General features: G+C 47.0%; 6 protein-coding genes across 6 annotated transcripts; 3 read left to right on the top strand and 3 right to left on the bottom strand.

Moving 5' to 3' along the window:
• Positions 1-2,988: 2,988 nt before the first annotated feature.
• REST (RE1 silencing transcription factor) lies at positions 2,989-19,669 on the bottom strand. Its single transcript, XM_064510207.1, has 4 exons — positions 19,464-19,669; positions 17,444-18,354; positions 11,750-11,833; positions 2,989-8,483 (listed from the first exon to the last, which is right to left on the bottom strand). Exons 1-4 carry the CDS (start codon positions 19,628-19,630, stop codon positions 6,778-6,780), a joined length of 2,868 nt encoding a protein of 955 aa, XP_064366277.1. The 5' UTR covers positions 19,631-19,669; the 3' UTR covers positions 2,989-6,777.
• Positions 19,670-32,456: 12,787 nt separating this feature from the next.
• On the bottom strand, positions 32,457-42,814 carry SARAF (store-operated calcium entry associated regulatory factor). The gene is made up of 6 exons (XM_026110380.2): positions 42,623-42,814; positions 42,172-42,347; positions 40,523-40,910; positions 37,295-37,403; positions 35,320-35,438; positions 32,457-34,767 (listed from the first exon to the last, which is right to left on the bottom strand). The coding sequence occupies exons 1-6, from the start codon at positions 42,720-42,722 to the stop codon at positions 34,742-34,744; spliced, it is 918 nt and encodes a 305-aa protein (XP_025966165.2). The 5' UTR covers positions 42,723-42,814; the 3' UTR covers positions 32,457-34,741.
• Positions 42,815-43,023: 209 nt separating this feature from the next.
• On the top strand, positions 43,024-48,827 carry LEPROTL1 (leptin receptor overlapping transcript like 1). Its single transcript, XM_026110381.2, has 4 exons — positions 43,024-43,186; positions 43,711-43,786; positions 45,118-45,304; positions 46,415-48,827. Exons 1-4 carry the CDS (start codon positions 43,171-43,173, stop codon positions 46,529-46,531), a joined length of 396 nt encoding a protein of 131 aa, XP_025966166.1. The 5' UTR covers positions 43,024-43,170; the 3' UTR covers positions 46,532-48,827.
• A 1,090-nt stretch (positions 48,828-49,917) lies between these two features.
• On the top strand, positions 49,918-64,435 carry SRP72 (signal recognition particle 72). Its single transcript, XM_026110386.2, has 19 exons — positions 49,918-50,125; positions 51,242-51,362; positions 53,196-53,319; positions 54,125-54,268; positions 55,064-55,175; positions 56,309-56,340; positions 56,967-57,091; positions 57,183-57,240; positions 57,429-57,560; positions 57,839-57,967; positions 58,464-58,536; positions 59,144-59,208; positions 60,183-60,278; positions 60,795-60,898; positions 61,493-61,570; positions 62,248-62,385; positions 62,636-62,673; positions 63,016-63,175; positions 64,194-64,435. The coding sequence occupies exons 1-19, from the start codon at positions 50,005-50,007 to the stop codon at positions 64,366-64,368; spliced, it is 2,025 nt and encodes a 674-aa protein (XP_025966171.1). The 5' UTR covers positions 49,918-50,004; the 3' UTR covers positions 64,369-64,435.
• A 2,179-nt stretch (positions 64,436-66,614) lies between these two features.
• ARL9 (ADP ribosylation factor like GTPase 9) lies at positions 66,615-72,498 on the top strand. The gene is made up of 4 exons (XM_064510211.1): positions 66,615-66,854; positions 66,938-67,106; positions 69,964-70,139; positions 71,241-72,498. The coding sequence occupies exons 1-4, from the start codon at positions 66,699-66,701 to the stop codon at positions 71,418-71,420; spliced, it is 681 nt and encodes a 226-aa protein (XP_064366281.1). The 5' UTR covers positions 66,615-66,698; the 3' UTR covers positions 71,421-72,498.
• A 43,735-nt stretch (positions 72,499-116,233) lies between these two features.
• Positions 116,234-122,209, bottom strand: SPINK2 (serine peptidase inhibitor Kazal type 2). Its single transcript, XM_026110392.2, has 4 exons — positions 122,116-122,209; positions 121,519-121,556; positions 120,655-120,764; positions 116,234-116,396 (listed from the first exon to the last, which is right to left on the bottom strand). Exons 1-4 carry the CDS (start codon positions 122,162-122,164, stop codon positions 116,351-116,353), a joined length of 243 nt encoding a protein of 80 aa, XP_025966177.1. The 5' UTR covers positions 122,165-122,209; the 3' UTR covers positions 116,234-116,350.
• Between the last annotated feature and the right edge of the window lie 18,446 nt (positions 122,210-140,655).

Here is a 140,655-nt window from a genome sequence, read left to right on the forward strand (position 1 = left end):
CCTAGGAAAAAGGCTGCCGTTTTTCACAGTGAGAGCAAAAAACACCCATCCCAAGCAAAGCTCAGTCTTTTTTGAGATTTTTTTTTTTTTTTTTTTTGCCTGCTTTTATGGGCCCAAAACAGCCTGTCATGCGGGGAGAGGCGCATTGGGGCTGGGAGCCAAACGGGCCAGAAGTTTCGAGCATCTGCTTCCTGCTGATCTTCCTGTGATTCACAGCTCGTAATTACCTATAAGCTCCTCTCACCAGCAACTGTCTTCACACGTCTTGTAGCTAAGCTGCCGGGAGTTGCCCAACATCGCTTATGGCAGAGTGGAGACTGACAGCGGCTCTGTGCCTTGGTCCGCGCCGCCAGAGGAGGGCTGTGCCTGTGAAGGTCAGCTCACGGCAGCCTGAAGCAACAAAGACACTTTTTTTAGCTGGCTGCAGGTGAAGATGAGGAATCGGCAGTAATGTCCCATGGCGTGAATATCGGGTGCCCCGGTGCAGCTGTAGCCACAGCTCTTAATTATTCTGTGCCTCAGGTTTCCAACCCAGCCTCAGCAGGCAGCACCAGATGGTGAAAGGGGGGAGGAAAAAAAGCCCGCAAATCATTGCAGGGTCGTTCTGGACAGCTCTGAGCAGATCCAGGACCTGATGCCTTTTGGAAGGAGCAGAGCAGAAAGGGGAGGAGTAGAAGGGGGAGGGGGAAAGAACCATTTATTAAAACCAGGTCCCTCAACCCAGCAATGGGCAAGGGGCTCAGCCTTCTTTTTTGATTTTTTTTTTTTTTTTTTTTTTTTTTTGCTCTGTAACTGCAGCACTTAGGGCACTGAAAAGGTAGTGCAGGTAGCAAAGCCAGGTGAGAGGGCAGGGTAGCCTGTGAGCATGTGCTCCTGAAATCTCCACTTCAACAAAAATTACTCTTCAGTGGCAGTTTCACCTTCAGAGTCTCCGCTTAAGCCACTCATGGGGCATGCTCTTCTGGAGGGGGGCCTGCTGCTTTGTGACCACCCAGAGCGTGGCCCGTGTGCCTGTCCCCCTCCCCCCCCACCCCACTCCCCCCATGCCCACCAAAGGACCAGTCACTGTCTTCCTGCTGAGCTTTTTGCCCCCGACTCTCCTTGGTTGTTTGTGGCAGAAACAAACCCAGCTGCAACCTTCATCCAGCCCCACTGAAAGCACCTAGCACCACCTCAGCTGCGGATGGTGGAAATTTGAGCGGTCGGCCCAATGTAGTGCTAGAGGAGGCCGCGCACAGCTCATGCAGCCCCTGCCACCCACCCCGGGCAGGGATGGGTTCAGCTGCCATGCTTGAGCCTAAGGGTGCCAACACGCTCTCCTGGCATTGCCTTGCTGCTGGCTGTGGTTTCCAGCATATGCAGGGAACTCAATTTACCAAGCCTAAAAATACCACCTGTCCAAGTAGAAAGTGGTATTTTGGGGAAGGGTTTTGGCCTGCTGGAAACAGCTTCTCCCTGACTATCCTGTGGTTATACTCTACATGAACAAGGTAAAGACACTTGTGCCAGCACTGCTAAGCTTTAAAAAACAAAAACAAAAAAAGAAAAGAAGAGAAATGAAAAGAAACAAACCAAAATCAGGAATCTAGTATTTCCATTCCTTCAGAGCATCAGCAAAGCCCAAATAAGGGCAGCTGAATTAAGACACGAGCTCACTCTGTCCATGCACAAGCCAGCAGGAAGCTGGCTCAGCCCAAACTTGGGCTAATTCACTTTTTGGGACTCAGGCATCTTGGTGCATGGGCAGAAGGAGCTCATGCTGGCTTGCAAGGAGCCGCACAGCCATGCACTTGTGCTTGGCTAAACCATTCTGTAAAAGAACATCTTAGCACAAAACAGCTTGTAAGCATGCCTTCAAGCTGGGGAGTTTTCTCCTGTTTTCTGCCAAGGTCCCTCTGAGAGCAAACTGAGGAGACATTAAGAGGAGCAGGCCGAAACTTGCCCCTTAGCCCAGGTGGTCAGAGACCACCAGCCTCCCCCTAGCCCTCCAAGGCCATGTCCTGTCATAACAGTACATGCAGCTCTTTGGCAGCTGAGTATCAACTGTGTAGCTTAGAAACCCGAATTCACATCAACTGAGCTAAGATCACCCTTGTGGGTCTTTTTTTTTTGGCAATGAGGAATGGACATTTAATCAGAGAACATAAGTGCTCACTTTGGATGCTTTGAGGAACAGCCCCAATTGTGTAAACTGCAGTAGCTGCATATACAACACCCCCCCCCCCCCCAAATTTCATTGAATGTTGTGTGCCTCATTCCCCTTAAGGACACACTGGGAAATGGGAATCACTCCTCATTAGTAGGCAGTTAAGCTGGCCAAGTGCTGAAAGAGAGGCTAACATCACAGGCTACTCTAACGCAGGTTTTCCAAAAGGGCCAGACTTGTGGTGAGATGAAAATTCATCCTCACAGAGTACACTGTGCTCCACAGCTCTCAAAACATTTTTCAATACCTAAATAGACACTGTTCCAGCCATAGGACAGACAGGTGACCTTATTTTTATAAATCTGCTAATAATCCTCAAATCACAGATCCTCTCAGAATGCAAGAGGAATTGCCACCTGTTATGACCTCCAAAACGCAAATAGAAAGTCTGCAACTTCCACCAAAACATACACAGAGTGGCACGAAACACATTTCACACCTGTTGGACCTTCCCTACCAAGTCAGGGTCAATTCCAGCATTAAGCTTGAACCTGGGCTGTACACATGCATTTCCCACTTTGTGGCCTGCTCTCACTGAAGTGGACTGGGAAATCAATAACATGATGAAAGGAAAATGAATATGTTTCCAAAGCCACTGCCCCTGTCTGCAACCAAGCTGGTGCATGCATGCACATGGCATCTAGGTATTGGCTCCGCAAGACCACACTGGCTTGGTATCTGCTGCTTTTGCTGGGCTTGAAGAGCTCTGTCCACTGCTTTCACTGCTGCTGCTGCTGTTAGTTAAGGATAGACATTAATAAGTGGTAGATGGACGCCACAAGTTCCTTAATAAAGTTTATTTAATCATAACTATGCTTAGGAAAATACACTTGTAAGGGTTAATATAATGCAATTTAGTTTAACTTTACACTACATTTTGGACAAAAGACTTATACATGTTTTAGGTAAAAACAGGATGTATGTTCTGGCTTGTTTTACATCTATTACAAATGTAGAAAAGACTGTCATGCACTACAGTAGAGAAAGAGCATGAAAAAAAAATTACCTTTGGTTTAATTCAGAGAATACAAGTATTGCACTGTAAAAGCATCAAACATGGTGCAACCAAACATCATAAACATGTTTCCATGCCAGCTTACAAAGGTTTGTTAGCTAGTGTAATTTTAGAGGAAAATATATATATACATAAAACAATTCCATTAGCTATTTGGATTCTGTTAATATTGTATGCAAGTCACATATCTACACAACCACCATTCAAGAAGGCTCTTGAATTTGGTTAATACTTTTAAGCTACATTAAATCTGTTGAAATCAATGACATCACAAGATCCTAACTGGCCTGTCAGTTGTTAAATATTCCTTTTTAAATGCCTAAAATTCCAGCCTAGATAATCAAAATCCAGAAATAGCAATTACGATACAATGAATTACAAATGCCTAGCTACCCATATCTAGATCATTTCTCAGGGCAGATACTTTGAGTGTATAGATCCATACAGGCAAAAGCCTGAAACACCACCTTGCTCACCAGAGGACTGGCAGTGTGGGGGTATCGCTGTGCTAATCCTTCCAACCACATACTCGAGATCGAACGCTGGTACGGGTGTTGCTGCCAAGAAACAGGGAAAAGGCTAGTAATGGCAAAACCTACACGAAATAATTTAAAAATATTTGGGGGGGTGGGGGGAATCACTGTTTAAAGGAATCACCATCCATGGTGGGTTACCTAACCTGTAAATCCTAGGTCAGATATTCAGTATTAGCAATGTCTAACATTGTTTGTTAGGGACACATGACATATTTGCTGCCTTACCTTAACATACTCCCAAATCTTGGTCTTTAGTTCTTTTAAAAAGCAAAACGGAGAATTCCAACACAGTTAGGCACCAGTACTGGGTATTTCAGGACGTTGCTGGTGGGGTTTCAAATTGAAAAGATCGACTTTTCTTCTTCTTAATATTTCAGTAATTTATTTTCAGCTTCTAACCTTGTGGTAAGAAACACTGCTGAACAGAAGCACTGTCCTCCTCAAGGAGTTCTTGTCAGATCAAGCATTAAGGCCTTGACCACTTCACAGAAATGCACAGCAGCGTATCTCAGAGAACCATACCTTTGTTTTTAATCTCGCAGAGAGAGCTTTAAAGTCAATCAATCAACACCGTACTTCCATTTAAAAACAAACAAACAAAAATAGCCAGGCCAGTCCACAAGTTTATCTGAATATAGCTAAAGTCCTTGAAGTCTCTCGCAAGATGGTAAAAGGCTCTTTGCAAGGATATGAAGGGAGCTATAAAACCTCTACACAATACCGGAATTCCCAGCATCTGCTCTCATCGCTCACAAAGAGTGGCAACGCTTGTATATAAAGGAAACACACTTATTATCAAGAAAAAAAAATACATCTATAACTATTACAACTGGTTGTTTAGAAAAACAATTTAACTAGATTTATTTTCTTAACGTTCAACATAAATATAGTTGCAACTTGATCTTCAGTTGACAATGATTGTCGCAGCCAAGGTAAGGACTGAACACTATCTAAGCAAACAAAAACTCACTATACATTATACAGTTTATTTCTGCCATGAGGGACATCCTCCCTCTCGAATCTTTGGCCTCCTATTACCAATCTCTCCCAAAAGCAGAAGCAATGTAGTATTATTGTTCTCTATTCATTCAAGGCAGAGGGTCTGTTTGGAGGGAAGGATCGTGCGGGGTCAGGCAGAGAAGAACGGAGTTTATTCCAGAGCTTGCTTACTTTGCGAGTACTTGCCATCAAGTGCTTTGGCAAATACTGACCGAGTTCCTCAACTCCGTAAGATCTCCAGAAGATACCTGCCTCCAAATTTGCTTCTTTGGAGCTGACAACAGGAGAAGCTGCCCCCACTGATCCAACTGGAAAGGACCTAAAGAAAGTCTTCTGCAGCACTGGTGGGACTGGAGGGGTTTGCTTTCTCCCTGCTGGTTTGGATTTTGATTGTGTTCTACCACTGGCTGGCCTACAAGCAGAAGGCATGCAAACCCTCTTATGTTTCCGTATGCCAGAAGAGAAATCTGGTCAGAATTAGAAACTCCTGGTAGGATGTTTCTTGCATGTAGACCTGAAGTCACAGTCTGACTAGTTATGTGTTTCTCTGTCTGCAGGGAAGCAAGATGATCCTACCAACTGCAACTTGAATGAATAAGGAGCAGGAATTCCTACAGTTCTTAATGCCAGGTTTGTTGCTTACCAGTTGGTTTATCTTTTTTTTTTTTTTTTTTTTGGGTGCGTGAGATGTTAGATATTGATGAACCATACTTACATCAGTGCTACTATTTTTTTTTAAGCTCATGAAGTTTGACTGCTGTCCACCACTGAAATGAAAAGGGGAAAGAAATCATCTAGACTTGCAGAATCTGCATACCATTTCCACTGAGAGTGAGTATTTTGCTTTCTGATGATCCCAAATTATAAATTATAATTAAAAGTCTGTATACATATTAAAAATATCACAAGTGGCATTTCCATGGCATAAAACCTATGAAAATGTCACGACTACAATTCAAAATAGTGTTTTGAACTTGCATTGGTATCCTTTTACCCAAGAACTATACAATTTTAAAGCTAGTCAAAAATACATAACCAAACAGTTCATAATTTCAGCAATTTCATGCACAGCTAATAATACCCCATGAAAACAAGAAAACCTGTAGTAAAGAGTATCACAGAAAACTGGCCCATGGTAAGCAACGAATCTGAATGTTTCAAAATAAAAATAAAAGCTTACACAAACAAAACCAAACATGCATATATAAAGTGTACATGTACTGCACAAGCGCTATTCCTAAAGGATTAAACTGCATAGGTAAAAATCAAAAACATAATGTGCAATATTTTAAGCTCTTAAAGCACAATCAAAAAAAAAAAAGTAGAAAATAACAAACTTGCTCCCCCACAACAAAGCCAATTACACATCATGGTTATTAAGATATTAATCAAGATAGAGGTTCTCCAATCAAAAGTTGGAAGGACTGCTCCCAGATTTTGGCTCACCATTCATGCTTAGGGGATCTGAAATGTACGTTCACAATTATAATTATCTTAAACAGTTATGTTCATTGCTAGCCAACTTTGATTTGTTTTACAAAGTGCTCTTTTGTGTAATAGAAGCTATCTTCCTGGTAGAAAAACCATTGAGTAGTTTAACACCTCTAACACCAAGACATATTAACAACTAAAAAGAGAAAAAGAAAGAGAGAAAGAATTGGCTGCTAGAACAAAAAGCAACTAATGCCAATGGTACTATAAATGCCTCACTTGTGTATGGGTAGCTACAGTCTGGTTCCTAAAGCTCAATTTATAAAGTAATTGCATAAGCTAATAGACTAGAAGCTTACACTGATTTCACAGGACACAGCCTCATATACCCTACCTGCCTTCTCTAATAAAGAGATCCAATAGCTGAGTTCACCATTACACAAAAAGTTGGCAAAAATATTTTCAACTCAAAAAAAAAAAAAAGCAAATTAAAGCAAACCGTGCTTAAAAAAAAAATCTACAGTATCTGTACATAAGCTGTATAAGATCTTACAAAAGAAGATAAATGTGCCCCCAAACCACAGCTATTTCTACTCCTGCCCCTTTGTCGCCTTCTCCAGATAATACACATTGACTAAATGACGATTGAGGTGCTTGCTGTATTCACCTTCCTTTTTAAACGAGCGGTCACAAAAAATGCACACATAGTTCTCCCTGGCCGCTGCGGCACCTCCAGCTACCTGCGACGCCTTTGGACTCGTTTCCTCTTGAACGGAGCGAGCACCGTTTAACCCTGAATCGTCACTTCCTTCTGATATGTTGTCACTTATGTCGCTGCCCTCATGGCTGTGGATACCCTCGTCCTCATCCATTTCCTGAGATTCGTTCACTGCTGTGTTATCTGGAGATGGCAAGTCCAGAGCTGCTTTATGGCTCTGCATACACCCTTCTGGGGGCACAGCTGCTGGCACGGCATCTCCCATCGGCTCCATCGCTGGCAGGTGCGTCTTAGTGAGGTCCACCGGGTCTGGGTTACTCACAGTTTCTGCCCCGCAGGTTTCCTCCAGCTCCATCTCAGGTGCCAGATTTGGTAACACATCCATGGGCAAATCCAAGCTTTGTTCAGAAGACACTGCATCGGGAGTTTCCTCAGAGCACGTGTCTTGCCCTTTTTCTGCCTCTCTCTCCTCCTCTTTTTCACTAATAGCGTCTTTGTTCTCTTCTGTTGCAGCAGGTATTTCTTGGTCTTTTTCCTCGGCCTCCATGTTTGCATCTCGACGTGGCAAGCAAAGCTGTGCCGGGTCCTGCATACGGCCTCCGTTGGGATCGGAGCTCTCCCCGCTAGGAGCATGACCACCGATGTTGTCCAGTGCTGCCCTGTCAGCAGGGTCTTGCTCCTTCTCCTGGTTACTGCCCTGACTGTCAGGCTTCCTGCGTTCATCCTCTTCTGTGAGGGGACACTCCCCTGGGTTCTCCTCTTCCTCGATCTTCTCCTGATCAAATTTACTGTTTTTCTTACTGTGCTTATTTTTCAAAGCTTTCTTTTTTCTGTTTTTCTTAAGGCAAGAATTTTGCTTTTTAGGCTCCTCCTCTGGTACAACGTCAGTCTTTTGAGCTTCCTGGCAATCTCTGGGTTTAGTTTCCACTTTCTTTTTCTTTTTTGTTACTGCTGGGGTGTCATTTGCAGGCTCTTCCTTTGAGGAAGTTACTTCAGCCTCTGCCTTTCTTTTGGTCTTCTTTGTTTTACACAGTTTCTCAATATTTTTCTCAGTTTTAATATCCACCTCCTTGTTTTCTGAAGCCGATTTCCGACTCCTGGTTGTTACCTGGCCTGCACAAACATTGCTCGTTGGCTTCTTTTCCTTTGACAAATTCTCTTTTTTCTCCACTTTCACTGTTTTCTCAGTTTTCTTTGCAGCCGAATCCCCTTTCGTTTGTTCCTTCTCTGCTTTGTCGTTAATGCTGTCGGAAAAGTCAGCTTCACTCTTTTTAGTCCGTAGCTTCACTTTTGAAACGTCCATGGTGATGTCAGAACAATCGGGATGCCTGGATTTGATGTGATACTGCAGGTTACATTTTTTAGACGCTGCGTAATCACAAACAGGACAGAGGAACTGGCGTGGATTGACGTGGAGCTCAACGTGCTTTTTGAAGTTGCTGCGGTCGGCTGTTTTGTAGTCACAGTGTGGGCAAGTCAGAGGCTTTGGCCCGTTGTGAACCTGCCTTGCGTGACGAGTTACTTCATGCTGGTTGGAGGCCACATAGCTGCACTGATCACATTTGAATGGCTTCTCACCTGTGGAAAGAAGGGTGGAAGGGAACGCTGGTGATTATTCAGCACAGAGGAAAAAAAATTACTTCCCACCAATACAGATACAGAGAGGAAAAAAAACAAAAAAGAAAAACTTCTCCATGCGCCTTTAAAATTAAATAAATAAAGTCAATATGAGGAATCCACAAATCACAAACACGTTCACAAGACACAACAAAAAATATACAAAAAAAAGAGAAGGGGCAAGGGTTGGGAGGAAGGGGATCCACAACCAAACAAGCAGTAACAACGTCACAAGTTCTGGCTATGCATACATACCGGCAGAGATCTCTCTACAGTAATATTAGCAAATGGAATCCATACCCAACTGGTCCATTGAATGCATTGTAGAAAAATGGAAATTAACATTTGATGAATAGCAGTTTCACACACGTTTCAAAAAAGTCCAACTTTACACAAATTTAGCATACTTCATGTTTGCATTGAAAAGGAAATGAGGGAAAATAAGCTAGCAAAAAACAAAGCATGTGAAAAAACATACACCACTCAGCTGGTCTTTACCTCTGATAATTCAGTTCTCTGAGTTTTTCATTTCAAATGTTACGGTGTATTAAGCATGTGGTGTGTTGGCTGCAGGCTGCTCTTGGCAAGCCAACCGCATCCAGTCCAAAGCCATCATGTTGCTACTGAAATATGCATTTACATTTTTGCAATGACTCTTGCAGAAGCATTCCTGGAAGTGGTCTGCTCAGCATATGCTGCTGCAGCAGAACCAGCTTTCCATTTAAGAATCAAAGTAAATACAGTTTTAGTGCAATAATTTAAGTTCAAAAGTACTTTGAAAACATCTGTGCATGTGCAAATTCAGCTGAGGAATTTGGGATGCTCTTGAATTCTAAACCAGTCTCTCAGAATTGATCTGCAGAACAAGTGCATGCCACTTCCTAGGTACACTGCAAACCCCCCCCGCTCCTCCAGCCCCTTCTGCCTGTGGTACAGTGGCAGTTCTCCCATTCTCGCATCCTGCTGCCTCGACACTGCCCATGCTCATGATGCTCCTCTGCAGCCCATGATTTGGGAGACCAGAGCAGTCTGCGATGAAGGTGAGGTGACTTCGATTGTGGCGTTGGCTCGTGCGTTAGCAACACAGCTGATCCAGTGCCCTCACAGACTCCGTAACAGGCTGTGTTGCCCCCATGGCAAAGGGAGAGAGGTACTTGTTTAAGAATCTAGATTGTTCCACTTTTGCCTGCAGCATCTCTTTATTATTTAATGCAGGATTGTGCTGGTTGCCCATCATCTTCAGCCTATCTTCCTTCCTTTCTCCTCTATTTCTCATCCCCTTACCACAAGTTTAACCCTTGAGGGCTACACTGGAGTAGGTACCATACCCCTCTCCCAGGGAAGAACCTCTATCACCTACACTTCATGGATCAGCTCCACGTTACTTAGAGGAAGGACAAGAACAGCATCTCCCATTACGTACACTTGAACAAGCTATTCCAACTGTACAAAATGCTCAGAGGTAGTTGCTAAGACCACATTGTAACAGGATAACTCAAAGGTTGTACATGAAAGGTTTGTGCTCACCACCTCTACTAAATCCAGGGTTCTTGCTGCACAAGCAGAGATCATGTGCACCAGGATGGCTAAGACGACAGCTGCAGCTGTGAAGCAGCTGTGAAGTCTCTAAACTACTGCAGTTCACAGCCTGACACTTCAAGAAAGCTGAAAGCAGCACCAGTTTGCTTTAAAAGACCAGGTTGTGAACTGCAGGAGTCTAGAAGTTGCACAGAAATTGCCACAGAAGAGGTTCAGCTGCCTTGGCAATGGGGCAAAATGGGCAATAGGAGTTATGAGAGCTGGTAATAAAACACCCTGGAGAGCAAGAGTCCCATGTGCACTCCCACTTTTGTCAACAAGGCTCATGCCCACCCTCCCTCCCAGATGTTCGAATCCAGGAGCAATCACACTCCTCATCTCCTGCAGATTTTAGATTCCTCTGCACAGACAAGCAGAGAAGAGGATGTTCCGGAAACAGTTTCTAAACTAAGAACCGAAGCTCGGGGTACACCAAATCATTTGCAATTTCACATTTAGCTCAGAGGTTCAGCCAAAAGTGATTTTTTATTTCTGAAGACAGAATGTTTCATTTGAAAGTTCTCAAACCAAAATATTGGCATGTCATTTTAGAGCTGGCTATTTTTAATGGGTCCAAACCCCCACTCCACAACAGTTAAAATTGTCTTCTAATTTCAATTAAAAGCCTCAACTATTGAAATTGAAACAATTACTGTTTGGGAGGTTTTCACCACTGTCTGCTAGGAATAGGAATTCACCTAGGTCTGGTCAATCCAGCCTCTAGCAAAACAAGAGCATGGACTGAGATCTACCTGAGGCTTTCCTAGGGGGTTCATGAGGCACAGATGTACTTCTGCCCACTGCTCCTATGCCATAACAGCTCTTATTTCATTCAAAAAAATAATAATAGTAATAAAAAAGTCACAGGACATGGTTGTAATACCACAGGCAGAGCTTTATGATCAGTGATGGGAAATAAAGGCTAGTAAAAATTGCTAAACCGGCTTTTAGTCCCACTAGACTGAATCAAGTGTAACCACTCTCTGAGTCTGCTCATTCCTCCTTTGTGTCTCCTCGCCATAAGCAGATCCTATTTTGCTTCTTTTTGTCATACTAAGCAAAAGCTAAGGGTTTCCTCAGAGCCTCTAGATGAGTTGAGACTGCAGATGTTTCAGAAGAGATTCTCAGCTGCTCAAAATTTTCCCAGCTTCATTGATTTGCAGTGAGTTATGGCAGCAGACAGAAGGCAAGGATCTGCTTCTACATCATCACAATGTTATACCTGCATGTAGGACATGGTGAGGACTAAAGTAGCCTCTGAACCTCAGAATACATCTTGGAAAGCAAAGGGAAAGAAAGAGATATACTCCTCCATTATCACTTGTATTAACCAACACTTAGCATTTCTGTAGCCTCTTCCGTCCACTTCTCAAACCTTTTCACTAAGGGAAGAAAGCCTGTCAGTAAGACTAAAACGATATCTGAGGAAAACTGTCTCATTTAATGATCTAACACAGCACCCATCTCCAACCTCTATGATGAAAGACTTGCTGCTCTGCAGCCCCACTTTCAACTTGTGGTAAAGCTCAAGGCAGGTAACGACAACCTAACTGTAACAACAGGAGCTGAAGCTCAGGCCAAATGTGATGAGCCGTTTGCCTTGAAACACCCCCCTTTCCCAAGTCATGCTGCTGCTGCACCATACCAACCTGAGTGAGTGCGCATGTGCCTGGTTAAATGGGTCTTCTGAGAGCTGGAGTAGGGACACATAGCACATTGATAGGGTCGCTCTCCTGTAAAACAAACAGCAAATCAGTTACCAAAATACAGCTGAGTCTCATCTTTCGGGACCAAGCTATTTACGTGAGGCCATCACAGATCCTCACCAGATTCCCAAGCTGCATTTCTGAGACGGAGGGCACACTGTCTCTCAGCAAAAGACCACAGTGAGAAGCATGTGCCTTAGCTGGACCAGTGCAACATGTCATGTCTTATAAATGAGGACAGCGAAGGGGCAGAGCATGTGAGAGGCATGTCCACATATCCATGTCCCAGGTCCAGCTGGAATCAGACAGTAACCTTGGGCAAAAGAGTGGTGAGGACAACCACTTTTGGGAAGTCCTAAGCCACCAGAGCTGACTTCACCAGGGTACTTCTGCCAGCACTCAGAAGAGACACAAGAGATATGCACCCATAGGAAACCCAGTACGTTCTTGCCTTATGTAACACCTTACCTGAAACCTCTATATTGAATTCAGATGGGGGGGGGGGGGGGAAGAGAGAAGCAACCACCCCTTCAGATCAAACTTGCATTTGCCAGAATACAAGCACAGATAGAGGGTGGGACTACACTTCCGAAGTTTTATTGGCAGAGTGAAAATAGCCTGGGGTATGGAAAAACATGACGCCCTTCTCAGAGAAACTATGCTGCCAGCAAAAGCTCAAGAGTAGCAGCAACATTTTGAAGACTCCGATACTTTTGCCTGCAGAGTTATTGTGTCTGGAGAATTCATGGAAACTAACTAACCTGTCATAAAGTAGGTTTCCACAAGGAAAACTGATAGCTAGTAACTATCAGTAGGATGATACTTCAAAACCCTTTTCAAGTGAAGACAAGCCCCAAATAAAGGCAGACAGTTATAGAATTAACATCTGTTAGGCAGGTCCAGATAAGTCCCAGGGGTGTTTACCCCAAACTGCTAACACATCTGAGAGATCTAGGCTGCCTTGTCTCTACTACAGTTGCAAAAACACTTTTTAGTCTACTGTGGATACACCCAACAGGGGATGGAAGCGAAGCTGGGAAGGGAAAAGAAAAGTTCTCATTTGTAATATTTATTCAAGTCAGGGTCAGAAATGCACTGCAGCATTTTGCTACATCAGTCGAAGCATACAACCAACATGCTCTCCAAATCACTGAGACCTGGATGTCAGCAAAAGCCTGGCATCTGCCAGTGTAAGAAGTGAGGCTCAACTGCAAGCATTTGCCAATCTAGCAGCAGGACTAAAGTCTTTGTAACGCAGGGTAATCCCACATTTCTTCCTCCCATCAATTCATTTAGACTATCACTCTTGATTAGATCAGTAGCTCAAAGGAATATTCCCCCTAACAACCATAACCCCTTACCAGTTAAAAGGAGACAGGAGATTGGTGCCATACACAGAATAAAAGTCATGTACAAGGGAGAGGTAGGCCTTTTGTTATAAAGAACTGGCTGTGTTTTTAAATGACTCTTTACAATCTGAAAAAATGTGGCCAAAGGTCCTTGAATATTCAGTCATGCCTTCTTCCCAGTACCTGACATTTCATATCTTTAACGTTACCTACAACTTTAAGAATACAGAAATGGCATTCTTTTAGATACTTTCTATACAATAACAAAACCTTCTTGATTTAAAGTATGATGAACGCAACTAATTTAAAATGTATTTTATTGCCACTTGAGAATTAAATGTATGACTACACTGTAAGGGTTGTTTTATGAAACGCTACTCCCCACAGGATTTTTATTGTAATTTTACGAGCTCAGTATATGCAAACAAACCACCAGAAAAAACTTTCCACAAGCCACTAAAGAACAAGCCCCAGCCTAGCAAAAGCTAAAGCAGACACTTAACTCTATGGAAATGAACAGGCAGACTGATGTCAGCAAACAGATTTAAGATCATCTCTTCATTAAAGCTTTTCTTCTAATGCTATCAAAAAGCTGTGTCTCCTTGAAACAAAACTGCTTCTGTGAAACTTCCAGCACAGTTGTAAGCAGGAGAGAGCTCGCATGACAGACCAAAATAAAAAACGATGCTTCAAGACTAGGCACTGAGGACTAGGACTCCCTGAAATTGGTACCTTATTTATATGGCCCTGCAGATGATTTTCAATTAGTCTTAAGTTTTCTAGAAATTGTTTTTAACTAGTAAAAGATGGGCGGCGGGGGGGAAGGACAATATGACACTGCCTTACACTAAGTACAGGTCCAGGATCAGCAGCGTGGATAAGTGATGGGAGTAAATCAGGTCAAAACTTGGTCTAACATGCCTAATGAGTGCAATCAAGTCCAAGATGTTCTGTGCCCTATCCACAGGGGCCTTTCCACCCCATCAGCCGAGGAAGGGAGCACCCCAAACATCTACAGCCACCTCTCGAGGCTTGTGACTACGCTCAGGGTCTCTAAACCAACCCTCTGCCCAAGATCCCCCGTATTTGCCAACAGAGGCTGCCCTTTGAGTAATGCCACAAGCTGCAGGGGATCTTGCAGACTTACCGGCACCTGCTTTCTGACATGGATGTGAGCAGTAAGCAAGTGGATAACCTTTGCCTGCCTTCCCATGGTCCCTGAGCACGCAGAGGACAAACACGGTCTCCCACCATGCACGGTAATAGCTCACAGTCCCCTTCCCTGCTCCTGACCACATGCTCTGGCATTCGTACAGGTCCTCGCTAAATCGATTCAGCTCACTAACCAGCAGAAAACCAACCCAGGGAGCAAGAAAGGAATTATTTTCTGCCTTTTTAGTGAGCTGAATCAGCAAGTCCGAGGATACAGAGAGAAAACAGGGTCTGCCTTTTAGCAGCAGCATCTGATCTTGCAAAACAGCACTCTCTGCAGAGTCAGTTTTTCAGAAAACTGGATGCTTCAAACACAGCACAGTCCATTCACCTGCGAGGAGGCATTTTCCAACACAGAAAAATACAGGTGAAGAGCAAAACAATTTTCTCTTTAGCAATATGAACCCATAAAATATGAAGAAAATAAAGAACAAGTGTGCATCACTCACTTTTTTTTTTTTTTTTAAGAGTTATCTTCCTTAAGTTTTAAGTGAGAAAACTATAATCCAAAGGTATTTCGCTATTGGCCAGAGGTTTTTTTTTTTTTTTTTTTTTTTTTTTTTTAATTTCAGTACTGCTATGTTAACATCCTACAAACACTTGACCATTAAATACCTGCTGGCATTTTTAAGGCAAAAGAATTATGCACTAGTACCAGCAGAAACTGTTTAGCCTGGTAGGTAAACATACTTGCCAGTAGCTTATTTGTTCTTCAAATACTCTTCTTTAGCTTTAAGACCCTCCCCCACAAAATCAGCGTTATTGGAAAGAAGGCACATTCCCAAATGAGTCTATTAACATATTTGAGAGGTTTTTATCAAGCAAGAACTGACTGAAAGATCTTTCTTTGCTAGCTCTTAACTAACAAATTAACTAACAAGTTAAGAGCTAGCAAAGAAAGCAACTACTTGAGGACAAAAAAGTGCTGAAATCTCATAATCACTCATTTCAGTTTAATTAAAATAATTAAAGACATGGCCAAAGAACCAGAAACCTAAACTTCACCACTATATTTAAAGGAGAAAAGAGGAACTGGATAGCATTCTACATAGTTTAACACACTTGATCTCTCTCTGTGTCTCTCTCTTTTTTTTTTTTTTTTTTTAAATAAATATGGTTCGCTGATATAAATGGATTGTGGAAAAAAATGCAACAAGCACTTGTCAGTTCAAAACACCTAGCAACTCCCAACTGCAAGGAGCCCTCTGCCAGGGCTGGGACTCTGGGAAATAAGCCTGGTCCTGGATACCGTTTCGCTCACTGATTTCTCTGTGCAGCTTTGCAGTTGCGGCTATTGCCCTGCACTGCCTATTCCACAAGCGGTGATAACGGAGCACTTCCTCAGCAATCACGCTTTCAGGGTTGGTTCCCCTAACACGTAAAACTCCAGGAGAGCTTTTAGAGAGTGTGGGAACCTAATATTACATCCAGACACAAGTGGGAATGAATTTGAAGTCGAGACAAATGTAAAACAGACAGGCACCACCGCATGGGCTCATACTTGGTCTTGAGCTCCTGGGACAATAAAAGTTTTCTCATGCTATTCTGTCATTTTTACCTGCTCTCTTCCTATTGACTTACCAAAGGCATACACAAAGAAAAAAACCAACTGCAAGATAAAACACATCATTTTCTAGCATCTCTTAAAAAATCTTTGTTGAGGTTTTTGGTTTTTTGTTTTTTAGGAAAAATATTTAAGACACCATTGATTTTTAAGCTGATGGTGTCCTCTAAAAAAAGCACATGGCTACTACAAAGAGAAAAATATGTTTTAACATATTAAAAACCCAAACAGACCCACCTCCCCAAACCCCTAGCAAAGCAGACACCAAGCATGCTGCTGCAACACGGAACTCCTTCACCATACTACAGCTCAGTCCCAGCCCAGAGGTCTCCAGAGTCCAGCCCTCCCCTTCGAAACAGCTGCAGAGGACTAAGCTGAAGCCTCAAAAACACTCATGTCAGTGGTGTGACAAAGCATAACTTCAAAAGGAGCAATTCTCCAGTGTTTTGCTCAGCTAGCACAGCCCACAGTACGCAGGACAGAGCCGGGAGTACTCGTGGTCAGAAGACTAAAAGATAGTCAGCAAGTCTGTCCTTGCAGAAAACCTCAACAAGGTGGAAATTAAAGCTGCTGAGAAACTGTGAAAAAGAGGTACCAGCTGTCACCCCTCCTTCATGAAAGGAAACAAGGAGGTAAAACAAGTATACCTCATTGCCCCAAGAGGAAACATGGCTACAAATTCCCCACTCACATTTAATCAGAATAGAAAGGGGCCCCACACTTTTTCTTGAGATTACAGACCAACATTAGGAGAAGACAGGAAATCAGGCCAAAGTCCCACTTGGGGGCTTCCTATAGGCCAACAGAAGTATGCATCTACTTTGGCTACTTTTGGCTTTTTGGCTACTTTTGGCTACTGCAGTGATGGCTACTGCAGTGATGTAGGCCTTAGAAAAATGAGGTTTTTCCCATATAGGGAAAAAAAAAACCCATATAGGTTAAGGGGAATTCATTCGTTACGAACACCGTTCAACCTTTACTCTGACTTGGTAGATGGGAGGGGGTTCTTTTCATGTGTGTGTATCAGCTCCTTCTCCTCTGTAATTACAGCTTAGTCGAGTTTCAGCTCAGTCTTAAGGTACCATTTTCCAAGCCACCTATGTGATTTGGGCACCTCTTGTCAACCTGTTTATTTTGTTTTTACAGTGCAGCCTTTCATGTTGCAAACCCTGAAAATCATCACATGCACATGCAGTCATGCCCTCTTTTGTAAGATGCTGTTTAAAATTACTGAACAGGATGGGTATAACACTCTCAATCTCATCTTGGGCCTCTGACATTTGAGAGATTTCTCCAGGCCCCTAAGATTACAGAGTGGAGCTCAAACCAAACACACACTTCCATAGGGCAGTAACGTGGTAGCACCGAGCACAACAGGAGAGCACAGAGCCTGGGCAGGGTGCAATGAACTTTGCACATAGAAGAGTCTTGGTTTGCTCCATTCATCGCAGTGTCCCAGTACCCATACCATGCTTAAAACAAACAAACCAAAGAGAAAGATGAATGACTTACCCGTGTGAGTTCGAATATGTTGAATATAATTGTTCTTCCTGTCTGAAAAATAGGAGCATTGTGAGCAAGTATAGACTTTCCTGGGAAAATGATTTCTTAGGTGTTTTTTCCAGTGATATTCACTGACAGTAGTATAAGTGCATATGGTACACTTGTAGACTCTCTCATTTTCTCCTGCTTTGTTGTGGTGTTTTAAGTGAGCCAGATAGTGATCGTATCTGTTAGTGTTATAGCCACAACGATCACAACGGATCGGGCCCTTAGAGAAATCCACCTCTTCTGTGCTGCAGGAATCAGACTCCTTGACCTGGGCTTGCTTCTCTGCGTTTTCTTCCACAAAGAATTTCTTAGCGCTGTGAACCCTGATATGATGCACAAACTCCTCTTCGGACTCTGCCTCATACTGGCATGGCTTACAACGAAATGGCTTGCTCTTCAAGCTCTTACACTTGTCCTCTGCGCTTTCTGGAGTACCTGGTGCTTCCAATGGGACATCTTTGTCCACACTGGGAGTCTCAGGAGTGGGGCAAGCAACCGGATCTTGGGTGTCCACACTAGGAACCTCAAGAGAGCTTAATTCCACGTTTTCAGGTACCTCACGGTCACTCTCCGCAGCTTGGGTATCTTCCATACCCTCTCCATCACTGTCTGAGAAGTTGCTGTCCCCCACTGTTGTCAGTTCAGCCATTTGCCTCTCTTCTCCAACCAGGTAGTCACAGCAGTTGCCATTTACTTCTCCCGTCAAGGCCACGTTTGCCAACATAATAAGCTGAGGAGCTGCCAGCTCAGCTTTAGAAAGGTCATGTAAGTCATACATGTCGTTAGACAATGCCATACCAATGTTAGCACTGCCAGGAAATAGGCTGCTCCCACCGGACTGCCCCAGCACCTGAGTCGCCATAGCAGCAATTCTGTTGAAAGAGAAAAAGAGCGCCCATGAACACCTGAGTTGTAAAAAAGGCCTCCTCCGCTTTGTATCGTCCCAGGAGCACTTCGGGTGACACCAGAGAGTTAAACCTCTTTGCTGAACGCAAAGGAAAGCAGATCAAAAGGTTCAGCAGGCACCGGGAGGAAATGCTTTCCTGCGTTAGCAGAGGTGATATCCAGTCTTAACGGGGCAGTGACAGCCCCGGCTCCCTGCATGGCCCCCGGCGCCCCCTCGGAGCCCAGGCCCGGCCTCCCCCCGCACCGCTCCCGGGCTGCCACCAGTGCAACGAGCTGGCGCGGCCTCGGGCGGCCCGAGCGCCGGGCCAGGCTCCGCAGGGGCTCCCGCGGCCGACCTGGCGGCCCGGTGCCGCCGCGGGCCGCGGCCCTGCCGCAAGGGGAGCCGCCGGGCCCCCCCCCAGCAGAAAGGGGCCGGGCCGCCCCGCCGCCGCACATCCGCCCCGGGAGGCGGCGGGGGAGCCGGGCCGGGCCGGGCCGGGCCCCCGCCGCCGCCCTCCCTCGCAGCCAGGCATGCGGCCATTTTCTGCCTGCCCACACAAAGCGGCCCTCCCCGCGCCGCCGCCCCCGGGCCCGCCCGCCACCGCCGCCGGCCCGAGGGGAGGGCTCGGCTTCCTCCTTCCCTCCCGCGGCGCGAAAAGGGGAGGGGGCGAGCGGCCCGGTACCGGCAAGGTCACGGCGGGCGCCCCCCCGCTGCCTGGCGGCGGAGGCCGAGCGGCGCCCCGGGCCCGCGGCCTGGGGCTGCGCCCGGCCCGGCCCGGCCCGACCCGCCCGGCGGCGGCGGCATCGCCTTCCGGCGGCGGCGGCCCGGCGAGCGCCCCCGCGGCCGGCGCGGCGCAGGCGGCAGCCCCGGCTCCTTAGCCGTGGTGCTGATCCCCCCCCCCGCCGCGGCCCGGCCCGGCCCGCCGGGCCCGGCCGCCCCCGGCCGCAGATCAGCCCTGGACAGCGCCTCTCGCCCGGCGCGGCGAGGCGCGGCGCGGCGCGGCGCGGCGAGGCGAGGCGAGGCGAGGCGAGGCGCTGCGCGGCTTCCCCCTCCCCCCCCGCGGCCCGGCCCGCCGCGGGGCCCCGCCGCACTCACCGGCGGCGCGGGGCCGCCCGGCCGCGCGGCTGCTGCGGGGCGCGGGGCGGTGCGCGCGGGGCCGGGCGCGCGCGAGGCGGGGCCGGGCGGCGGCGGCGGCGGCGGCTCTTGCTGCTGCTGCTGCTGCTGCTGGCGGCGGCGGCGGCGCGGCTGGAGGCGCCGCGCATTCCAGCACACAGCGCGCAGCGGCGGCGCCGCCCCGCCCCCGCCCCCGCCGCGCCGCGCGGCCCCGCCCCGCCCCCCGCCGCGCGCGCGCCTCGTGGGGCGGGGGGCGGCCGGGCCGGGGGCGGGGCCGCGCGGGGTCACGGGGGTGGCGCTGAGGGGGGCGGGGGGGCTGGCACCGAGGGGGGACGTGAGGACAGCGGGGCGTGATAGGGGGCTGATGGGGGCTGGCGGGGTCAGAGGGGGGATAACGGGGTGGTGTGGGGCGGGGGGGGGCTCTGGGGCGATGTGGAGCTGACAGGGGTGTTGTAGGGGCTGGTGGGGTGACGTGGGGGCGAGGGCACTCATGGGGGGCTGTTGGGGTGGGTCCTGGGGTGACAGGGGGCAAGTGGGGCTGACAGGAGTGGGTCATAAGGTGACATGGGGCAAGTGGGGCTGGTGGGGTGGGTCCTGGGGTGACATGGGGCCAGGGGGGCTGGTGGGATGGGTCATAAGGTGACATGGGGCAAGTGGGGCTGGTGGGGTGGGTCCTGGGGTGACATGGGGCCAGGGGGGCTGGTGGGGTGGGTCATAAGCCGATATGGGGCACAGGGCCTGACAGGGTGGTATAGGGACACAGGCAGGGAGGGGGGAGCTGATGGGGCGATGTGGGGCCTGACAGAATCGCATAGGGGCAAAGGGGCCGGATGGGGATGGAAACCTGCACGCAGAGGCGTTTATGATCACCCGCCTGAGGAGAAGGTGCACATTCTCGAGCAGAAAAATACGCGATTTGAAACTAAGGATTTTTTGGTGCCCAATTCTCTTGCTTTGCTCTCGTTAGTCCGGTTTATGGAAAAGAAAGCAAAATTTATTGGTGCATTTCCCATGTCTTCATCTTCTCTTTGTTCTGCCTTTGCACTTGCTCGATGATTAGTTAAGCATTATCCAAATTGCCCTTAAAATTTCAAGTATCTTAAGCAAGAGTTAGGACCGTAAGCCTCTACAGTGATTTGTTTCAAAACTAGAAAAAAATTCAGTTCCTATTGCAAAGCCCATTCATGGACTTACTTGATATGGCAGGTTCCTAAAAATGCAGAGCATAAGAACAGTAGCTTATCTTGTTTATATTGATGATAAATTTAGATATTAAATGAGCAGACACAATAGGAATCCAAACTCCTAATGCTTCGCTCGGGTAGTCACATGGCCCTGACACATTAATATTTCAGAAGTCATCCTGGGCCTGAAATGTTTAATTTGAGCTGATTTATAAACTTCAATTCTCTAAGCTGGAGTGGAGTACTTAATGAACTAACATCACTGGAAGGTTACAGAAAATCCTCTCTTTTTTTCATCTCATCAACTTCAAAGCGTGCTTTGCTGCACCCCACATCAGACATACAGAGGAGGGCAGACTCAGCACTTGGCAAAGTGGAAACTTCAGAAAACAGTGAAAGCAAATGTTGTTTTTCCTAGAAACAAAAACGATTGGAGAATTCAAACTACGTCGGGATTCATTTAAGGAGCGTAAAGCTTTGTCAGATATTGAAATGCTGTATCTAACGAGCATCCCTGATCCATTCCCTTGTAGTCTTTATCCCAACAGGAATTTCAGCTAAACTGAGCCCAGTTGGTGTCAATACTCCCAGATTGCTTCATGTGTTTCAAGTTGTGGAAAATTATTACGCTTCTCTCACAGATGGCTAAAGGCTTTTGTATGCCATTCGTTTCTGCATGTTTTCTTTCCCAGGTTTTGAAAGTTTTTTTTTTCCTTTCTAACCATTGTCAGTAGCTTGCAAGATTAAACCAGTCCCCCAAACGGTTTCGAGTAAGGTAGGGGAGTTCAGCTTCAAAGCAACTGTACAGTATTTAATTTAATCTCCTCTCAGCAAAACTCGAGCTGTGCAATCCGATCCATGCAGACAGACCCTCCCCCTTGCCTTCATTCCTTGCAGGGGCATTCCCAGCAGGCATAAAGGCCGGCTTATTTGGCGTTCCTCCCATTGAAGTCTGGGGCTTTGTACAGGTGCTGGGGTCAGGCTGCAAGTACCCCAGGGCAGGATCTGGACCATACGCTTTTAACTCTTCGGGGGAAGAGAGGTGTTCCGATGTGTATGTTTTCGGAATCCGAGCCAACAGCATTATTAAATTAATATTGATACAAATGCAGAGATTTTATGGCTTACTCCAAAAGCGCGATGTGAACAATTGCAGATTCTGAGGTTCAGATTCACTGTCCGCAAAATAGATATGTGCACTGAATGTGTGTTTCTACTGTCCTTGCCAATATGCATGCAAAATGTATGCACCCTTACGCTTGCCTTTAAAACACCGTTATAATACTCTGTGATGTTTTTGTCTCCAGTCAGCTCTTTAGGTCATTTTTCAGTGTCTGATGAAGACCTAGGCTGCTTTTCCTTTCATGCTGGAGTTTCTGTTAGGAAAGTACAAAAATGGAGTCTTACACTGATTTTCTGTCTTTCGTAATGCTGCTGAGTAAAATTTGCCAAAGCACATAAGTATCTTGCAATATCTAACTTTCTTTCAATAAGGCTTACGTTTCTAAGTAATTTCAAAGGAGATTTGATTTGTTTTCCAACAAAAAAACATTTTTTTCAACAAAAATGTTTTCTGAAACACATTTTTAAAACTTCTTTTGCAATTTGCCTTTGTGGAAGAGTTTCTTCATTGCATAATTTTCTTGGTGTTTTTGAAAGAGTTGTTCATTAGCAGTTACAGAAATGTCAGCTGTGCTTGCAAAGCTTCCCAAATGGCCCTAGGTCTGCTCACCCTATTTCTGGTCCCTAAGGGCAAACTTCATTGTCTAGCCCTGCAACCTGTCATTTTCTACATCCAGAAGTAACTCTGTAATAGAGTAAATGTTATGGATTTATTTGAAAGAGGTTGTTCTAAAAGCTTAACCTCAGGTTTCTACCCAAAGCACCACACTCTTGCAGCCTCCATGTGTCTTCATTGCTCTCAGAATAGTTTATCCAGTTTTGAGGGGGATGCTTGGGCTACAGCTATACTCTTGTATTAACAGCTCCAGGCTGTAGCCTGGACTTAGCCAAATGGCTCTTTGGGCAGATAAGCCTGAGCAAATGGGAGAGCAGACTCACATCTATGCTTTGTGCTTCCAAGAGGTATGGATACAAGTAGCTCAAGCTACTTGGCTCTGCAAAATCTATCTCCACTTTAAGTCCAGCTTCCAAAAGTAGTTCAGCCATAGCTGTTGTCTATCCCTGTTAACTCATTCCCCAGTGAAAAACTCCTTTGAGCTATAACTTGAGCATTGACCTTAGTCAGGTCTGAGCCATTCACAAACCCCCTTAGCTCCAGTGGCTACCTCATCAGATTTATAGGTTAAAAGCCAAGTTACACCACTCATTAGCTGCTGCAGCAGTCAAGTGCTGTTAGTTCTCCAGTGCTTTCCAAAATTCCCACATGTGCACCCCAAGAAATCTCAGCAGCACGCGGAAGTGGCTACAGCAATTATTTTGTGGTTGGGAAGCTTTCAGGCAGCTTGAATGTAGATAATTCTGCAGTGAATCTGTACCCTAAAAGAAGCGACCCACATCAAAGACTGTAATGTCTGCAAAAAACGTAACAGTAAATAAAAACTTCTGCTAAAGGAAGAAACTTACGTTAACTCTAGGATGGACTGTTTCCATCCTGGATGAGCTGGGGAGAAGGGAGTTGAAACTGGCTTTGTAATAGAAAGCATACTAACATCCATCTGTTGTAAAAATAAAGGCACTGCATTTTTAACTATTAAAGCATTTTGGATTACTTGAGGCTACTAGGAGAACCTAGGTTCTTTCCTTTGTGAATAATTCCACAACTGGATTTGACATAAGTGTCCTTTTAGGTTCCTTCCATGGAAAGGGTTTTTTTGTACAGTCTGGTTTTCCTCATTTGGATGTTTTAAATGACAAGATCCTTTAAATTCCTTTGAAAACTCCAGTACTAATGTTATCTTAATAGTATTTTAATGTTTATCACTTACACATAGATCTCCTTCTCCTTTTGGAAACCAGTCTGACCAGATTTCTCAACTTCTGTACTTTGCAAGTACACCAATTTGCTGTAACTGTCAATGGTAATGTTCTAAAAATGTGTGTATGGTTACAGTGTTACAAATAACGTGATTATTAATTGCCTTGCCTGCAGGAAAAGAAAACAACAAAAAACAACAAACATTTGTTTTAAAAATACCATGTAGCCTCTGCTGAATCTCTAACAAGCTATTCAGAGCATCACAAGATATATAATACACACTCTACATTAATGTGTTCTGAGAGGACTCTCTCTGCTGCTAATGGAGAAGAAATATTGTCACTAAAGCCTGTGTTACAAGATATCTCCATTTGTTTTGTTTTGCTTCATTTGCTACTTATAACAGACCTCATGTTTGAAGGTCATAATAGGTCAAAATTTCAAGCCCTAGGCAGAATCACTCGCATTTCAGAAATTCTGGCCTTAATAATTTTGGAAAAGGTGTTTCTACAGTCAGCGCAATTAGAAAATTCAGAGAGGTAGTAACACCATAGCCCTATGGATATTCAAACTAGCGTAAGCCAGAAATGTAGCCAAGAAAGGCAGTTGTGTCTTCCAGCTGGTACCCACCATTATGGAAACCCCTCCCTCATTCCAGTGTGAACATTGCTGCAGCCACGTGGGGAACTGGGTCAGGAGAACACCACTCGTTAAAGCTACCTCCCTCAAAACTTCCTCTTTCGTCAGCAGTGCCATCTTTTCCCAGCTTGAAGGGTTGGTGGAAATCCACATTAGCTCTTAAGCCAAATACATTCAGCATACAGGGGGATCTGGCCTTGTCGCCAGCACGGGGATGGACTAGTAGGCCACTGGACAATCATCTTGAGTAAATAGCACAGAACGAATTTAGACTAAGTGACCTCTGGCAAAATGTACTTGTTCTTTGGACTTTTACGGTGCCTCTGACTGAAGATCTCTGTGCATGTGAGGTTCGGGAGTGTCACCCCCACTTTACAAACGGAAGAGCTGCAGCTGAGATTAAAGGAAATATTTTCAAAAGAGCCTTGGCATCCAGCAGCTCCTATTTATGTGGCGGGGCTTCCAAATGTTTTCAGGCTGCAGCAGGGAGAGCTGGTAGATAGTGAGTGCTGTAGAAAATCTGCTCTCAAGTTTGTAGCTGAAAGCCACGCAGTCAGGTGTCAAAACTAGATGTTGCATCAAGGAATCACAACACCTAATCCTGTGCAGCAATTCCTGGCTTCTAGACCATACAAGTAAAGCTGCCAGTGTAACTATTTCAAGGGGAGGGTGATGTTGTACTTGGGAGTTACAGTGCCACAACCCAAAGAGAGGTGCAGCTGCAGCATGTTAAATTGTTTTTAATGGCCTTTCTAGTATGGAATTTGAGGAGTTTGTACTGGTATAACTGGATCCTCTCTAAGGCAGCTGCATTTGAAGCAGTATGTCTTTTGTCTTGGGTGATTGCAGAGTAGGGAACAGTGCTTCTGGTATTTGACAACAGTTCTCTGGATGAGCAGTTGTTTCTTAAGCAATAGCCCTCTTTGTTGTTTGCCCTGCCACTGGCTAATTGACAGCGACAGGGATTATGTGGGGAGGAGAGAGCATGTAATGGGGACATCAAAGGCAATTATGGGGTAAGAGGGACAATAATGGAGGAAGGCCCTATTTAGAAAGAATATGTTTGTGTAGTAGGGCTTAGCCATTCTGTCCGTGGATCCTGTACCTTGGTTTCCCCTCGTTCCCAGGGAGTCGAACTTAATGCTTGCATGTCTGCTCTCGCTATCTCTCCTGCTGCGAAGAGTCTGGCTTATTCATGCAAAGTTCAGAAATTCCACTTAACTTTCCTAACCACCTCTATTTTTAATCCCAAATCCTCACATTCCTGCTTCTCACAGGCCTTCCTATGCCTACTGGCTTGAAACGGTTACTCAGCCAAACACATTCTAGATGTTCAACCCATCTGTAACAGAGCATGCTCTTCCTCTGCATTTTCCTCCACTGAGGCTGCGGGCTGGACTTAGTCATATCTTCCCCAGCACACGAGCCATTGCCCATTCACTCCATCTACTGCAGGACCAGCTTGCTGACAACCAGAAAATATTTAACCCTGGGCTTGACTTCCTGGAAGAACTGGAGCTTTCCAGTACCAGGGAGGAAAGAGATCAGAGGCTGGACAGTAGTGAGGGGATGGCACTCTTAAATTATGCTGTAAGGCTCAAATACCACGAGCCTTCGATGTGGGGATGCAGTAAATGTAATTTTGCCACTTACTTCAGCACGCTGTTTTTTTCCAAAACACATGAGGGTGCAATCTCATTTTATCAGTCCAAATAACTGTTTACTCCTGCCCAGCTCTCCAACCTCTGCTGTTTGCACCAGCACAACTACACTGGTGGAAACACAAATACATAGTCTAGAAAAATGTATAAACTATGTGCCCTTTCCACTTCCAGAGCTTTTCTAACGAACTCTGGATGGATGCTGTGGCTTTCATTACTGGTAAGCTGCATAAGGCAGAACAGCAATTACTGGCTGGACAAAGTCCCGGATAGTGTTTCTCCCTTTTCTGCACCCAGGTTAAGCTAAGGAATTGCAGCACAGTTGCAAGAAAGGTTTCACTGATGCAGCCACAATACTGGCTCACACCCAGATTTAAGCAAGACCTAACATTTATTTTACATACAGAAAAGTCAGTGCACTGTGTGGAGAAAATAGCTTTCCTATTGTCAGTCAATGTCGCCCTGCTTTTCTGAATGGGAAACCAGAAAAAGAAAAAACTGATTGCCTGCAATAAAAGATGTTATTTCACTGGTTCACCTAGATGGGCAGTTAATTTCAAAACCCAGTTATGAATGCACTCCTTTTCACGCTTCCCCTTTGAATATCTATGCAGCTCATCTCAGTCTAACAAAACTCTGCCCACAAGGTAAGAAAAGAAACAGGAAAAACCGCATCACATCCATCACTGTGCTATAATCCCTGCCCCCACCCTTTTGTCTGCAGGCCCATCAGGACAGGGATTGTGTCTTTCTTACTCTGTAGATACAGTGCCCAATACAATTGGTTTCCTCTCCCAGTCTGGGCTGGGGCCCTGGAGGCACTACTGCAGCACAGGAAAATCATGCCAGCAGTGTTAACTCTTCTGCTGCCAACCAGTCGTCCTGCTCAAAGCATCTCATCCAGGCCAGCTGCAGCCATTTGAACTCAGTGGACTCTAGCAGCAAGGCAAGTTGTTAGCGAGAAATGAACTAGCATAGCGAGGCAAAAGCAACACCCAAGCTCTTTTCATTTTGTCTAATAAAAGATATTTCCTCCCCATTAGAAATCTCACCTGGCTTATAATATGGACTGTTCTGGCTAGACCAAGGCTTATTCTACAACCTTGTCTCAGGTGGAAATGGGCACTAGCGCACTGAGATTTTGTTTGTTCAGGTCTGTGAAGCTGTTGCTGTATTTACACGTTGCTTATGTGACCAGTAATAACATAGCACAGACTAGAGATACCTCTTTTGAAATGAAGTATTTAATAATTTTTTATTGTGCTTGGTACAAACGGCACAGTTGTCAGAAATGTTGAGTATGTCTTTTCTCCTGATTTCAGTGGGAAACTGGGTCATGTACTAAGATGAAAAAAGGTGGACTTTAATGTTACTATTTTGATGATCAAATAATGTCTCATGTCCGAAATTTCCTTCTGAAAAAGGCAGGTAATAATGTTACCTGCCCTTGTCCGGCACTTTGAAAGTTACATTTTTTTAGTAGTTTTTGGCTGAAAAGCATGAAGATGTTTGAATGCAGTAAAGGGAAACTTATTTAAATCATTAATTTAATAGAAGTGCCCCATGAGGCTTACCAATTGCAATTTTATTTTGAGGTTTGTTCTACATTTAAAATTTTTGCCAAGAACTTATGTTGGGACAGCAGTGCAAAATAATTCCACTTTTGCCTCCTTCCAACTGTGCCAGCAAAAGCCCTAGTAAAATTTACAGGTATCCTGAAGAGTATGACATCAGGAGGGCCTGACCCAGCAGCTGAACTGATAAGGTTTTCTCATAAACAGACAATGAGGTTTCTCTCTCTTTCAGTGCGCTGTAGATACAGAGCACAAGAATATCCTCCAGTACGTTGACTGGCTTTGAAAAGTGATGCAGGATGCTCTGTTTAACAGCCCTGTCATTGCTTGTTCCTTGTCCTCTCTCGCTTCATTTCTTATTCCAGGGCACGAAACGTTCCTATGGCTCCGCTGTCTTTCTGGGCTTCCATCAACATGCTGTCCAAAGGTCATCAAACAACATTCCCTCACTCAGGTCCTCTTCTCTTGGAAGTCTGCCAAGGTTTGGCTAAGTGGCAACACTCATTGCTCCGCAAGGCCTGAGCCACCAGGTGCTTGGACAAACAAAGGATCAAGACAAATAGATGTCCCAGTAGCATTTCCCAGGCTAGAAATGTTGACCTATTGCTGTTTGGGATTCCTTTCGTCTCTGCTCTTTCCAGGTTGAATACTTCTGGAGGTAGGTACAGAAGTGCAAAGCTCTGTTTCTCAACTATCATCGATGAGGCTTTGCAGTATTGTCAGTATCTGTCCAGATGCTAATTTCTCTTTAGAAACTGCATTAGCTGAATTACAAGCAAACTTGGCAGTAAGCACCCAAGGAACACACTACATTCTTCAGAAACATAAAATCAAAGATTTGAGGTTGTTGTTGTTTTTGTTCTTTCTTTAATTAAAAAGGGCATGTATTATTACCTTGGGCAAAATTGGATTACTTGATTCAAATGTGGTCTTCATGTCGTTTGTTTGCAGTGTTTCAGCTCTACACACATTTGCTTAGCTACAGCCTCATCATCAGGTCCTTGTTTAAAATAGAAAAAAAAAACCCCTTCCATCTGTTATGAAGGACAGTATGCAGAATTAACCAAGTTTGCCAAGAGAGAATCAAACTGCACTGTGACCCATGGGGCTGGCTACTTTTGTAATAGTCACGATGAGAACATGGAGTTTGTCTACATAAGGAAAATATCAATTCACTGCTGACAGTGGGTGTCAGCAGCAGACACATTTCAATTGGTGGGGAACAGGGTCTCCTTGACTTGAAAGCAAAGACAGAAGCATTTTCTGAGCTGTTTTAGACTACTTTGACCAGATTTTAACCTCAATTTCTGAAACAGTAAAGATCAGTTATCGTTTATGCCTCTGACCACATGAATTACTGCAATGATTTAACTTCACTTGTGGCTGCTATGCATTCTTCACAAGTTGTGTCTCAAACTACAGAGAGCTCAGAAAAGGTCTAACTTTATCAAACACCAAACCTGTTACAGCTTTAGGGCTCCCACTGTCGCTGAAGTAGTACAAAAAGCACTGGTGGCATTATTCAAAACCACAGTAATAAAGCACTCCTCCTGAAAAAAGAATGCTGATAATGTATTCCCAATGTGAAGGTCAGCTCTGCAAAGTTGTTCCACTCCAAAAAATTTCATCTACTTTCCTTTTTTCCCTGACACAAAAGCACAGGTGGCCTATGGAAGAGAACTAGCAGGGAACCATGATTTCACGGTCAAGTCTCAGAAGACCCTGTATAATGACATCTGTAGAAATTTGCGGATCAAAGACTGCACAAATGTCTCAGTGTCAAGAAAGTCAATGCAAATCCACTAAACAAGCCAAATTCTCTGTATGGTAAGTCAAGAGTACCTGGTCTTTAAGGAGAATGTGATTTGGTGGTGTCTTCACCAGTCTTCACATCGGACTGAATAGGGCTATGGCTCAGATAGTACACAGATAAAAAGGCACTAATACATACCACCTATATTCCCTCCTAGGACTTACTTAGGGGTGCATGACGAACAAAATTAAAAGGAAACTTTCAAGCCTAAAAAAAGAATCCTAATATTACTGATATGTCTGATATCAGAACTAACTTCCATGGTTATTTCCTAGAGTTTTCTCCTGTTGTAGCAGATGGAAAGGAGGATATATGACAGGGAAAGGCTCCACCTGCAGCCCTGGCTTTGGCTAGTGCAGGGGTAAACTTGCTACTCTTCATCATGTGTGCTGTCCTTTCCATTCTGGTCCTTCTGTCTTGTTTAATTTCAAGACAGGTTTTAGGGGGGAAAGAAGCATGTGGGGCCAAGCCCCCTTTCTGTGGGGTAGCTGAGCTACTGCAACCTAGGGCAGCTTCTTAGTTATAGTGGCACAAATCTCAGTCATTCCTTAGGAAGGACAAGGGAGGGTGCTTTAAGGCCCTGGGAACTCCAGGGGATAAAGTGAACTTTTGTGTTCTCCACACTGCTAGCTCACCAATCCTTAATCTGCCACAGTCACCAGCTGCCTGTTCCACACCTTGACAAAAATGCTTTTCTTTCAGAAGGCTGAAAAAAATTCCCTTTCGCACAGCTATGATGAAACTGTGAAAGCTCAATTCACAGTGCCTCAGTTTGCCCAATGACTTCATCTCTACCCCCACCCCACCCATGCCCAGCTCTGTGTACTTTTTGCAACTACTTCTCACTTCCTTACTGCAGAAACATTGACACTCAGCAGGAACAGAGGGAGCTATGAGATGGAAGACAGTGGGAGATAAGAAATACAGGCCATATAAAGGGAGTCAGTTGATTATTTTCAAAGAAATACAGGCCATATAAAGGGAGTCTGTTGATTATTTTCATTAGCACTAGGAACTGCACTGGCAAAACATAGCTGCAATAAAAAAGGTGATAGAGATAGCTGAAAGTGAGAACTGCTGTAATCAGACAGGATATTAGGAGCACAAGAGAATCAGCTGCAGAGGAAGGTTTCAGCAAAACCTGCTGAGGGATATGCAGCCTCTCGCAGGCTGGTGCTTAACCCTGAAATGCCATGGCAGGTATGGGAGGACAACAAGGTCCCTGACAACGTGTAATTTTATTACATGCAGCATGACAACAGCATTGTCTGTTGGTACAGACCTCATCTCCATTATGTTTTTTTGCTTTGTTCTGCAGCTTTGCTCATGTACTTTAGTTTTTTTATTTCTGTGCTAGAATCACTGGTTGATAAATAATATGAAAATATTAAGAACAAACATCAACTTACTTTAATAAGGAGAGATATAAAACCCTTGCAACTGGCACTAAGTGGACAACAGTCTCTGCTCAAAGATACTGCAACTTCAGCTTTTAGATGGCTGTGCAGGCAATCCTAACTTACTGCCTTATTGTAGTGATTTCTCTGTGATCCATCTCCTACTGCTGGCAATTGTGCCATCTGGCTTTTTTGCTTCCCTTTGAGACTTAGTGATGTAAAGCCAGTCAACTTGTTTCATACTGCATTCAAACACAGCTAGATACCCTTGAGGACAAAAGAAGAATCTGTGTTTTAATGAATTTGTTTTTTGTTTGCCTTTCAGAAACACAAGGGAGGAAGTGTTACAACATGTTTTGGCTATAGCAACACTTAAATGAAACAAATAGATTTGTCCCAGAGAAGTCAGTGGTGATATACCTTGTGTCTAAGAGTGCAGAGGAAGATGACTTGTCTTCCGAGCACTGTTAAAAAGCCTGGATAGTTAAAGAGGCAGAATACTTTTTTCAGATCTAACAGTTCCTACAAAACTTCTCCTTCAAGTTTTCTCCTGTCACATCATGGGGCTCAATTTCAAAATGAACCTGACCCCAAGAAGATTATTTCAAATTTAATTTGAGGCTGTGACAAGGGAAAACTTCTCTAGAACCAAAGTATTTGGGGTGGTTATGGGATTATGCATTCACAGAACATTTAAAAGAAAAATCTAACCTTGCTGATAAGTCTAACATACCTGGCAGCCAGAGAAAAGAGCAAGTTGTGTAGCATGGCAGTCTGCAGAACTAGCCAAGATCTGACTTGGGAGTTGAGTTCAACCACAAGACAGGATGTCACAGAAGTTTCTCTCTCTGCATCTGTTCTCTTTCACCACATGCTTCTCAGGAACTGAGCAGTAAACCAGGAGTTTCATCCCTGTAATGAGCTCTGTGTGAGGGTGTAAGCCATGTCAGTTAAGAACAGAACTAGGCCCAGGTGCAAAGTAGAACTGCAGTTATTATACAAAGGTGTAGAACATTCTAAACATTAATATATGCCTTGTGACTGTGAAGTTAAAGATGCCACCAAAATCCTGTCCAGGAGCAGAAGGCAGACTAAGACCAACAGTTCAGATGCTCAGGAAGAAAGCTCAAGGTTTCTTATAAATATGAACCCTAAGCTGCCTTCCATAAGCTCTTTTCATTCAGGAGCCTCACGAACACCTTGATCTAGACCAAACTGTACCCTGGAATTTGCAGGCCCCAGTTTAACCTTGCACAACTACTGTCCAGAAGTTGTACCACCTATACCTGTAGGCCATGTCTCTGCTCAGCCCTGACATGTTCTCGGTATAAGAAGCAGACCTAGAGTTTGCTATATTCATAACCAGCAACCGAAGCAGTGATCACAACTTCTTTTGAAAGGTTCAGCGAACCCCTGTAAAACCAGAAACTAACTAACATACTAGAACTTCTAGGCAAGCTTAGAAGTGAAACCTCAGTTTACATGAAATCCTTCATTTCTTCATATGGTTCAGTATTTCCATATAAAGTCTAATCAATAAGATAACTCTATTCCCAGTATTTTTATTTTGTAAAGGATGATCCTACATCAACTGGGAAGTTGATGGGGAGAAACAACCAACACCAAAAAACCCCAAACGAACAAAAAAACCCCCCACAAATCAGACAGTGCTATCACATATATTCTAACTGGTGCTACTGTGTACTGAAACACGCATGGCAATGCAGAGAACCCTGCGGGACTCAAGATACTGCTTTCAAAGACAAAAATACCCCATGCTGACTTTTTTATTACTTTATCAAAGGGAAGGACAAAAACATCCTTTAAACAGATTCAGCAGAGTACAGAGGCTACAGTAAGTCATCAGGTTTATGCCTCATAACAGATTCAATACAGGAAATATAAATACAAATGAAAACATCTAAAACATGTTATAGCACATCATAATTTCAGATCCAGCTCCAGCATCAAACTCTACTCAAACAAACAGTAAAAATCCAGTGTCATTGTTAAGTAATTAGTTGGTGCATAGAGTACTGTTACAAGTTTCAGCCTGAATACACTTACAAGTAAGTAAAAACTGCACATTTAAAATAGGTTACTTTGCTATACTTGGCCAAAAAGATAAAAGATTTACCGTATACTTCTCCCCATAGCAAGTAAGACATTCTAATTGGCCAAAGGTAAGGTCTTCACTTTTTCCTGACTTTCTGGGTTGTTGGAGCAAGCTGTTAGTCACACTGGATTGCCCGTATTTTCCTCCAACCACATGATCCTCAAGCTGCTCTGAGCAGCCGGCCTCCAACATTAAACACACGCACCTCTCAAATGATAACTTCATGATTAAAAATAGTGATTTATCAACTGCATCAAGATTTCACTTTTTCAGCACAAGCTCTATACTCTTTAGTAGCTTTTGTTGACTTCTTAAAGATTTCTATACATTTCTTGCTGCCTAAGCCAGATACTGAACTCAGGCATAAACATTCTAGCCAACTATTTTTGTGCTCATGAACAGACACAGTTACTTTTTGGATGAGTAACACTGAAGTCATCTTCCTAGACTAACCATACCTGCTAAACTTCCTTGTGGAGATGCAGCTTATACCAGCAAGAGTGCTTCGCTTTTGCTGGAACAGTTTAGCTCCCTACATAGCATTTTCACAAGGGTGAAAGCTATGCCTTCCTTCTGACTGCAGCCAGCACAGGAAAGCTGTACACACAGATGCTTCTAAGCTGCATTAGCATAAAGGTATGGCTTCTGGAGAATGCCTAGTCAAGCAGCTCATTATTCACATTTTCCCTACAAAATCATGAGAAATGTCACTTTGTTTTTTCAACAATTCTTATTCCTCTCCCAGGACACAGCCAATTACACAAGGACTATGATACTTCTCAGAGTCCAAAAATATCACTACAGAACAAAGCAAGGCCTCTCTTACTGAAAGCGTCCCTTTCACTCTTTGACAGCACTTAAAAAAAAAAAATGGCATTCTCAAAAGTTTGTGTCCCATTAGACATTGGGCTCCTTTCTTTGCTTAGTCTTACAGTCTGCTATGTTCTAGAGATACTACCAGCTTTGCAATAAGAATTCTCCCTTTCCATTTGTAATAAGCACCTTTGGTTTACTCTGTCCTGAACAGGTGGGTCTTGCAGGAAGAACAGGAGCTGAGATATAAGCCAGTTCACATCTGAATTTTTCACAGCATTGCTAACATTCACAGTAAAAACATGTCTAGGATCTTAATGCGGATAAAGTGCCTACAACCACCTTAACTTAGGGGACCTCTCTCTTCTAGAAAAGGGTCTAGATTACACAAGCATTATCTTGTTTCAATTCAGATTGTTTAATAATTACAAAAAGAATGACTAAAACCCCCAAGTTTGTATGGCCACTTGGATAAAGCCTAGAACAAGGACATCTTCAAATCTGCAAATTTTTTGTCTCCAGGTGTCACACAGCACAGAGAAAAACATTACTGTTAGTTTCTACAGCTTTGCCCTCCTCTCCACTAAAGTAAAACCCCAACACCTATCTGATCAGCTGATTGCATTTACAGTAATGTTCAACTAATTTTACAAAGGCGAGCAAAAAGAGGTGGTACCCCTTAGATATCAGGTGGATACTAGGCCTTCCAGATGCTGGATCACAAAGAAAAACAAAACAAAACAAAAATCAACCCAAATACACAGAAATTCTGGATTAAATGAAGTTTACCCCAGAGTATGAGCAACCTTTGAAAATCTGCTAAGGCTACCAATGACATCATCAGTCAAGTACAGGCAACTGTAACATTCTTTTAACTTGAAAGAGTTTATTTTGTATCTTATGATTTTTTATCTTATGAGAAGCTGTTTCTGTGAAATAGTGGATGTTTCAGTACCTGCAATACCCTGAACAAGAACGAGAGTCCACATTTCCACAGGGAAAAAGAACTATTTGCCCAGTCCTTCTCTCCTCATTCACTCCCAAAGCCTACTGCTAATAAAAAAGGTGCTAGCACACATGAAGAAGGTTTGGTTCAACTGCTGAGATGCAATAACGCCAAGGATTTCATCTTCGTTTTGTGCCACCAAAGCCTGCAAAGAAAGAAACGTCTCAGTGCCACTGCAGCCTTTCCACTAGGCTCTCCCAAGTTGTAAAAAGAAAAGAAAGGGGGGGAGGAAAAAAAAAAAAAAAAAAGCTAAAGCCGTTAAGTGAATTGAGTTAAACGAATTCACATAAAGTGCACCAGTAAGTAACTGTGGGCTGACAGACCTCAAAAAAATTCTTTGCAGCTTAAGACAACCTGGTTTCTAAAAAGAAATCATGTTTGTACATGTTTGCTAGAGAAGGGCACGTGCAGTGCATTCCAAGGGGAAAGCCTTTAACTAATGCACCTTGCAGATGAAGACAAACCCAATGCTGGCAGTACCATGCTAACTGTAGGCCTGTGGGGGAGTTTCATGCCATGCAATGCCGCCTTATTTCTACAGGAAATAGATAAGAAACATGGATACATGCCCATCTGTAACCAAATCCTGGCCAAAATAAAACTAGGAATGCTTGCTGAACCTCAACTAGTGTCCGCGTACTTTGGATAGGCTCAAAGTCTCTTGAGCTTTAGGAGATTAAAGTCTCCTGTGCCTTACCAGAAGCAGTTCTTGTTCCTGAACTGCTAGCTTGTGTGGAATTGCTTGACTGTCCATACATCGGAGGTACAGCCGTATGATCTGTCCATGTACTGAAATATGGGGAACGTGACTGCGCTCTGATGAGAGAAAGAGTCAGAAGAGGCATTTGTTAGTGACCTCATGAAAAATTAAGAAGGTATTACAAACCCAAACCCCAAGGAAATGCATCTCTGAGGGGGAATTGAATGCATGCAGTTGTTTCAAAGCTATAATCCTGCCTATTTAAAAGAATAAACATGTTGACAGCAAAGATAGCTAGTGTTATCATACGTAACATCTACAGACTTTCAAAAAAGTAGATTCAGCATATCAGAAGCTTAAACGCAGTTTAGCAGTGCCTATGTCCCAGCTGTGTAAGGTAAAAGAAAGCATTCCTCTGTGCCATTAACTACCTTGAAAAAGTTGGCTCAATAAGGCTACTGTGTCACGGCCTCCGACTCACTGATTTAAATTATTTGCTTCTATGGATATGGAATTTGCTGCTGCTGAAATTCACCAATTGCTATCTCACACTTTCTGGCACCAGTATTTTTGGGCATATCATTTCAAAAACAATGAACAGAAAAAGAAACTATGCCAAATGAGCCTAAATTAGAAATTTTATTTATATATTTGGACTTAAGCGCTCAGTTAGGCCTCTAATATCTTGAGCCCCAAGAAGAGGCCTGTGAAACAAGGGAAATAAAAAAGTCACAGAATCTATATATAGACCTTGTATTTAAAATGTAACAAGCATCAAGCCAAGGAAACTTTTAATGTTCCTCACCTTTTAAAAATCTTTAGCAAGGCTAATATAGTAAAATAAGACATGACCTCTCATCCTTTAACCTTTACAGCTCTCCCCAAAGTGAATTTATAGGCAATTTCTATTTCTGATGGAATCACTGTCCCAGTTTCACCTCACTTCACTCCACAGCATCAAGACTGCCTACTGGACACTTTTTTTCTTTATACTTCAGAAATTCTCTCATCTCCCAAGCTTTCATTTTTTCCATAAACAGGCAATCCCGATCAGGATTCTATCTTTACCAAACAACCTTACAAAGCAGGCAGATGCTTCAACGCACTCTTGCCCACACGGTCTCTCTTACTCCCAACACCTTCAATATATAGAAAAAAAAAGTATGTGGTTATATATAACCTATTATATTACTACATGTCTACAGAAGGAGAATTGATACATGCACAGTTATTTGATAAACAGAGCAAACTACTTGGGCTCTACAGAGTCCCTGTAGGAGCCACATATTCCCTCTAGTGAAGCCTAAAATGGCAGCAACGGCTCCCCTTACTAAGCTGTTTATCTAAAATAAAGCGTTTTAAATGTTTACAAGTGTTTACCAAATATGAACAGCAGATGTTGGCTTCAGCACCGCAATTGCTTTTGAATGCTGCCTGTGTTATGTTTTTCCAAAACGCAACTTACATATGACCTACGAGTCCTCTGGAAAACCACACCTCTTGGATTTCCATACATGGGCCATGGCGAGACTAGAGAGTCAAGCCTCTCTAATTTGGCCACACTGAATATCACAGAAGAGCAGCTGACATCCAGACTGACTTTAGTGGGGATGATACTAGAGATCTATTTGCAAATAGTTTTATGCTTAATACTTTTATCTGTGTTCTAAGGCACTCTGTACAAGAACTGTTTAAATGCTCATGTTAAATTTGCAGGCCATCTGCCAGGTCAGATTATTCAGATAAAGCAGAACAAAGAACTTTAGTCCTCCCAGTTCCTCTCTCCCAGAAAGGAGTTTGAAATGGCTTGGCTCCTGGAGCTACAGATTGCTCTTTGGAATTGCTCTAGAGGTAGGATTTTACAGTTTGAATGACATAGGACAAAAAACTTAGAAACAATGTAAGCACAGTATACTCCCAGAAAGCATAAATACTTAAGCTTAAAACAAGAGTGACAGCATATATATTTTACCTGTGACTGCCAGCCAAGTAGCCTAGCAAGCCTCCTGCTCCTAATCCAGTCCAAAAGCCTGGTCCTGAATTGGTTCCATGACTGGAATGAGTCCCAAAGCTGTCAGGTTCTTAAACCAAGTGGAAAATAGAAAACGTATTAGTTACTAACACCCAATCCTCATGCCAGCTATTGCAACAAGACTGTGCCTTGTTAAAGGCAAATTAGACATCAAATTCCTGTTGATTTCAGTAGATTATAGATCGAGCCTAACTTGAAAGGTGTCATGGTTTAGAAAGTAGGGAAAGAAAAAAACACAAAAAATACCCCCAGCAACAAATGTAAGCTGCTTTATGTTAAAAATTAGCTTCCACTCAATCTTACAGCCCTGATGTTTGCAAAACACAAACAGCATCTGCCTGCAGATTTGTAAACATACAAAGAAGACATAAAAAAAAAAAAAAGAGCAAGAGAGAGAGAGAAGAAAAAGTAATCTGCTCAAGGTTGCACAGCAGGTCAGGGGCAGACTCAGGAACAAAAATCAAGTATCTTAAGTCCTAGCAGTGACCTAACCATTAAGACACATTGCTTCTAACTCAAAACGTCTGCTCTTTTTGAATTACAGTGGCTCAGCTTAGTAGCTAATATTACTTTGTATTATTTCTCATAGTTCTAGCCTGGCATTTGCCATCAAAAAACTTGTTAACTGCAATCACATTGCAAAGTTTTTATTATGCATGAGTCATCAAGCTTGACAAATACCTTGACGAAACTGCAAGCATATTGAGTGGGTCGAGGGAAGAAGAATCATCGATTTTACATGTGAACTGTGTTGTCTACAATTAAAAAGCAAAGTTGCTAAAACAACGCTGAATCTTTTTTTGGTCTAGGGAAAAATGAGGATGCAAGAACAAACTCAATTAAAGCTTTAACATATTTCATGACAAAGTGTAAGAGACAAGGACTGAAATAAATAAGTGGACCAGAGATTTTGTATGTAAGAGTTGTACACGACCCGATTTGTCTTCTGTAAACCAGTGTGGATTGCTTGAAGTCACAGAATATAGAAATCCTGATTTAAGTTATCGGGTTAAGTCTACACCGGATTTGATAATGAATTTTATTTTGAATGCATTGGAAGGTAACTCTCACAGGAATGATATAACCACTAAACCATGCTGCTTTGGAACCAAATATAGCACTTAATTTACTGTAAAAACTATGTTAACCAGGGAGATGAACCAACTCATTTGTTCGAGAGCACCATAGCTGAACACTGACTCAGAAGACGGAGTCATCTTTTGTTGAAAAACCTAGAGTAAACATTAAGGATCACGTCAAACCACTAACAGAGGAAAAGTGGAATCTAATGAAGATATGCTAGCTAAATGAGTTTCACAGGATACATTCTGCATGTTAAGGAGATTTAAAATGAAGCAAACTAAATATTAACAGCAGTAAGTGAACTACACTGCTTGTCATTACTGTCCAGATTTTCAAAGGTAAATACACGCTTGGTACACATGCACATATACACTCAGAAATGTGCTTTGGCTCTGCTGTTAAAACTGAAGAGAGATACTAAATCCATGAGGTATCATAACTTAATTTTGAATTGGCCCAAAAATTAAAGAGGTTTTCCTCCTCACTTTCTATATTAGAAGTAGCATTACTGCAGTGAAATCACAAGAGGAATCACTGAGAGTAGTTACTGAAAATGCCATAAATTAAGCCATATTTGGCTCACAATGTGCATTTTAAGTTTCTCAATTTTCAGTATTAATCCAGAGAAAATATTTTCAGCCCCCTGATCCTTGCTAGATTTCAGAGATGCTTGCAAGGAAAGGTGTGTTCGTGCAATTAACTGAAAAGCAACAAGATAGAGAAGAGGGGGAAAAAAAGAGAGAGAGAGAAAAAGAGAGAGAACGTGACCCATTATGCTGTTTGACTGCTGCCTGGTATGATGGAGCCTTGTCTTACGAACAGGGCTCTTTAGTAACTACCACAATAATGCAGTAACATCTGTGGCATGCATACACAAGGTCACTAATATACATACAGCATAGACAGATCATCTGAAGTCTGAAATAACTAAATAGAAACCAATTTTCAAAGCCATCAGTAATACAGGAGCACAAACACTCTAATTCTCTAGGTCCACCTGAAAGTCTCTGCTGCACATGCCCTGCACAAGCATACGCAAAGAGTTGTACTGGCACCCTCTGTTGGCTAATTGGCTTGAGCAAACCTAGTAGTGGGCATAAATTCTACCCTCATGAAGAGCATTAATAGTCAGAACTTTATATTTGAGTAGTAAAGTCTAAATAAACTTAATCCTTACAATTTATCTACTTGATAGGACCACTCCTCTGTGTCACAGAAAGCAAACAAGACAGAGATAAAGCAACTTGTCAGAAGACAATCTGTTCCAGTGCCATGGGCATTCCACATGAACACAGGGTAAAATCAGTCAGTCAGACACCAGATCAATAACATTTATTTCCCTTAAATGCTCTGGGTGTCTAATGCAGTCCTCTTAAGTGACAAAATAAAAGTTATCACTATTCTGGGAAAAGGGACATTTTTCCTAGCAGCAGCCTTGTCATTGCTGATACAATTTCCAATTCCAGAAGAAAAGCACCACATATGATGCAGCAGTTGTGCCTCTAATGATATTTCACAGACACTCTTCCCTGCCCTGGGAGCCATAGCTTTAGACCCCTGGGACTACACTGAAGCATCTGTTACACAGCTGATTGGTACATGACACTCAGCTCTAGCAAACTAGGAATTAATGAAATAAGGTCAGGCAGCCCAGCAGTGGAAAGACCCTACTGCAAAGTTTCAAAGCACTTCTTTAGCAGGAGCTTGTTTTTGCCTGTGTGAGATTGTTCTCCTCTCTTCCAGATGACTTGTGAGTGAAGGTTACTCTTCCCCTACCACAATCCTCATATTTCACCTGATATCACTGTGTATGGGGGGAAAAAAAATTGCAGAGCTTTGGGGGATGCCTTTCAAAGTTTCAAGGTTTTCAAAGGTTTGCTGAATGGCTTGCCTTGAAAGCCCGTAGGACACCACGCTCTTAACTTTTGCTTTTGAACAAAGAGCAGAACGGAAAGCTGGCTGCAACATCTAGAACAAACTCAGCACAATACGCTCCCAGTGTATTAAAGTCTGTCCCACCTGCACTTGGTGCAGCTGGCAGAGTACAATCCAATTTTGAGTCCCATAATAGGCTTACAGCCCTACCTGTGAAGCTGGATTTAAAACCAGGAGGAGGAGGAGCCGCCTGCTGACTCTGCCAGGACGGCCTAGAGAATCCATCACCAAAACTCTGTTGAGGCTGCTGGTTACTGAGGAAGAGCTTGTAAACTCCATAAGCAAGAATCAGAAGAACAATTACAACAATCACTCCGGGACCAGAATCAGAAGAATCCTTCCTTGACTGATAATAGCCAGAGCCAAAGCTTCCAGAGTTCTTTGCCTTCCTTTCACCTTCCTCAGTCAGCTCTAGCCTGAACAGCAAACTACAGGATCCTCTTAAGATGTAAGGATCATCTGGATAATCATAGCCTTCACAGCTCACTTCTATTTGTCCGAAACGATAGCTGTTTTCCAAGTCTGCTTTACAATGCCACTGAAAAGAAAAAAGAAACATAACACAAAGTAGCACCTTCTTCTTGGAAGATGAAAATACCTGTCTGCATCCCCAAATATGCTACGAAATAAGGCAGTAACTATCAACAAATCATTTAAAAGGCCATATGCTAAGGAATTTCTGAGCACTCTTATTTTGAAAGTAATTAGGAATTTAAAATTAACTAGGAATATTTTTAAAAATCCTAAAAGTTAAGAGAACCTGATTGTTCAGAACACAGAAGAGCTGGCACTCTGAAAATTTTTTGCGCTGAACAGGTTCTTCAAATATTCCTTTAGCAATACCAATGCTTCTAAAAATAACCTGTACACTGTACAACAGCAGCTTAATAAATGCCTGTCTCATGTAGCCTGGGTAGCAGTTATAAGCAGATCCTATGGAAGTCTGAAACCCAATGTATATGCTTACACTTACACCTAGAAGAAAATAAAAGGAAATTGTGATACACATCCACAGGCATTTATATGTAATTCATTTAACAATCAAACTGCAATTCTGCAGTTGAATTTATGTGGATTCTTCAGTCTCATGTTTCCTTGAAGTATCTGAACTTAAGTATCACCTCTATCCATAAGTGGTATAGACTTTGGGGAAAAAAATAGTTTCTAAATTAATAACTCAGGATAGCAGCAGGCATTCTCAATTCAGATTTGACCGTATTTATTCCTACAATACCATGTTAGTTTTAACAAGTAACTTCAGCTTTGATTCCTGATTAGTCTATTGGCAACAGCATAGGTAATAGTTATCAAAGCAGAAACATTTTTCTATCTCTTAAAACATCTGACATAAATACTAATCTGCAAGACAAAATCACAGAAGTTTGAACTTTATTTGGTTTTAAAAGTACAGCTGAAGCAATGCAAATCTCTATAGACCTTTTTATTCTACACCAATTGAGAAACCATTTACCTATACCAAAGCAAGAGCATCAAGGCTTTGCATGAGTTTCATTGTACAAACTCTAATAACTTTAAGTAAAACCACTGAAAGTTTGTTATGCAGTGTTTTTAACTTAAAACCTTCAGAAGTATTTCAAAGATATACCTACAGTAGTGCTCAAAAATCATTTAGAAAGACTTAAATATTTAGGTTGAACTTTACTTATTAAAGATTCTTTAATAGGAGGGAAACCGAACTGACACCTCAGCCTTTGTTGCTCTTTTTTAGTTCAGAAGATACAAAATCTGTGGAAAGACAGTTTCGTTAAACGTTTAACGTTAAGTTTAAACGCTGTTACCTGTACATCATAGCCATCCCAGCCTTTGTTGTAACACTGGACAACCTCGGGGACGGGAGAGCATCCAGCAGTGCCTCCCGTGCACTGCAACTGCGGGACAGCAGCTGTCCGCCGGGACGCCGTGTACTGACCTCTGTGGAGGGTGAGCGCCTGGACCTCCCTCAGCAGAACCCTCCCTGAAACAGGACGCACGAAGACGAACGCGGTGAGCAGGCCTGTCCAGGTGGGCTCCTGTGAACCGGACCGGCTCCCCTTCCGGATGAGCAGAACCAACAGCGCAAAGAACAAGGCGCCCCGCGGCGGAGCCCCCGCCACTCCCCCCTCCCAGCGAGCCGCCATTAGCCCAGGAGGCCCCGGGCGGGCCGTTGCCGTGGCGACACCAGGGGCGGCAGGTGGTGGGCTGGCGACTGGCGCAGCGGAGCGGGAGCGCGCCCGGCCCCAGCGGCCTTACCCGGCTGGTTCCAGCACTGCGCGGGGCCCGCGGCGGCGCAGAGGAGGAGCAGGAAGAGTGCGGACCCGGCGGTGGCGCGGACCCAGCCCCCGGCCGCCATGACAGCACTACGATGAATCAACCTTCCCCCTCCAGCACCGCTCCTTCCGGCCGGAAGGCAGCAGTGGCCCAGAACAGCGCATGCGCGCCGCGCAGCTGTGACTAAGCTCCGCCCCACCAGCGAGCACAACAAATGGGAAGCGAGTAAGTGGCATCTACCGGCCTGCTCCTTGCGGGAGAGACCGCATTACTCCGAGTAGCTGCGTGTGCGTTTTCTGCCGACGGTGTTGACGGCGCTCCCGTAGGCGGGGCCCGGGGAGGCAGGGTGGTGCGAGCGCGTCATGTGACCGGAGTGGGTCGTAGAAAGCGGGCTGCGCCTGCGCAAAGTGCTGCTCTTCTGTGGCGTCGGCGCGCGAGTCGCCCGGAAAAGGGCTCCTGAGCTGCCCGCGCACTTCCGGCTTCAGGCGCGCGCCCCTGTCGGCTCTGTGGCTCGCGGGACGGGCAGCGCCATGGCCGGTATCAAAGGTGTGTGTGCCGGGGGGGGCGGTTGCCCTGGCAACCGCGGCAGTGGCGCGGTCCTGCCACTCCCTTCCCGGTAGGCGTGGGCGGGCGAGCCGCTGAGGAGGGCGACGGGGCTCCGGGGCCGCCGTGGGGGTGCGAGGGGCGCGCTGGGGGCAGAAGGGGGTGATGCGAGCCTGCGAGTGGAGCAGGGGAGGGGCGAACTTGCTTTACCGGCCTCACATAGCGTGATGGACAAAGCAGGTGGGCCTCCCGGCCTTCCCCTCCCCTGGGCCTTCCTCGGCTTTCTTCGGGGCGCTGTCTCTATTCTTGATGAACTAAAGCTTTCTGGGGCGTTACCCGCGTCACTGCTTCGGAAATCTTAAAGTGTTGGGTAGAAATTGCACTCTCTAAGTGGCAAACCAACAAGCCTAACCTGTCTCTGGTATTTCTTTGATGGCAAAGTTTAAATCCTGTTTGCGGGTTATGTGTGGTGTTTTACATAGTTTACTAAACTGACCTTTCATTCTTGATTTGTATTTTCTTTATAGCTTTGATTAGCCTGTCCTTTGGGGGAGCAGTTGGACTAATGTTCTTGATGCTTGGCTGCGCCCTTCCCCAATACAAGTAATGCATACACTGTTTGTGTTCCTCACTTCTTTTTGCATGTCTCTGATTTCAGAATAGTTTGGTTTTCATAACTAGTGAGTGATAAGTCCTATGTGAATAAGTGGGTTTTTTTCCCCTCTTTTTTTGTGCCTTCCAAAGTTGGGGGTGATAAAAAGATCATCTAGGATTTAAATCACTGTAGAAGTGAAGGCAGCAAAAATTAAGTTGCCAGACTTGGATACAAACTGTTAAAGAATGCTCTGACCAAATATGTTTCCAGTATTTTCCCTCTCTATGGCAGATTAACGAGCAGTATCTGCTGAAGTAGGTAGCGTGTATGTATTATCAGGGAAGTGAAGTGTTTGTGTTTTCTCAGAGTGGTTTGTGATATTTGGGCTATTGGTCACTATCAAAGGTGGACCCTTGGCTGTTTAACACACTAGGTAAAGCAGCACCTAGAACAATTGCTACGACTCAGCTGTTGTTGGTTTTGGTCTATGGTTTCCTATCCCCTAATTTCCTAAAGGAGTGGGGCATGTCAGGCTTATGGATTTTGACCAAGCGAATGCTAGTTTTAAAGAAAATCTTCAAATCAATTTATTTAATATTAAAAATAAAAATACCCTTTATTAGCCTTTGTTAGGGGCTCTGGATTACAGTTCTCTACTTGTATGTCTAACTTTCTTATGCCAGCTCTTTTTTGTTATAAAACTGGTGCTGGTGAAACAATGACTTAGAAGGGAGATCATCGTGCAGTCATCCTTAAAATAAAGCAATCAAGTATTTATTTAAAAATGGGTATCTGCCTTAGTGCATCTGAGAAATCAGATACTAGCAAGTTGCAGACAATAAAAGAAAATGTTGCCAGATATGATGGTACAGTTTATGTAGTGGTGGTTGCACTTAACAGCCATCAGGACCTTTGATACAATTTTGAGTACTTGCTGAGAGCAGTACTCTGTTCTGTGTATGTGCATTGAGAGTTTAGAGGCAAAATGAGCTAAGAAATGCAGAGATGTCTGCAATTCTTAAGTAAACCTGGTGGGTTAAACAACTGTTAAGCTCATCTTGCCAGACATTACTGGGTTTAGGCCTGCTTAGTGAAACCTTGCTCTGCGAATGTCCTGTTAATGAGTTCCCTACTGCTGCAGTTGAGGTCAATTGAAGCAATTCCCAGACACAGTATGTTGGATTAATGACAGCTTGTTCCAGAGCAAAGGATTTGTTTTGCCTGGGCTTGTGTCCATCTTTCTCAAATGTTGATGCTGGATAGGGAAAAAACCTTACATTAATGTTAAAGAGTAGGAAGTAAACTAAGTTAATGTTAACTTTTCTCCTTTCTTTTTCAGCCAGTACTGGCCACTGTTTGTTCTGTTTTTTTACATCCTTTCTCCTATCCCATACTGCATAGCAAGAAGATTAGTAGACGACACAGATGCTACAAGTAATGCCTGCAAGGAGCTAGCAATATTTCTTACAACAGGCATTGTTGTCTCAGCATTTGGGCTACCTATAGTGTTTGCCAGAGCAGAACTGGTTAGTAGTATTTCAATCTCTGAAATTGTTCTTTGCTAGATAACTTTGTTGTTTATTGCTTTTATTGAAGGTAAAGCTCTGATGCACTAAGCAACTTTTATAAATATGTACCTAAGATGCTTGCAGTAGGAACAGAATAAGAGAATTCTTTCAGCAAGAAAAAGCTAATACCAGCAACAGAAGCATGGTAAAAAAAAAAAAAAGAGGCTTGCCAATTGCTCTACATGATCTAGGAATAAACTGTAACATCCTGTGTGTGTGTGTGTGTGTGTGTGTATATATATAATGCAAAGACAATGAGGTAGAAAATAGTGTGAAAACTTAACAAGCAAGTAACCAAAGGAAAAGTGTACTGAATATGTCAAAGATAATCTATGAAATAGTTGGGCTAAGAAAGTATGAATAAACAATGCATTTTGGCACTTGTAAATGACGTGGAATTTTCTTTTCTTAAACCTTAAGTTATCATTAGCTCTTTCTCAGTATATGACTTAGTTTTATGTCACTCAAACCCTTTAAAAGATGATCTTGGTTGCTGGAATTCCTGAGAGAACACTACTAGATCAAAAAGCCTGAAGTGCCCTTTCATAAAATCTCTCTAGGCAAGAACAGTCCAGATGATTGGTTTGAATGCCTGACACCCTTTGACTTTGACAGAGTTTTGAGCAAGTTCTCTTAATCTCCTTGTAAAACAAACACTCCCCTCCTTATATTTTTGTTACTAGGATATTGACAGTTTAAAGGCCGGCATCCTTGGCTGTCTGTTTAAAAAGTTGTATAGTAGGGTTACCAGGTGTAGGTGGTCTGTAGTCTTGTTTGATGCTGTTGCCTAGCCTTACTTAACTATTTCTGGATGTTACAGCAAAACAGCTTGCCTGCTAGCCAGCATGTTGAATGATGCTGGAAGAAAGCGCAGTGCTATTTGGCTAACTGTATGAATTGGTCAAGTCATTTTGGGTAAACCCAGCTTTTTGGCATAAGAACAAATACTGAAACCCTGCCTCACGGGTTTGTTGCTCAGCTTCTGTCTGTCATGACATCAAGATGTTGCCTTTTGTCTTGCCTATATTGAGTTCACTACCTATCTAACTAAATTCCCCTTGTTCACAGATTTACTGGGGCGCGTGTGCACTTGTTCTCACAGGGAATACGGTCATCTTTGCTACGATCCTAGGATTTTTCCTGGTCTTTGGCAGCAATGACGACTTCAGCTGGCAGCAGTGGTGAAAGGAAGACAGAGAACTATCATAGACATCTTGTCATTCAGTGGCCATCCGTACAAATGGGAGAATGGGCAATAAAGAGAAGTAGCATAGCAAGCCTCTTGAGTATTCTAGCTACTCCTTTTCTCCTTGTGTGTTCCGAGTGTACTACTGTTTTGCTGATGGATTTCTAGGTTTTATGAGGTGGAGAGACGGTTCATTTCACTTGTACCTACAGTATATTTTTAGGTGCTCTCTTGGTTTAAAATTGTTCTCGTTCTGGTTTGTGTTTATATATAAAACTTTAAAGCTGGAACAAGAATGTTTAAATACTTTTTCAGAGAAGATTTTAAGTTTAGCAGTAAAACTAAGCTTCAAAAAAACTTTATTTTTTGAATATGGTGATTAAATTATGATGCATAAAAGCTGAAGTGAGGTAAGAGGTTGTGCACCATCACTGTCAATTAGCAGATACCTAGATCATTACTATATCTTAGCAGGGACAATGCAGGGAAGTACCAGTTGCAGATTCTTCTGCTGTTCATATCTTGCTATGTGTGATGAATGTTGATGACATTTAAAGAGAAGGCTGAGGAGCAGGTAGAGTTATTTGGGGAAAAATCCTAAATTTTAACATCGTTAGAACTTTTACCTGCTTTGTTTTCAACTTTTGTGTGAATGTGACATGCAAATACTCTGTAAATTTATTGATGCTATGACATATGAAACTAAATTGCATTGTGGGGGAAGGGAAAATAATGTTTAAATTCCATTTTTTAATCTCTTGAACTATTTCTATTTGTAAGTATTGTATTTCTGGTCTATTACCACCACAAAGGTGGTAGAATGTTCATTTTTGGAACTACTGGTCTGTGTTAATTTGAAGCATATACAAAACTATTCCCTGTTTCCACTTTTTAATTTTATACATAGTATATAGAGAGCAAGACTGCTTTTCAAATGTAGATTAACACTTGATATGTTTAACTTGCCGAAGAATGAATGTTATTTTTTCCTCCACGCAATGCAGTTGATGCATGACTTTTTTGCAAGTCGCTGACTGAACTGATTTCACTGACTTTAAGTTCTCATGCACTATTTGTTGATATTTAATGTTATGTCTATAATTGTAGCTCTTCTATAAGATTACACACACAACTTCAAGTATTTAAGACATTGTTTGCATACCTCTCAATTGTCTGAATCTTATTTTAAAGAAATCTGCCATCAGACATTTCGTCATGAGAGAGCTGATGGATACCAGTTAACCAGGTTTCATTGTACCGCATACAGTGATAAAGCTGACCAAAAATGCTTCTAAGCTATATTTTTATTTAACTTAAAAAAAAAAAAAAAACACCCTAGAAAACTTACTGTGTGTGATTAAAAGCTAAGGATTGCTTAGATCTGCTTAACAGTGCAGCAGTATGAAAAGGCATAGAATAGCAGGTCTTAGCTGAATTTGTTTGTAATATTTCTGTGTGCAGATGTAAACAAAATACAAAGCTTGAATATTTGAAGTCAGAGATAATCATGGTAGTTACCTATGCGGTATGTTCAGGGAATTTATACCAGTGAGGAGGGGTGTGGTTACCTGCACTTGTGCTTTACTAATGTCATCCTGTGTATGAAGTAAGAGGTCAATTTTTACCTTGTATCTGTACTGCTAAAGGAACAAATAGGTGTCAAGACCATAGTGCGGAAGGGAGTCTTCAGCGGACAGCATTTCAGCCATAAGTAAATGCCTTGATAAACTGTCTGTGGTGGTGATGTTGGAGGTTGCCTCAGGGCTGTAGAATCACTCATCTTATGAACTTTTTCGATGTGGCTTCTGTCCCCCTTCCAACGTGGTAGATGCTTCTGAAATTTTTCTGAACTAGTGGCTAACTGTGCAGTCTTTGCCCTTGCAAAGAAGGAGCATTTGCGACTTGGACAAGTCTTTTTTTGAATATGTTACGGACTCTTTTCTGGACAGAAACGGAGTTTTCTTTCTCATTCCCATGCTGCTAACCTGTTTGTCAGTGTGATGCTACTGTCCCACTTGCTGGGCCACAGATCTGTCCATGTAATGGCTATGCATTTTTTTTGTTAATTGTGTTAACAGCATTATGTTCTTTAGCTTGCACACCAACTACATGCAGCGTTGCGCTCATTTCTGAGCTAGATACTTGAAGAGGTATGATCTTTTGTTTAATATGCACTGATAGCATTACCATCCTTCTATAGGGAAAAATTTTGAACAATAAAAATTGTAAATAGTGATCTGAGTTCTGTATAATTAATAAAAAATACTCTAATAAAAGAGTATTTTGTTTAAAGTATTAATTGTTTTCTTTTTTCTTTTCTTTAATGGGGTTGTCATTCCTATTGAAGAACTTTCCCAGGTTATTCAATAATTCCTAAGTGTATTTCAGTGTCTGTCTTTGAATGTCTAGGATTATCTTAAAGGAGCAGAGGATGTAATCCTACCAAACAGTGTTTAAAAAGTTTGTCTCTTTCAGTTGTCTGTATTTTCACTTCTGTGAAACCACTTCAACTGTAAGGTGTTTAATGTACAGATATTTTGGACTTAATTTGCACATGCTACCAGACAATGAAGATCAGTGTGGACAGCTCTGAACTGCTTGGGATATGTATAAACCAAGAGGTCTGATTATGCCGTGCTGTACTAGTTGCATGGAGGTGACTTTGCTGGTTGTGTCTCAGAGTCCAAACTCTGGTATGTTGGTATTAGGCAAAGTGACAGCCCTCTGGTATATTTATATATACATTTTTAATTAAAAAAAAGCTTCATAATACTTAATTCATCACACTTCTGAAATTTGAGAAGTGATGATTGTCATGGCAATCCTTCAGCAGAAGAGAATAATGAGAAGTGGGGGGAGAATCCCTTTATTTTTGGGGGGTGCATTTTTTCCTGGCCATATATATGCTTTGGTCATAGCAGTGGAGCTGATCTCTTTTTTTGGGGGGGGTGTTAAAATATTCACATACTCAAACCACTGGAAGAGGAGCTGAGCAGCTTGACAGCCACCATGCTGGCTGGTAAAGGAAGGGCAACACAACCAACCATGAGCCTTGTTTCTAAATACATGCGTTTACTCTTTCCCTCCACCCGCAAGTGAAAAGCAATGGGCGGGAAGAGCAAGGCCTTGCAGCACCGTCTCTGGAAGTGGTGGCAGCAGAACGGTGAAGTCCAGGCTGCAGCCGGACAGGACCCCGGGCCTAGGGGATGGGGGAGCGGTGCTGCTCGGGGGGTGAGGCAGAAGGGGGGGAGGGGGATTCCGCAAGCCGTCACGAGCAGTGACGCAGGCGGCTTAAATTTGACGACAATAAAAGGAGCTTTTAGGGAATCTGTCCCCCAGCTTGTTCGTTCCCCGGGGCGCCCAGCACCGCCCCTCGCGACGTGGCGGCGGCGGCCCTTCCGTTTCCGGGCCGGCGTCGGGCACCGCCGCTAGGGCCCGCCTTCCCGCCGGTACTACGCGTCGCGCTCCCAAGATGGCGGCGGCAGCTGGCGGCGGGGGGGCGGCGGCAGCGGCGGCGGCGGCGCTGTGGAGCGAGGTGAACCGCTGCGGCCAGAACGGCGACTTCGCCCGCGCGCTCAAGTCCGTGAACAAGAGTGAGTCGGTGCGCGCCGCCGGCCCCCCTCCGTGCCTCATGGGCTCGCCTGCCTCCCGTCCCCCTCCCGGCGGTCCGGTCCGGCCGGGCTGAGCGGGGGCCGAGCCCGGGGGGGGCCTGCGGGCACAGCCGCGGTGACCAGTGCGCGGTGACCAGCCCTGGGCTCCGGGGCGGGGGCGCCCCGCTGCAGGCCCGGGCGGACGCTGCCTGCTGGTGGGCCGGGAGGGTTGGAGAGGCCCGAGGAAAAGGAGCCAGAGCGGTGGAGGCCAAGCATAGGCCCCGCTCTTGCACCAGGGCCTTAAGTTGCCCATGTTGTGTCACATAGTCCTTACCACAGGCCAGCTCGCGGAGTTGCGCTCAGGGTTTTTTTTCGATTTAGATCATGGGAGAAAATAGTTGCCCCCCCCCCCCCCCCCCCCCCCCCCCCCCCCCGCCAGCCTGCATATCGTGGGAATGACTTCTGGCTCACTCAGGAGCAAGGATTCAGATTGAGGTGTTTGCCATCCAAAATGGTGTGGCAACGAGACACTCCTTATGGCTGGATGTTTTGTCTTTGATGTTTACTGGGAATAGGGGCTGATGTCCCATCCTGACAGATCTGAGAGCTGGAATCACGTAAAAAATCAAATACCTATTAAACCCACTTGGCTTTCCTACTCCTTCCTCACTGTCTTCTATTGGCAGCAAAGCATTAGCCTATAAAACAAATACCTGTCTAGATCCATACTGTTCTACTGCAATGGGTGCAGTGGCCGTCTTCTTCCAGAATATGCTTTACATGGAGCTGAGACAGGTTTGGCACCCTGTTTTCTGACTGGAAGTGAAATGCCAATGAAAGGTTTGGCCAGGTGCGCACAACTCTTCAGATGTTGCTCTGTTCCAGGTGTTCTAGCCCAGTGTTCACTTTAGGGTAAGTTCACTGCTTATACTGCACTCTTTTATATTGGCAGGGTTCATTTCACATTCTGAACTGAAGCCAGCCATGGTAGGGCCCTTTTGAATTGATGTGACTGCCCTCTCTGGGTTTTTCCAATTTCAGCAATGTATGGCTCTGCTAACAAGTTTGTGTGCCTGACATTTAGTTAGCGTGTTGTGTTGAAACTGGTTTCCCCTCCAGTACTGCAGATCAGCAAAGATGATGTGACTGCACTTCAGTGTAAAGTGGTGTGTCTTATCCAGAATGGAAACTTCAAGGAAGCCCTCAGCGTAATCAACACCCACACCAAAGTGTTAACAAGGTGAGTCGTGTCTTGCTGCACTCTGCAAAAAAACCCGAAACTATGAGTCCCTGAGAAGCTGGAGGGGACTAATGGCCAGCAATATCAAGAGCAGGAGGTGCTCTGAGTCAGTGGAATTGGGGTTTCCAGTGAGACACTGAGTTCCTTTGGGTGCAAGAGAGATGATCTGGGTCAGTTTGAGCCTATCTAACAGTTTGCTGTTACTGTTGAAGGAAACGTCCCTTATCTAGTTTTCAGCCACTTCCATGACCTGATTTTGCTTGTCAACCTGTGTGAACACCAGGGCTGTTCCAAAGGAGAGGAGGGATCTCATGGCAGGGTGAAGAGAGGAGGGAGAAGTCCTTGTCAGTGGTAACAAGCTTTTCATTTTTGCTTGGCTGTTTCATCTGACTGCTCCTGGGGTCCTTTTCTTTGCCACCCTGAAGGTATTACTTCAGCTTTTGGGATGGTGTGGTTCTGTGTGCAAGTTTACAGGATCAGGACCTTGGAGACCACTCAGGTTTGAGAGCAAATCAAGCTTCGGAATTCCTGGTTGTGTCATTAAGCAGACTCTATAATTGTCTTCCTATTAGAGATCTTCTTTGTGCAATGACTAGAATGAAAATTGCCACTCAGTAACTGCATGGCAGCAAAATTTTTGCATTTCAGATGGTCAGGATTTGCATTCTTGTCAAGGAACAAAAAAGGCAGAAAAGCATGTTGTAGTATCAGAGCAATGAAACACGTCCTTGCTTATATTCACGCCTGGGATTAAAAAAAAAAAAAGTTTATTCACAGATTTCTTCTTTCCTGGAAGGAAAGGGGTTTGTTTCAAGTTTGCAGCTCGTTTTTTAATGTGTGTTGGGAAGGAGGAGTAATTTCTGTAAGTTCAACTGGCTTCAGAGTTCTCCCTATGATTCTTGTATCGTCTCTCTCTCTCTCTCTGTTCTGCAGAGCAGGAGAAGTTGTGGCTCTTGCAATTTGCCCCGTCTTGCACTGAGGCCTGCCCCTTCCTTTGTTTTAATTCTTAATGCTATTCGTTTATTCTCAGACCCTCCCCCCCTACTTAGCTATGCTGAGAACATTTTAAATAGACAGAGAAATGGCTGGTGACAAGTGGCTGTTACTGCATTCTCGGCACCAGTGATGAACTAAGGGAATCACTGATTACTTTTCCTTTGGCTCAAGCGGTAACTCTGGAGATAGCTGGAACGTAGTTTGCAGGACTCTGCTTGATTGATAGCACTTCTCTGCTGGTGTGAATTTGGCTTTGAAGCTGATTTCATGTTTATATCAGCAAATCCATGCTGATATTTCAAAATAGGTTAATATTGCCATTAGCTTAATATCAGACTATCAGATTGTGTTTTATCCCATTTTCCTTCTCTCTCTGTGGGACAGGGTTAAGTGTATTTGAAAGTTTGCAGTAACAACCTTTTGTTGTAGCAATACGCCTTCTCCTTAAGGAGTCACGTAATAAGTTTGCTATTGTATTACCTTTAAGCATTTGATTCACATAATCAGTAGGAGATCTACGAAATTTCTGCCTGTGTAAAGATCAGATTTAAAATGCCAGATGTCTGGAGAGACCAGAAAAAAGAACCTCCTCTCTAAGCTGGAGTTCTGATGTTTCTTCTCTGTTGGATACAAACCAAATATAAGATATTTTCAGTGCTCAACAGATAAATAATTCAGTATTCTGGGATCAAGTGCTGAACTCTGGTGTTTGGGACCTCTGGGAATGTAGCAGTCTGTAACTAATTGGGACAGCGTAGACAAGCATGTTCAGGTGGGTGAGTGCTGATGGATGAAGACTCCAGGTGCCTGTTTTCAACCTTTGTGTTGTCCTTACAGTGATATTATTGCATTTGAGAAGGCCTACTGCGAATACAGGTTGAACCGCATTGAAAACGCCCTCAAGACCATTCAGAGTGCCAGCCAGCAGACAGACAAACTGAAGGAACTTTATGGACAAGTGGTAATTACAAGCTTCTCTTCCCAGTGCCAGTTTCATATGCTGGATGTCCTGTCCATGCTCTAATGTGGGGCAAGTGTGGGGGCAGGATTTCCTCCTCTGTCCTGAAGGTTAGGAGGTGTACAGTCCCCAACTGCTCCAGCTTGTGTGAACCTCATTTACCTGCTGCTGAAGGAAGAGTCATTCCCTCAAGGCCACTAAACCAAAGCAGTACATTCATGACTTCCTCTCCCTTCCCAGGTCTGGCTTGGGGTAGTTTTAGAAACCAAAGGGATGGGGAACGGAAGAGGGCTGATTGGATTTGTTTGTGGTTGAGCCCTCCGCTTGCATCAGTTACCTGTCCATGGAAGGTCTGTGGGACTTGACATCTCGGGCTTTAGAGGTGAATCAGAAGAGAAGCTGTTTTTCACCTATGGTTTCTCTCTGGTTGATCAAAATGGTTTCTTTGAAGAATTGGCTGTCCTCTCAGTAGCACGGAAGACTGTTCATTTAACTTGCCTCAGAGAGAGATGATCTAATCAGGAAAAAGCCTGTCTGAGAATAAAATTGTGTAAGCTGCTGCTTTTTAAAGAAGCTCTTTTGTGAGAAGAAACTGCACAGTCTGTGTCCAGGTATCTTGCTGCCATTGCTTGAGTCCTGGCAAAAATCATCTACAGAGCTTGCCCTTAAGACTGGATGCGAATATTAGTAATGCTGAGCCTAAAACATACAGTACTCTGTTACTGCCAGTCCATGGGGAGGAAGGAGGTCGTAGTTGCTGGCACACACAGGGAAATACTGTTCTGAAGACTAATCTCTTTTTTCTCAGTTGTACAGGTTGGAGCGTTACGATGATTGTCTAGCCGCATACCGGGATCTCATCCGCAACTCCCAGGATGAATATGAGGAGGAGAGAAAAACCAACCTTTCTGCTGTCGTGGCAGCACAGAGCACATGGGATAGAGTGGTGCCGGTAAGTGTGTGCTCATATGTGTGTGAGAACAAGAGCCAGGAGAGTAGTGTCTGGAGTCCTAGATCTTTAACAGGAGAGAAACGTTTTCCTGTCTTTTAATGACCTCTGAATGTACTGAAGATCACCTAGGGGTTTCGCCTATATTGATGAATGAATGCACTTATTGGTCTGTGGACTAGTGAATTATACTTGGTCTTTGATTTCTAGGAGAGTCGTCTTAGCGGATGTCTCAGCAAAGCATGAAGTACATCTCTCTGAGGCTGAGTTAGGCAGAACACCTGTGGTGACTAGCACTTTCCTCCTTCTCATTGTGCTCTTGCTCTGGGTAAAATGAACTGCCCAGATCACCCAACTGTGCTAAGGAATATTTTTGTTAAAGAGCAGTGCAGATTTTAGTGTCCTCATCTTTCAGAGATCTTTGTCCTCAGAGACGTGCATGGCATGCCCAGTTTTCTATTCAGTGCTGTGGATCCTCTTCCTAGTTCTCCAGTGCAGCAGTTCTTACCTGTCCACTTCCACCCTAGGCAATCCCGAAGTTCAGGCTGGAGTTCAGTTGCTACTTTGCTGATTGCCTCTGGCTTTGTTGTGCAGTGTAATGGAACATCCTTTACACCGTGACTTACTTGGCAGATGCATACCCTTTTAAAATTGCCTCTAAGTGTAGGTTTCTGTAGCAAATCTTATTTTGCAAGGAATAGCTTGAGTATCTGTGAGGACTGTAGCTTGTATCTGTTGCCTGTCAAATCTGTATAGATCAGTTGGTGTTTATGCTGTTACATTTGTTTTCCATGCTAGGAAGATTTGGGCCTTCGAGAAGCTACCTACGAGCTGTGTTATAACAGTGCATGTACCTTGATTGGGCAAGGAAAATTGAATGAAGCAATGAAAAAACTACAGAAAGCAGAAGGTAAAAATATGGTGAGGCTGGAGTTCTGTGTGTATTGGTAGTTTTGTTCTCTATACACACACTTCGAGAGAGAATGAGATTTTGACTCTCAGTTTAAAAACTGATCAAAAGCAGGATTTGCTGTAGATTTCCAGATGGTTCCTGCCAGGATTGGTGTGTTTGTAGAAACTTTTCTTTGCAAATCTTTTCTAGAGCCACACTGCGTGTAGCATCTCCTGGCATTCTCCTAGCCTCCTGATTGGGATTGAATTCCTTTGAGCATTTTTTCTTGAAGTGTGAAGCAGATATGAATAATCTCTTCACATAAGCCTAAAATGTTTAATCTATTCCCAATCCTTGTTTTGTTATTCAGTATATATAAAAAAATATTGTCTGAGTTATGTATAAAATTGGTACAAGCAATAGATGAGCTTTTTTGTAACCTGGATTTTTTCCTGTAGGGTGGAAGGGGGATTTCGCATGTGTATGTGTGTTTTTTGTTTTTTTGTTTTTTAAGGGAGCAGGGGGAAGAGGATGAATTTCTTTATGATTTATTTACTTTTGCAGATGAATAGCTCGATTCTGTCCTGAATTTGGTGATAGCATAGCAGGTCTCCCATACAACTAATTTCTTGAGCCTGTGTAATATCTGGGATTAATGAACCTATGCGCTGTACTAGTAATCCTTTGGAGAGCAAAACAAGTGATGTTCTGGTGATGGCCATGAGAAAGTTAAGAAGTGAGCGGTGTCTGTGCTGAAAACTAATGGAATTGCTACCCCTAAGGGAGGGTGCAGTCTGAATATTCCAGGCTTGCAGCACTTACTAACCATAGCGGTTAGTCGTCACAGCTGACTGATAGCTGTGTAAAAGATCTGGAACTTGGTTTAATGAAAATTATTCAGGAGAGAAAACCAGTGTGCAACTATGCTTTCAGAAAGCAGTTCTGGGACAGACAGTATGTCCTGTGTATTTGATGTTTCTTCTGCATGCATCTTTTTGGCTGGTAATCTAATGTGCCCTTGTGGTGTTGCAGAAGTCTCAGGTTTAATATCTGCAGGGGATACACGTGATCAGTATATGCTCCCATATGCTTCTAGACCATTTTTTCCCTATGGCCTTCTAAATCGGGTTCTTCAATTTTTTCCCCTCTAGAGCTGTGCCGACAGTCGCTCTCGGAAGACTCTGTAAGTTGGTGATGTACTGAAAAGTGTTTGTTTTACGCTAGGACAAATAAGTGTGTGGTCAGAGAGTGTACTGCAAATAGGCAGTAAATAGCCAGAGTTGCTGCACAGTATTGCCCAGCAAGGCTTGCGCTGCTGCTGATACCAGCTTGTGAGGTTGCGCACCAGTCGTGGTTGTTGCAGAAGTGTAACATTGCCAGCTGTTTGCTGCTCTGCTCCTTGAGCAATCGCCTGTGCTGCTGCAGCGGGCTTGGTGCAGAACTGTGAAGCCTCCCTGTGACACATCCACACTGTGGATGAACCTGCTGGCTGGGTGGTGGGAAACTTAGGTGATGTGTACCCCCTGCTGTTGGTGTGCTTCGAGCAGAGGCAAATACGGTGCACGAGTTGAGGGTACCTGCACACTCTCAGAATAGCAGGTGAGGAGTTTTCCTCTGTCCTGGTTTAAGTCAGATAAGTTTGTATTTGTGTTATGGCTACAACGTTCCCCTGTAGTGGCTGGTGTTCTTTGCTGCTAATTCTGCTCAAGAGAGTTCATAAACATTTGGAAGCAAAATGCTGAAGCCAGGGGAAAAGAGGTGAGATTGCCCCCACCCCCTTTTTTTTTTCCTGCCTTAATTTTCCTTCAGGATGTGACTGAGGAAGACATTGAGGCTGAACTGGCCATTATTCATGGACAGATGGCTTATATCATGCAACTGCAGGGTCGTACGGAGGATGCTCTACAGCTCTACAATCAAATAATCAAGTTAAAGTAGGGGCTTTTCTAAAACAAGTGCTCATTCTTCCAGCTGTAAAGAGACCACTGTTTTATAAGTGTGCTTTCTTCTTTTTTTAATCCGCAGGCCAACAGACGTAGGACTGCTTGCTGTCATTGCAAATAACATCATCACAATTAACAAGGTATAGAATTACCTTGCTGCTTTCAACGTGGGTCTTCCTGGGCATTACTCAGCCTGTTTCTGTGGTTCTGTGAGGGGAGGGGGAATAATTGGGAAAGACTTTTTCCTAAAGCAGAAGTTAAATCACAGGCCCAGAGACCTTTTCTTTTCAAGCAATGTGATGAAATTGATGATGTGCAATTTCCACAGGACCAGAATGTCTTTGACTCAAAGAAAAAGGTGAAGCTGACCAATGCAGAAGGTGTTGAGCATAAACTCTCCAAGAAACAGCTCCAGGCAATTGAATTCAACAAAGCTTTGCTGGCTATGTACACTAACCAGGTAGGGGAAACTGATCTGCAGGAGCTGGCTACAAATTTAGCACCTTCCACAAGAATTTGACTAGTCCGAAGAGGAGTGTGGGGTTCTTAGATGCATCTGAACTGCCACCAAGAAGTCTTGTTTTTAGCCCTGTGTGCCCCTTTCAGGCAAGTCGTCGTTAGCAGCTCTTCCCGGATATAGCTGATACATCAGCCCTATTCCTGCTGTCCTTGGGAAGGTCACTGCGTTAGATGCTTGCAGAGGTTGAGCAAAGCGTGTTCTCTCTTCCTATCCCTCAGGCAGATCAGTGTCGCAAACTATCAGCAAGCCTGCAGTCACAGAGCCCTGAGCATCTGCTCCCTGTGCTGATCCAGGCAGCCCAATTGTGTCGTGAGAAGCAACATGCAAAGGCTATAGGGCTTCTGCAGGTAGGTGAGAGAAAGTGCTCTTTTGATCTGTCTCCCTTTAAACTGGTGCTTTCTGCTCTCTTGCTTGCTGTTTCACTTTGGTTTAAATTTCTGGAGTTACCCGACCATGCTTGTTTTGGTTTAGTTCAATGCTGCCAGAAAGCTTTTATACCCAACTGAACTATACTGCTTTTAAAGGGAAATAGTTCCCTTGCACATTTGATTTTTGTACTTAGGAAGCTGTGGCAAGCTTCTTCCAGGGTAAGTAGCTCACTGTGCTGCTCCGCTTCCAAGCAGTTTGCAACAGCTTCATTTTGGAGGGAGTGGGTGGCCTGGTACTGAAATCTGAGAGCACAGTGGGCCACTGGTATGGTTCAGGGCCCTCTTCTGCTACTTGCTGAAGCCTGCTTGTGCTAGAAAGCTTCCTTTGGCTCTTGCCAGTTTCCTGTGATACGGCTCACCAGAGCAGCTGACTGGTGCCCACATGTGTTGAATTGTTCTTTCCTCTGACTCTCAGGACTTTGCAGACCAGCACCCTGCCAATGCAGCTGAGATCAAGCTGACGATGGCCCAGCTAAAAATTGCTCAAGGTATCCAGTGTCCTGCTGTGTTGGGAAGTGTCTGCACACATAATGATACAAGGGGGAAGAAAACCTAGACTGTCACTGTTGTGACAGGGGTGCAGACCAGAGATACTTGCAATCAGGCACTCTGTATATAAGGCTATGGCAGGATAGAGCTCAAGTCTTAATGCCTAAATGTCCGGGGTCCACAGATCCCTGGAAGAGCTGTCCACAATCGTTGTGAATGATAGGGCTAAATCTGTCTTGGGCCAGGGGATGTCTTGGGAGCAGTGTGGGTCTCCCTCGTAGTACCATTCCTGCATACAGTCAGGCAGCACAGAGTTGTTCCTAAAAGTGAAAAAACTGCGTGTAAAAGGTTGCTTCTGAACCCTTGTGGGAGGTGGCAAGGGCAGAAAGGAGGTCTGTTATCTGGAGATTGAGGTATGGAGGTCTGTTCCTTGTTCTTGGAAATGGGAGACATATTTTGAAGAAAAGGGGATTGTTATGTCCCTGTTATTTTCTTGTGGCTGCAATTAGTGGAAATTCACAGGCTAGTGTCTTGCCCTGCCCATCAGACAGGGTGAAGTGTTACCATGCCACTCAGAACACACTCCTCCCTCTTTCTCTCTCCTAGGCAGTGTCACCAAAGCCTGCATCATTCTGAGGAGCATAGAAGAACTGCAGCACAAGCCTGGTATGGTAAGCAAAACTCAGTCCGAACCGCATGAGGCTTTTCCGTGTAGAACAGCTTTGTATTGGTTGCTCCTTGCTGCTCCTTTCCTGTGGTTTTCCCTTGAACTGAATGTCTGCAGGGAATTTGAGCCCATCTTCCTCATCTCGGGCAAAGCTGGGGATATAATTTGCATCAGGTGGCCTGACTTGGCTGTAAAAGTACTGTGTCTGTCAGCAGAGATGCTCTTGACCTGCTTTCCCACTTTCTCACCCTCCCCCAGACTTGCATGTTGCCTGGATTTACTCATGTAACATCACTGAAGCAGCTGCTTACATTGTACGAGCAGTTGGGAAGTTTTTGAAGCTGTTTTAGGACAACAGGCATTAGGGAGAAGATTGCATGTGTCCCATCCCCACAGCATGACCCCTGTCTGCATGCATGTACACATCTGGTATTCAGAAAAGCCTGAGGACCTTGAAAATGCTTGAGCGTACAGCATAAGCCTCTTGAGTGGAAGCTGACAGTTGCTGTAGGTCTGTTGCACTTGCATGTGCGAATGGTCAAAGTAATTTATGGAGGCAGTCAGCGATACCAGTTCCTTGCCCTGGATCATCTCTGGCTGTGACTTGGGTATAGAGCAAACAAGTGGTGTCTGCATCTCATCCCTTTAGCACTGATTTCTTTTTTTCCAGGTTCTTGGGGGAGGAAATCGGAGAGGAAATGCTTGTCACTTGACAGGCAAGGAGGTCCTTTCAGTGCAATGCTTCCTTAAGGTTGTACTGTAGGAGAAAGATTTGGCAGGGACATTTTTGGGGGAGGGACCTGGTTAGGAAAGTCTTGCCTGGCTATCCTACCTGTAATCACAGCTGTTTTTTAGGGACACTGAGCAGGAAGCTCACACTGACTCCATTTTTAGGAAATTCCTTAAATAGCTGCCGACTCCCTGGCTACAGATGACTTGCTTGAGAGTCTGCTAAAAGCTGCTCTTGAATGTTTGCAGGTATCTGCATTGGTGACAATGTACAGTCATGAAGAAGACATTGACAGCGCAATCGAGATCTTCACACAGGCTATCCAGTGGTATCAGCAATTCCAGGCAAGTAGAATCAGAGGATGCAGCGCGTGAGGCTTTGCCTCAGTTTTTTCTATCTTGTTCGAGCTCAGCTTTTCCTGCTAATGCAGAGTCACAGTAGCTCATCCAGTTGGGATTTTGGAGAGTTGTGAGCTCCTGGTTGTTGTTTCTCTTGTTCTGTGGCAGGCTGCCGGTGTTTGTTTTCATACTGTTTTATTATTTTTGATGCGTTGCAAGGACGGAGCAGTAGCTCCTGCTGTTTCTGTCAGATCAAGAGAGTGGGGATAACGGGTGCTCAAATGTAGCAATCAGAGCCTTTCTGCCTGACCGCAGAGCTCTGAAGAGCAGCAAGCAATTGTGTGTCCCGGGCAATCCTGCCTCACATCCTAGAGTGCAAAGATGGCCCTGCTTTCTGCATAACAGGGTACTGGGCTCAGTTCTTCTTGGTCAGGTCTCTGGGACTTGCGGTATTACAGCCAGCTAGAGCTGGGCTCCATGCTGTGAAAGTGAAGAACTAATCACGGCTGCTGTGTCTTTCAGCCAAAGTCTCCCGTGCATTTGTCGCTGATAAGGGAAGCTGCCAACTTTAAACTGAAGCATGGCAGGAAGAAGGAAGCAATCAGTGACTTGGAGGAACTCTGGAAGTGAGTCGGGGAGTTGCTGAAAAGAGCCTCGAGACCCCTGTGCATGCTGTCTGGTGCCAGGTGGTGTCTCACATAGCTGGGTGACTGGCAGCTCTCCTTTAGAGTTGCTCTTGCCCAGGGGCTCTGACGCAAAGCCACAATCAGGAAGGACGGGGGATCATTCGTTTGATCTATAGCTGATGTTCACTTGAAAACCTGGTGGGCTGGTCTCAGAGGCCTCTGTGTACAGTGAAGGTTGCTTTGGCTACTGAGCTCTGTTTTTTGCAGTGCTGCATAAACTGGGGATGACCAGTTTTTCATTTTATTATCTGCTTGATGGGATTTTTAAGGGGGTCTGTTAATTCCCTTTTGCTAGTGGGATCTGAGAGGTTTTCCTCCTTGATGGCCTGCTTCATGATACTTTGGAGACCTCTCCGTCCCCCTCCTCATCCATGTCAGTGACATGTGGCAATGTGCTCTGGAAGAGACCATAGACTGGCATGTCTGTCCCCACAGATAGCAGCTGTGCTGAGGCAGCCAGTACTGCATACTGATACCAGTCTTTGGGATGAGTATGTGCCTTGGTGACGTGATCTTTCTCTTCTTACTCCAAAGGCAAAACCCGAAAGATGTGCATACTCTGGCACAGCTCATCTCTGCATACTCCCTCGTGGATCCTGAGAAAGCTAAAGTGTATCCTTTTGATAGCCATGTCTGGGGAAAGAAAGAGGTGTTTTGGCTCCCTGGACTTCAGCCATGTGGCAAATCTGGGCCTACTCATCTGAAGAAAAGCGAGGAAGCTGTCCAGAACAGCTGCGTGTCCAGGCCAAGTCTTCTGGAGCTGCTTTGTTTACTCACTGTGGTTTGATTCCTGTGGGATCGCAAGACTATTTTGTTCTTGGGCACCTCCTCTTTGAGGAGCGGTATCTTAATACTAGGAGGAACCAAAATTGGAGGTCTTCTGTCTTTTCTGTTGAATACTTAGACCTGTGGTGGTAATGCAGGGTTGTGCCCAACCAAACATGGCTAAGCTCTCGTTGACCCAAAATACCAGGTCCCCATACAGCTTTTTCATCCCTCAGCAGCTTTCAGAAGAAGTTGCTGCTTCTGTCCCCCTCTCAAAGAAGGGAAAAATGAGGCAGAGAGAAATTAAGCAACTGATCCCAGCATGTGCAGTGAGCTGGTGAGAGAGCTGGGACTAGCTCCGTAGATCTGTCTGGTTCGGTATTGCTAACAGGCTGAGTTGGTCCAAGCTGGAGTTGCTCATCTGCATCTGTTCAGACAAAGCTGATTGTTCACCTTCTGTGCTTGCCCCTTGCTGCTGACTTGTCAGCTTTCCTGGTTTGCATCCCTGAACTCTCCCTTTGTAGTCTTAGCAAACACTTACCTTCCTCGGACACCATGTCACTGAAAGTGGATGTGGATGCACTGGAGAACTCCCATGGAGCAACTTATGTTCGGAAGAAAGCTGGGAAGCTCACTGGAGACAGCCAGCAGAAGGAGCAAGGGTAAAGGGTGCTGCTTTGGTTATTCTTTTGGGTGGCAGAAGAACCTCACCTGGCTTGGTGGGGGTATCACTGTAGAAAGCAGGGTGGTGGAACGGGAGCCCAGTGAGTACCTGCAGGAATTCAGGCAGCAGCAAACTTAAGTTCTGAGAGAGATGAGAATGGTTCAGTTTCTTTCAGAGAGAGTTTCTGGTTGACTTTTCTCTGTCTGTGCTGTGTCATAGCTGCTGTTTCCCCTTTTCTTCCTTTTTAGGCAAGGGGATGTGAAGAAGAAAAAGAAGAAAAAGAAGGGTGAGTTGTGTTTCCTAGCTATTGACAAGGCGCAGCTCCAGAGAGCTGACCGGACTGTTTCATCCGATAGCCAGCCCTGAGCACCCTGGCACTCCCCAGGAGATGGAGCTCTTTGTTTGGACTGGATACCTGTGAACCCAGTTGTTTGCAATAACTTCTTCTGAATGGGGCTTTTCTCCACAGAAGTGAGAGCAGCACCCAGAGAAGAGGTGTGGTGAGGGAATGTGTTGTGGTTTGCTGGGCTCTGCAGATCTGGCTACCGATATCCCACGTGTATCCCTTCTTGATGCCTCTCTAGTGTGTTGACCCCACTCTCATTTCCTTGCACTGGCTGTTCTGCAGGAAAGCTGCCCAAAAACTATGACCCTAAGGTAACCCCTGACCCTGAGCGGTGGCTCCCGATGCGAGAGCGTTCATACTATCGTGGGCGGAAGAAGGGCAAGAAGAAGGACCAGGTTGGCAAGGGGACTCAGGGCTCAACAACAGCTGGCTCCTCTGAACTGTGAGTATCCTTTGCAGGGCTCAGTGCAGCACGTTGATCTCGGGCAGTCAGGAGGGCTGGGTTTGTGCTGCTTTCCTCTGGTTCTGTTGCCTCACCAGCCCTGAGTAGCACAGGTGAAATTGCATTGTCATTTGCACCTTTTACCAGCCGCTCTTCCAGAATATCCCTATAGATCACTGAAAATCAAAATAATCTGATAAGCATGCTTGAAGCCAGGCCCAAGGTGCAAATAAAATTCCCATAGTCTTTTAATTGCTTTTCTTACCTTTGAAGATGAGGCGAAGTACGTATGTCCACTCTCAAACTGTGTGCTCTTAAGTCTTTTGGCTGCTGGAGAGCTGTTAGCCGTGATTTGGGGAAATAATTATGCTTCCTTATAACATGACACTGATTTGAGCTGGAATCAGGGTTTGCTGTATGAGGCCTCACAGCAAGATGGTGGCTTGTTTGGGTCTGGGAGAAGGAAGCGCTTTCTAGAATAACCAGGGAATTGCCAATGCCAGCTGATGCATTTCCCCTTTATACAGCTCTCTTCCAAAATGGGAGCATGAAAAGCCTTTTGTGGGACTGTTGGCTTGAACAATGCTTGCAAGGAAAGCTGGCGCAAAGATGCCTTTGTTGTTAAGGAGCAAGAAAGGATATTGGATTCACACTGCCTAACTGGGGGCCTGAACTGGTTCTCTTGTATTGCATGAGCTGTCACCCATCTATTCAAAACTGAGTCTTGCTGTTGTTGTTGGGGACTTCTAATATTTAGTGAACATCAGAGTTGGAAGGTGATTGCCTGCCCTTTGAGACGTATTTCCATCATCCATCAGCCCTTCTATATGCACTGGAGCTCGTCTAAGATGAACATGGTCTCTTGCCGGAATGCCCTCACGTCCATGATGCTATATAGATCTCATGGGACAGCTGCTGTTTTTTGCTGTCAGCTTCCTGCCCAGCTGTGGCTGAAGTTGCCCACCTTGCAGGTCGTTGTGAGCCTATGTGGTATCTTTTTCTCTCCTCTTTCCTGCAGGGATGCCAGTAGGACTGCCAGCAGCCCACCTACCTCCCCTCGGCCTGGCAGCGCTGCAGCTGTATCAGCCACAAGTAACGTCATCCCTCCCAGGCACCAAAAGCCAGCTGGGGCCCCAGCCACCAAGAAGAAACAGCAGCAGAAGAAGAAGAAAGGGGGTAAAGGAGGGTGGTAAAGAGCAGGGAGTGTAGCCTCCCTCTCTCAATAGAAGATGCTGGTTGCAGAATAAAGGTCAAAAGCAAGTGGTGGCCAAAGGCTCCTGGCATCCAAAACTCCGTCCTGTCTATCAGCAGTCTGGGGGCAGATGGGCTGGTATAAACACCATGATTTGTCTGCTCACCAAGTTGCCTTCCTCACGTTAGCCCCCACTGTGGCTTGTCTTGCTCCAGCTCTCGCTGCTCAGGGAGTGTAAATCAGAACAAGGAGCCAGGATGGGTGTGTTTGAGAACTGCTACATTTCCTGCTCTCAAGCAGATGGCCTGGGGTGTTGGATGCAGCAGTATCTGAGGTGCTGTCAAAAGGGTGCCAGGCTGGGTGAAGGGATCTGATGTTCTTGCTTCAGCTAATCTCACATGAGCAGGGAGAGAGTGGCACAGACTTCCAACAGATAGAAACAGCACCTTCAGGGAGAGTTGTCAGATGTCATCCTAAAAGATAAAGGTTTCTGTGTCTGAAAGAATTCAAAGCCAAGGCCTAAAGAGGCTGGAAGCCAGGGGAATATTACTGTGGATTTAAAAAAAAAAAAAAAAAAAGAGTCGCCATGGAGACAATCTACTGAGTAGAATACAGGCTTTGTTACCTTGTCTGTACAGCATGAGCATCTGGAAGGGAGCTGATGTGTGTCATGCTCTGTGAGGGGGAAGAAGGAAGCATGGAGGACAGAAAAGAGCTTTAAGAATGGCTGGTGGAGTCTGCTGCTGCTGACTGATTGCTGAATAGAAAGGATTCCTCTGAATAGCTTGTCTGGATGATGTGCCTCCTCTTAGCCCATGGCTAGTGGCTACAGGAGAGAGTGAGCGAGCCCAGGTCTCCTGCCATTTAGCTTCTGGAGGGTGGTTGGGAGGGGGGAGATAGTGGAGGAGAACATATTTGTGTTCTCCAGGAACCTTTTCTGGTCAAACCTGGCTGAAATGCTTTAAGTAGATAGAAATGCTGAGTTGTGACACTGCTGGAGCTGTGACCAGGCTACCTGAATGGTGCCCTGACTGCTCGCCCTGGAGATGTGTCCCTGTGTTGGACTGATCTGGGAGCAAATCCCATTACAGGGGGAGAAAGCAGCAGAAACAGCTGTGGGGAAAGACTGCCTTCATCTAATAGCAAAAAGCCAAGAATGAAACAACTCTTTATTTTACTGAAACCCTAGGGGTTTGCCGTTCCAGACCGGAAAGTTCTTCAATTAGGCAATAATACTGCTCAGAAAGGAATTATCACAGAATCACAGAAGGGTTGAGGTTGGAAGGGACCTCTGGAGATCATCTAGTCCAACTCCCCTGCTCAAGCAGGGTCACCTACAGCATGTTGCCCAGGATCATGTCCAGATGGCTTTTGAGTATCCCCAAGGATGGAGACTCCACAACCTCTCTGGGCAACCTGTTCCAGGGCTCAGTCACCCTCACAGTAAAGAAGTTTTTCCTTATGTTCAGGCAGAACTTCCTGAGTTTCAGGTTGTGCCCATTGCTGCTTGTCCTATCTCTGGGCACCACTGAAAGGAGTCTGGCCCCATCCTCTGACACCCTCCCTTCAGATATTTCAATGCATTGATAAGATTTCCCTCCTCAGTCTTCTCTTCTCCAGGCTGAACAGTCCCAGCTCTCTCAGCCTTTCCTCATGTGACACATGCTCCAGTCCCTTCATCATCTTAGCAGCTCTTTGCTGGACTCTCTCCAGTAGCTCCATAGCTCTCTTGTACTGGGGAGCCCAGAACTGGACACAGCGCTCCAGGTGTGGCCTCACCAGGGCTGAGCAGAGGGGGAGCTCCTCCTCCTTTGACCTGCTGGCAATGCTTTTCCTACTGCAGCCCAGCATACCATTGGCCTTCTTGGCCACAAGGGCATAGTGCCTGCTCATGGTCAGCTTGCCGTCCACCAGGACCCCCAGGTCCTTCTCTGCAGAGCTGCTCTCCAGCTGGTTGGCCCCCAGCCTGTGCTGGTGCCTGGGGTTATTCCTCCCTGGAGGCAGGACCCTGCACTTCCCTTTGCTGAACTTCGCGATGTTCCTCTCCGCCCCTCTCTCCAGCCTCTCCAGGCCCCCCTGGGCGGCAGCACGGCCCTCAGGAAGGCCCTGGGCGGAACCTTTCGGCCCCTCGTGCCTGTCGCAGACGTCACGGGCGGGAGGCTGCAGACAGCGGGGGCCGCACGGCGGGGAGAGGCTGGGGCCGCACCCGGCGGCGTGTGCGCGTGCGCGGGGCCGCCTGCGGGCGCAGCGGGGCGGGCGCAGGGAAGGGGCGGAGCCGCCGTCGCGCCGGGGCCGGGGGAGCTGCTGTGCCGCGCCGCGCCGGGGGCGGCCATGGGCAGCCGCCTGCGGCCCGCGGCGCTCTGGGGGGCGGCGCTGGCCGTGGCGGGCGGCGCCGCCGCCGTGGCGGTCTGGGCCTTCGTGCGGAGCCGGGTCCCCCCGCCCGCCGCCCGGCCCCCCCCCGCCGCCGCCGCCGCCGCTGCCGCGCAGGTACCGGGTCGGGGCAGCCGTGCGCCTCGGGGCGTCCCCGTCCCCCGGCTGCCCGCGCAAACGCGCCTCCTCTTGCTTCGCAGGGCAGAGGGCGAAGCAGGCAGATCCTGGTGCTGGGCCTGGACGGGGCGGGGAAGACCAGCGTTCTCCACTCCCTGGCCGCGAGCCGGGGGAAGCGCAGCGCGGCTCCCACCGAGGGCTTCCACGCCGTCTGCGTCAACACCGAAGAGTCCCAGATGGAGTTCCTGGAGAGTGAGTGAGCGTGTTTAACATGGAGCGTAAGAAAAGCCATTGCCTTGCGTCCCGGGGTCAGGCTCCTGCTTAAAAATCTTCGTATTCGCTCGTGCCCTGCTCTGGATGATCCAAAAGCTGTGATCGTTGACCCTCGGCAGCTCTGCTCCCTTGAAGGAGATGTACTGACGCCGAGGAGGGTCTGTGTTCGTGCAGGCCCGTTATCCAGCGAGAGAGAGAGAGAGGGTTGCCGAACCTGGCTGTGTGAAACCAGCCCAAAGCAGAGGTGTCCCTGGCAAGGCCTGCACTGTGGTCCGCTGTGTGTTGCACAACTTCTCCTTGGTGTTCGTGTCTGACGAAAACCAAGAGCAGGAGAGAAGCAAATAACAAGCTGAAAGATCAGAGCAGAAAAATGCCCTTTTTTGTGTGTTTTTTGTTCCAAAGCCTCATAGATTTTGTTTTCTATTCTTTAGTGACCTATTAACGTCTTTAGGTTTTCACTAATCTTTCTGTGTCATCCTTAGTGCTAATTTTCGGATGTTGTCTGGGCCTGCAGAGAGCATCTCTTGGGATGCTTTTGGGGTGGCACAGCCATTCTAGGGGCAGGCTAACCCCCGCTGAGGGATGGGGAGATAGGGACCCTGGAGTTGGGTCAGTCCCAGACATCCCAGCCTCATCGGTGCCTGGTTTCTACAGCAGCAGAAGCTGCCCTCTGCTTCCTGCCCTTTTGATGCTGTCACTTGCGAGTGCTTGACTGGCTTGATAGGCAGCTAGTCCAAGGATGCCTTGGTACCTCTGTCAGCAGGCCTAAAGTGGTTATGCTGTTCCCAGGCACGCGGGGTGAGACTTTGGGATGTGAAGATGAGGCCTCCAAGTCAGAGTGTCATTCCCTGTTCCAGCACCATTGGAGGCTCTGTAGTGTCTTGGGGAAACTGTCTCTGCAGAGATGCTTGGAGTCTGTGCCCCTCTCCTAGTAGGTGTTTGGCACCGCTGTCTCCCACTGGCTTTGCTGGAAATGGAGGCCCTCTGCATAGCTGAGCCCGGAGAAACCCACAGTGTTTCTCTGTTCCTGCCTGGGGATTGTGTGGGCTCGGCGTTGTGTGACCCCTGGCAGGACCTGTTGTTTCTGAGTCATCCTTCCCTCTCTGGTCCAGGTTGGTAGTGACTGAGATGTGATGGCTGCGGACTGACCCATGTGAATGAAATGTCTCAGGCCAGTTTCAGCCAGGTAAATCCGTGCATGGCTCTCTAATCCGGTTACTTACCTGGTCTGTACCATTGCTTAGTCCAGGGGTTAGCAGCCTATGCTGTGATCACACGGCACAGTATGATCAGCAGACTGCAGGGTTTTCTTTTTGCTGACCTGGGCAGATAAGAAGACTATCCTTTCTTCTTCTTTGTACCATTATATAGCTAAGTGGGGTGGTGTCTTGCCTCTGCAAGGGCCAGGAGCTCGTGGCTTCTGCTGAGTTCCTCCTGGTTTGGGAAAGAAAAATGCTCTCTTTGAGGTTGCTGACCCCTGGGTTATGCTATGCATGAATGCACTGAAGAAAGGGAATGGTGGTGAGCCTCCAAAACATCACAGTACAGCATCAGGAGCGCCTGTCCCACGTGTGACATGTCAGTCACAGCCCTTTGGCTCCTTCCCAGGGGCAGACTGCAGTTCTGCCTGCAGATACGCTGGGGCTCCTAAAAAGAGGCAGGCTTTCCCTAGCAGGGAAATGTTGCTTCCATTTCTGTGTTCTCAAAACTACCAAAACATCTGGGTTTAAGTGAAAGCAAAGATGCTTTGAAACACAACAAGCACATTGAATTCAGCAAGGGCAGTGACTCTCACTGTAGGCTGGCTTGTAAGTCAGGCTTGAAAAGAGCTCCTTAATAAGGCAGGAGACAATTATAGGGAACCCAAATGTATTGCTTTGAAAACTTACTGTGTTTGGGGGACTCGCCCATGACTTTTGAAAACCTCTACTCTTGAGCGAGTTGGTCTGTGATGTATCTTGTCCCCCCAAACCTTCACTGTATAGAAGGAAGGGAGCAGACTTGGGGAGCTTGAAAACACATCTGAAGCATACTTAAAATATTGTAAGCTATTCATGCTCCCTATTACACTCAACCAGCTGCCAAACTCTTCTCGTTCCCAGGTGGGAACAACAGTCTCAGGCAACTTGCTGTATATGGGCTCACCACAGAGCTTCACTATCAGCCCTGTTTTTGAAGGTGGTTAGCTTTCCTTCATATCCAGCAGAGAAGAGGTCAGGTAGAAATGTAACCTGTGCATAAGATTTCTCCCACTGCTTAGGGCTTACTCAAAGAGCCTGCTGGGACTTGATTTTTATCTCTTCTTAAGCACCTTTGGTTATTGACAATGCAAGAGCTGTGGGAGTTTTGAACGAGTCCCTAGTGTCGCCCAAATCTGATGCTCTAGAGAAGAGCCCCTCCTGCCTCACCCCAGAAATAAATTTCTTGCTTGGAAATTATAGGCCTGCTTTGTCTTAAGATGAGACAAGCATGTGGAGATAGGTTGTGTGAGGACATTTTCTCACGTGGTCTTTCTGTATGCTGAACTTCTTTCTGATCTCCCTTCTTTTCCAGCTCTAGAGTAAGAACCAATGAGGCAATAAACAACAATAAAGAAACCGAGCCCAGAATCCTCTCAAAATAAGAGCCTAAAATGGAAAGATTAAACAAAAAAATTTTTCTGAGCATACACATATGTTTGCATGGGACTTGTTTGGGGAAAATAAAGTGATTTCCAGCCTCGCATATAGGAACCTAAGTACCTTGGGTTTTCAGCCCAGGGCCTGCTGTCTGCACCTCTGGGAGCAGTGCTGCTGTGATTCCTGGGTGAATGTTGTGCTGCTGTCTTCTCTTCCAGTCGGGGGCAGTGAGCCTCTGCGTTCCTACTGGAGGAGGTACCTGCCCAGAGTGCTGCTGCTCGTCTACGTCGTGGATGCGGCGGATCATGCCCGACTGCCTGTGGCAAAGCAGCTGCTTCACCAGCTGATCCAGAGTGACTCCACCCTGCCGGTGGTGGTTCTGGCCAACAAGCAGGTACGAGTTCCCCCAGCATGGGCTGGTACCAGCTCCGAAAACAGCCACAAAACCTTTCGGAGGAGACTTGATGCCTTTAAGGAGGCTGTGTAGCTGAGGGGCTTTTCAGGGCACCTGTTGACCACAGAAGAAAATAATCTGAGGCTGAGTTTTGCATCTGTTAGATGCAGGTCCTGTGCTCACAGTGCGATCTGAGCTGCGGGTGGACATAATGATCAACACTGCTGTATAGCTGCAAGATTTGAGAGCTGTAAGGGAGACCACAGCTAGACCTCGGGTTAGGGTTGTGATCTGAATGTCTGTCCGTGAGTATCGCTTTACCTAGCAGCAGCCATGTGGCGAAGCACAGCTGTCCTAAAGCTGCTGCTGAGGCATGAGAGAAGAGAAGCTGCAGACTTTCTTTCATCACAAGCTTGTGTTTTCTCCTAAAATCTTTCTGTGAAAGTATCAGTGACTGGTGCTATACTTGGAATAGGATTGTGCCTGGGGTACAATGAGATGACAGAACTGCCCAGGATTTTTAAGCCTATCTTTTCTTATAATGAGGGCTGTATGCTTGGTTTGCTCTGTGTTGTCACCTCCTAAGTTTCTAATGATTTAGGCATATAACTTTAGTAGTCCTTTGTGTTATTCTTGAATACAGCTGCAGGCTTTGGCCTCATCAAGCACAAATGCTACTCCTGATCTGCTAGGTCCCTAAGCCAGAAATGCTGGCAGCTGAGAAGGTACCCAGGGAAGAATTGGTATATTTGCCCTGTTCTTGTAACTCTTTACTGGGCTTCTGCTGTCAGAAACAGGGTCTTGGGCCAGCAAGACCTTCATCTGCCCTTCACAGCTAATCTGCATTGTTATTGGAAACACCACAATGACTGGAAGTAGGACTGTATGCTTATTTCTTTAGGAAGAAATTAGGTAAAAGTTAACCTTTTTTTTTTCCCAAAGCATTGTAGAGCATGGGAACTTGATCTCATGGAAGGCAGAGGATAGTGCTCCCCGAGCTTTTGAAACCCTTCCCCTCCCTGGACAACGGCAGTAGCTCAAAGCAGGAATGGTGCTGCTGTCTTTTGCAACTAACAGGTTTATTTTGTTTTTGTGTATCAGGACCTCGAAGGTGCGTATTGCATCACAGATATCCATGATGCTCTGGCGCTGTCTGATATTGGGGACAAGAGGAAGATGTTCTTGATTGGTACCCATGTGGCAGAGGATGGCTCTGAGATCTCCTCCAGCATGAAGGATGCAAAGGAGTTGATAACACAGCTGGTTTTGGAAACACAGTGACAGCTCTTTTCCTACAACATGACATTTGCAGCTGTGGGAGATGTGGTGTTAGTGCATGGTCAGTTTGCCACATGGTAACTGAAATGTGCAGATTTTTTTTTTTCTTCTCTGTAGGTGTGGAGTTCCTGTGAAAATGATGTGTAATTGTTAAAGTCTATTTTAAGTAGTGGTTTTAAAATATCTTTGAAAAGCGGTATATTTTTTAGAATATTTGTAGGGGAAATTAGACTCTCAGACAGCAGAGTTGAGGAGATACATAGCTCAAACAAAATGGCTAAATGGCTTCTTGCCAGGTGGTTATCAAGCATTGACTTCAATGAAACAAGGTTGCATCCAGTTAATTTAACTTGGCCTGGTGTCTTAGCCTGTAATTGAAATACACTTTTTATTTTAAAGAAGATTTTACAGAACGCTGGTAGCAGTGTTGTTCTGTTAAAAATGAGAGCTAGCTTTCTGAAAGTGTCAGAAATGTGAAGTGCTGTGACTAGTATTTTTGACAAATGATTATTGGTGTAGCTGTATGGGATCCCATCTTTAAGGGAGTCTCAAATTGGAAATATCTGGAAGTTGGGCTGGTTAGTGGGTCTGAAGTTTGATACCCGAAATCATGAGCTGCATCTGAAACTTTGGTTTACTGCTTATTTAGTGGATGAGATCAAGGAAATGAAAATAATAAGACATTAAGTGTTTCCTTGCCTACAGGGGAAAAAACAAAACAGTGTAATTTCAGGTAAAGACCTAAAGCATTTAAGTTAATTTGGCACCAAAAGTGGAGGGATTCCTTCATCAGTTTTAGCGGCCTATTTTGGTTTAGTCCAGGCTGTGTTAGAGCAAAATAACCGGGTGAAAATCCCTCAGTTTTCAAAGTGATTTCTGTTACCATAGCAGATGAGGAAGGTAAGTGGCCAGCGAGCATTACTCTCCGTGTGTCAGTGCTGTCCTAATTACACTCCAACATGCTTCAGCATCTAGGCAATACTGTAAAGGGCACACGAGCGTTTTGTAACTGCATTTATTGTACAAGGGTTTTGTAGCTTTGTCTTTAGGGACAGATAAATAAAGCAGAAATTTTATGCTATCCAGTGGTCTGCGCTTCATTTACCTGCACAAGAAGTGGTGTATCAGACCCCTTTACATGGCCTGAGGGGCCTCCTTGGGCAGTTACCTTTAAAATCAGACCTTTTCACCCTTCTGTAAGGGACGGATGCTCAGCTCATCCATTACCATTGAATCCTTGCAAATAATCCACTGCCAGTAAGGTTCCATCTTCTGTCGGTGGCAGGTTTTCATTCTGTTTGCTGGCCTGAGAAATAAGTGCTGAAGCAATTCCTTCTGCTGAGGTCAATCCGAGGGAGGAGGAAGCCATTGAGAAGCTAGGGCAGAAGGGGACTGCAAGCAGCTCAGGACTTTGGGGGGCTCCCCCTGCGTGATGGGGGTCCTCTGGCCCTTGAAGCTCGGTCGCTTCCTGGCACACATACCTCGGTGGAATTGGGGATCAAAATGCATGAAAGAATGCTGAAAGGTACATTGAAGTGATAGTTTGGAGCGTTTGTCAGACAAACGCATATCTGCATCTTGCTTGGCTGTTATTACCACTGGGTTGCGTGGCTGCCCCTCACCATGCCTGATGTCATTTCTCTGCACCACCTGTATTGCCACATCTCAAATTTTTCCCGTTCCTATGTCTTAAAACGTGACGGCTCATTTGATACTTCACAGAGTCCAACTCAATACAGCTGCTACTCCTCTGAGGCTTTCGAAGCTCCCTTTGAGGTTGTGGTTAAAGGAAATAATAGATTCTTAGGCGGAGCAAAGTGGGAGCCTGCAGGTTACCAGTGGTGTTGGTGCATGTCCCAGGAGGGTGATGCTGGGGAGCGGACATGGTGCTGATGCTGTCTTGCAGTCCTGGGAGCTGCCAGAAGCCTGCAGTCAGGAGTAGTTACTAGAGAGGAGCGGAGCACGTCGTGTGCGAATGCATTGCTGTGCAGCTTCACCAGGGAAGGTATCAGGGATACCAGCTGGGCAAAAACGTACAAATCTCTGTTGAGCAACTGTATTCTAAGGAGATGCACAAAGTCCTTCTGCCTTGCAGATATTACATGCTGAAGAACAGGCAACCCAGGCTGCACATGTTGCCAAGTCTTTAAAATTCACCTCCTCTTCTTGTCTTTGCAGTTTCTTGCCACTCATCTGCATATTTGAGTGACAGGTAAGAAACCCTGCGAGCCCCAGCCTCCCGGACCATGCCCTAGGTCACTTGGGGAGAGCTTGGTTGGGGATTTATGCTAAGCCACGACTCTTGCCGTGATAAAAGAGTAAAAAGTCATCTTTTTTTGTAATTGGAAAAACAGTTGGAGAAAAACCCACTTAATGATTGTCAAGTGAGTTGAGGGACCTAATCCGGACCTACCTGCGACTCCTCTCTGCATTGGATCATGGTGTAATCCTCACAAGGCAGTGTCCAAGCAGAGATGTGGGACACTAGAGATGCACACACCCTTTGCACTCCGTTTGGACATGGCTACATGATGGATCTGCGCTGAGCGACTGTCCTGGCCGTGGAGGAAGAGCGAAGAAGCTGCCTGCAGAGAGCGCGGTGGGGACTGCCAGCTCTGCAACGCAGCTGGGCTGGGGGTGGACCTATGGGTGCTTGCCCTTCAACCCTTTGCGACTTCATGGGGAAAAGACTCTGGAAAGCCACTGGGGAATTAACAGCTGAAACTGGGTTTTGGCTCCCGGAAGGACTGCTGCCTTCCCGAGCATGTCCTGTCTTGAGACGGTGGCAGGGGGCCAACATCCCACGGGCAGTTCCCGCTGTGATCCTGGGTAGCTGTGTTAGTGGTGTCGTGAGCAGCAGTTAGGTGTGATGGGGAGAAAAACAGCATGCCACTCGCAGGGAGCATGTGGTGAGGGCATCTGAGGATCCTCGCTGGTACTGAGCTCTCTGGCGAGTGTTCACCAGTGCTCAGCATCTCGCTAGGTGTTTCAGTCCCTTCAGAGAAAGCACGAGGTTGCTCCCAAAGTGCAGGCTGTTTGCTGTGAGCAGACATCTCTCTACATTGGTGTCCTTGCTCCTCTCTAGGGCTACGCTACCCTGCTGCCAAGTGATATTAAGCAGGGGAGCAATGTCCCAGGCTTTCACCCTCTGTGGTCTTTTCCATGGTATGGACAGCCATGACCACACATGTTGCGTGGTTGCCCTCCATCTCACCGAGAGCAGCTGCCTGCAGCCCTGGTGGGCAGCTGTGCCGGGACGCTCTGCACACACAGCAGTAGCATCCTCTTGTCCTTCTCTTTCGTGCCCAGGATCACAAAGCACAAATGCTTCCCAGCTCCTGGCGTTTCAGGCCTGAGGCACTTGATCAGCAGGACCAGATGGTGACATCTGATCTTGGTCTGAATATTAAGTATAAACATCTTCAGTGCTGCATAGTGCATGCTCCTGGCACACAGACCAGGTATATGCCTGTGTTTCTATAGCATCTAAGACCTCCTGGGTAATAACTCAACTGAAATAAAATAATAAATTAAACTGTGCAGTTTAAGCCCTTTAAGGAATATGTCTTCACTTGTGCTCCTAAAGCCCTGTGGCAACAACACCGTTTCCATGGTGCCTTTTAGTAAACACATGGGTGATGACAATGGGTGTTTCTGTTCACCAGGGGTTATATGGGCTGGGAAGCTGTCCATCTCCCACCCACTGGGGTTGCATGGCATGTTATTAACCAAAAAAGTGTTTTCCCCCTCTCCCTGCCATGTCCAGAAGGGACCCTGCAGCGAGGGCAGAACTGCAAATTCACGTCTCTGCATCCCAAGAGGTAGCACGAAAACCCCCAAGCTGGTGAGTTCACCAGGAGGTTAAACGGATGGACAGTTACCTGGAGAGAGAGATCCCTTAAAAACATGCTTGTGAAGGATGGAGGCAACGGCACGGGGGTTCGAGAGGCTTAGGATCTGAGTAGAGCAGTAGTTGCTTTACGCTTTGTTGGTTTAACTACAGATTTAATGGCACCTTTGTTGTTCACTGCAGTTTTGATAGGCTCCAAGAACTTGCAGGACCCAAGAAAGTGTTTTGTGCAAATGATCCTGGGTAAGGGGGCACATTGTCAGCCTGGCCGGGGGCAGGTGGGGGTCTCGGCCAGCATGGACTGAGACTTTTGTCCTGCTATGGCTTTGATCTCAAGAACAGAAGTGGCTTTGAAAGCACCAAATTGGGATGGTAGAGGTGCAAGGGTCTCTGTTCAGTTTGCTCTTTCATGCTTTCAATCCAAAAGCTGTGCTTGGCCCAGTTTTTGTCTTTGCTGCCCCAGTCCGGTGTCTCGGATGCTGCAGGGCGGGATGCTGCTGTGGTGCGAGGGGACCAGACCCTGCTGGACCTGCAGGCCGGTGTACCCTGGAGGACACGACCCTGCTTTAGGAACAATCACCTTTGGTGGCATGGGACCAAGCAAGGGCACCAACCTCTCAATAACATCCCTTCTCACCTGTCCAGCTGGGTGTTGCTGTGCTTGAGAAGGGCTCTGCAAACCTGCCACTCTGCTGTCCTCTGTCCCGACTGCCCTGGTACCCTCTCCCACCGTGGCAGAGGTTCATGCTGTCCCCCTCTCTCAGTAGGGGGATGAAGAACTCCAAATTCACCCTGGGGGTGGGTGAGTTAGCACGAATGTGCGGCAAAACCTCACCCACCTTCCATGGCACACCCCAACCATAACTTTATTACTATTTTCACTATCATACCTGTGCTATAGTTAGATGGAACTGGTGAGGCAAATAAAATGCAATCACGAGCTGCACCCCTCAGGGGCTTCAAGAGGTAATGAAACGACCCTTTCTGCACATGCCCTGGGAACTGTAAAACCAGATTCATCACCTGAAGGTCCTCTTCTTCTAAAGTTGACAGCAACTGCCCACACAATGGTAGGAAGTTCAATGCCAGAGGCGGCATGTGCTCAGGGGATGGCTGTGGCACTTAGGGACCAGAAGCATGTCCCATCCTAGGCAGAGAAGGAGGCCAGCCCCAGCAAACACGTCACATTCATGCACATTACAAAAGGCATGTTTTGCACTCTGCTCTTGCTAGGTTAAGGTGGGGAAACCAACAGATCATCTGGACCCTCCCACGGGGCGCTGTGACCGCTCGGCCGTCCCCAAGAACGGTGGCCCTGGCCAAGCCCAAGCGCAATTTTGATGGCAAGCTCCAGCGCAGGTCAGTGATGTGGGACCACGTCCCAGTGAAAGAGGTGGCTTGGGTGGTGCTCAATACACGGAGGGATGTGCTGGCTCCCGGGGGAAAGGGAGAAGCCAGCGGAGCCATGTGCCACCTCGGGCCCCGCCACGGCCACCCCACAGCTGAGACCCTCTGGGCTGTGCCGACGCTTGGAGCAGGAGCTGTGTGCAGCAGGGGAGAAAGTGCTTCCAAAAAGAGAAGGAACTTGGGAGGGTTCAGTTTTGGTGCCCTTTTATTTCCTCCTTGCCTCTGGCAGGGGCTATTCATGGCTGTGGGAAGGGATGCCGCAACACATTGTGATTGCTGCTCTGGTTAGAGATTGGATCAGCTGCCCTGGGAGCCAGCCTTGATCTCTGTCTCCAAGCACGTGGAAGTATTTTCCTCTGCTGCTATCCAAACCCTCTCCTGTCCAAAGCCCTCCAAAAAGCAGCTTTCCTTCTGCTTGGAAAAAGAGACATCATGTGTTTTCACACATGCCCTGATGGCAACATGTATGTGTCACCCCTGTGCCTCTACAGGGACTATCTGTCCTTACAGTGTCCCCTGTCCATACTGGGGCTGATGCAGCCTGACCAGGTCCATGGCCACAATTAATGATCCCCTGCATCTTCTTGGAGCATGACCTAAACCTTGAGGATAAAGGACATGAAATGCTCTGAGCAGAGAAATCTTGCTGCTTCCCTCCTCCACTGGAGGGAACCTGTGGCTCATTGGTGAGGAGCTGGTCGAAGGGGGCCGTGCTTCGCAATAGGAGTGAAAAATAATGCAAAAATCATAAAACTCAGTGGGCCTGGGGGTGGGGGGGTGCTGTATTGCTTGAAGCTGCTCTTTTGGAGACAAGATGGTAGCTGCTAGTCTGTAAGAAAGCAGTGAAAATGGAGATGAACCCATGTTGCACGCCTCGCTTTCCTCTAGCTGGAGGGATGCCCAGATATGCATGTCGGCATTTTTCTCTCCTGTGCCATCGTCCGTGCTTCGGGGGGTCCCCATCCTCCTGGGAGCCTCTGCCCCGACTGGCCATGTTGCTCTGACAGCCCTGCCCACCTCTTCCTCTGTGCTGGTGAGCGTCTGCACTAGCCGTGGCTGATGGAAAGCCAGCTGAGAAGGTGCTGGGCAAGCCTTGGGAGAGCCTGGTACAAAGGGCGCGAGATGCTATCAAGCTATCGCAACAAAGAGGTTTCTAAACTGGCAGCTCATAGAGATGAACAGAGGCACTGCAAAGTGGCTTCTTGAAATGGCCCAGAGAATGGCCTAGACTTTGAAAACATTGTACGGGGGTGTGTGTGTGTGTGTGTGTGTGTGTGTGTGTGTGTGTGTGTGTGCGCGCTTAAAAAACACTTGGCATATGCAAACAAGCATTTGCCTTTCAAGTCAGATAATCTCATGTGTAAAGGCACATTTGTTCATGGCTTTTCCGTATGTGACGGGGCCAACTTTTATACATGCCACAAGCGCAGATATTTAGCTAACCTTTGGATGCCGTTTGCTAGGATCATGTTCAATGGCTACACTAACTCCTCTTTGCTGTTTCCCCAAGACCCCTCTTTTTGTACAGCTGTGGCCGGGAATCGGAGATCTGGGAGCGTCCCCCACTAGTGGGTTTTGGCTTGCCTTCTGATCGGCTACTGAAGTTGTCTGAGCCAAAAAAATACCAGGCAGCTTACCTGCGGCAAAGGTGAGAAGCCAGAAAGCCTGTAGGGTGCTGTAGGTAAGCCCTTGGGGCTTGCAGCATCAGAGCAGCTCAGAAGTAGTAAGTACAGAAGCAGGGGATGGGTATAACAGAGGACAAAATGCAAAATACAGAGCAGGGGCTCTGCTGGGTGAAGGGCCTGGGATTCCTGTAGGATGAGCAAATTGTGCGCTGGGAACGACTGCGAAACAACACTGCTGGTCCCCTGCACTCATCTCTCTTTGTGCGGATGTGGGGCTCAAACACCCCCGCTGCAGCCTGGCATAACCGGCGGTGGTGCCGGCTACGCGTGGCTGTGCTGTGGCTCTGCTTCCAGACCCCGCCGGTCTCCTGAGTGGCCCCTGTCACCGGGCACGCTGAGCTGTGAAGCCTCCCCGCGCGTCCTGCAACTCGCCCGGCCCAAGGCGCTGCACGCTGCGTTCCTGCCGGCCAGGAAGGTGAGGCGATGCAGCGCAAGGGCCTGAGTTTTTACACCCCGCGTTCTGCCCCCTGAACGTGCCTGATTTGCACCACGGAGGGGAAAAGCCGACCAGGTCTCCCGAGGTTTGCAATACCAAGAGCAACTGCCTTTTTGGAGTGAGATGCTGCTGTTCTCGCAAAAGCTCCCTGGTGAGAGATAGAAAACAGACAGGCTGGAGCAGCCCGGGATAGCAGGCGAGCCAAGGGAGGGACCTGGGCTGCATCCCCTGATAAAGCAGTCTGGGAAAGTGGAGAGAGCCGGTGGGAACAGCCCATCTAGGGAGCACAGCCAGGTCCAGAGCTGGACAGCCACGCTCCAAGCTGTGTACACATGGGGGATGAGCCTGCAAGCAGTAGTTTTTTCTTTTTAAATAGTGGTTTACCAGAAGCCTAATTTAGAGAGGTATTTCTGAACTCGCTCCTTTTAGGCGGGTCATTGCTTCCGCAGCGGGGAAAGGGCTCGGGGCAACCTCAGATTACACTAATTTCCACGGCAAAGGCCAAGTTTTCTGGCTGCAGTCTCTGAGCTGAGAGATAAGGGAGGAGGTGCTGGAGTGGGCCTTGGCATCAGTAATGCTGTGAAAAAGAGGGTGAGGAGTGCCATGCTGGTGCAGCAATCTCTTTTGCTGTAGGAATGCAGTTAACTGCACCAGCAGCCTTCCCCTGAAATCTGAGTGTTTCTCCTCAGCAAGGAAATTCTTGGATTCAGCCAGAAGGGAGGGTATGAAGAGTATTTCTCTACTGCGGAAGAAATCTTTCCCCGCACTTTTCCAGGCTCTCCTCTCCTGGCAGCGAGTGGGTGACAGCTGGGGAAACTAGTAGCATTGGCTGAGACACGCAGAGCCAATTAGGGCCCAAGTTACCCTGTAGTCAGGGTGAAATAAAAAAACGACGGGTCTTGGGAAAACAAGAATGCTCTCTCTTGTGTGCGTGTAAAGGAAGGATGCCTAGTGCTCATGCCTTAGGGGCGGGAGTGTCCCTTATGCCACCCTGGGATGCCATGGCCATGGGGTGACAGAGCCTTCTCGAGGAGCTGGCGCTGCCACAAAGGCGCATGTCCCTCCGTGGCCACCCTGCACCTGCGTAGGTGGAGACACAAGTTACGCGTGCCGCAGCCTTGGCCAGACCGTCCTCGCGGTTGCAGCGTCTCGCAGAGCCCCGGCTCAGGAAGCAGACCTGCTGCTATGACCGGGGATCCCCCGAATCTGCCATTTGGCCGGTAAGGTGGCACGGCCGGGGACTGCAGGGACACCGGGCAGCTGGAGGGCAGGGTGCCTGGCGGCTGGGCTGGAGGCGCGGAGCCCCGGGAGCTGCACACAGCAGCCCTTGAGGCTGACACAGCTGCTCCCGGGCTGGAGACCGGGACTGGTCCTCCTGCTAGGGCCTGACCTGGCTCCCGGCAGGAGAAGGGCCGACCCGCGCCTGGTGTCTCAGGTCGGAGCACAGAGCCACAGGGCAGCACCTGCGAACGCGGGGATGGGGAGAGGTGGACGGGTGTCTGTTTGGGATGCCCAGGCTGGGGAGTGCTGGCGGAGAAGTTGGCCGAGGGTTATGAGGAAGCAGAGCCTGGAGGACGGGCTGTCGGACTGGCCACAGAGTGGTTTCCCCTTCCACAGCTCATCTGGTGCCAGGCACAGCCATAGCTGGGATCATGTCCCACCTGCGCGCAGCCAGCGGCTGCGGATCTGGTACACTGCGCTGCATGTTTGTCACCCCCGGATGCCAGGGGCACCCGTGAGGCCTCCCTCCCCATTCCTCCACAGGTCTCCAAGTCAGCTCAGCAGGCAGTCGCAAGTCCTCGGACCCTGGAGCTGGCTGGGGCAAAAAGGTTGCTTCCTGACTACGTGCCCCTGCGGGATGCTGCGTGGCCGGTGACGAAGGCGGCGATGTGTGCGGTGGCTACGCCAAGGCTCGTGGAACTGGCGCAGCCTCGCAAGAGGTGGGTGCTGCCTCCTTTCAACGGTGGGGGATGCTCAGCTCTCAGCCCATTTTGTGCAGGCCACGGCCCCTCACTGAGCTGGGTTTGGCCAGTGTAATTAAACCACTGCCCTTCTGCTGCCAAAGCACATGGCTTTTATACGGCTGGATGTGTCAATGCTACATGGATTGCTGTCTGAAAAGCATTTTTGAGGTGGAAGGAGACACCAGAAGAGAAGAACTAGGCGAGCCATTAGGAATGACTGGTTGAGGTCTATTAATTGCAATTTAAAAAGGTGGCTGGCTGATACGTGGCACAGTGTAGCACATGCATATTGCCCAGCGTGGGGCAGCTGACCTCACCCTGGGCCGCAGGAGATGCTGCACGGGATCCTTTGCAGAGGGCGAAGGCGCGCCTGACCGCAGCCGCCGGGACAGCATCAGCGAGAGGCAGGGTGGTCTTCTCTCCCCAGTGTCCTGGTGACAGCGGAGGAGGCAGGACTGCTGCTGTCCTCCGCTGCCAGTACAAGGCAGGGCTGGGGCAGAGGTGTGGCAGCCAGCGGGTGGCTTCAAGAGCCGGCCCCACTGCGGTCCAACCTGCCCTGACCTGTCCTTGCTCCCCCAGGCTTCCTATGGACCTGACTCAGTTCAACCCCGAGGCGTTCACAGTGAAGGAGACTGCTAGGAAGGCGACTTGCTCCGCTCGACTCCAGGATCTGGCTCGCCCAGTTAAGCACTGAACTCCTGCAGCAATGTGTCCCACTCCGGACGGCTGAGATCAGCCTGTGGGCTGGGCTGTGGCTAGGAAGGCTCCCGGAGGGCAGCACCCCGCAGGAACGCCTTCCCTTTTACTGGGCTTATCCGGAGAGTTTAATAAAATAGTCCTTCCTTAAGAGCAAAACAGTCAGCAGAGGAAAAGAGTGGAGTTTGGCCTGATGTAGGAAGCCTCTCTCCTGGGGAGCGGTTATGTTTTCTGCTTGTTGTTTCGTTTTAATAGTCAAAGAAGTAATGAAACAAAGTCAACAGGGCACAGGAGGTTGATGCAACACAACTCCTGGCCTTGGGTTTCAAAATATTTGCTAAAGTTTCGAGATTTTTTTATTAGTGACACGCAGAGTTTTGTGCTTGCGACAGAACTAGAGACACACAAGGCTGCAAAATTAAGATCCAGGGCTGGACTTGACAAGGTGCAAAGGTTTAGTTAAGAGCTTGGAAATGGGGTGTGTGTGTGTGGGGGTGTGTGTGTGTGTGTGTGTGTGTGTGTGTGTGCATGTGTGGTGGTTGGGGGGCGGGGAAGAGCATGGAGTCAGCGTGGCTTTTGGGCCCCATTTTATTGAAGGCGCAGGGAATGGGCAGCCCCAGTGTTCTGCTTTGCATACCTCTTTGATATCAATTTTGCAGGCTGGTTGAGCCCGCATGGTTCAAATACGCAGTTGTGTGATGTGGGGCAGAAGAGCTGAGCTTTGCATTGGAGTTTTTGGCGTCCAACCCCAAAAAAGCAGAGTTCCCCTCAGCACGAGGGAGGCAGCATGTTGCAAAGACTAAGAAGGAAACGGGTGTTGGTGCCAGACTCTGCAAAACAAACTGAGCTCCATTCAGGTCTGAGGGTAAGTCAGTTTGGCAGCCGATTGCTGGGGGGCAGTGCAGGCTGCGTGTGCCTCCAGCGTGGGACATGGCATAGGGGAGATGATTTTCATGTTTCCTAGGAGTTTGGTGTGTTTTGCACTGCCAACTCAACCAATATGGAACAAAATTGTTGGAACTCGTTCCAATATGGAACAAAAGGCATAAATGAAAGTACCACTGAAGGAGAAGAACAAGCAAAAATGAGGATTCTCCCAAGCATGTGGCAGTTTTGGTGCCAATCAATGTATCTTAGTCTTTCCTGTGTTAAGCCGATTCTTCAGCTCAGGGAATAGAGGCAGCTGACCACAAACCAGGAGAGGATTAATCAGCAGATCCACTAATTGCTCCGCTAAGCCACTAAGCAGAGGATTTTTTTTTGAACAAGGTGAGGTCAGTGGGTGATTGTGGCAGTTTCTTTTTTTTGCCTATGCACTGGCCTGTACAAGGAAGGGGGGGGTTGGACTTTGCACAAGAGCCCCAGCTTGGCCACATCGCCATGGCTTGTCCGTGGCCAGGAAGAGGCCAGGATGGCTCCCTGCCCGCATCGTTGTGGTGTCCACCGAGGCCACCTCGGAGAAGCGCTGCCCTTCCAGAGGTGTTTGTCTCCTGCTGCTGGGACATGCAGCGTAGGCAAGGACACGACACAGCTCCTCTCAGCCAGAAAACTTTGCGTTTTATTAATGCACCAGAAAAAAAAAAAGACCAGTTCTTTCCCTTTGGTGACATTTAATAGAGATGTGAGAGGTACATTCAAGGGGTCTTGGCTCAGTCTGGTTACGATGTAGGCACTCAGTTTGCCATATCTTAGAGCTATCATTTGCATCTGGAACTAACCAAGATAACACTAATGTCACTTCTGGTTTTCCAGGTGGCCTCTGCTCTGGATGTTCAAGCTAGCCCACATACTTCGTATCTAGGGATCATAAGGAAAAGAAAACCTTCGTTTTTTTTTTTTTTTCCCCCCACTCCTATATTTGGACCTTTCATGGTAGCTTTTCTGCGAGGCCAGGACATGGGCATGAGCTGCCTGGACCTGTGCAACCACTGTTAATGATGTGAATTGCTTGACAGGTTATGCTGCTATCGAAAGCTGTATTCATACATGTATCTATATATACTTTTTTCTCTTTTTCCTGGTTATGTACACTTTAAATAAAAATTATGTTAAATAGCAGGGTATCTGTTTGTATCGCAAAACCTATTGCGACAGGGGAAACCCACTCCGAAGAGTTTTGCCATCATTTGCAGCAGGTATGGGGACAGGAGTAGCAGCCTCTAGTCCCTGACAGACCCACTCTCCGAGGGCAGCCCTTCAGACTTCCTCCACTCCGCCAGGCGCTGCTTGAACCATTTCTGGAGGAGGAAAAAAAAAAAAAAAAAAAAAAACCAAAAAAACAGGAACTAAGTGCACTGGGCTGAACAGACCTGCCGAATCACCTTGCTAAGGAGCAAATGGAGCCAGCATGGGGGGCTGGTGGGGGAAGCATGTGATGCTGCTGTCTTTCAGCAAGTTGCTGCGTTGCGCAGGGTCAGTGCAGGCAGCGGGACAGCAACTCCTGCCTGGCCGGTCTTGTGGCCCATATGGGCACGTCTTCCAAACCCTTTTCTCTTGCTCGGTCCAGACCTTGACAGGTCAGGCAGGTCCTTGTTTTAATGATGTGCATCCAGATTTTTCTTATAAACAGAGTAAGGGGTTGGCTAAGTAGCTGCTGGATGGCATCTGTTTAAATGCCTGGAGCAGTGAAACCAAAAATGATGGGATCTGAAAGTGGACCTGCTTCAGAAAGGATGAGAGGCAAAACACAGTGACTCTTGGTAGATGTAAGGACAAATAGCTTTAAAAAAAGGGGTTGGAAATGAGCTAGTCTTCAGGCAATATACATGGCTGTGTTATTCTCTGTGTAACTTGGAATTGCTAAGCCAACCTCCAGATCTGCTGATGCTGGTTCAATACAGCCACAATTCGAAATGGAGGGGGGGAAAAAAAAATGCAGCTTGGATAAAGCCACATTACCTCTTTAAGAACAGAGGTAAAATTCGTTTGTGCCAGAAGCACAGCTCAGCCTTTTGTGTGAGAATATGCCTGTGGTTTGCTTTGTTGCTGTTCATTTTGTTGCTATATTTGCTCGCAGCTATTTTTGAAGCTATTGTGGTATCTAATGGTACAAACACGATGTCCTCCGCAAGCGGCTCTCTTGCGCTAGCACTGCCTTGGACCGCGTCCAGTCAGACGATTGCCTGGTTGACCTGCTGTTTCACTTCCTGTCCTAAACCACTGTGTCCTGTTGCCTTGCTCTACCTCTTTGCGTTGCATTTTTACTGGTAGTAAAACAGCTGCTATATATAGCTGATAAAGCTCTCCAGCTGTCAGGAGTGGAGATTCTCCATGTTACATGCAGTGCAGGCACTTTGCAGCTAAGCGCCCAGCTCTCGATCCCTTCCTTAACATGACCTTCATCTCCAGATCTCTAGGGGCATTCTGGATTCAGTGAAAGACATGGCTGTCAGTGACGATACCTCCAGAAGCGTCCTGGGCCTACCTGACCTGTGTTTAGTCCTCACTTCAAGAAAAAAAGGTCCAGTGCTATTTCTAAGGAGGAAACACCAGCACTAGCACTCTTCCCCGGGACAGGCTAGCTGCTGCTTGGCACTCACCCCTCTGGCTTTGCTCAGTGGCAGCCAGGCTTGGGAGCTCTTTGCAAAACACTTTTCTTCTGGGCTGGATTTCTTTTCTTTTTGTGGATTGGCTTTTTTATACATACCAACCCTGCTATGAGTCGAGGAGTGTAAAAAACATCTGTATCACAGCCAGGGCTGCGCTGCAATCTGAAGTGGGGGGTGGGAAGGAGCCGCTTTGCTTTGAAGCCCACAAGCACCTGCAAGTAGCCAGCTGGACCGCATGGGCTTGGTAGAAGTCCCAGACAGAGGCAGTGTGATGGGACACTTGGGAGATGCTACATCTGCCAGAGAGGGGTTGGAAGGAATGGACAGCACGCACGGTTGTGTATCCGGGGCCCCACAGCCAGCCAGCGCCTGATGGCATGTGCCCTTGCTCTCACTGAGTCTGAGCTTGGGATGGAGCTTGGGGGCAGTGGGACTGCAGGGATCCCAGTGGGACCCAGGTCCAGGGTGCCAGAGGCTGGGGCGGGGGGGGGGACGACAGAGGGGCAGTGGCTCCAGGGCATGCAATTGCAGAGGGGAAGGCTTCAAGGATGTAGGGGGCAGGAGCACGTGGGGGACAGGGAGGTCTGTGGGAGCGCAGTACGGTGCCGGGTGTGCAGCATGGGACCGGAGGGGTGCAGGGGGTGTGCAGAGACAGGGAGGCATGGTGGGTGCAGTGCGGGGTGCAGGGGCGTACCACGAGGGATGCAAGTAGGGAGCATGTGGGGCACGGAGGGGTGCAGGGCTGGGGGTAAGGCGTGTGCACTCACCAGGGTCTGCTCCTCGGAAAGCCCCGTTTCGGCCACGATGAGGCACAGCGTGGTGGGGTCGGGGTGCTTGTTCACCTTGCAGAAGTGGTACTCCAGGATCTCCAGCTGCTCCTCGGTGGGTGTCACCGGCTGCTCCGTGGCCATCTCCTCCCGGGGAAGGGCTATGGGGCCGGGTGCTGCGGGGAGAGGGGCCAGGGTTACTGCCCGCACCCAGAGCGCCCGGCGGGGACCATCCCCGTCCCTGCCGGCTCCCTGCTGCTGTGGCAGAGCACAGCCCCCATCCCAAAGGCACGCTGAGGGGCACTGCTGGGAGCCCCAGCCCTCGCTGGCCCCCCTGCCTCAGCATCCCCGCCGCAGCAGCCACAAGCCCGGCAGCGCCCCACGGAGCTGTCTCACCATCCTCGGCCGGCAGTAAAACACAGCCTGTCCTCAGCTCAGCAGCCCCGTCGCTTTATTTATAGCCAGCATGACTCCCGCAGGGACGATTCCTGTTTACAGCCGTATTTAGGCCTGGGCGTCCCTTGGGGGTGATGTCACAGCAATGGGCACATTGGGGTGGGGGGGGATTTCTTAATTAATTAAAAACATTATTTATTCTCTGGGGCAGGGGAGAGGGTCTGGCATACAGCCTGATGAAATCAGTGTGTGTGTTTTTTTCTTTTTTTTTCCTCAGCCACCAGCTGAGTTTGTGTAGGCGCCTTGCAAGCCAAAGGATGCAGGATCCGCTGGGAACATGGGCTTGAACCTGGCAGTCAACTCAGCTCCCCTCCTGATCAACATCTTGGTCTTCTCCTCAGCAGCACGAGATGCCAGCAAGGCTGGCGGCGAGCAGGCGGGCTGCTTTGTTTTTACCGATATTTGGCATTATCATGCATCAGGAAATACAGCTGGTCGTGTTCTTGCGCATCGCCGGCCGGTGTCCTTGGAGGACAGTGCCCTGCACAAGCCAGCGCCCGAGTGCTTGCCACCTTCGGCTCTAATCAGCACCGGGTGCTCCTCGCCGTGGCAGAAGCCAGGCACCCGCGGTCTCCTCCAGAGCCCTGTCTGTCCCTCCTGTGCTTTGCCCAGATCTCTGGCAGATTTGACACAAAAGCACACGTGAAACAAGTCACGGCTTGGGTAATTCCCACATCTTCCTTCCGCAGGGCTCTGAGTTTTGTTCCCGCCTGGCAGAGGGTTGAGCCAGCTCATTTCGCTGACTGAAACATGAAGCCGTTGCCCTCAGAAGATGCGCAGAAGTCCCTTGCTGGGTTCAGACGTTGAACTGCCTCGATGTTTCCGAAACCAAAGTGGGGTGGGGTAGCGGCAGGGGAGGAGCTGGATTAAAAAATGTGGCCTTTCTCGATCTGCTCTCCTGCTTTCCGAGTAACCTGGCCCGTCTCTGCCGGGAGTGCCGGCTGGTGTTGCTGGCGTTGCCGGGAGCCCTTGGCCCACGCGTGGAAGCCCTCCGGGACACCCGCTCCCTTCATCATCTGCAATCCCGTCCCGGCTCCGTGTCGCAGCCCAGCTTTCCCTTCCCTTCAGCCCCTGTGTCCTGAACCCTGCCGTCCCCAGGATGTGACCCACGTGCCTCCGTTGTGCTGTACCCCCTATTGCAGAGCTTTAAACCCGACCGCCCTCCTGGGAAAGGGATTTACTCACCTTAAGACCACTCTGTACCCTGGGACGTGCTGACTGCCTCAGGGCTCTCGCTTGCTAGCAGCGCCGCTGGGAAGGGGCTCAGCTCCAAAAACTGCTCCTCAACCTACGGAGAGCCAGCTCTCCTGCTCCCAACGGGCCGGAGAGACTCTCTCCTTTGAGCTTCACCCCAAAAACCAATGCCCCACTGAGCCTGGTCTGCAGCAGGCTACTTTGAGTAACAAACGGATCCTTTGGCCGTTGAGTAGGGGCTTATAAATAGACCAGGGCTGGTTGTGAAACAGCCTCGTCTGCTTGAGTCACTTAAATACTGGCTGTAACATAGCCATTGCATAAGTGTGCTGGTGGGCAGCCTCATCCACCGCCCCTGCGCTGGACTGGGCAAAGGCCATCCTTGACCCTCGGGCACGACGAGGCGAGCCAGCCTTGCCCGCAGAGCCTCACTGCCGCTGGCCCGCGGCCACAGCTGCCTGGGCACCCCAGGCGTGAACTTGCTTCTCGGGTGTTGGGAGACGAATGGGACAGGCGAAGCCTGGGCCCTGGCACATGTGAGCTGGCATAGTGCTGCTTTCTGGCGTCAGGACCACACGGCCGCCGGGCTCTCCGTCAGGGCCCAGTGCGGATGGGGCCAGGCATGGGCTGCAAGTCTCTCTTCTCCTCCTTGATCCAGATCAGAGCCAGCTGCCCTCCTCCGAGGACGCACAGTTGCTACAAGGCTCCTGCATCACCCATCACCTCCAGAGGATGCATCTACTGGACCACCATCAGCAGCAGGGTCCAGCAGTTCCTAAATCATCATTTGCAGCACGCTGCGCTAACATGCATTAATGTATATGCATAGATTTGCACAAGAAATGTGTGAGTCAACTTTCCTGCTTCATGTTCATGGCTGTTTCTTTTCCCGATGCTCTCCAGGTGCCCGAGGCAGTTTCCCGAAGGGCGCAGAATTTCCTGCCTGCCGGTAGCTCAGGGTGCCCCGGCACCCGGCATGTGATGCCTGAGGTTTTCCCCTTGCCTCCTCTCTGCCCTGGGCCCGGAGGGAGAGCGGTTCCAACCTCTCGGGGCTGTGCGACGGCTTGCAGGAAAGCATCATAACCCTGGGGGACCCGGGGGGGCTCTGCAGGGCTCTCCACTTTGCTCCCCTGGGCCCAAGGTGTTTTTGGGAGCCATGTGCCCCCTGCCGTACATGCCACCCAGCTCCGAGAACCTCTTGGGTGTTAAAAATAGGGATATATGAGAGGGCCTGAGGGCACTGAGAGCCCCTAAGCACCCTGAGCAGACTCACCTGGACCACCACCCACACCCACCACTCAGGAGCCTCATTGAAGCCCAGGGCCGGGCCTGGCCCTTGGGCTGTGCAGGACACTTCCCCCTTCCAGGAGAGGTGATTTTCTTGGCTACATTTCTTTTAATCTGGCAGAAACATGGAGGAAACACAAAAACTTTGCTCAGCTGCTTAAAAGCACTGTTGCTTTTTTTTTTTTTTTTTTTTTTTTTTTTTTCCCCTGTCTGTACTTTTGCAGGCTTTGGAAGAACGTCTTTTTTTCAGCGTAAAAGGTGTTAACCATCTATTTGGCTTTCAGAAAGGCTGGAGGGCTGTGTTAGCCTTTCAGGTGTGCGAGCAGCCCCGTGCCCACCCTCAGCAGTGCGGGAGCAAGCGTTTGCTGGCTGGGGGTGACTCACTGGGGCAGAGGCGGCAATGCTGGATGCGCTGCCGCAGCAAAACCACAGCACTGAAGACACTTGCTCTGCTGTACAAGCCCAGCTCAAAAGCTGCGGGGAAGTCACGCTTGGCCCTGACTAACCACGCTGCTTTTAGGTGGAGCACTGTGAGAGCTGCCCCTGGCCAAAGCACGCAGGTGTCTGCGGGTGCCCTGGGCTGCAGAGGGCTCCTGCCAGCATCGCCACGTGTGTGGGGAGGTCCCTGCGTCTCTGGAGGCTGCACAGGCAGTGCCTGGCATGGCATGGCCATGCTGCTCCCTGTTAGTGTGGCCGAAGAGCTATTTAAATGCACCTCCAAGGTCGTTTTGGAGGGAGCAGCCAACAGGCAATAGCCAAAGGATGTAAGCTGTAGCAAGGGAAATTATTATTATTATATATTTGGAAAAATTTCTTTGTAGCGAGGGGCATCAGACACAGGGAGAGGGACCAGAGAGGTGGGGGCACCTCCACCCTTAGGGATGTTGAAAAATCAGCAGGGAGAATCCCTGAATGACCTGACCTAGCTGTGAGGCTGGAGCAACAGGGTGGAGAGGAACTGCTGGAGGTCACTTCCCACAGCTGTTGTTGGTTGTGCAGTTGCACCCAGATCCCCACAGAGACCCAGAGAGGGTAAAAGAAGTCCTGGCTCAGGCCTGAGATGGGAGAGGGCGTCTCTTGCTCTGCTGGGGTGCCCAGCCAGCGTTGCTAGTGCAATCAACATTTTCTGCCGTGGCAGAAAGCAGCTGCTTTTCCAGAAAAGAGATGATCTCTGCTCAGTTTTGCTTTTTTCAATGGCAGGCATAATAGCTGGCTGGCAATGCGACTCTATCTACTATACCCAAAGCCCCTGGAAAACTCTGTGGGCAGCAGCTGATGTGCCCCGCGGCCACGGCCGGGCTTCTCGGCTCCTTCCCCAGTGCGGTCTCCCCACTGGCAAGTCTGAGATGGAGCTGGAAGCGGCTGCAGCCGCTTTTAGCTTGCAGCTATTTCCTGCCGCCACCGGGATCAAAACAGCGAGTGGGTTGTCACGCAAATGGTCCCTCCTGCCCTGCCTTGATCTGCTGCAGAGCCGTGTCCCGTCCCGAGCTCTGCTTGGGCTCCTGCTGAGCCTGCGGGGCAGCTGCGGATAACATCAGTGGGGACCGCGCACAGGATAAGGCGGGACCGAAGCTTTAAAAATAAACAGGACCCTGCCATAAATGAGGAAAAGTCACCTGTCACACATCCTGTGAACTACCCGCTCGGCCTTTTAGATGGAAATAGCTGATGTGAACAGCATAAACAACAGCATAGCAGCTGCTGAAGCCCAGGCAGGTCCCTGTGGTCCCCCCCCCCCGCCTCAACCCGGGGGTCCTGCTCGAGAGTATCTGCCAGCCCCTGTGCCCCCCGCCTGCCCCGGGGCAAGTCTTTCCCATCACAGCTTTGCCAGGGGCTGCTTCCAGCCTCCGCAGCATCGGGAGCAGAGGTGAAGTCCCATCCCCGGAGCCCCTCCCTGACTGTACGTCCACCCCAGCACCCCCAGACCAAAGCTCACGCTTACCTGGAGCTGACGGGGAGCAGGCTGCGCGTAAAAAAATTCCCCCACAGGTCTTCGGCAACTGCTTAAGTACCAGCGTGCGCGCGTGTGACAGGCCGGGACCTGAAAAACCTGCCGCAAATCGCCAGAGCTCCCGGGATCCACAGCCGCTCTCCGGGCTGGTAATTCAGGTTTGGCATCCGCCCGCCTTGGCAGGGCTCAGCGCGTGGTTACATGCGCTCTGGGGCTCTTGGTGGCACGGGGAGCCGTCGGGGCTTGTCACCGCCGTGCCCGGCACGGGGGGCTGCCGCTGGGGGCTCCGCGCCCGAAGGCTGTTTTCTGCAGAGATAGGGAAAGGGTGAAGGCAGGGCGCGGCGAAAACGGCACTGAGCCGTGCTGGGTTTTGGCTGGGTCTCCCTGCCCTGCCGGCTGCCCCCGCTGCCCAGCTGCGACCGGCTCCCCCGCCGTGGCGAGTCCCCTCTTGGCTTTGCTGGCAGAACAAGGCAGAAAAGTCACAGGCCTGCGGGGTGGGTTTCTTACCTTGCTTTAGTCCCCTGAAAATGATTTGTCCGGGTTTCGGGCTCCTGGCTCTGCTTCTGCTTTAGTCAGCGCTGTGCTCTGGGAGGCTGAGCTTGGGCAGGATCCGGTCCTGGATCCAAACTGCTGCGGCAGCCTAAGTGCCCACGTAGGTGCAGGGCTGCAGTCCAGGCTGGGGAGGAGGGCAGGACATCCCCTTCTGGCAGCAGCCTGTGCCCTCCCCAGTGAAAGCAGCTGTGAGCCTCCAGTTCTGTGACAGGGTGGGTTGGATGCATCAGACAGCAGCTTAAATAGAGGCATCTTTTTAGGGGGGAGCTGGTTATCGTTCAGTTCACAGGATGCTGGAAAAGGATGCTGGAAAATCAGAGGGGTTGGAGAAAGGGCTCATGAGAAGCTGACTGACGTGTTGCAATGGCTTATCTGCCAGAGCAAAAGGAAAACTGGCACTGGAAGCAAAAAGCTGAGGAGCTGGCGGGAGCCTTGGAGAGGTGGCTGTGCAAACCCAGCCAAGAAATCTGCCATATGTTTAGCAATTGAGCCAAAACTGTCCTGAAGATTGGATGGCTATGTAGTGTCAGGGGAGACATGGGCCAAGATGAGGGGATTGCGCAGTGATCAGTGCTGAAGGGCAGACAGACCCATGCCAATTTTCCTAGCAGGCTGACATCAACCGAGCAAGAGTACTTGTGCTGCATGTTAAAGAATAGCGAACTGAAACTGTCTAGAGGTAGCCGCTTAGCACAACTTATATAAAACTTGCTTAGCATGAGTAGCTAAATCTGCTGAAGCCTTAGGCCACACTTGGATAAAATAATGAACTTTTACTTAGTCCAGTAAGAAAAGGGCCTCAGAGCTGGTTCAAGCTGGGAAGATAAGGCAGCTACAAGCAGTCTGCATTCCTGCGTCTCACACTCGGAAGGGGAGGGTGTCAAGGCTTTGAAATAAGACCAGTGAAGGACATCAGGACCTTGAGGGACAAAGCCTCCCCTCACTGCTGGGGCAGCGTTAATTGTTATGGTTTGGAATCACCTCCTCCTTCTCAGGACCTTGAGAGACAACAGTAAGACCCAACAAGAAGCAAAGGTACAACCGTCAGCAGAAACCGCAACAGTAAAGATAAGGGAGAAAAACAGCCTGCCTAGGAACAACGATGAGAGCCAATAAGGAGCAGGAGACCCCAGACCTAAAAATGACTATTGGTCTGAACTACCGCGTGAGGGGTGGGAAACGTAATTTGGAAAAAAGCTATAATTGCCCAGGGATTTCTTTGTTCGGGGTCCCTCTTCAGAGGCACCCAGCTCAAGCTGTAATTACTGCATGCGCATCATTAAAATTTAATTCTTTAATTTATTTTGATTTGGCTCTGAACTTTTCTGTGGGAACCTAGGGTCGGGCCCTGTCATGGTGGCCGACAAGCCTAATTTCCATAACGCTACATGGGCAGCCTCACTGCCTGATAAACCAAGCCGTGCTGTTTGATCCCTGCCAGAGGAGGTTTTGGGGAGAAGACTTGATTCTGCGTGCCCTGGGCAGGCACCTGGCCAAGGGGATATGTCCTGTTTATTGCCGGTGCTAAGCAACCAGAGCGTGGGTAGCGCTAGGTGCAGAGGAGCAAGTTTCAAGGCATGTCCGAAGGGATGCTTCTGGTGGCTGTGGCTGGAGGAACGAGGGTGCATTCAAGGGGGCTGCAGTGGACCCCTGAAGTGGGGCACAGGCTTTGGATTTGAACCTGGTGAAGACGGCACAGGCAGAGGCCCTGAACTGCATCCTACCAGATGCTCAGCAGGGCTCTGGCGGGTGTCACTACCTACCTGCCCTCTGCCTATGCTCTGCCCAGGCACCTGCTCTCAGCCACCCTTGCAGACAGGACAGCTGGGAAGATAATCTGGTCCAGAACAGATATGTTCAGGTTTGCATGCTGTCTTTTATTTTCTTGCACGTGAGTGCCCCAAGCTTTGCAAACTATGAGCAACCTGGCCGTCAGGAACAGGAACAGTTCCTCTCTTCCCTTGTTTATTACCATCAATGGAGAGAAAGTCTTTAACGTGGAAAGAACGTTTTGCCTTTTCCTGTGAACCCAGCCCAGACTTGCACTGGGAGAGCTGGGAGCACTGTGCTTCAGGCTGAGACACACCACCGAAATGCCTTCTGAACCATCGGGAGTCCTGCAGTGACAGCACAAATGTCACGTTGTGAATCTGACCATGCCTGGCTGTCAAATGCTAATGCTTTTCACATCCTGAAATCTTTTAGGTCCCGTTCCTCTTCCGGGGAGAGGGTCTGTATGCTGTTGGAGTTTGCACCTCACCTGGTGTGATGAGATCCTGGCCCAGATGACATCCCTTAGGCAGCAGAGTTAGATTGAATAGGAATAAAAAGCAGGGTACATCCAGGGCTGTCCTGGCATCTTTCTCCCTGCAGGAGAAAATATTGCAGCTGCAGCGATGCAGCTTTAACAAGCTTTGCATGGTACTGTGGCATGCAGTGAGGAGTCGGTAGCTGCAGGCTGTGTTTGGCATCCTGCTCCTCTGGACACCCCCCCCCGCCCCAGGCTTCATTATCATCCAAGACTTGCGTGATAGCAGCACGTTGGTTGAAGCTGCTGTGTTAGGGGCATTGGACACACAGCTCACGGCCATCCCAGACCAAACATTGCCCCACTAAAACAGTGTGGAGATGGGATGGAAAAATGATGGAGAGGAGAGTGGAAGCATTGATACATGAAGAGAGTGAGGAATATAATTCAGGTTCCCTGACTTTCTGACTTGTTCACACTGCTTCTTGCACGCACATCTCTCTCCTGTATTTTGTGGGGATTTTTTTCTTCCTGTAAATCACAGTTAAACTCAACGTCTCTTGTCTGGGCTCTGAGCAGAGTTTTTTCCCTTTTTCTAATTAGGTGAGATTAAAAAAAAAAGTGTTTCTCAGAAACTATCCTCCCCCCCAAGAAAACAAACCCCAAAGAGAGCAAAACCTCCCCCTTCTCCTCTGAATGAAACAATGCAAAGGAAAACTGCAAAAGCCATCTTCTGCTTTGCTTTCCAATGGTTTTATTTTTTTCTTTCTTTTTTTATTTTTCTTTTTAATGATGTGCTGGGTTTTTCTGGCTACTAACCTGAAAAATGTGGCTGAAAACACAGTTTTACTGATTTTTTTGGCTTCTATACAGGTACAAAAGAATTTCCTAACAGACCAGTCCTGACTAAAAGGATAATTCCTGCAGTTAGTCAGATGAGATTTCTACCTGCAAAAATCACTTGCCCCAAGAGACCTTAGGAGATCAGTTGCTCCGCACGGTGCAGCTAAAAATTGCCATTATGGGACAACCCAAAACACAAGAAGTTGGGTTAATCACTGATCTTTTGATCACAAAACTGGCAAAATAGCAGCAGGAGATGAGAAAGATCAGGAATCACTGCCTGCTGAAACAGCCTTTCATCAGAAAAGCATGGTATTGCACATGCTGGTGGGGCAGTGCTGAGCCCCTGCTGCCGTGTTTCTGGGACTGTCCCCTTGCCACGTTTTCCTCAGGAATACTAATGCTAGCTGTAACCTGAGAGCCAGCGGGACACAACACACGGAGCATCGCAGGGCCAGGAGGAAGGGCACGTTGCACTACGGGAAGGGGAGGTGGTGGGCACAGGCGGGTCCTTGCTGCTGGAGCAAGGCCACCCGCTGCCCACCCAGGCTTAGCAATAGTCTTGGCCACGCGCTTGTTTGATGGAGTTTCATTTTGTTTTAGTAAGCAGGGCTCAGGCTATCCTTCCTCAGTGGCAGAACTGCCCAAGGCCAGAGAGATATGAATCACTTGTGACTTCCAAAATGATCCCCACCTTTTCTTTGTCCATGGGATACAGCCATGCGGATGGAAACTGTGGTGTTTTATTGCTCTTCCAGTTGTTCCAATGCTTCTGAGAGAACGGTGTCATCTCATTGGTATTTCCATTTGCAATCTCTGCCTGGGGTACAGTCTCCCTCCCTCCTTCTCTAACCAGATTGTTTTGAAGTGACTGAAACAGGCGCTGATACTTGCAGCTCCTTGCCAGGAGACTTCAACAGCGTTGCCACCGCTTGTAGGCACAGCATGCCCTAGCACGCAGCGAGAACCAGCTGGGCATCACACACGTGAACGGCCTGCTGTACCCAGCCCAGGAAAACATTGGCTCCAGCATATCATAAAAGCAGGAAAGAGGCTGGAGGAGACAAGCAGATCTGCTCTTTACTCCTGGAACGCTGGAGGAACGCAAAGAAGAGTGAGCACCTTCCAAAAACCCTTCTGCAGATTCAGACAGTCGAGCTTTTTTTACGGAGCAAGTCAGGGAGCTGGGAGACTGGAAAATATCTGCTGAAATCAGTCCTAGCCAGATCCTCTAGGCTAAAGCAGGCAGGTTTTGGAAATCCTGACCAAAATATTTACATCCTGGCCAACAGGAGGACTTTATCCCTCTGGAATCCAAAGCAAAAGCCACTGGAGCAGATTCTTGTCAGAGGTGAGCTTTGCTGCAAGGTCCGCATGCGACAGATGTGGCCTACATAGAAATGCAGAGCAAAGTCTGCCCTCCCTCTCCATTGCAGGGTAGCATGCCGTCCTGAAGGCCTGCCCCAAGGATAATTTGGACGTGGAAGGGTGAATGCAGGCAAGACCAGTAAGTAGCTGTGCCATCTAGCCCAGACACTTTCTCCAGCCTTCACAACAGAGGACAAGGACCACGTTCCCCCCGCTGTGCTGCCCCCAGAGCAGGCATTGTCCCATTGGTGCTGGACCAGTAAGGCAGGTTGTTCTTGAAGAGTGGGAGCAGATGCAGCCCTGCTCCACTATTCAGCACTGGGGGGACAACCCGGTTTCTGTGCTGGGGCTGCTCCCGCCGACATCCAGATGTTTGCTTGCAGGAGGACTGAGCTTGCCTGCTCAATCCCCTCTGCGGTGGCATGTCCCTGTGGGGCAGTAGGACATGCTGGGGACATTCCCTGCCACCTCTTGTGTCACCAGTGGGGTTTTTTTGGGTGGTAAATCAGTGTCCTGGGCCACATGGGAGGCATCCATTTAGTTAAATGCGGGGGTCCCAGCACAGGGCAAGGGGCTTGGGTGCCCTCAGGGTGGCGGGGCCCAAATGCCCTGTCCCCAGCCCTAACAGACCCTGTCTCTGCCCAGGGTGGCATGTCAGGGCTGGCTGTGCCCCAGGCCAGGCTTTCTCTGTGGCCCTGGAGCTGGGCTTCAGGATGGGCAGGGAGAGGCTCCCAGTTTAATCATTTAAATTAAAAAAAATGAATAAATTAATACTTCAATCCTATTTTAATCCCAGCTGGTCAGTCCTGACCTTTAGGGTTTTACAGCAGGGTTTCACACTTTGCTGTTTCTGGTGATCACAGAGGAGTCTGAAGTGCAGAATATGCAGCGCAGACCCAGCCCCAAAATCTAAGAAACATTGCAAAGGCAGAAAAGGGGAACAGGGGTGAATGGGACAGGTGTCACCTTTTATGCTCTGAAATTGCAACTGTTTCCAGGGGAAGGGGTTTATCTGGACACAGTTCTGCAGCACTCATTGCTTATCCATGCTGAGCCTGTGTTTATGGGGGCTGTGCAGTTGCCTGTGGGAGAGGGTGGGCACAAGGCGGATGCCTCTTGCCACCAGCAAGATGCCAGTTTGAGGGGGGTGGGTCCTTAGGAGGTGTTGCCATCCCAAAATGGCCAGCTCAGCAGTGCAACTCCTTAGAGAAAAGAAGAGTTAAAACAGGATCTGTTCCTGTGGCTGTAAGTGACAGCACAGACTCCGTGTGTGTTACCAGGTAGGCTCTGCACAGAGTGCAAGAGGTACACTGTTGGTTCAGATACTGTGTGTTGTGCGATGAGTGAAGGGGGAACTGCGATGGGTCAGAGGGGTTTCTGCAGGAGCAGAGCTCTTCCTTTCCTTCTCTGCCAGGGGAGGGAGTTGGCATAGAGAAAACTCTAGAGAGATACAGTTGGACACCTTTGGACAGACAGAGGAAGAATTTCTATAGCAGGCATCCAGATGTTTGTATGTCTCAGCCTGCATCTCCCGGGCCTCAGCTATGGAAACAGGCAGTTGCCTGTGTGCTTTGCTGAGGACCTGGTTGATGTCAGGAAGCTTAGCTGTTGCATGCTGCAACACTGTTGGGTGATTGCTGAGTGCTGCTGTACCTACACGATGCTGTATCTCACCTTGCTTCAGAGTGCATATTCTGCAGGACTGTCCATGCGCTTAGACTCAGTACTTGTTGCTTAGCAGGAAATGGGACCAAAACATGATCCAGAGTCAGCCATTCCCAGACCATTTTGGATGCCTTCTGTTTAATCACTTGGCACATTCCCGAGCCAACACTATACATCCTGCATGAAATAGGGCCTCAGCTTGTGCTGACAGCTTTAAAGCAGAAGAGAAGGGCAGATTTGTAGTGGTGCTTTGTAGGGCTGCTCAGTATGAATCTTTCCAGAGTACAGACTTGCTTTCATGTTAACAAGTATGTGTTCCCCCATCCATCAGGGCTGCAGTACATGTCTAAAGCACAGTTCCTAATGCTTTCTGTTGTGAGAAGTCAGTGTCCCAATGTAAGCTAAATCTTGCTTTACAGCTTTCAGAAACTGGTGAAAACTGCCTACTTAGCACTTGTTTTAAATGAATCAGTTAGAAACAAAGCTGGAAAGTATAAGGATGACTTTTGGTGGGAGAAATGACAGCCTATCTCCTAGCTGGGTTTGTAATTGTCAGCTCCCTTAGCCCTTCTCAGTCTGCTGAACTGAGACATTTGCCATGACTTAATAGTTAAGGAAGATGCAAAGGATGGCTTTTTTGTCCAGCTGTTTCATAACATCATCTCTTAACAGGCTGGAAAGAGCATCAATATACATTGCTCTGAAATGCCATTTCAGCAAGCTAAACTCTGTATCAGGCTCTTAAACCTCATCACGTAAACAAACCTGGCCATGTATTGGGAGAAAGCATTACTGGAGTCTGTTCAATTCAAGAGTGTCTTTCCCCAAATAGTCTCCTTTTGGTCAGAGACAGACTCGTGACAAGGCCTTGCTTATAGGCCTGCTAGTGAGAGTATAATGAGATGTTTATCTCTCTGAATGGTATTTATTCAGCTACACCTCCCAAATTGGGAAAACCTAGACAAAATGCTTCTAGATTTCACTATCTCCCAACTAGTTTCAGAAAAGACTGCTGTGAGAGCTGGGTCACATTATGGGAAGGCCATAGATCAGCAGTGTCAATCTAAGAAGTACTGTTCATTTCACCGTGAGCTCTCCAGATCCTGGTTTAATTGTAACAGGGAAGTGTTATGGAAATTAGGCTTGTTGGTCACCATGACAGGGCCCGACCCTAGGTTCCCACAGAAAAGTTCAGAGCCAAATCAAAGCAAATTAAATAATTAAATTTTAATGATGCGCATGCAGTAATTACAGCTCGAGCTGGGTGCCTCTGAAGAGGGACCCCGAACAAAGAAATCCCTGGGCAATTATAGCTTTTTTCCAAATTACATTTCTCACCCCTCACGCGGTAGTTCAGACCAATAGTCATTTTTTAGGTCTGGGGTCTCCTGCTCCTTATTGGCTCTCATCGTTGTTCCTAGGCAGGCTGTTTTTCTCCCTTATCTTTGCCGTTGCGGTTTCTGCTGACGGTTGTACCTTTGCTTCTTGTTGGGTCTTACTGTTGTCTCTCAAGGTCCTCAGAAGGAGGAGGTGATTCCAAATCATAACAATTAACGCTGCCCCAGCAGTGAGGGGAGGCTTTGTCCCTCAAGGTCCTGATGTCCTTCACTGGTCTTATTTCAAAGTCTTGACACCCTCCCCTTCGGAGTGTGAGACGCAGGAATGCAGACTGCTTGTACCTTCCTTATCTTCCCAGCTTGAACCAGCTCTGAGGCCCTTTTCTTACTGGACTAAGTAAAAGTTCATTATTTTATCCAAGTGTGGCCTAAGGCTTCAGCAGATTTAGCTACTCATGCTAAGCAAGTTTTATATAAGTTGTGCTAAGCAGCTACCTCTAGACAGTTTCAGTTCGCTATTCTTTAACAGGAAGAAACTAGCCAGCATTGCTAGGATGGCAGGTGATGAGGACTGAGGGGGGACAGGCAGGGCAACTGAAAAAGAGGGAAGAGGAGAAATGAAGACTAATACTGTGCTTGCTGGCTCCCGAATGTCAGGGAGGAACAGTTCTTTGAGGTTTCAGGGACATGGTGTGATTAACTCAAAAGCTGGTTTTGCCCGTAATAACTTGATTTTTGTTGCCTTTGGGAAGTCAGCATCAAAGCATGACTTCACAACAAACCTGCGTCCTAGCTGCCAAAAGTCCTCTCTACATGGCCAACCATGGGAACAGCCAGGTGAGCAAGCTCACTGCCAGTCTATTCATTCCTCTCACAGCCTTGATACCTTGGGGAGGGAATCATTTGCACAGGGACATTCCCAGTCAGTGGGAGCTCCCCTGACTGTTCCTACAGAGGGGTTTGTTTGGAGAGGGGAGCTGCTCTGGGCTTTGTGCAAAGCAGTCCTGTATGGTAGGTCTGTCTGGGTCATGCTGAATTCTCTATCCATTGCAGTTGCTTTGTCTAATTAACATTGTGGGGAGCCACTGTGAGCCTTGGGTACTCCATATCAGAGAGACTCAGGGTTACTGCACTGCATTTATTGTAAGTTTGAGTTTGTGTGGGCTGGGAGCCTGAACTGGGAAATACTGCTTGAGAGAGAGTGGTGGTCTTTCTACTGCAGTTCGGCTGTCATCTCCTCTTGAGGGTCTTTGGTCAGTACAGGTAATGCTGGGTTGGTACAACAGAGTCAGGAACACTCAGACTTCAGCCTCAGTGACGAGCCCCACCCTGCCAACACAGAGCACAGGAGGATGCAGAAGCGGGAGGAAAAGTTGAGTGAGTGCCCAGAAGCGGCAGCTCAACAGATCTAAACGTTGGGGGCAGGAGCACTCAGCTCCTACAGGGGCAGTTGTGTCTGGCACATCTGACCAGGAGGGCCCAGAGTGGAGGCAAGATGATTTCTGAAGTATCTCTAAGGATCTATTGATCGAGTAGGTGGATGGGGGTGTTTTCCAGGGAGGTGCAATGTGAGCAGGGTGCTGTGCTGCACAGGCAGGCACCTGGATAGTGCTCAACCCATGGGAGAGCCCAACAGGCTCAAACAAGCTCAAACACCTATAACAAACATGAGCTAAAGAAATTGTATCTGGGTCATGGTCTAAGGAAATCCCACTTGCTTGCGGCATCTGTTTTTGCTTCTTGTCCTGGACTAGTCTGACGGATGCAAGAGGCTGGGGGTGCCTGTTCTCTAGCAGTGCTCCCCATCAGCAGTGGGGTTGGGCCCTGAGGTTTCCTGCCAAACTGAGGCTGTTTGAAGCAGGAGGGCTTTCAGCACTGGTTTGAGAATGCCTTCATGCTGTTGTGTCTTATGCACCCGTCCGTCTTGGCTAGCTGGTGCTAAACAGCTGGTGTGTCTGACTTCCTGGGACCAAATTTTCTCCCTTTGTCAAAGGCTGTTTCTTGGCTCAGGCCTAGACCTATCTAGTGAGAACTTCGCCAGAGAGGGCTCAGTGCAGGGCCACATCTCCTGTTTCTCAAGCCTATGCCCTGGCTGCAGGGAGCTGTATCCAGTGCAGTGAGCACAGCAGAGCAGTGCTGAGTGACACTGCCCACTGGAAAGCTGTGTCCCCATCACCTCTGGGGAGCACAGACCACTCCTGTTGTCCAGCACTGGCCCATGTGCATGGCCAGCGAGCGCTGGACCAGGCTGTCATGGCTTTTCAGAGACAAGAGACTGTTCCCCTGTGGCTGGGCACCTCTTCTCTTGGCAAAGGTCAGTATTCTGCGTCTAGAAGATAAGCAATGAAGAACGTCAGTCTCTGAGCACTAGATCTCCTCTCTCTGACTGCCTTGCTCCCTGCTTTCATGCTCAAGCAGGGCAGGTTGAGCTGGGAGATGGACAAAGCTCTCTGCCAAGAACAAAATATTTACATGAAGGGAGGAAATATGCCAGCGTGAGACAGGTAGTGTGTGGGGAGCTACAATGTGTGGATAGCACTGAACTGATTGTAGCAGCTTAAGAAACTGAAGCCCTTCCCAGGCAGGTTTGTAGCCCACAGTTCACAGGACTGGCAGCTGCAATGGATGTTTAAGAAAGATCAACTGATCAGGAGAAGTGACAAAAGGGGCTGCTTTTCTCAGAGCTGTCAGTGACCAGTCCAGCCTGGACCAAATAAAAGTTAATGTTGTGATAGGAAAGCCCAGGATGTGGAACAGGTGGTGCAAGCCCCAGTGTTACTTCTTCTTGCTCTGTGCTTCTCTAGAAATAGACTTCACTTAATGCTTTTTTTTTTTTTTTTTTTTTTTTGGCAAGATACTAATTCCAGCCTCTGCCATCCATTCAGCTCTTTTGTAGGTAAATGCAACTTCACTGCCCTATGAGGTTGAGCAGGGCTCAGCTTAGGGCAAGGTACAGAAAAATAGCCTTGAGTTCTCCTGACTTGATTTCTCCTCTCCCCCCCCCACCCCCGTGTTGTTGGTGTGTGGCACTGGGAAAGCTCTGCCTAAAGCCATGGAGATACAGAAGGGAAGAGCAGACCTTGCAGTGGGCAGGGTGGCAGGATTTGCACAGGGCATCTACACATGTTGCAGGGAAGAACTCCCTCTGGTGCTCTGCTGACCACACTGCCCAGGCCTCTCACTGCCATCCGCTGTACAGCACTGCTTGTATCCTGCAATTTCTTCATCAAGGTACCAAAGACTGGATTAAGGGACTTCCTTTTCTTTAATGCTGTGTCTTTCATTAGCTACAATGAAACAAAATGTCCATTAGCATCAGAATATGGATTCAGACCAGGCACAGCACATGAATAGCATGTAGTTCATGTCTGAACTACAACATTAGGAAGCTCTACAAATCCTTGTCTCCTACGGAACCAGAGGACTTACCTTTTGCTTCCAGGCATATGCTGTGGCTAGTGAGATGAGTGGAGCAGCTGAGAGCCATGGTGCTCAGCATCCGTGGGAGGCCTCATGCAGGTGTTTGCATGGAGTTTGACCTACCAAGAATATTTGTCATTTGGTCGCAGGTGTAATTCAGCAGATCTGCTGAGGCCGACTGAACGCAGGAGCAGTCCTAGCTGGGGTCAGCAGGAAACCTTGGAAAGGGGGTTATTGATAAAAAGCCTGTCTGTATTTCTTCCTCCACCAGAACCAGTGACAAGGAGCAGGGCAGATTAGTCTGGAGGGGCATTAACATCCCTGGCACTGGCACAGGGGAATGACTCCAAAAGGGCTGGGGAAATGCAGGTCCCAGGAACATTTGTACAAAGGGGCATCCTTTCAAGTCTCTACAGTCACACTTCCTTCTGGGTTCTACCCAGAGATCTCCAGGCAGCTGTGTCATAATAAAACCCTCCCTAAGCCTTCCTTTCCCACCCTCTGTCTTACCTCACCAAAGAAAGCTATAGCCATGATTTGCAGATTTGCTGATGAGAAGTCCAGTCACTGGGAGAGTATCAGTACCACAGGCAACAAGATTATCCCAGAACAGAGCGTAGCAGTGCACATATTGCTAAAGCAGACAAAACACAAATACATGCTGGAAAACAAGCCCTCCACTTCATAAGGAGAAAGCCGAGAACTGGAGAACAAGGCTTCTCCTCTGGGGCTCAGAGCAAATGTGGGGCAGAGTTCTGCTGCCTGGAGCAGGTTGACATGACTCTGCTCTTCATTGTACCTGGCCTTCTGCTTGGAGCTGGCAGGGGATGGAGACATGGACTGCCCTATCCCCCTGCCACAGCCCAGTAGAGCACACAAGTTTCTACCTCCTGCTTTGTTCCCAGGAGTCCAAGACATCAGGCTCTTCCTCTTCATCCTTGACTCCTGTTCTTGCCCATCTCTCAGCCAGTTTTCGGAGACACTCGCAGAGCGGGATCAGTGTGTCTGTGTACTGTGCTGGCAAGATGTACTGCAGGAACCTTGGCCATGAGAGCTAAAGGGAAGAATGAGGCAATTCACAGAATCACAGAATGATTGAGGTTGGAAGGGACCTCTGGAGATCTAGTCCAATTCCCCTGCTCAAGCAGGGTGACCTACAGCATGTTGCCCAGGATTGTGTCCAGATGGCTTTTGAATATCTCCAAGGATGGAGACTCCACAACCTCCCTGGGCAACCTGTTCCAGGGCTCAGTCACCCTCACAGTAAAAAAGTTTTTCCTCATGTTCAGGCAGAACTTCCTGAGTTTCAGGTTGTGCCCATTGCTGCTTGTCCTGTCACTGGGCACCACTGAAAGGAGTCTGGCTCCATCCTCTGACACCCTCCCTTCAGATATTTCAATGCATTGATAAGATCCCCCCTCAGTCTTCTCTTCTCCAGGCTGAACAGTCCCAGCTCTCTCAGCCTTTCCTCATGTGACACATGCTCCAGTCCCTTCATCATCTTAGTAGCTCTTTGCTGGACTCTCTCCAGTAGCTCCATAGCTCTCTTCTACTGGGGAGCCCAGAACTGGACACAGCGCTCCAGGTGTGGCCTCACCAGGGCTGAGTAGAGGGGAAGGATCACCTCCCTTGACCTGCTGGCAATGCTCTTTCTAAAGCAGCCCGGGATACCATTGGCCTTCTTGGCCACAAGGGCACAGTGCCTGCTCATGGTCAACTTGTCATCCACCAGGACCCCCAGGTCCTTCTCTGCAGAGCTGCTCTCCAGCTGGTTGGCCTCCAGCCTGTGCTGGTGTATGGGGTTATTCCTCCCTGGAGGCAGGACCCTGCACTTCCCTTTGCTGAACTTCATGAGGTTCCTCCCTGCCCATCTCTTCAGCCTGTTGAGGTCCCTCTGAACAGCAGCACAGCCCTCTGGTGAATCAGCCAGTGCTCTCAGTTTTGTATCATCAGCAAACTTGCTGAGGGTGCACTCCGTCCCTTCATCCAGCTCACTGATGAGTAACTTCCTACCTGTTAGACCTCTCCTCCCATCAGACTGGTCTGGGCATGGTCCTGGCTGTTAGAGCAAAGTTCCTCACACACACAGAGCCTCAGGGAGGGTGGCAAAACACAGGGTAGGAGTGAGGCACTACCGCAGCCTGAGGGAGGCATCACTGAGAGGCAGCAGTGCCTCTGGGGTGCTACTGTCTCCAGAGTATGGGACACGCACAGTCAGGAGCAGGCTCCATCAGCAGTGCTGCTGCTTTCAGAGGGAAGGGGACTGCTCCCTGCTGGCAGAGTATGCTGCTGGCCCAGCAGGTAGCTCAAGCCAAGGTGGGGTTTAAACAGACAGATATCTGGGTTTTCTTTATCTATACAAAAGTAACAGAAACAGCTTAGAAATATATGCAGGTCTGCCGCATACATTTGTCTGTCTGCTGTGGTCCCTGGCCCTTTCCTTTAGGTACTTGGACAGACAAAGAGGACCTGTAACATAAAGAGGACCGTGGAGGTTTACAAACAAGGCCTCAGCAATGATACATCACTGGATTGGAAGACTGATGAAATGCCAGCTGTCCTGAGGGCATAAGCTCTGAGGCAGGAAGTCGGGGCTCCCTGGCTGGATTTGCGGTGCACTGACTGATTACCGAGGGCAAGGGGCAATCCGCATCCTTGACACATTTTCCCTCCTCTCAGGCTGAGAAGACCAAGTATCCTGAGCCTTCCTGGATTAAAGTTCAGCAGGGCTTTGGGGCACTTGGAAAAAGGTGCTAAGAGAATGCTGGGATTTATTATAAGATACTGATACTGCACTGTTACCTTCTGCAGGAAAGGAGGGCACACAGTAGCATTAGCTCAGTGTGACCGGCAGTAACAGCATTTGTGGGATATGGAGGTTGCCAGAGAGCAGAGGAACCATTAGGTGAGCTCACACCCCAAAGTCACCTACGGAAAACAGAGGTCCTAATGGAAGCATTTGAACCCACATGTAATACAGGGGGATGCCCCTGCCTCACCTCATTGTGTTGCAACTGGTTTAACAGAGCGCTCACAATGTCAGCAAAGGTGCTGACCTTGTCACCTTGCCTCCATCTTCAGGGTCTGTGGGCTTGGACTGGGAAACTACATTAGTGAAGAGACCTGAAAAGAAAGAATCAGAGGGTTATTACCAGTTCCGCCAGCTTCCGGTATTAGCATCAGTTAGGGACAAACGTCTCGCAAACCTTGGGAGAAATCTCTCCCCTCAGCACTAACACCACAGCCTGGGCTATGTGTCAGCAAGAGTGCAGCTGCTGAGGTAAAGGAAGGAATTCTTCCCAGCTATTGGGCACGGGCGAGAGCACTTTTGGATACTGGATCCAGTTTGGAAAGAAAGACACTGACACTGTTGAGCTCAGCACAGGGCCACTGAGATGTCTAGGGGGCTGGAGCTGTACAAGGTGAGGCTGGGAAAACTGGGTTTGGGCAACCTGGAGAAGAGATGGTCAAGAGAGGTTTTATTGCTGTCTAAAACTACCTAATAGGGAGTGTACAGAGAAGATGGAGCCACACACCTCTTGAACACAGATCATGACAAGAAGAAGTGAGTTAGAACTTGGGAAATTCTGATTAAATATTATGAACAAATTGTTCCTCATGGGGGTAGATAAACACTAGAAGAGGGCCCAGAGAGGCTGTGGGAATGCCACTCTTGGAGATATTCACAAGTGAACTGGACACAACCGTAAGCAACCTGATCTAACAGGCCCTGCTTTGAGCAGAGGGTTGGACTGGAGACCTCCAGCGGTCCCTTCCACCTGAATTATTCTGTGATTGTAATACCAAGAGGCCCATGGGTTTTCAACGGATGCCTCCATTACCTGAACAAAGTCGAGTGTTATCAGAATCACCAGAATCACTCTGACAGGTTAGGCTCCTCAAGAGAAAGCATCTATGTCATCTGCAGTGTTGTATGTAGGGGCAAAGCAGATAAATGTCCTTGAATTTTTTTATTAACTTCCCATCTCACAGATTCGAGTGGATTAGTTTCTTAGGCAGGGAGTTCATAAAATGGGGGGTAAGTTAAATAGTGAACCATTAGGGAATGAGAAGATGACTTTCTTCAGAAGAACTAGTACAATCTCAGAAGCTCAGGAATGTTTCCAGGGCTTCTGAAACTGCAGGCCTGAACCCCAGCTGATAGAAACCAGCAGGTTGTGAGCAGTCCCTGGCTCAGAGCAGATCTCTTGTGGTAGGGAACATGGTCGCCAGTGTGTTCCACCTTTAGGTCACCCAGACTGGCACTGTGACAGTAGGCTGTAGGGCACCAAGAGCAGAGACAGCCCCTCACGTCTGAGTGCTCTCCATCCTGGTAGGACTCCCCACAGCCAACTCTGCTCTTTCCATGTGCCTCCTCCTGTGGGCAGCAGCAAGCCACTGGGGCCACCAGTTATCCCTGGAGAGCAGATCCCTGCCACTGTGATGTGTGAGACCCAGGGTCCTCACTACAGGTTGCCAGCCAATGCAGTGCAGTGCATCAGGGACACGTGACTGGTGGGAAAGGACCACATATGGCGGCAGGCAAGGGATGGCTAGATGCCCTTAAAAGTAGAATTTCCCAGTTCTTCACCATTTAGATTTATTTATATTTCTTGACTGGTTTCTGAAAGACTGTACCTGTTCCCCTTCCAGCTAAATGCCCACTCCCCAGGAGCAGAGATGAAGTGTTCTTCACCCACCACAGAAGAGTAGCCTCATTAGCAGGCCCTCTGCTCCCAGCCCTGAGCTGCCCATAAAGACATCTGAGCTGCCTTGGATTTGCACTGGGTCAGTTCTTTCAGAAAATACTGGTCTGTCTTTGCTGGCTAGCCACAGCCCTAAATGGAAGCAGTGTGAATGGAGACACTCACTGTTCCTAGCTGAGAGGGCAGAAAACAAGAGTCAGTGTGAAAACAAGGAACAATGTGAAGTCCCCTGTCTTCCCTAAAGCTGTGGTGCCTGCAGGAATGACTACATGCATCTTCATCTGACCAAGAAAGAAGACAGAACTAGAGTCTCTCTCTCTGTGGTTGGCTGGCAGCTGTTCTTCACAGCCCCTCGGGCCTACCCACCAGTAACAGACCCTGGCAGTGTTTCAGCGCCCAGGCAAACACCTGGGTGTCAGGGACTCCTGGAGCTCATGGCAGCTTTGGGGACCTGTGAAGTTGAGGTATGATGTATTTTCCTACAGATACAATTTCCTCCATTTTTTTCAGATAATGTAACAAACAGGACTGAATGTCTCAGACACCGTAAGAAGCCAAAATTACCTTGTCAGGCAGGGGCGGAAATACAATACTCTGTAACTCACAAGCAATTCAAACACACCCTGCAGCAGAAGTTGGTACACATGCCTGGGAAACACACGTATCTTCTCCCTCCTTCCTGTCCTGTTCCTTGCGCCACATGGCCAACAAAAGCATTTGTGCAGCTTTGCAGTGAACTGAGTCAGGGAACTGATTACTCTTCAGAAACACCCAGTTCTTTTGCCTTTGCTGACTTGGCTTGGCGCAGGCTCTGCTACCGCATTGGGATACGCAGCTGCACAAACACTGGCACAGGGAGGAAGCAGTGCAAGGTGAAGAGCAGATGGCTGGGGAAGGGGCATCGCAGCAACTTCCTTTGGCTGGCTCAGGGCCTATGCCATGCTGCAGGGTTAGTACTAGAAGACCTTCCTTTTCCTTAGACTGCAATAATACCTTTCAGTTGGGCTAATTGCTTCTGGGATAAATATGAGTTGATCTCCTTGGGACTTCTGTTTTCCAGTTGGGTATTTTTTAAAGCTTCTATCACAACCTCACTGTCCCTTGGTAACATTCAGAGCTGCAACATGAACGATCTCATGAACTTCTCCTGCATAAAGTGTTTCATCACAAGGAAACCATTACACTGTGGAGCAGAGAGGACAAGAAAAAGGCACAATGCTGATCTCTTCATCTGCCATGCAGGCAAAATTCCTTGTAGGACCTAAGGAGCTCCTGCCTGCAGAGCAAGAACAAGCTTCCACCCTTCGGTTATTACCTTTGGTTTGGTGCCTACCTGTCTCCACTGTACTTCCTCAAGACCAGCCACAGATCATTCAAATCAAGTGGCTGTGTGCCAAAAAACAGAGACAGGGCAGATTCTCTGCCAACTGCTACACATCACACCAGCAGGGCAGTGGTGGTGGGAAAAATCTCAGGAATGTGCTTGCCAAGACTATCTTTCATTGCCTCTTTCAGTGCCCCAAGACCAAACAAGCGCAGAAGAGCAGAATGGGGAGAAGCCTGGAGCCAGGAGAATGCTGGGTTGTCAAATGGACGAACAAGTCAACATTCCTGAAAGACTGAGATCATACACTGTCTGGGGTTTTTCTTCTCCATCTCTGAGAATCTCCCTGGTTTTCTATTTTGATTCTTCGAACACTAACAAGAGAAGAGAATGAAATACGATGATATGTATGGATTTCCCACCCTTTTTTTTTAAGCATATTTGTCAGAGGGGAGCCAGTTTTCTCCTGACTGTTCATTAAATCTGCCTTACAGCAAAGCTCCAGCAAGAAGGATTGCAGTCCTTTCTCAACTGATCAGTGAACTAACAGATGGAGAGAAGGTAGAAGGAAAACCTGCAGTCCAAAGACTGACTACCAGCAAATGAAAAATAACTCTGGTCATGTTCCCCCCTGCTAATTCTTGGCACAGTTTGCCTGAGTTGCTCATTCAGGTAAAAATCAGTTCTTTTCATGACCGTTGAAATGGCATTCAAGATCCTCATTCTAGCACATTAATCCATATATCTGTGTCTGCTGCCTTTCTGGTGCACTGAAGACCTGAAATGCAGTATTTGTTGGGGTATGATGTAACTTAGTTAACTAATCTAATCAATTATCAGGAGTAGGTAAATGTGTCTTTTTCTTCCCATGAGTCCAAACTCTTACTTTTCCTTTCAGAGTTAAAAAAAACACCCTTTTTTCTTCTGATCACTTTTTAAGGGCTACATAATTAGAAACAGTTTTCATTCTTTCTCTGTGTAAGAGTGGAAGAAGTCTCCAAAACATGCAGTTTTCCCCTCCCCCCCCCCGCTTTGGGCTGGACCAGATAATAGCAGGTGCTACTAAGAGTTTACAGACCCTTCTGCCCAGAGCTTAGGAAATCTCTACCTTTGCTGATCCAGACAGATGACTTGCTTACTATAACTCTTCTCCTACTTAACTCTGACATGAGTATTTTCTAGCCTTTCAACTAGTTTCTAGCCTTTCAACTAGTAATACTATAAATAGTCAAGCAAACTGTGATTACACTTACAAACCTATCAAACTTCCAGACACAGAAATTGCCACAAGTTGTCTATTAACTTCTACTACTTATCAGGTAAATTTAATTACTGAAGTGACTTACCATTCACAATCATTTCATTACCACATTGTACATTCTAGCTGTATTTATGTCTCCTAGCTTAAGCTTAGAGAAGGTATGTGCATTGTGGTATAGCATGGGGGAAGCACAGGCATAAATTAACAGCACACAAGCTACTCCATAAAAAACAACCCCAGAAAAGCTCTGACTCCCAAGTAAATGGAAAGCTTCTTCAGTATCCAAAACAACCGCAGGGGACTGGCAGATATAACAAAGGACTTGCAGGAGACCCAGGTCCTTCTAGGGTAGCAGTCGGAGGCTAGATGTGATACCCCACAGAACCTACAATGACACCAGACAATCACTAAATGCGTTTAACAGCTCAATTCCAGCTCTACTGTCTGCCCTTGAGAGCCTAACAGGATTTTTCAGCACCTGCTTAACTCCGTTACTGGTGAAGTTGGACCCCACTAACTTAAGTAGGAATAGCTTTAAGTCAACTCTAAAGGCTCTTGAACATAATGTCAAGAAAAAATATTCAGATCTCCTTGAAATGTAAAACAAAACAAGTGTACCAGAATCTCATATAATTTCTCACCAGTAGACAAGAAAGCACTTCAAATGGGTAAATTTCTCCTTAAGGTAAAGAAGAGATATAGTCACTGAGGAAAGTGACTTTTTACTTAGGTTATCCAGCTAAGAATGCTCCATCCAGAAGCCTGTGCTGCTTCTACAAATATTTAGGGGTTTTAAGAAAATGAAGCAACTTTCAAAAATTGTTATGTGGCCAGCTACAGAATTACAAAGCTAAGACAGAACTCAGTGGAATCCTAAGCAAGGCAATGAATGTCACAGGTTCATCTATGAGACATCTGCCCATAGAATAAAATTATTACAGAATACAAAACTATGGAGTGTCTTGCAGCAAACACACTTGTATTCAGTGACCAAGGAAAAAGCAAGTTAACACCACTGATTAAATGAGATCTACTGTGCATCAGACTGTAAGGACACTAATAATATAGATGGAAAGAATCAGTCCCTAACAGAACATTTATATATACAAAAGGTAACTATTAATAAAAGGTCTCTACTACACCTGCACTAACAGCATAAAATGGGATTTAAAAGAAAATAAGTGCTGCCACCTAGTGAGCAATAACAAAGTCCACAAGCTCAAGTCCTTCCTCCTGACTATTCTCCTATAGGATTCAGACCACCTGTCCCACAATTAGATGTCTCCTTTCTACACTGGTTCGTGGTCCTGTGCGACCCAGGACAAGCACAGCGACTACATAACAGTACAGGCCAACACTACACCGCCACTTAAGAGGAAGAGAGAGGAATCCAACTGTTTTGAAAGTCCCTGCTGGATGACTGCTAATGGTTAGCATATGTGTATAATAGATGTTTTCTGATGGATGAGGGTTTTAAACTGCCAGCAATAATCTTTTGAGCCCTAAATGTTTCACTGTAAGCACGGTGAGTTTGATATATTTTCATCATACCCAAAAGAAACACAGCAGCCCCAGTCATGAAAGAGTCTGCCAGGAATTCAAGGAGAGATGCTTTTTTCCTTGCTCAGACTGAAGCATAGTATCACCTCTGGCTGAGAAAACCTGCAAACCCTCGAAACAGTGAGTGAAGCAAAGGCTCTGAGCACTTCCAAACTCCCGACACTTAAGCTGGGAGCTGGAGCCTGGCTGTCTCATAAAAGAGACCCACAGTGTGTTCTGGGGAACAGTGCTCTCCATTTCTCAGAATGTTTACTGACAAACAGTAGTAGAAATATCATTTTTTCTGACTTGAAAAAGATCCAAAATTACATAGGTGGAATATTTAAAAGAAAGTGACCCATGCTTGCAGCAAGAAAGGAAAAAAAGAAAAATCATAATTTTGCAATAATTTCCCAATAGAAATTAGACACAGGCATGTATCAGGCTTAGAAAGGGGGAAGAGGGAGTTTTACAGGTCTTGAACATCATTAGCACTAGCCAGTAAGACATCTCTTAACTTTCATTTGACCTAGACAGATGCCTGCAAATTCTCCTTCCAGTCAGATCAAGACTGCTGAGCTTGGGAAGCTAGCAAATAGCATAAAATCCTAATCAAACAAAATATTATCCAACCTACCAAGCTCAGACAGAAGACAGAATCTCTCATATCTTGTTTCACAGTCATGCTATTCAGCAAATATTAGTTCCTTCTTAGTCTCATGGAGATACAGTAAGCTAAGGAGAAGGCTTGTTAGAAGGACTGTTGAAGTCTAAAGGTGATGATGATGACATCTTTCCATGTTACTGATTTTAGGTAGTTCATAACTGCTGTGAGTAGTATGGGGATCAGTGAACACTTAGAGCAGTCAAAGGGACATATGGATTTTAATCCATCTGATAAATCAAACATGGTAGTCACAAAACACTGGAGAGAAGTCCTGTCCTAGTCAATTATTAATCTGAACAAGGCTAGGATTTCATCAATTCCTGGCAAAGCCAGGCATGTCATGACTCGATGCCATACACCAGTCTCTTCAGTAAAGACAAATATTTCTCTTTGCTTCAGCTGGAAATGCATGTTTAGACAATTTGAAGTACAGCTAGAAGTACAAAGCACAATTTAAAATACAAAATCAAATAGCAAAGAAAAGCTGGGCAACATAGCTACAGCAATTGCAACCAAATTTCAGAACTGTTTCACCCCCTTCTGCTATTCAGAAACAGTTTGCCTCACCAACAAGTTGCCTGGAGCATGAACAGTAAGATACATCAAACTAGAAGTCTGATTAAAAGGAAGTTTTCAAAAATAAGGAGATCCTTGGCAACTTCTGCTTTCAATCATTCTGTTTAATTATTACAATGAGAAGGGCAATGTAAAAAGTTTAACTTGATAGAAAAGAAAAACATCTCTCAAGAGAAAAGAAGTATGTCTGACTTGGTTTAGTGGAAAACTTAATGCCATCCACTCCAAGTAGCTCAGGGTACCAACACTGAGCGTTTTGCTTAGACCCAGTGAGATGTGGCTACGACCTCAATGCCTGGGCACCTTATCCTACCCTGAGCCTGCCTCATCACCTCCTCCTCCAAGTATCACACATTCAGCACTCTGTCACACCAGAAAAAGGAAGGAAGGGAGCATAGCCAGGCTCCAAAAACCTCCCTGCCTGGTGACTTCCCTGAGTAGTAGTGGCTAGAGCTGCTGGCAGTAGATTTATTCCTGCAGCCAAGGAGGCAGCTGGGGGGGTCAATTTTGGGAGACTCGCAGGGCAACTAAAGCATGTGGAAGCCACTTAGTCACCACCATTGAACCACAAGAGCTACTGCTGCAACGCCCAAAGGGTGGCTTTCCCTTTCTGTCACCATTTTGCTGCTCTAGCACTCTACCACCTAGGCAACCTCCTACCTCACTGTATGTAAAATGGACCTCTAACAGAGCCACTGAAGACAACCAGATTAAATCAGAAGACTGACAACTCTTCATATGCGTAAGCCTTTCCAGCATTGTCCTCAATGCACCATGCAATTTTAACTTAAAGCAAAATGAAGTCCACCATACTGAAACTCTGAGTCACCAACTTTTTGACCTATAAAGCTTCATAAGCACCAAACTGGATTACAATACAATACTTGAGTTTGGGAAAGGACACAAATTTTGTTTTACATTCAGCTCTGCAAGGATCCAAATGACAGCACTGAGAGTCATTCACTTTTCTACATTTTACTTATCATTGCAAAGCACATCAAAAAGATGGGACTATATAAAACACAAATATGATTTCATAATATAATATACAATAAGAACTGTGGCAACATTACTTAAAATTGTATAAAATGTCCATCAAGATTATTTCAGGACATGATAAGGAAACATCTGCTCCTACACATCAATCTCTCCCCCTTAGTCTTCACAGATAGTTGTGCAGAAGTTACTGTCATTTGCAAAATGGCCTACATTTCAAAAGCTCCTGAAATGTCCTACACCTTACCAAACACAAGAACCATTTCCCCTGCCTTCTCTGTAGATGTCTGCTGAATCAGAGTTATCTTGTCTTGGGTAAGACTAGAAAGTAGGATCTGTTACATACATCTGGATTTCTCCTCCTTCAGAAGTATTTCTGTGAAAATATCTATAGGAATGCAACACACGTTAGCACATCAGATCTCTAGAAATTTGTTCAACTCTTCCATTCTGCACAAAAGGAGATTCCTGAGCCCTGTTAACACACTTGCTGTTTCAGCCCTGCTGTCACAACGTGACATGGAGGAAACACCTGTGGGGGGAAACAGTGGCTGTGTGGAGATATTAGACCTACTCCAGAATTACTGAGGACTGATGAGATGATGGGGTTGAACCCCAGGAATTGTATCCTGGGAGAAAGAAAACTTCATCCACTGTGATTTATATGAAAATAAACGGACTTCATACAAGAAAGCCATGATGAAATCCTGCCCTTGTTCATCTTCCTAAGAATTACCTGTCCACCAGCCAACTACCAGAAGGGCTCAATGCTGTTTTTGAAGACACCTGCCACTTCCGCTTACATTAAGGGCTTACAAGTACTTAGCACTGAGACATCCCAATTTCTTTGTTCAGAAAAAATGTTTTTGTCTACATCAGATTCACCTCTTCCCTTCCATTTCTGTGTAAATATAACAGCAACCCTAGTATAGACAAGGTGCAAAAACCACTGGCACTTTTATGAGATGCCTTCCTCACCCACTTTGAAACCAGGTGAAAGATACCTTTAAACAACAACAAAAAAACCCAGTATCTTGGTATTGGCTAGAAAAGGCAATATGAAAACCCTTTGCCATAATATTATTAGCACCTTCTAACTTGGAGAAAATGAAGTACAGATGTTAGGGGCAGATTTGGTGGCTAATTACATGCTGTGCTGAATACACAACTTTGTAAATATGCAGAAGAAGGGCAGGATTTAAAATCTATCCAAAGGTGGTATCTTACAGCATTCCTATGCTGAGAGCAGTGTTATGTAATGATCATCATCAGCCTACATGCTATTTTTTGTTTAGATTTGTTTTGTTTTGTGGTGTTTAATAAACATGACGTGCAGGAATTCAATCTCCTAAAAAAAATACGTAGCTACTATTTTTTCTGAATTTTGCAGAAAATGCAGTGCATGGACACTTTCTTCAAATACTGAAGGGGCATTTCTATAACTAATGAGACTGCAGTTGTTAAAGTTGCCTTGTAAGCACAAACAGTAAGCAAAAATATAATAAAGAAAAAGAAAAACAAACAACTTCTTTTTTCCATTCATTCCTTAATTCACATTATAGCCACACAAATAACTGCATTGGCATTTGGTACAACTGAAGAAGTGAACATTTCCAGACCTGCAGGGGGAAACAACAGCTGGGTTTGCATAGGAACTTTCTAAAATGGATTTGCCACCAACAGAGAAAGTTGATTTTCCATCAACAGTGGATCACTTTTAGAGAGGCCCTGGTCATCTTTCCTTGCCATCCATGTATTCTTGTCTCACTGTGCCCACTTTATCCGAAGCTTCCAGTCCTCCAGTTGTACCATGTCAAGTAACTCTTTTCAGTGATTATTCTTTGCACTGTGGGAATGGACATAAGAATGGGCCGGAGGATAAGGATAGCATTGACCTTTTAAAAGAACTGTAAGTCAAAGAGATTATTGTTTTGTCAAAACCGAAGTCACTGACCTGTTAACATTCATCAGGCTTATAAGGTGTGCTGTATGCCTGCACTGCTGCTGCCCAGCAATGCCTGACGAAGCCATTATCTGGAGCTGAGATTAAAGCAGACACCGTACCACTGTGATCAAAGGTGGAGGCCATCCTTACAGCACCAAAGCACCACAATACTAACCAAATACATTCCACTGCCTTTCGAAGCACAGACAACAAAGGTATTTTAGCAGAACGGCACAAAAGCAAGAAACGCTACTTGCCCTTTTGCACCATCTGCAAAACGAGCGGGGAAACAGAGAACTGCAACCCAAGTTTGCCTTTTGGGGAAGGACACAGGTCCTCCACAACAGAAGGTCCTCCTGAGCCACTCCGAGGCAGGCTCTTTTACACGGATCTTTATTTTTCCGAGCGCACTCCGCTTTTTGCCGCGGGAAGCTACTCTGCTGACAGGCCGGTGACCCCGGCGCCCAACGAAACAAGGAGGCACCGCTGTGACTGCACCGCCACAGGGACCCTGACACCGTTAGAGGGGACCGCAGCCGGGCAGCGCACACCCCCTCCCCCTCCCCAGCTCCCTCAACGGTCCGAAACAGCCGTTACGGGGGGCGGGCGAGCGGGCGCCCCGCCCCAGCTGCCTCAACGGTCCGAAACAGCCGTTACGGGGATGCGCGCGGGGGGGAGGGGCTGGCGCGCGGGTCGCTGCCCTCCGCCGGGGCGGCCGGGGGTGAGGAACGCCCGGGCGAGGCTCGTTAAACGTCCCGGCGCCGTCACGGGAGCTTGGTAGCCTACACGGGAAACCCTTCTGGTGGTTCTTGGCGCCTGCGGCCTCAGAACCTCGTGGGAACGAGTAGCTGCCGCTGCGCCCAGCACTGCCCGGGGGCTGACTGCCCTGCTCCGCAGGTGGTGCTGCGGCAACGGCACTGGCTGCCCTTCCGTTTCCTCCCCTGAATAACCGTTACTGGTATATAGTTGGGACACTTTTCTCCTACCCTGTGCTCTGTCCCACAGGAAAGAATACATTGGGGTTCAGATTATAAATATACTACAGCTATGTTTATAAGCACACAGGTTTTAATATAATGCACTCAATATACTTAATGTAATGCACTTAATATAAAGCACTCAGTCTGCTTAAACAGGCAAACTTATTTATTAAGACAGGATATGTAGAAGGTACATTTAAGACGTTTCAATTTGGATTGGCTTGTGTTTCCTTCTCATTTTCTCAAAAGCCTCCAATCTGTCATATCAGCAACTTCCCTTCTTGAAAATTTGGACATCCTTTTTATTTTCACTGCAAAGCAAAACAAAAATATTTTAGAAGAGGAGCACTCCACTTGAATTTAACAGACATTTTACACAGCAACTTCTTCCAGTTCTGTGCGTTCAGTGTTCAGTGCAATGATTTCAGCAAACCTTACTGCACAGTAACTGTGACGTAAAGACTTTGTTGCCTATAAAAACCTCATAAAGTCATCTGCAAATCTGGGAAGTATCAAATCACAGGACAGAAATCTCACAATGAGGGATGAAGCATTCATTACAAAGCACTCTAATACAAGACGTGCTCTACAGTCCTTGAAGTGGGAACCAGATCTAATGCTGACAAAATCCACCCCTTTCATTTGGGAATTCAGTGGTAACTGTGTGCAACCTTGTGCAACTCTGCATCCCTCACTTCACTAAATTTTGAATGTTTGGGTCTCTGAATGTTGGAATCTCCTTAAAGAAAATTATAGCCAACTCTCCCTTGTTTTGGAAATTTTAGACTTCCTTTGGAAGTCCCGTACATGGTAGTTTGGCATGCTCCATTTACAAATCTTGGTTTACCAAGCAAGTGCAGATATAAGAAGAAAGTGGTATAACGCAGGCTGTTTGCCTCTGTATCTTAATAGAATCAAACCATGCACAAGAAATTTACTTCTCATGAAATTCATGTGGCTTATGATTACCCCAAAGTAGGGAGGATATGTTGTAGCAGTTGTAGCAGAGATCTTTTTACCAGAAGGAGGTGGAGCAGCTTAAGAAGATGGAAGTCAGGGATGCTGTTAGAAGCACACATGTGTAGGGGATGTAGGGAAAAGCCCAGCTGAAGAAGACAGCCTTTATGCTATACTGTGCAGAGGCAGCTCAAACTGCTGGGTGTGTTTCCAAAGGGCTTGTGCTGCTGCCAGCCTGGGTGTGAATTAAGATCAGCTGTTGCCACTGCTAGTGAACAGTAAGTGTACAAGAATCCTGAGATTTGCATTTGAGTACCCATTCCAGAATGGATTAGATATAAGTGTTATAAATAAATAAATAAAGACCAGCAGCTGGGTATCCCATGCTGTCACGGACCAGCCACAGCAACATCTCCTGCAGTGCTCTGATGCTCTGCAGCACATGGGGCTCTCCAGGTGCTGCTTGGCTCCAGCCCCCAAGAGCCTGCATGGTCTTGCACAGCTAGAAGAGGCAGTGGTTGGTACTGTCTTGGCCATCAGGGAAGGACACCTCCGCTTAAAAAGTCCTTTAATGGGCTTAAATGGGTTGGAAGCGACTAGTGAGCTGACTGTTGAGAATCACCGAAGTTAATTCAGAGCTGATTTGTTTGCAGTTCATTATGAGACATAGCTGTATATCTGTTTCTAAGTCAGCACATTCCACTAAATATCCTAGTAATTACTGTGTGCGCAGCTTGTTAAGAGGGGCAGAAAGATCGCTTTGTTCTCCCTTCCTAAGGAGTGTGACGAACTGTACAGTGCACTCCCTGAAGTGAAATGGCTATTGCTTATGACCATGAACACAGCTTTTCAAAACTGAAATTCTTCCAATAAGAAAGCGTTCCATCCTTGCTGTGTTCATGCCAAGTCAAACACTTCAAAACAAAGCCTCTCTCCAGACTGCACTAAAAGGCCACTGAGCAGGCCAACTACTGAATCATTAAAGAAAAAAAATCAGTATCTGATCACCCTGTGTCCCTTCAGACCAAAATACGTGTTTCTAAGCATGTAAAAAAAACAGCAAAAAATAATGGTTAAAATGAAACCCATCTTGTGTGTAACTGGCTTAAATCCTGTGTAGCACATTTCACACAAAACATTTAATATACATGTAGTACATTTAGTGTAAGATGTAAGCCACATCATGGATCACTTAAGGAAATAAGTAATGGTAAGGAAATAAGTAATGGTAAGAAATAGCAGCGTTTTGCCTAGAGTTTGCCTCTGTGTTGCCTGCAGTGCTGAAGTCTAGCATGCACCCATTTGAAATTGAGGGATCAAGCCTGAAAAATAAATCCTAGAAATCTAAGGCTGGATCTCAAAACTTGTCATTCTGCTCCGAGAGAGGATCAAATATGCTTTCATCAGCCCTGACAGATGCTTGTCTAACCTGCTCTTAAAAATATCCAGCAAAGCAATTACACAACTTATTACAACATCTGCTCCACAGCTTCTGCACTCCTCCTTCTAAGTACAGAGACTTTTTTTCCATCTACCTAGCTCAAATTAAACCAGTAACATCCTGTCCTGGCCCTTGGTGCAGACAGTGACACTGGTCACTCAATACTCTCTTTCTTTGAGGCTCTGCCTCATACTTCCTGCTCAGCTGTTCCTCTTGTCTTGACCTTTTATCATTTCTGATGCTCCTCTTCTCACTCCCTCCACTTTGCCTGCATTGTCCTCAAAACTTGATACAGGATCCTCGTGCAGAACACAACAGCAACGAGGAGACCGGAGTAATTACTGCCGTATCTTACAAACAGCTCTTCAACTAACACATCTCCAGATAACTTCTTCCTTTTTGCAGTAGTATCCCTTTGCTGGCTTGTTCAGATCATGAGATACTCTCTTGCCCAGATCTCCACCACATGGATTTACAATCCCTAAGTGTGATACTTGGCACTCATTTTTTGTCTGTTATTGTATTGATTTCAGCCCTTTTCTACAGATCCCTGGGAATTCTGATACTGTCCTGTAAAGATCGTTGTATCTCATGTCATTTTGCAAATTCTTACTGTCTCTGTTCCAACATCCAACTCATTACAAAAAGATGGAATTATATATATTACACCCAAAGGAGACCTTGCTTAATAGCTCTTTGCAGTTTGATTGCAGAATGCTGATTGCTGCTGTTTAATCCAAACATTTCAAACTATTTGTCTACTAATAATAACTGTTTGTCTACTTATGTGAATGTCCAGTGGAGCTATGTAAAATGCCTCATTAATGTCAAGGAATAACTTCAAGGCCAGTTATTTTGCCAAAAAAGTAAATCTCATGGATTTGGTCAGTTTATTCTTGAAAAATCTGTATCGGTTTTTACTTACTGTCGTCTTCTCTGGCTGTCTACAAGTCAATTGCTTAATAACTGACTCCAACGTCCTTCTAGGTTAGCAAAGATGGGTAGGTTTCCAATATGTAACATGCTAGCATGTCTTTTCTCCCCTTTTCAGAGATACATACTACACGCGCCCGCTGATTCCCTGGAATTTCCAAACCTTTTCCAAACTGTAGGTTTGCCAAACTTCCTTGTGATTTGTTGTTTGCTTGGGTAGTTTGTGAAGTACTGTAGTGTAAGTGTTCATCAAGCTCTGCAGATCTGCTTGCTTCTAAATATACTTTGACACATTCTTGTATTCTGGCCTATGTTCTTTCTATCTTGATCATTTGAATTGTGTAAAGCATCTGGTCACAATTAACTTTTTTTGCTCCTGAAGTCAGAAACACTTATTTCAGCCTTCCCTTTGTTGAAATCTGTTTATTTGTAATTTTGTAAGTGTCCATCACTGCTGTTCTGCTATTCTTACTTTTTTCTTTTGTGAGAAACAGGAACTCTATTCTAATTTCATGAATATTTTAATGTAAATTGCCTTTCACCATCTAATTTGCAAGCAGTTCCTCTCAGTTTGTACTGAGAGGATGTACCATATAGGTCTCAAGACTGTCATAATTGGGGGTAACAATGCCTATTAAGTACTGATTTACTGTGTTTTCAAATTAAAAAAAGAATGAAATTATGAAAAAATAAAATACCCTCTATCAAATATTAGGAAAACTTATTATTAATGTTTAAACAACCTGAATAGGAAAATAGTATTTTCTCCTAACATTTGTCATTCTTACTCCTCCCTGTGAAAGAAAGTACAAGATACTGAATCTTGATGTAAAAATTTTGTAGTAAAAGCTGCACTCCACATCTAGGTAGGATCTTTCATGTTTTTTGTGAGTCTCTGACAGAAAGTCTGGAAAAGTCTGGAATTACATTTAATGCTAAAGAGCCACTGTACAACACTACAGGCTAAACCCTCTCTGAGATGTTCCTCCTTGGGAACTGCAAAAATGAATATTCAGTACTACCAGCTAACTGAATACCGTCTAAGCCATTTACAGATATCATGGTAAAACCTGCTGCAAGGGACTGACATTTGAGAAGATAATGTTAAAACTGCAGTTTAACAGACTGAATGGTGCAAAGCCACCAACTTTTCAGTTAATAGGGATGTGAGGGTGAATATTTTACGTGCAAAGGAAGCCACATGGAAGGGAAGGTCCGGATGTTACTTAGGTGACTACCTGTTTGATTCGCAGAGCACACACTCATTTGAGTAGGTCTCTCCATCAGTCCCACAGACTGGATTGTAGTCCCTCGGACATCCAGGCACACCATACCTGCTGCATTCAGGCTACGAAAGACAGATGTGTAGGAAGTCTAAGATAAGACATTTGAAACAGCTTTCCCGAGCCCTCCCAGATGAACAGCTTGCTAGTTTCTGCGAGCTTCCGAAGAACATGGGCACACTCGTGCACAGAAAGGAGAGTTCAACAGGAGCCAGCACGGCACTATAAAGTGCCTAAGTCACATAAAGCCACAGATCTTCCATGCTTATATTGGAATTGATCACTTGAGGCTTGGCATGGCTGGAGCTATGAGCAAATAGCTGCTGTCTCAGGTCATACTAACGAGTCGGCAGTGTGCTATAAAATGCAGCTCCCTCCAATGTTGTATGCGGGCAGGACACATGGACAGTGAGTCCACGGGAAGGACATCCACAGGAGTTAGTGGATACGAGATGGGAGTTCATCTCACCGCAGTGTGTGTGCTGCAGCCCTGGAAAGGGGAAGTTGCCGCGCTCCCGGGCTGGCAGATGGCACATGGGGTTTCGAGTGCTCTGTGGAGCATCTGCTGGAGTGACAGCCCACCCCGGGTGCCCCCTCCCTACGAGGGGTTTGGGGGTGCTCAGCGCAGCTCCCTGCAGGGGCCGTGGGGGCGGTAAAGCCCCTCCGCCCCGGCTCCCTCCCTGGCCGAGGGCCCCCTCGAAGAACCGGCTGCCCCACACCGGGAGCACTGGTGGTGGCTCTCCCTCCCCGCGGACAACGGGGGACTGGGGGGCACCGGGACACGGCCGGGAGCACCGGCACCGGGCAGGCGGCACTCACCGCGATGCTGGCAGCGGCGGAGGGCAGCGAGATGAGCCCTGCGGAGAGCGCCTGGCGTTAACGGCACCCGGGTCCGGCCTGGGTTCCTCCCCCGCCCCGGTAACGGCCCGGGTCCGGCCCAGATCCCCCCTCTCCGAGCTCCACGGCACCGGATTCTGTCCGGGACCGGCTCAGCTCCCCCCGCCCCTGCACCAGCCAGTGTCCGGTAGAGCCCTGCCCCCGACTGGCCCGTGTCCGGGACCGGCTCACACTCCCCCCTCGCCGGGAACGGCCCCCCAGCCGGCCGGTACCGGTCCGCGCCTCCTTGCCCCCGACCGGCCCGTGTCCGGGGCCGCTCCCCGCTTCCCGACCGGCCGGAGTCCGGTACTAGTAACCCCGGTCCCCAACCGGCTGGTGCCCGGTAACGGTCCCTCCGCCTCCCCCGGACGACCTGTATCCGGTCCCCTCAACCACAACCGGCCGGTGCCCGGTACCGGCTCAGACTTCCCCACCCCGGGGCCGGCCGATGTGCCGGCCCGGCCCGGTTCCCCCGTCCCCGTCTCGCCCCCGCCGAGATGGCCGCTGCCCCGGTTGCCCTGGCGCCGCCGATCCCGATACCCGCGAGGACGGCTGGCAGGAGCACCAGCACCGGCACCGGCACCGCCATCACCACGGCCGAGAACTGGCGACGGCGGCGGGCGGGGCGCAGGGAGGGGCCGGGGCGGGGCGGGGCGGGGCCTGGGGCGGGGGGGGGGGGAACTGGGAGAGCCCCGCCCCGAGGTGGCGCTGGGAGGGGGACTGGCACTGGGACAGCACTGGGAGTGGCACTAGAACTAGGACTGGGAGAGAACTGGAAGTGGGATGGGGACTGGGAGAGCACTGGTACTGAAACTGGGAAAGCAGTGGCACTGGGAATGGGAGAGCACTGGGAATGGGAGAGCACTGGAACTGGCACTGGGATAAGGACTAGAAGAGCACTGGGACTGGGAGAGCACAGGGACTGGGAATGAGACTGGGAAAGCACTGAGGCAGGGACTAGGAAGGCGTTGTGGTTAGGAGTGGGAGGGCTGGAAGGACACAGCGCTGGGAGGACACAGAGTCTCTGCTCTGGGGCATGGCCTAGGCATGCCCTGGGGCTGGGAGTGCACTGGGGCTGGGGCTTGAAGGGGGTCAGCGGGCACTTGGAAGGCACTGGGACATATGGGTCAAAGACCCCTGGGGCACCCATAGGAGTGGGAAGGCCCTGGGACACACAGGAGAGGGAGAGCGTACGGACCCTGTGCTCGGCAGTGAGGGGTAATGGCAACTGTGGGGCTGGAGACACTGAAAGAGGTGGGGAGGGATGCTCCAGCACCTGCAGGCTTGGGGAGGGGACAGGCATCTCCAGTGGCACCACCGGGAGTGGAGAAGGGACAGGACCTCTCCCTTGGTGTGCTGGGGGGGTGTGAGGTTAAGGCGCCTGAACACTGTCCCTGGCAAGCAAGTCTGTGCTGGTTCCCCCCACCCCAGGTCCCCGTGGGGTCACTTATCCCTGTCATTTCCATGGGGAGCCCCCCCAAAATGTGCAGTAGTTGTCAATTAATCAAGCACTGCTTGTGTGGTCCACAGAGTGGTGTTGACCTCTTACAAGAAGAGGACCATGATCACAGCGTGAAAAGCTTTAACATGAGGGCTGTGCAGTGGGGCAGCAGTGCGTGTGGGTGCATGGCTGTAATTCCAGCATTCCCTGTTTTTCCCTGCTTGACTTCGCCTTGTTAGATTTGTGCTTTGATTGCAGAGGGTCTTGGGCAACACAGGGAAGTTGGAAACATGCATGCAGTGCCATGATGAATATCATGTGGTTGTTAAAGCCACGGCACCTCTCTCATCATAAAGTCACATAAGATACCTTGTGCTGAGCTATGAATGCATTGCTGACAAGAGAAAGAGAAAACTAAAACACCCTCAGCAATAAAAACAACCTGCCTGCATCTGATGTCCCAGGAATCAGGCCAGTGGGAGCTGGAAAGGCTTGGCACGCTGCCCTGCCAGCTTGACTGGGTGTCTCAGCAGTGCTGTGCTTCAAAGAATATCATCTGTTAGATACTGATAACATCGGTTAGATTCGCAAAGCCCGGGGACTAGCTTTATACAGTAAGGAGGATTCTGGCTTTGGAACTGTTTTTATTCAGTTTCCTAAAATCTAGAGCACAGGCTTCCCCCTGAATGGCCTGTGCTTGTGTATGTGAGCTTGGGTATAGATCCATCAGGTGTCCTGATATATCCCATGTGTGTATATACGCAGACATCATGTGCATCCATAACCCTTCGATTCTCTGGGTCAGCCTCCAGGTTCTTCCAAGCATGGCTCTTCTTTTTCTGTGTGTTTCTGACAGTGTCCCCTGTCTGCCTGGCATTATAGTGGGATTATTTTATCATCTCCTGAATATGATATTGTTCCTCCAGGTAACCGCTGAAGGCTGACTGCAGTGTTAGATTTGCAATCAGAGCACACTTTTGAAGTTCACCCCATTGCAAGATATGTTTCATGTAAAACCTTCCGGCCTAGATATTTTAAGCAAGATGCCTAATCGGGATGTTTCAAGGCTGGTTGAGCATGTAAAGTGGTATTTCTCTCTGCTTTGTCTCCTTCCTCATCTTTGCCCAAACTTTTGCCCCACCCTTGCCTGCTAACTAAGTAGCTTGAGAAGGGAGCATCTTTCTCTTATCTTGTTATTGGTGGGGTGGTTGCTGGATTTGCCACCATTGGGGGATCTTTAGCTTCCAGAGAGATTTCTGGGGGGGAAGGAGTATCAGGGAGTTAAATACTGGCAAGTTAGGCCAGGCTGGGTTGCCTCATTGCTTGAAGCTGTGATTTATCACAGAAAAAGGAACTAGAGGAGGGGGCAGAAAGGAAAAAAGAGGGTGTTGTTTGGATAGGAGTTATGTGTTGAGTTGTGCATTTCTCAGGTTTGTGTGACTAAATAATCATGCACAAAGTTCTTGCACAGAGCTGTATAAAAAAAACTAAACCAAGTAAGAGTTTTCTGACCCTACTGAGGAGGGGAAAGGCAGACAAACTTTCTCCTGAACAACTCCTGCACAGCAAGCATAAGATGGATATGCACCGTCACCATGTCACTTTGGAGAATAGCTCCCCCAAAAGCCAGTCTTCCACACTCATTTATCTTTCAGTGAGTTAATTTACGTGCTTATTAACAATCTCTGTTTGGTGCACATGATCCCGGATAAACAGGGGAACAGGACCATTTTGATTTAACATTGCTTCAGTTGCCTCTAGGCAACAGTAACATTAACTCATTCTCTGGGTAGCTGGGCAGAGCTGCAGTTTATAGGCAACACTGGGAAACTCTGGTCATGATGGAATAACAGAGAGCCACTTCCCCCTTGGCCATGGATAGTGAATGGGCCTTTGTCCTAGCTTTTGGCACTAACTTGCCTACCCCCAACCCATCCACGCATCTCTAGTCTGTGTCAGAGGTGCTTTGAGTCTAGTCTTCTTACCTTGCTGGAGAGTATGTGGTAGATCCTCTGATTTTGCTCACAGTTTAATTCTGCTCTTCTTCTCATTCTCCAATGTCCCTCTTGTTTCTCTGCCCATAGGTCAAACAAATGCATGGGGAAGTATCTAAGCACCCCTCACGTGCGATATATTCCCAGATAGGCATGGGCAAGGGCAGAGGCAACAGGGGCACAAGAGGATGAGTGGGCTTGGTGATAATGGCTCCCCAGCCAGGCATAAACAAAGTCTGGAGGCTCTTTAGCCTGGAGAAACAGCTGAGAGAGCAGATCCACAGAGGTCCATCACAAAAACCTCACCTTTTTTTCTTTTTTCATATGGCTTCCAGAAGAGTTTTGCAAACCAAAGGGCTGGAGATAGCTGAAGCTAGCGTCAGAAACTCTCTGAACTTTGGATGCCTATTTGAACAGTGCCCACGCTTCGAAGCCCTGTTTTCTGTCCCAGATGCTTCCTCCTGATGTTGCAGAGGAAAAGTAATGGGAAAGTAATCTGCAAGTGCTTGAATAAGTCTCAACACGATACTGGTATTTTAACTTTGTGCCAGTCCAGCCTTCTTAGTGCTGACAGCATTTCATTTCATTTATTCAAATTTCCTTCCACTGAGGATATTTAGCTTTGCTTTATTTGAATAAAATTTTACCTACAGGTCTTCACAGAAGAAAAGGGAGAGTGAAAGAAAAGAGACTTTAAATTAAAGAAGGAAGGATATCTTGCAGCTCTGTTCCTGGCAAGATGGGCTATCTATTAGAAAATACCCATTTTCTTCCATAAATTATTAAGAACTGGAGGCAAGGAAGTTAATAATTATTCAGAGAGCTTTTTAATAGGCTTTGTATCCTGTTAATGCACTTCTGATATGAATGCTGAGTCACTGGTAAAGAAAACTGCAGTGCTATTTGCATATCTTTTAGAAGTTATCTCCTTGTTAACATCAGGTAGCTGATTAATAAACATGGAAGAGAATAAAGATCCCAGCATATGGCCTGCAGGGAGCAATACATAATTAGAAGTTACATTCCTACAGAGAAGGTCTGTTTCTGCCTTATGCTCAGTGAAATAACCCTCTGAGCTTGGAAGCTAGAATTTATTTGAACTTCAGTCACTTCTCTAAGTAATTGTGTAGGATTCTCTGAAAGAAAAAAGCTATTTTGGTGAGTTCATAATAACTCCATATTCTTCTGCTAACCAGTGGTTAGATACTAGCAAGGCTGTGACCCAACACATGGAGATTTTGTGACTGTGAGATGTTAAGAGCAGCAGAACTGACTAAAGGCAGATATCACACCAGAAGTGCCTCTCTGTGTTGTCTTGCCAGGAAGAAAAGCCACACATGAGTCTAAAGTTTGGCCCAGAGGAGAAAAGGCATAGTTTAGAGCCTTAGTGTTCATGAAATAAGATGGTGATTGTATAAGAAGGAGTGACTAAGTATTCAAGTATTTACCACTGCTTCCAGCTGGAAAGCCACTTCAAAGCTAGCCTGTAGTTTAGCTGCATTTGGAAAGAAACAAAATAAAACAAGGTGCAGAGCAAAGCCTTTAGGGCTGAAACCCTTCCAGTGCTCATTAGTCTTGCCACTGCTTCTGTGAATACCAGTCCTTGTACTACTGAGATGGACCTGCTGCAAAGATTGGCCATCATAATGTCTGTTCTCAAGTGCTGGTGACAGGAAGGTGAGGTCTTCTTAGGGTCCTACCTGCTTAGGTCATCCACAGCTCCTTGGGTGCTTTGCTTGCTGGAGATGTTTGACTGCTTGGGTCTGCCTGTGGGAGTGTTTCCTATCTTAAAGCTGTCGAAGTCAGCAAGGTGAGCAAAGACCTACTGCTAAAACTCCCCAGGTAACCCAGCTGCATTGGACTGAATTGGATAGCTGGAAGATGGCAGCTTCTGGCACAATGCCTTGGGGTGGATGGTCCCAACTTATTCCAGGATGAGAGTGTTTATTCCTGATCTCCCCCAACTATGTTAAGCAGAACAGGAACAGTTTTTATATAGAGTCAGTAATGGGTAAGTCTTAGATAAAATAGCTAGTGATTATTGCAGACATCAACAAACTGTGCAGCAAAGAGTTTGGTTGACTATGGAATGGATTCAACACCAAGAAAAGCTTTTAGACAAAGAATGACAGATGTGCACCATCTGCTGTTCCTTTTTAAAAACTGAGTCCCCTGTGAAAAACATAGCTTACCCCACTCTTGGCATTCCTCTGAAAGGAAATGTGTTGAAGATGTGGACTGTGACTTCTCCATCTTTGGGAGTCTCCAAGACTTGGCAAGATAAAGCTACAACTGCTTTGATCTAGTGCTGGTGATAGCCCTGGTCCAAGTGGGAGGTTGGACTAGAGACCCTGGAGGCCCTGTCCAGCCAGCATTGCCATCGGTCTATGTCCCTGTTCCCGAAATCCATTCAGAGCTTTCATCTGGTGATTAATGTTGCATTTAGTTACATGGCCTATCCTCTTGACATTGATGGGCGCTGGGCACTAGGAGGGTGGAGACTTCCCGTGAGGGAAAGTCCAAAACTCATGTCTGTGCTAAGAACTTTTACCAGTATCGTTTTGCAGCATTTCAATACCAGCAAAGCCCTGGAGGTGCAGCTTGCACAGGCATTAAGAACATATGTGGTGGTGCCGTTTTTTCCCATTATTTGAATTAGTATTGGCTTTGTTCGGAAAGAGGGTTTGGCACATGGCACACGTGTGCCAGAATGGATGCCCCAAAGGTGAAGGGACAGCAAGTTGTCAATCTTTGTTAGCTCCATAGGAACATGACAGTGAGACACAGGCAGTTTCTGTGAGTGTAGAAATGCCTTCATTGCAGTGCAGAGTGCATCAGTAAGTTCTTTCCTCTTCTACCACTTGGAAAAATCAGGTGGGGATCTGGGGTATAAACCCTAGCAGAGTTCTCTGGTATATGGATGTTGTGTTTAGCCTCTGCTTTTTCCTTCATATGTGTACTAAAGCAGTGGTCAGCTGATTCATGGAAAGCATTTAAATTAATGGATAAACATCTACTCTGGGCATTTCCTGGTGTTCCAGAAAGTAAGGCTGCTGAGCCTACTAAAAACCCACAATTTTTTGTGAAGATTGGACAAGGGGAAGCTGTTTTGCACACTTGCGTAGTGAAATGAGGTCTCTGCTCACAGGGAGTCAGGCTGATTATCAGCTCTGTCCAAGGTCAAGAGCGGCATGGGTTTAGGTGCCAGGGCAAGGTGGGAACAGCCTAGGAGTCACCAAGTTTATATATGGGGAAAAATAATTAGAGTTGTGGAGGAAGAAATCATCGGGGCTATTAAACATGAGGGTTCCCACTCAAACAGGGCCTGAGCAGCAGGGTCCTGTGGGGTGGCAGGTGACATGAGGGAAGTCTGGCTATGCATCTGTGCTGTTTTGCTCTTCCCTGGACCATTGCTGCCAGCCTGTCTTGGAGAGACGAGGCTGGTGAGAAGAACGCTACAGCTCCCCATAATCTCTAGTTAATGTCTCCTGTCATGCAGGGGAGGATGGTTATCTCCACAGAACAGTGGGAAGTAGTGGCACAGTGCAGTTGGCTTGCCGAAGCTGCTGCAGGCAGCCTGTGACAAGGCACGTTACTTGGGCACATTGCAGTCTGTGTCCTACCACTGTACTTGTGCTGTGCATGTGAGTCTCTGGCCACATATACAGGAGGGTGCTTTCCCTCCTGAGTAATTACTGAGGTAAAAGCAAGCACCACTGTAGAAGGAGCATAGCACAGGACGAGGAAAAATGTGTCTGAGCTCATTTCAACACATCAGCCCAGGGGTGATACTGCTGAAAGCCTCTTTTCTGTGCTCTTTCCTGAGTTGGTGGAGGGCCCCCCTGCTTCTGCTGAGACCAGGAATGCCTTGCAAATGGCTTAGCACTTGCTGTTTGGTCATTTTTCCCAACTTGAACCTGGCACTGCAGCAAGGCAGAAAAAGGGCAGAGGGGAGAGAAGTGATCTCCATGGCTGTTTTAGTGCCCCTGACAATGATTCCTATAGGGAAGAAGTCAGCAGCACTGAGCAGACTAATAACCTTCTGGTAGAAGTCTAGTTTGTTGTGCGGGAGGGATTGGTTCCAGCTGACAAGCTGTCTCCCTGGCTGGGAACAGAGCTCTGAGTTGTGGCTGTGGCATTGCCTCTAATTTTGGCAGACTCCTTCAGGCTGTTTCCATAAGGGCTGGGTTCAAAGGTTCACAGAAAGATGTGGAGGAAGCTCCTCATCTCATCAAATTCCCTCACTATGCTGTCAGTTGTGTTCCCACCCTGATGCCAAATAAAAGATTGCTCCGGGGGTCCTATCTGTCACACACAGCCCGTGAATCATTCATTTCAGTCGTGCTCCTGCATTTGCAATACCACGTAGCCTGAAAGGCAAGATCCAGGCCTCAGGGATTCAATTATGTACAAGCTGCTCAGTCTCTCATTCCTTGATTCCTCTGGGCCCATTCATTTTGCTCCATCCTGTGCTGTTCTTTGCCATATCTGCCACAGATGGCAATTTATTCTCTCCTGTTTCCCATGTGAACCCCATCTATCACCTGCCTGCTTTTGAAATTAATTTACTGACTGGCCAGCTGCCCACTTTGTGTCCCTGGCTCTCTTCCATCTGTGCATAAAGTGTGTGGGGGTACTCTCCCACGGGGGTGAACATCTCACGGCATCTACATGTGCTGCTTCATACCATGGCCTTGAGGAGCCTTGCCCACCTGTGGGCAGTGCTGCTGGGTGGGAACCCCGCACATGCTGTGGGATGGGTGGGAAAGCGCTACTGTGAGTGACCCACATGCTCCTGGAAGATCTGCTCTTGCCACCAGTCACCATCACCGCACGAAGCTGCACCCTCCCGCCTGGTGGAGAAATGTGGGTGGGCCACTGTGAACTGGTCTTGGAAAAGGGCTTTAGCAGTTCCTGGAGCCTCCAGAATGGTCCTGCAGGGGTGTCCTAAGGCACAGAAAGCAACGGGGTCTTCTTTTCCTCTCTCCTCCAGAAGTCTTTTTTTCTGCTGTTGTCTTTGACTCAGCTCAGCCCATCTATCTCCTTGATCTGTCATGGACAGATTTACAGATGCTGGCTTTGACTGCTGCCATTTGTCTGTGTGCTGGTTCAAATGATGCATGGCAGACCAGGGCCACACCTCTTGCTGGAGGGAAATGGGCTTTGTCCCAGTGATTTGCCCCAGGATCAGAAGTTCTTTGGAGGGAGGTGGTTGGTCCCAATTGCATTTCTCATATTAAGCATATCGAAAGCTATCTCAAAGAGCAGAAAGTTTCAAGACTGTCTATAAAAGCTTTCTCTAATTGTTGAAGCTGTTAAAGGACACTGAGCTAAGGGAACTTGCCCTAGAAGGCTGGTTATCTTTTGGCTTTCTGGATGATTAAAGCTAAACCCCATGGATGGCATGCAGCTATAGAGCAACAACCCAGGTTGGTGTGTTAGCAGAAACGGTTTTCGGCTATCAAAGGCAAGAGAGTGTCCATGCAGGGTGAAAGCAAAGCTGCTCCCAAGTCAGAGCATGATGCTGAAAAGTGACTTGATCCAATAGTGCAGGTCTTATTTCCTTGTGGGAAGACACTTTGAAAAGTCGAAGGCATCTTCTTTGGTGTCCCACCTAATTCTCATGAAGAGGGGAATTTTGACCATCCTCCCTCTCTCTAAAGGTTCTGTCCAGCTGAAGCTGCTTTCGGAGACAACCTCATACCCTGTTCTGTCTCTTCATCCCATAGAAAAAGGCTCTGTGCATGGACTGGTCACCTGTGAAATATCTAATCCAGGCAAAGTCTCTGTCTCAGCAGAGCTCCTGTCCAGCTTGTGGTGCCCTTGCGCTGGGTTGGACTGCGAGGGCTGTCCCTGCATGTTGCCAGGGGACATGGCCACTGGTGGCTATCATCATGGCAGAGGGGAGGGAGGTGGAAGGGAAAACAGGCAGTAGGGTTGGCATCTCCGTTTTCTTTGTGCTCTGGTTATGTATTGCTCTGCCCTGAGCAGGTTTCAGGGGTAGCATGTGCTCCAGCTCCCTCTGATGCCTTAAACAAAGGTATCGTTTTCCTGGGAAAGCCTATCCAATTTACTTTAGGGTCTTCAGGAGTGAGTGAGGATGGATTGCAGATAAGCATTTCAGAATTGGCTGATATGTTGCAGTCAGGGTCAGTCAAGTCAGTCAGGCTTTCATGCCTGTCTGCCTGATTGATTGTCTGGTAAAACGAAAAGACCTTTATTCACCAAAGAAGTTAAGTCCCAGGTTACTCCACAGTGATGGCTTGGAGATGGAGATATGCTTGCTGCAAAGGTACCAGGCACCATCCTCATGAAGGCCCATCACTGCCATGCCTTCTCTGTGAGAGCCGGTGCCATGGGTACTGTTTCATGAGGGGCACATATGCATCTTACAGCTTGCACCACTGTCAACCTGGAAGCACAGCTGCTGGATTTAGACTCTGATTAGAAATGTGCAATCAATCAAGACAGAAGGACAGAAACAGCAGCATCAGGAACAGGAGGAGGTGACAAAGCCTGGCATTTGTTGAAGGCACCATTTTTGAGTGACACTGCTGGATGGAAGATCCACAAAAGGCAGGAATTCCAAAAACTCTTCCTTGAAGATGTTGGGTTAGCTAAATCTCTTAGCTTGGTTTTGGCTTCACCCTTTTATGGCCTGGCCTCGTCCATACTCCTTTATCACAAAGCTGGGGTTTCTCTTTCTCTTCTTGCTTCTACTTTTGTGCCAACATTTGGGGCAGTATCTTGCATATGGGGTGTGTATTGGCCAGCTTGCATTCTAGAGAAAGCTTTTTTTAATAGTGGTTGAAATATTTTTTATGTCCACCACTTTTTTTCCAGTGATAAAGGCCATTGTCAGGTGTAATGGAAAAATGTCATTTCTCTTCTGGATTTTCAGCTCCTCTCTCTCTGCAAATTCTTGGGTACTTTTTAGGGGGGAGGGAACAAAGGGAGGAAGAAAAAATGTTTTCTATCTTTAGCACATGGTTCTGTTATTAAAGAACAGAATCACAGTTACCTGAACTGCTTTGTAGTTCAATACGAGGGGTCAAGGCCCCCCAGCCATTACTGGAAACATCATACTTTCAAATTAATATCATGTCCACAAGCAGTGAGAGTTTAGGAACTGCAAGAACTGGTATATTTTTATATACCAGTGTCCCAGGCTCCTCTGAGCCCAGACATTTCTGATCATTGGGGAACTCTTGAAATGGCTCGGATCTCCCCTAATGAGAACAGCCGGATCCCATCTGTTTCTTAGGACTCCCCACTTTGCAAGACTCTGGTGGTTTCTTTGCAAGAGATTTTAGTGACTTGGAGGGGAGGGAAGGGTAACAGCACTTTGAGAATGTGCAAGAGTGACTGTTCCTGGCCAAATTAGCTGCCCAAGCTGAGACATCAGGATTTGGTCCTAGCTGGTTAAAGAGGCCGGGGCTGGATGGAGGTGCGAGGATGTTTTTCCTCACTCCTGCTCTGGCCCAAGGAGTCTGCAGACTTGTCCTTGTCCGTGTGGTGGCAGTCTTGCTCACCGTACATGCTCCCCGCTGCCTGTTTGCATGAATTTTTTTATTCGAATCATTTTTTTAGGGTGAAGAACTCAATGGACCATATATGCTGCCAGCCAGATAATATTGTAGTGTAATGTAGTGTGCTTATCCCCACACTGTCAGTAATGCACAACTGCTTGGTTTCCTTGCCATGCTGGAGGTGTCTATAACTCAATATGAAACAGCCCATCATCTTGGGCTCAGTGCTCCAGCAGGTACTGTCAGGACAGCACAAGTGATGTGGCTGTGCAGGACTGAGGATATTTGGGTCATGGCTGGCCTCACTAGCTTTTCAGATCTTTGCCTGGCACTTGCAGAGGCCCCTAGGAGCTTCTGAGTAAGGCCTGGTATTTCTCAGCAGGTAGCAAGGGTCATTCCCAGCTGACTCAGCTCCCTTTCCCCCTGTTAATTCACACAGGATTTGGCTGCTCTGCACTCTGTCTCACCCTGAGCCCCATTTTGCACAGCTGGGGTCTCTTCTCTGCTCACAGGTTTGCCTGTGCTGGTGCTGGTGGGGAGGAAGGAACAAGGTGGTATTTATTTTGATTAAGCTGCAGTGTTGTGTTTGGCAGGGCTTTCCAGCAGCAGTGGCTTAGCAGGTTGTGGGCATACTTGGGAGTGAGTCACCAAGCACTAAGAACAGCAGGAAGAGGGGAGGAGGGATGCTTCAGTTATTCAGCTCTTCCTGATGGGAATCAGGCACAGGGGCAAGGCTTTCCTGGAGATGCAGAAAGCATCTAAACTGAAAGGTCACCCAAGGTGGTCTGGGAACGTAGCTCAGCTATGGTCCCTGTCTTGAATCACCATGTGTCCCTGTTGCCAGTTGATGTAGAGTCTTCCTGGCAGATGCATATGATGTTGACAGGAGAACTTTTTATCCATCAGTTTGTCTGGCCGAGAGTCTTGTCAGGATGACGTGGCTGTCCTAGGGCACATTTGCTTCAGTGCAATCTGCCTTTACTAGAAATCACTCAAACATCTCATATTCAAGGGGAGAAACACATGCTGCTATAGTAAGAGTGTGTGCATGGAGATTACAGTGTACTGCAACTGATTTACACTTTTCATTGGGCCACAGCAGAAAGGGGGTTGCTGCAAGGTGGTTTGCAGTATTGGTCGTCTGCTAATTCTGGCTTTCACTGCTTGTTCCTGATCAGAGGTGCATGCATGGATAGTAATTACTTAAAAAGTATTTCTTAGGTTGCCTTTTGGCAAATGCAAGACTAGTGGTAGTGTTCTTATCCTGCAATATATGTTGGCCAGGTGGCCCAAATGAGGGAGCTCCCATTCCCCCACATTTGTTGTTGGTCTGATTAATGTGCCATGCTGAGGACTTGGTACCATGTCGCCATGTTGCCATTCCCATGGGAACCTTGAAATCCTAACTTTCGTGCATCTACAGACCCTGTTGCTTGCAGGCACCAACCTCATGGTAATGAAAGTAGTATAGCAACCTGAAGAGAAGAGAGGTGGGGGAAAAGTAGGTAGGAAGCTGATCTTGCAGCATTTTTCTTACGCATGCATTTAAATTATTTAGAGAACTATTTCTGGCCTGGTGGAGTTTTATTCTTGGCTTGCAGCACAGAGGAGCCCCTTTGCAGCAGATCCACTTAGTGCAGGTGTCACTGGGCTTCAACTGGAGGGCGAATGACAGGGTAGTATCAGTATGAGCTTGGGAAAGAGCTGAAGTAGCTGCTGGTAGTGACTTCATGTGCAAAGGACAGAGAAGTGGTGGCTTCTTACTCATTTATTTGCTATTACTTTAGCCTGGAGCTTTTCCTGCTGGAAAGTGGCACCATTCAAGCTCTTCACTCTGTTGCACTGGCCTGGTAAGGGATGCTCTTGTTTATTGTGGTTCCCAATGGCTCTTTGCACATTGCTGTGGTGGCAGGAGGTGCAGGCTAGCCACCAGAGCTTGGAAGCAAACTGATCACTAATGATGAGGGAGCCCAAAAGGACGAATGCTCCTACTTGTGGCTGAGATACCCGTGGTGTTATTCCAGGAGAGGCAAGCAGCCTCTAAGCAAGATGTGAGGGGCAAGGAGTGAATCGGTGCATGGAGCAGCATCCCAGGTGCACCCAGCGCATGGGAAGCCTTCTCTCTGCCATTAGGAATGCAGAGAAATGCTGACCTGAAGATAAGTCCCCCAGACTACGTCTCTCCCCAACCATAATTCTCTGATGTTTGAGAGAGTCCTTCACCCTTGTATCAGGCCTGCTGTGTTCAGGGCAATCCAGGGTACTGGCGGCCCTCCTGAACTCTGTGTTAGAGGTGTTTTGGGCTGTGGATTCCCTCTGTTTAGGGACTGATGCTGTTAGAGAAAGGGGAGATGGCTGAGGGGTACCTCTGAAAGTAGTAATGGAAAGGCATCAGGGACACCTCAGAACCGCTCAGCTCTGCCTTCCTCTGGCTGCTCCCAGCCTCCAAGTCCAAGCAGGTGGTGACCGATGGCTGCAAAGTCTGACTTGCCGTGTGAAGAGAGCCGAGAAGAGCTGGAAAGAAGTCCCAGGCTCTGCCATCCTTCCAGGACTATTTCGGGAGAAAAGCCTGGGCATCTCAGAGTAATTTTTGGAGGTAAACTGGATGTGCAGTAATCCTGACAAGTTAACTGATACTCTGTTCGCCTTGATAGTCTCTTCAACCTCTGCTCCTTTTGTGTTCTGCATGCTCATTCACACAGTGACCATACCTGACATGGACATGTGCATAGCCCTGGGGTATCTGGGAGGTATCAGCAAGCCTCTTCCGTAGGCAGCTGGGGACCAGACATGAAGCAGAAAGACAGAGCATAATCCCAGTGGGAATTTGGGCCTGGGACCACTGTTCAGAGCAGTATGGGTTTGAGTGCCCCAAAATGCAATAAGGGCTGGAAGGGGAATGCCTATGCTCTGTGCTCATTCCATGCTAGATCTGGAGCATGCACCCAACCTATAGCATCACTGAGAATCAGAGCTTTGCCCAGAAGTTTGGGAGAAATTCAACATGTTGGCTGTGAAACAAAGTGCAGCCTCAGCCTGGGGGCTGATGGAGCTTCTAGGTGCTGCAGAGTCAGGGCAGAGAGGACAGGCAAATCTGAGCCGGTCTTGCAGACTCCAGTGGAGGTGCTCAAAAGCCTATTAACACCAGGAGCCAAAGAAGTTGCCTTCAGAGCCAGACATGATGAAACTGAGGTTGTTTGGAGATCCTGGCAGGCTAACTGCAGTTGCAATGTAGACACAACATCCAGTGCTGGTGTCAGGCAGAGCTCAGCAATCCTGGGAATTCTCTTTCAAGAACAATTCATGCTAGAAAGGGCAGTCTGAGTGCAGCAGGATAGTAGACAGCTTTTAGTCACAGGTCTGCCCCACACTGGGGAGCCTGAAGAGAGGTAAGGTTCATATCAAAGCACTTCCTTCCCAAAGGAAGAGAGTGATGTGAGTCGACTGGGTCTGTTCTTGGTTATGTTATCATCTTTGCAAGATGAGTGAGCAAAGCATGTATGTTTGCAGCAGTGGAGAAAAGAGACTGCACAGATAGGGAAAGGAAGTGAACTGGAAGACCAAGGAGCAGATAATTTGCCTAAGGGACAGGAAGAATAAAGAAGGTTACTCACTTTTTTTTACACTTGCTATGGGCTAATTAAGAGATCAATGTAATGCTGCAAGACTCTGAATGCTTAATGGAAAAGGAGCTAATTAATTAACATTACAAATCATAATCATTAAGGAATTAATCTTTCATGAACTTAATTGGGAATGGTGAATGAATGAGTATATGGGAGGATGACTTTTGGAATATGAGTTATGGTTGTTTCTTTCCAAATCACTGCTAGTTAATGAAGAAATAGAGCAGTATTACTGAGCTAATAATGCAGAAGGGAACAAGGCTGTGTAATGATCACAGCTAGGAGTGGTAATTGATTTGTTTGTTGGGAAAGCTCACAAATTGGGATGGTATTTGGCAGAATCATTCTGTTTCTAGAGATGACCATTTGCTTATGGTAATAAAGGGCCAAATTGTCCTTGACTCTCTGCTCGGAAAGCAAAATCCCTGAATGTGGCTGCGCCTTTGCATTCAGTTCCCCAGACTGATTGTGGTTACTGCCCAGGGCCTTGACGAGTTCTCCTTTCGCTATTTAATCTGATGGAGATGAGAAGTGCAGTTTTCAAAAGGGGAAAAACTGCCGATTTGTAAGGGATGTGTAGCAAGAGATTGGAAGGCCAGAGGGGACTGCAGTGGTCTGAGTCACAGGACTTCCCTATCTGGTGTTTTCCTAAGAGACATGTGCTAGTTCAGTCTGGACTTAAAAACTCCAAGTGCTGGTTCCCAGGGTGCGTGGTCCACTTGTGGATTGCCAGACTGTTGCAAATGTATCTCTCATTTTGTGTTTGACTATGGTATCAGTTTCCCTCTGTGTGATGTTCTACTCCCCCCTGCTAAGCAGAGGTCCTCTCTGTGCCGGGCTGGCGTGAATCTAATGGGGCTGCTCCCAGCGGTGCCAGGCAGAGATCTCAGCAGGAATCTCTGGCTGGGGTTTGGAGAGCTTTCGGCCTGAGTTAATCAGCTCTGTTTCCTGTTCAATGCTTGCTTGGGGAATCTTGGCTCTAGACTGCGTTCTGCTAACACAAACTAGAAGACTACATGTTGGAACAAAAGCCAATGAACACCCTTCCTTCTTCGAACATAACTGGAACATTGCTATGATAACACAGCTCTTCTGGAAGAAATTGAGAGGTTTCTCTTTCATTAAAGAAGCTCCTTAATAATCTTATTCTCCCTTCTTTTAATGGATTTAGGCTGTGATTTTTTTGGACACAGAAAACAGTCTGTGTCAGCGGCTAACACAGTGGAAGAATAATGGATGATTAAGAACTCTACTCTTCATTGAAACACCTTCTTCTGATGCTGTGCAGCCAGAGTTAGGCTGTATGTCTGCACAGACATCTGTTTGCATCCCCCCCTTCCAGAAGAGTAAGAAGTATGTTTTTCAGGTGGCAGTGGAAGGAGGCTCATGGTGTTTTCAGGGCTTTTTTGTTCCAGGCTCTCTTTGAGAGTGATGGGTGGTGAGGTGGAAAGAAGACAAGCTAGTCATAGACCTTGATTGCCAAATGCCATTTTGACTGGGTACAGAAAGTCCAGTGTAGACAGAAGGATGGGCTCTGACTGACTGGGGATTAGAGACCTTTCAGGCTGAGCATTTTGCTTTGCTCTGATAATGAGCTCATCTGTAAAGTTCAGACTTGCTTCAGGCCTGAGTGCTTGGACTGTTTCCCCACTGAACTTGGACCTTTCCTAGAGTGGTGTGTGGTTGTGGAAAACATGCCATAGCCCTCAGTATCATTTTGTGTGTGGTTCCCTGTATGATGAATGGGACCCAGCCAAATGCCAGAGCAACTAATCCTAAGCAGGAGTCCTGTGCAGAATGGACCCACACTGATGTTTTCATGATGGCCTTGCTGGACTTTCAGGAAGGGTAAAGATGGCTGGAAGAGGCAATGATTCCTTTAAAAAAAAGCATGAGACGAGGTCCTATTAACATGGGCATTAGGCTCATGAATATCTTTGTGGGTTTGGGCCTTAGATACTTAGGCAGAATCAGATATTCATGGCCCATATCATGGCTTGATGGAATAGACCAGCCCCATGTACTCTTTATGAATTTTAGCAGAAGAAAAGAAGTGAGCTTATCAAAAGAAGTGTGCTTATCAAGCATATAACTAGGCTCATTTACTACAGTTCTATGCAACTAATTAAAGAAGAACAAGACAAGGATGAAAATAAGGTCACAATTAAAACTGAATCAATAAATCACTGGATTCAGCAAATTGATACAGCAAGTAATTGAGCTGAATTATGAGTTTGGCATCAGAAAAGATTTACCTTTCTGTGTAAATCCTGTTGCAGGAGAAGATAAAGAAGGCTAGGCTGTGTTTGACCCAAAGAATACAATTCATATCCTAGTGCATTACTACATTGGCTTTGCTGGGGAGAACTTGATCCACCCAGGGCAAAAGTCTCTGTAGGATCCAGGTACTAGGTTTGCTCTTAGCCCCTCACCAGATGGTGCTGCTTTGTGCAGACTTCTCTCTGCCCAGAAAGCCTCCCGTAAGGAAGGAAGCAACATAACTCTTCAGAGCATTTCCACTTTAACACGTTCTCCGTGAATATCTCTATACTTGCATGGTTACCCACTCTTTATTTCCCTCTTCCAGGTCTATGCAAATAAAAAAGGACCTTTTCATTGCCTTCGTGCAAAGGCAATTGTCAAATCAAACTGAACAGCAGTTTTAAGTCACAAATATTTATTGACAAATTGGGAGATGCACGTATTTAAGAAGAAGAAATTGGACCTCTTAGGGCCCGTTCATTAAAGCAAAGGTGAAGATGGACATGCTTTGTCTCTTGAGTTCTTTCCTTTGTGCTGTGGTCAGATGGAAACATACGGTCCTCGTCAGGACAGCGTCTCCAAATGACATGAATCTTTCCTTTCTCTTCCTCTGCACAGCTTGCCTGGGGAAGGGAGAGGCATGCAAGTTCAGGTGTTGCTCAGGCAGCCAGATTATGAGACAGAGGCTTTTGCTTTGCCTTTATCATCAGAGGTGTTTCCCGTTTACCTGAGAACCTCCACATTTAGCCACAATGGAATTGCTAATAAAATTGCAATATTTTAATCCTGCCTTTTCTTCCCCAAATATACAAGTCATCTTAATTTCTATTGTAGATTCCTTTTATATTTTAAATAGGCGGGGAGAAGGTGGACAATGAGGCAGGGAAAAGAAGAGGCCATAAAAACTAGAGGAGGAGAATGGGAGGAAAATAAAGAGAAAAAGGAAAAGTAAGAGCAGAATTAGCATTTCTTATTTCATGTACTGCCTACAGCATAATAACACAGGAGGTCTCTATTCTTGTAAAACCGATTTGGCTTTTCATTGAGAACTATTTACAGAGGAATGGCTTTTGTGTTGTGTGCAAAGGCTAGCTTCAGCGTGCTTTCTCCAACCTCCTCCCCTTGCCAACTCCTGCTCCCATCTAATGAAAAATTCATTGTACTACTTAAAAAAATTCTCTCTTTTAAATAGTGTAGAAAGACACAGTCTGTCTCTTGGGCACAGGCGATTGTTCATTGCTGTAGGCAAGGCAGAGGCATTTCATAAAGCATTGCACCCCATACTCAGGTGGGGTGTTGTACTGAATTCTACGTAGCATCATGGGCTCTCCTAGATATGCCACGCTTGACTTATGCAGCAAGCCTTTGGGACAAACAAGTAAGTAATAAAGTAGTTTTTGTCATGCAAAGCCCCTGCAGTTTTTTGGATCCTTCAGATCTCTATGCAAATACATCCCAATATGTCAGATGTCTTACCTGGGCAGCTTTGGTATTGAACTAGTAAGGCAGTAATATACCACTGTACTCCTGGGTCCCAGCAGTAGCGTAGAGGGGGTAAGCTTCTGAGTTTACAAAAGCTGATTTAAATTCTGTTAGTTGAAGGCTGAGCTTTGCTTTAATCATAGACTGCATGGCAGTGACACAACTGATTCCGTATTGGGTGCATGTTTCACTCCAGCAGCCTCATGAGCAAACTTGATATAGCTCTTTCCAAGTAGACAATAAATAAATAAATCTGTTTTTTTTTTCCTCCCCAGAGGGCACCCCTTGAAACTGCTCACAAAATGATGTGAGAAGACATTTTTGTAGTATCTTTTTCCCTTGTTTTCCCTTGTTTTATCAGGCTTTAATTTTTTGTCTTCCAAAAACTTAAATCCGAAACAATTTTCTAGGAAGGTAAGCACTAAAAACCCCCTCAACAGGATTATTGTAGAGATGTAAAGGGAGGCAGGAAATCAGCTTGACTCTTTCTAAGACGTATTCAGGAATTCCTCAATGGCTTCAAGTGTTGTTGTGAAAATCTAGAAATGACTTTGGATGAGAACCTTTTCTGGAAGACTGAGATTCTTAAGAGATCTCATAACTATTCAATTTTATATACTTGCTTCAAAATTAGGAACAGGCTTTTAAAGAAGCTTGTATCTTCTATGATTAATTTAGGTGTATTGCGTGCACACAGATTTAGTGTTTCTTTAAATAATACTCAACAGTATATGCCAAAATTGGCA

Source organism: Dromaius novaehollandiae, chromosome 4 (assembly GCF_036370855.1).
Source record: "Dromaius novaehollandiae isolate bDroNov1 chromosome 4, bDroNov1.hap1, whole genome shotgun sequence".
Lineage (NCBI taxonomy): Eukaryota > Metazoa > Chordata > Aves > Casuariiformes > Dromaiidae > Dromaius > Dromaius novaehollandiae.

Coding starts and splice junctions, on each gene's coding strand:
- REST (XM_064510207.1), bottom strand. CDS start 19,630: ATGCGCGGCGCCTCCAGCCGCGCCGCCGCCGCCGCCAGCAGCAGCAGC. Junction 18,355..19,463: donor CGGGCGGCCCCGCGCCGCCG/GTGAGTGCGGCG, acceptor CTCTTTCAACAG/AATTGCTGCTATGGCGACTC. Junction 11,834..17,443: donor ACATATTCGAACTCACACGG/GTAAGTCATTCA, acceptor TTTGTTTTACAG/GAGAGCGACCCTATCAATGT.
- SARAF (XM_026110380.2), bottom strand. CDS start 42,722: ATGGCGGCCGGGGGCTGGGTCCGCGCCACCGCCGGGTCCGCACTCTTC. Junction 42,348..42,622: donor GCAGTGCTGGAACCAGCCGG/GTAAGGCCGCTG, acceptor GTCCTGTTTCAG/GGAGGGTTCTGCTGAGGGAG. Junction 40,911..42,171: donor GGGATGGCTATGATGTACAG/GTAACAGCGTTT, acceptor TTTTCTTTTCAG/TGGCATTGTAAAGCAGACTT.
- LEPROTL1 (XM_026110381.2), top strand. Junction 43,787..45,117: donor TGCGCCCTTCCCCAATACAA/GTAATGCATACA, acceptor TTTCTTTTTCAG/CCAGTACTGGCCACTGTTTG. Junction 45,305..46,414: donor TGTTTGCCAGAGCAGAACTG/GTTAGTAGTATT, acceptor CCTTGTTCACAG/ATTTACTGGGGCGCGTGTGC.
- SRP72 (XM_026110386.2), top strand. CDS start 50,005: ATGGCGGCGGCAGCTGGCGGCGGGGGGGCGGCGGCAGCGGCGGCGGCG. Junction 59,209..60,182: donor TGCAGCACAAGCCTGGTATG/GTAAGCAAAACT, acceptor GAATGTTTGCAG/GTATCTGCATTGGTGACAAT. Junction 60,279..60,794: donor AGTGGTATCAGCAATTCCAG/GCAAGTAGAATC, acceptor TGTGTCTTTCAG/CCAAAGTCTCCCGTGCATTT.
- ARL9 (XM_064510211.1), top strand. CDS start 66,699: ATGGGCAGCCGCCTGCGGCCCGCGGCGCTCTGGGGGGCGGCGCTGGCC. Junction 67,107..69,963: donor CCAGATGGAGTTCCTGGAGA/GTGAGTGAGCGT, acceptor CTTCTCTTCCAG/TCGGGGGCAGTGAGCCTCTG. Junction 70,140..71,240: donor TGGTTCTGGCCAACAAGCAG/GTACGAGTTCCC, acceptor TTTGTGTATCAG/GACCTCGAAGGTGCGTATTG.
- SPINK2 (XM_026110392.2), bottom strand. CDS start 122,164: ATGGCGGTGCCGGTGCCGGTGCTGGTGCTCCTGCCAGCCGTCCTCGCG. Junction 121,557..122,115: donor CCTGCCAGCCGTCCTCGCGG/GTATCGGGATCG, acceptor CGCTCTCCGCAG/GGCTCATCTCGCTGCCCTCC. Junction 120,765..121,518: donor CCGCCGCTGCCAGCATCGCG/GTGAGTGCCGCC, acceptor TGTCTTTCGTAG/CCTGAATGCAGCAGGTATGG.